General features: G+C 52.3%; 6 protein-coding genes, 1 long non-coding RNA gene and 1 pseudogene across 14 annotated transcripts in view; 4 read left to right on the top strand and 4 right to left on the bottom strand.

Annotated features, from left to right (window-relative positions):
- Window positions 1–25,078: 25,078 nt before the first annotated feature.
- Window positions 25,079–27,829, bottom strand: LOC113621017 (uncharacterized; annotated as a pseudogene).
- A 331-nt stretch (window positions 27,830–28,160) lies between these two features.
- On the top strand, window positions 28,161–39,101 carry SOX10 (SRY-box transcription factor 10). The gene is made up of 4 exons (XM_027107611.1): window positions 28,161–29,489; window positions 29,985–30,496; window positions 35,082–35,350; window positions 37,760–39,101. Exons 2-4 carry the CDS (start codon window positions 30,063–30,065, stop codon window positions 38,461–38,463), a joined length of 1,407 nt encoding a protein of 468 aa, XP_026963412.1. The 5' UTR covers window positions 28,161–29,489; window positions 29,985–30,062; the 3' UTR covers window positions 38,464–39,101.
- A 4,305-nt stretch (window positions 39,102–43,406) lies between these two features.
- On the bottom strand, window positions 43,407–55,052 carry POLR2F (RNA polymerase II, I and III subunit F). The gene is made up of 5 exons (XM_027107612.1): window positions 54,903–55,052; window positions 53,540–53,609; window positions 48,260–48,390; window positions 44,094–44,165; window positions 43,407–43,589 (listed from the first exon to the last, which is right to left on the bottom strand). The coding sequence occupies exons 1-5, from the start codon at window positions 54,920–54,922 to the stop codon at window positions 43,499–43,501; spliced, it is 384 nt and encodes a 127-aa protein (XP_026963413.1). The 5' UTR covers window positions 54,923–55,052; the 3' UTR covers window positions 43,407–43,498.
- Window positions 55,053–55,095: 43 nt separating this feature from the next.
- Window positions 55,096–61,747, top strand: CUNH22orf23 (chromosome unknown C22orf23 homolog). 2 transcript variants are annotated; one of them, XM_027107614.1, is made up of 7 exons: window positions 55,118–55,273; window positions 55,574–55,684; window positions 56,675–56,737; window positions 60,183–60,365; window positions 61,070–61,201; window positions 61,384–61,484; window positions 61,676–61,747. In XM_027107614.1, the coding sequence occupies exons 2-7, from the start codon at window positions 55,582–55,584 to the stop codon at window positions 61,745–61,747; spliced, it is 654 nt and encodes a 217-aa protein (XP_026963415.1). In that variant the 5' UTR covers window positions 55,118–55,273; window positions 55,574–55,581. The 2 variants fall into 2 exon arrangements, 1 of the variants encoding a protein (XP_026963415.1); XR_003433002.1 differs by lacking the exons at window positions 60,183–60,365; window positions 61,070–61,201; window positions 61,384–61,484; window positions 61,676–61,747 and having other exon boundaries at window positions 55,096–55,273; window positions 56,640–58,016.
- MICALL1 (MICAL like 1) lies at window positions 59,718–91,352 on the bottom strand. 5 transcript variants are annotated; one of them, XM_027107607.1, is made up of 16 exons: window positions 90,896–91,065; window positions 86,632–86,680; window positions 86,053–86,194; window positions 81,188–81,276; window positions 79,938–80,080; window positions 77,931–78,376; window positions 76,293–76,350; window positions 75,259–75,617; window positions 73,413–73,828; window positions 70,682–70,816; window positions 69,942–70,068; window positions 69,716–69,806; window positions 69,496–69,569; window positions 66,355–66,469; window positions 66,138–66,184; window positions 59,718–65,098 (listed from the first exon to the last, which is right to left on the bottom strand). In XM_027107607.1, the coding sequence occupies exons 1-16, from the start codon at window positions 91,039–91,041 to the stop codon at window positions 64,977–64,979; spliced, it is 2,559 nt and encodes an 852-aa protein (XP_026963408.1). In that variant the 5' UTR covers window positions 91,042–91,065; the 3' UTR covers window positions 59,718–64,976. The 5 variants fall into 5 exon arrangements, 4 of the variants coding, with proteins under 4 accessions (XP_026963408.1, XP_026963409.1, XP_026963411.1 ...); XM_027107608.1 differs by having other exon boundaries at window positions 64,630–65,098; window positions 73,419–73,828; window positions 90,896–91,346; XM_027107610.1 differs by lacking the exons at window positions 86,053–86,194; window positions 86,632–86,680; window positions 90,896–91,065 and adding exons at window positions 80,637–80,813; window positions 82,653–82,917 and having other exon boundaries at window positions 64,630–65,098.
- Window positions 91,353–96,568: 5,216 nt separating this feature from the next.
- LOC113621014 (uncharacterized) lies at window positions 96,569–104,136 on the top strand. Its single transcript, XR_003433000.1, has 3 exons — window positions 96,569–96,878; window positions 103,380–103,602; window positions 103,928–104,136. It is a non-coding gene; the product is annotated as an uncharacterized LOC113621014 (long non-coding RNA).
- A 3,977-nt stretch (window positions 104,137–108,113) lies between these two features.
- On the bottom strand, window positions 108,114–129,074 carry EIF3L (eukaryotic translation initiation factor 3 subunit L). Of its 2 annotated transcripts, XM_027107604.1 has the most exons (13): window positions 128,903–129,074; window positions 128,308–128,356; window positions 127,194–127,404; window positions 125,612–125,691; window positions 122,766–122,827; window positions 119,504–119,573; window positions 119,231–119,304; window positions 116,519–116,690; window positions 114,639–114,793; window positions 113,697–113,867; window positions 112,387–112,884; window positions 109,532–109,612; window positions 108,114–108,334 (listed from the first exon to the last, which is right to left on the bottom strand). In XM_027107604.1, exons 1-13 carry the CDS (start codon window positions 128,933–128,935, stop codon window positions 108,296–108,298), a joined length of 1,695 nt encoding a protein of 564 aa, XP_026963405.1. In that variant the 5' UTR covers window positions 128,936–129,074; the 3' UTR covers window positions 108,114–108,295. The 2 variants fall into 2 exon arrangements, with proteins under 2 accessions (XP_026963405.1, XP_026963406.1); XM_027107605.1 differs by lacking the exons at window positions 125,612–125,691; window positions 128,308–128,356; window positions 128,903–129,074 and having other exon boundaries at window positions 127,194–127,272.
- A 9,369-nt stretch (window positions 129,075–138,443) lies between these two features.
- ANKRD54 (ankyrin repeat domain 54) overlaps window positions 138,444–139,976 on the top strand; it is an 11,651-nt gene continuing 10,118 nt past the window's right edge. For both annotated transcript variants that reach the window (XM_027107602.1, XM_027107601.1), the window contains exon 1: window positions 138,444–138,961. Coding sequence is in view for 1 of the 2 variants with exons in the window: in XM_027107601.1 (XP_026963402.1) it covers window positions 138,637–138,961 (325 nt within the window). In the remaining variant the exon portion in view is untranslated. The remainder of the gene's footprint in view (window positions 138,962–139,976) is intronic.

Below are 139,976 nucleotides of genomic sequence, written 5' to 3'. Positions count from 1 at the left end.
GATAAGCAGCAGACCTTCAGACCCCACCTGACCTTCTCAAAAGGCACTGAAGATCCCGGCTGCGGTGAGCTGCCCCACCCACGTGATGAAGGGATGCCACCTTCCTCCCTGACAGTGGCCTGGCCTCAGCTGGTGCCCCCACTCTGTGCCCACCCTTGTCCTCCCATAGGACTCCCTCTCTTTGCCTTGGGCTGGTCTATTTCCCTTGACAGGTTCCTGTGAATTTAGGTTGTGCTTGGGTGATCTGGGAGGTGTGTGGTCCACAGGGTCATAACCAGGGCCCATAACCTGAGAGTCTCACTCCCCCACCGCCTCCTGAGGATGTTCTTGGCAAGGTCATGGACTGTTCCAGAGAGGGCTGCTCCTGGAGTGCTTCCTGCTACCAGACAGTGGGTCACGGGCTCTCAGCTGATGGGTTGTCAAGGGCTCAGATGCCAGTCATGTGGGATGGCCAGGACCCTCTGGGGATGCAGAGGCTGAGGGCTGAAGAAGGGGCACCAGCAGCTTGGGGATGGAGGGAATGTAGAGGGTGGAGGACAGTGTCACCCTACCCCCATGATGACACCACCCACAGCCATACACGTGCCCCCCCAAACATGTGCATTCTGTTACCATCACACTCCCAGACATAGGCACATCCACACACACAAGCCCACAGGCACAAGTATTTCCCCATCAACACACTCCCAGCCCACATACCTGCACACATGTCTACACACACATTCACGATTCACCATGCAAGGCATGTCTGCACAGAAAGAAGGGCCAGACGCCCCTGAAATTGCTCTTTCTCTCCTGTTCCACCCTCTTCCACCCCGTCCCACCCTGGCCACTCTTCTCCACGTCAGCCATGTTTCCCAACCCCCAACCACCCCCAAGGATCTGTTGGAAACCCTGAGGGCAGTGGCTTGGTTCTCACACCTCTGGAGAGCCTGGGGAGGATTTCACCTGGCCAGGCCATCTTGACCCTGACCCGTGTCTGACCCCCAGCCTCCCCTGCTCACAGGTATCAATCGCACTCTGGTCTTCTCCCATGGGCTGCATGGAGAGATGTTGCCTCACTGGCAACCCTTGTGCTGTGCTCTCCTGGCGCACCCTGGTGCTGCCAGCTCTGGCGACGGTTTCTGGAGATTGGCGTCTGCCATGAAAAACCTTGGTGAGCTGAGCCATTAGAAAGCGAGATGCAAAAAAAAAAAAAAAAAAAAGCATATTCAAGAGTTCAGCCCCAAACAATGTCACCTAATAGTAAAAAACACAGCCTCCGACTGAGTCCTGACCCACAGCCACAGACGGAACCTTGACTCCAGTTAGAGACTGTCCATCGAACCAGGGTGATAGTCTGAGCCTCGACCCCAGCCTGCGCCTGAGGCCTGACCCTGACCCTGACCACAACCAGAGGCCTGGCTCTAAACCCCAGATGGATGCTAGTAAAGCCTTCTTGGCCACAGATTGGATCCTCAGCCTGACACCAAAAACGAACACTTCCCCTGTTCACAGCCTGAGCCCTGACCCCAGACTGAGCCGTTACTCTAGCTCCAGGATAAACTATCTCAGACATTATCTATAAACTGAGCCCTGTTCCAAGCCATAATGATCCTGGTCTTGACCCCAGAAGGAACCCTTATCCTGGGTCAAGCTTGAATCCTGACCTTGACCCCAGACGGAGCCCTTACCCTCTCCCCGAATGATCTCACCCCAGCTGCAGCCTGAGCCCTGACCCTGGCCCCAAACCGAGTGCTAATCCTGACTGACTGCAGCCTAGCCCGGATCCTGACCGAAGCCTGGGGCCTCACCCCGAGCTAGTCCTCTCAGAAAACTCTGCCTTTATTCACAGAAGCAATGGCCCCACCTTCCTTTCCCAAGGACAGGAAACCCTAGATGAAGCCTAGGAAAATCTGGAGAACTTTCCACAAGAGCCACATGACAGCCTTTGCCACGTGGCAGCAGGGCAGGGACGATCCTTCTCATTTTACAGGCAAGGAAACTGATTCTCAGGGAGGCTTAACTTGTTCCCTGTGGTTCCAATGAATAGAACTGGAATCAAAAGGCAGAAGCTATAGGGAGACACGTTTCAGAAAGAACTTCCCAAAATTCTGGGCTGGGCAAGGACAGAGCGAGCCAGTGCAGAGGCCTGAGCTCCGTGTCACTGGGGGTGTGCCAGCAGAGGCGGGCGACTTGTTGGCTGGTGCTACGGAGAGGCCTGGAAGTGGAGGCCCCTCCAGCCCCGAGATGTCAAGGAGGCTTCATGCCTCATTCAGAGGCTCTGAACTCTTCCTCCCAACCCAGCAGCCCCCTAGATACAGCCCAGGTGGCCACACCTGGAAGGCCCAGAGTCCTACCATCTGAGGAGGGAGAGACCCAGCCCAACCAGGTGGAACCAGAGCTCCACCCTCCCCTGCTCAGGCTCCTCTCACCAGCCCTCTACAATGTCTGGACCAGGCGCAGATGGGAGATGAGGCCCACCTTGCCAAGCTGGCATCAGGCACTGTCACACTCGGGCAGTGCCAGGCTCTCTGCCCCAGTGTGAGTCCCCACTCCGCCACAGGCTCAGAAGTACACACCCAGGACTGGGAGGACATGCCACCATTTTCCAAATGCCAGAGCAGTCTTTCTCCCCCATCATCCTCATTTTGTAGACCTTGGACACCAAGACCCAGAGAGGCTCAGTGGCCTGCCTTGGGTGGCACAGCGAGGCAGGCGCACATCAGGATGTGGACCCCAGACCCTGGCACCTCTCCCACTCACATGGCCCCACAGCTGCCCCAGGAGGATTGGAGGATGGTGGGGGGACCTGGTGCCAGGCGGCAGAGGCTGGCATGAGGGGCTGCATGGCCCCTTGCGCCACCGCCCCCCAGGCACCCCGGCCTGGCTCCATCCACCGGCCGCCCAGCTGCCGGCACATCCGCCCAAGCCCAGACATCAATCCACACCAGGGCCCTTGCTCCCTCTTTCTCTTCTGCCCTCCTCTTCCCTCCCCAACTCACGTCTTTTTTTCCCTCCTCTCTCTCTTCCAACATGTCATTACAGTAGAAACAAAAAGCGCGGGAACAATGCGGGCATTGACGAGGGCCCCCTCCCGGCCCCCTCCCCCCACGGTGCGTGCCAGCACTCTTTCCACCCGCCCAGGGCTGGAACCACTGCCAAAGGAGCCCTGCTAATAAACAAGAGGAACCAGATAAACCAGGAACACAATAGAGGGATTTGTTGCACTTAGAATGGTGGGAACAATGTCAACGTCGCGCGCAGCTGCTTCTAAGCCCCCACCCCACCAAGTCCTGCCAAGCAGCCCCCTCGTCCCCTAGCCCCTCTGATTTATGAAAGGTCAGAGGGCATCATGGCTAAAGGGCCCCTTCCTCCCATCCCTCGTTAACCCTTCGGACACAATGGTCCCTTCTCTGGGAGGTGGCGAGTGGGGGCGGGTGTCATGCACAGTACTTCCTGGAGCATCCTGGAGTTGGCTGGCGCAAAGGGAGGAGGAGCAGACTCCAAGATGCCTTCAGGCCAGGGGCTTCGTCTGGAGTCACGGCCTCATTGGTGGAGGCCTTCTTCTTAGTGACCCCCCAAGGCTGTGACCAGAGCCACAATTGGGTCTACAAGATGGCAACCTGTGCTGCTGCCTGAGTAGTGCATTCAGGGCAAAAGATTCATTCTCTGATGTCTTAGTGGGTGCTGAGATGTGAGGATAAGCCAGACATAGTCCCTAATTTGGGGAAGCACAGGTGATGAGTGTGTGGGAGCCCAGGGAAGTGGGCCTGAGACTGCTGGTGCACGGCAGGTAGTAAGGAGGACAGTCAAGGGAGAGTTCCAGGAGGAGGTGATGCTTGAGCTGAGGAGGCAGCACCGGCACGACAGGCAGCTCCCAGCGGGGCTCGGGAATCAGACACCCTCCTCCACCACTTTACCACAGCTTTTTTGTTAGCAACTTGGGGATAAGAAAAATACCCATCTCGCAGCGTACTTGGGAAGATGAATTAATCCAAATAAGGTACTTAGGAAACAGCCTGGTGCAAAGCAGTAAGTTTCAATAGCTGTGACCATTTTTATTACTGTTGGTGGTGGTGATGGTTGTGGTGCTCACAGCCACCCTGAGCCTCATAACATGGTCCCATAGATGGGGCAACTTAGGCTGGGACTCCCCTTGGACCACAGCTGGCATTTACAGAGCCAGGATTCCAACCCAAGTTTCCATACTCCAAATCCAGGTATCCTGCCTACTTAACTGCTTTGGGATGGACACTCAAATTAGGAATCTGGGATTATGGGACAGAGGAGTACTAAACGACCTATTTGGGAGCTAATCCCACAATGAACTTCAGCCCGTCTTCCCTCAAAAAAAAAAAAATCACATGGAATCCTCTTAGTCCCTTCACATTTAAGCCCAAACTGGAAGAAGTAAGATGCATAGGAAAGTCTCCTGTTCACCCACCTCTCACCTCTGTTAAGCAGGGACCTCCTGACAACGCCCTGACCATTCCTGCCCCCCACAAACCATCCCTACTACTCCTGCTGGGGCCTCAGGCCCCTTCTGTGGGCACTGACTATTCCTCCAGCAGAAGAAAGCCAGTGTTCATAATAATCACTAAATATCAATCCTTTAGGAAATCACCTTAGCTTTATCTTCAAAATATATCCAGAATGCCCAATCTCACTTCTATTCTACGTTGTACTAGAAGTGCTAGCCCATGCAATAAAGCAAGAAAATGAAATAAAAGCCATACAGAGTGGAAAGGAAGAAGAATTACTACCTTTATTCACAAGCAACATAATCATCTATATAGAAAATCCTAAATAATCTACAAAAAAAAAAACTACTATAAAAAAATGAGTGAGTTTAACAAGGTTGCAAAATACAACATCAATATACAAAAGAACAATTATATTTTTATATACTGGGAAAGCAGAAGTTAAAATTTTTTACATATCATTTAAAATAAAACCATAAAATGTGAAATACTTAGGGATAAATTCATATTACAAATGCATGGGACTTCCCTCGTGGTCCAATGGGTAAGACTCCACACTCCCAATGCAGGGGGCCTGGGTTCGTTCCCTGGTCAGGGAACTAGATCCCGCATGCGTGCCGCAACTAAGAGTCTGCATGCCACAACTAAGAAGCCCAAATGCCGCAACGAAGATCCCACATGCCACAACTAATACCCAGCACAGGCTAAATAAATAATTTTAAAAGTTTTTAGAAAGAAAATGAGTACTCCATTAAAAAAATGCATGATATAATAAGACTTAAGAGGCTAGAGAAGAAAAGACCTGACCTAAGTAACTTTGTACAATGGTATTTTCCCTAGATACTGTAAAGCAAGAAACAAAAGGAACTGTATACAAATATGACACAATTACCAAATATTGGTAAATTAGTTTTTCACAAGGCCTGGGTTGGCAGTTCTGAGGCAATTTTATATGTACACTAAGTTTGAACAAATAGGTAAGTATGCTACAGATAATGAGAGCCGTATTTCTCACTGTTAGAGAAAGAAATTACAAATAAGCAATGGGGAAAGCCTAGAATAAACCCTGTGGTGCTGGAAGAGGAGCTCAATTTCCCTCTCCTTGTCTGTGAGCTGGACTTAGTGACTCACTTCTAACAGATAGAGTACGAATAGGAAAAATAGTATCTTTACAGTGGAGGAACCTGGCAACCACAACCTTAACCAAATGGTCAAAGTTGACATCACCATTAATAAGGCCTATCCATGTCATGTTCCCCTTAATATGATGTGATGAGAAGGAGACATCCCCTATGCAGTGGTTTTCCCCAAAATTCATACCCTCAGATTAATAATGAGAAAATATCAGAAAAACCCAAATTGAGGGACATTCTACAAAATGCCTGACCAGCACTTTTCAAAAATGTTGAGGTCATGAAACACAAGGAAAGACTCCTGAGGAGCTGTCACAGATGGGAGGAGACTAAGGAGGCATGACAACTAAATGCAATGTAGGATCCTGGCTTGGATCCTGGAACAAAAAAGGGCATTAGAGGAAGCTGGATGAAGGATATACAAGGACTCTTTGTACTGTCTTTACAACTCTTCTATAAGTCTAAAATTATTTCAAACTAAAAAATTTTTTAACCTTATCACTTAATATAGCATAAAAATACTTAGGGATAAACTGGACAAAAGGTGAAACCTGTAAGATACTGTTGACAGAAATTAAAGAAGGACTTCCCTGGTGGTGCAGTGGTTAAGAATCCGCCTGCCAGTGCAGGGGACACGGGTTCGATCCCTGGACCAGGAAGATCCCACATGCTGCGAAGCAACAAAGCCCATGAGCCACAGCTACTGAGCCCGCCTGCCACAGCTACTGAAGACCCCGCGCCTAGAGCCCATTCTCCACAACAAGAGAAGTCACTGCAATGAGAAGCCACTGCAGTGAGAAGCCCGCGCACCGCATCGAAGAGTAGTCCCTGCTCGCTGCAGCTAGAGAAAGCCTGCATGCAGCAACGATGACCCAATGCAGCCAAAAATAAAAATAAATAAATAAATTTATTTTAAAAGAAAAAGAAATGAAAGAAGACATAAATAGAGAGATATAACATGTTCGTGGATTAAAAGACTCAATATTGTTAAGATATCAATTCCCCCCCAAAATTGCTCTATCAGATTAATTGAATCCTAATAAAAATCCCAGCAAGCTATTTTGGAGAAATTAACAAGCTGATTCTAAAATTTATATGGAAATGCAAAGGATCTAGAATAGTGGAAACAATTTGAAAAAGAACAAAATCAGAGGAATTATACTGCCTGATCTTAGGACTTATTATAAGGCTACAATAATCAAGAGTGTGGTCTTAGCATAAAGAAAGACATATAGATGAATGGAAAAAAACAGAGAGCTCAATAATAGGCCCCCACGTATGGTCAACTGATTTTCAACAAAAGTGCAAAAGACACGTCATCAAGGAAAGGAGAGTCTTTTCCACAAATGGTACTCAAACAATTGAATAGCCACTTGCAAAAAACCCCCAAAAAACAAAAGGCAAAACAAAAAAAACAAAAATCTTGACACTTATCTCACACAATATGCAAAAAACAAAAAACATAAAAAACAACATCTCATCACCTCCAAACAGATCACTATAAAACTTCTAGAAGAAAATATAGGAGAAAATCCTGGGGACCCTGGCCAGGCAAAGATTTCCTAGATACAACATTAAATGCACAACCCGTCAAAGAAAAAATTTATAAATTGGACTTCTTCAAAATTTAAAAATTTTGCTCTTCTAAAGGCACCATTAAAATAATGAAAAGACAAGCCAAAAACTGGGAGAAAAATATTTGCAAGTTGGACGCCTAACAAAAAACTCCGATCAGAATAATGAAGAACGCTCAAAACACAATAATAAGTAAATAAACAACCTCATTTTAAAAATGGGCAAAAGATTTGAAGAGACACGTCACCAAACAAGATATACAGATGGCAAATAAGTACATGAAAAGATGTTCAGGATGATTCGTCATTAGGGAAACGCAAATTAAAATCACTATACATTTATTAGATGGCCTAAAATTAAAAAGGCTGACCATACCAAGTCTGTGGAGGAAGTCGAACTCTCATACACTGCTGGTGGGAATGTAAAATGGTACAACTACCTTGGAAAATGGTTTGATAGTTTCTTTTTTTTTTTTTAATAATTCTTTATTTATTTATTTTTGGCTGTGTTGGGTCTTCGTTTCTGTGCGAGGGCTTTCTCCAGTTGCGGCAAGTGGGGGCCACTCTTCATCGCGGCGCGCGGGCCTCTCACTATCGCAGCCTCTCTTGTTGCAGAGCACAGGTTCCAGACGCGCAGGCTCAGTAGTTGTGGCTCACGGGCCTAGTTGCTCCGCAGCATGTGGGATCTTCCCAGACCAGGGCTCGAACCCATGTCCCCTGCATTGGCAGGCAGATTCTCAACCGCTGCGCCACCAGGGAAGCCCTGATAGTTTCTTAAAAAGTTAAATATACACCTTGCATACAACCCAGACATTCCACTCCTAGGTATTTACCTTCTAGAAATGAAATCATATGTACACACCGACTTCACATGAAAGTTCACAGCAGCTTTATTCGTAGTAGACAACATTTGGAAACAACCCAAGTGTCCATCAACAGGTGAACGGATAAACAAATTGTGGTCTATCCATACAATGGCATATTCTTCAGTAATAAAAAGGATAAACTGTTGATACACACAATGACATGGATAAACTCAAAACAATTATGCTGAGTGAAAGAAGCCAAGCCCCAAAAAAAAAGAGTGCACACTGTGTGATTCCATTTAGATATAACTCTAGAAAATGTGAATAAACCTGCAGCGAATGAAGCAGATCATGGCTGCTTGGGGATGGGGTGGGGGTGGAGGGAGGGATGACCAAGGGACAGGAGGAAAGTTTAGGAGGTGATGGGTATGTTATTTTCTTGACTGTGGTGATGTTTCACACGTGTATGCAGATGTGTCAAAACTCATCAAAGTGTACATTTTAAACATGTGCAGTTTATTGTATGTCAACTATACCTCAATAAAGCTGTTAAAAATAGTAATTAAAAAAATTTTTTTTATAAACTTATTTTATTTATGTATTCATTTTTGGCTGCGTTGGGTCTTCGTTGCTGCGCACAGGCTTTCTCTAGTTGCAGCGAGCGGGGGCCACTCTTCGTTGCGGTGCGCGGGGTTCTCATTGCAGTGGCTTCTCTTCTTGCGGAGCATGGGCTCTAGGCGCGCGGGCTTCAGTAGTTGCAGCACGTGGGCTCAGTAGTTGTGCCGCATGGGCTTAGTTGCTCCGCAGCGGGATCTTCCCGGACCACGGCTCGAACCCGTGTCTGCTGCATTGGCAGGCGGATTCTTAACCACTGCACCACCAGGGAAGCCCCCAAAATAGTAATTTTTACAAAGGAGAAACAAACACAGCCAGGAATCTGCCTACCACTCACAGCCACACTGGTGCCACCCTGGCCATGGCTGCCACCACCTATCCTCTGAATTACCTCAGCTGCTTCCTCACTGGTCTCCCGGCTCCTGCCCGGCCCCTCAGGCGGTTCTCAGGCCCCCTCACTCACTGCTCTTGTCCCTCCAACACCCCAGACACACTCCCACCTTAGGGCCTGTGTCCTGACTGCTCCCTCCGTCTGGAATGTTCTTTCCAGACACCCCTATGCCCAACTACCCCAAAAATCTCAGGTCTTTACTCAGTGAGGCCTACCTTAATCACCCTGATTAAAGCTGTGAGCCACCCTTCCCTCCACTCCTGACACTGCTTTCCCTGCTTGACCTCCCCCCTTATTACATCATATACGATTAACTTATTTTGGGTTTTGTTTGTTTCCCTCAACTGGAGTTTGTATTTTTGTTATTGTTCACTGATGTAGCCTGAGGGCCCCTAGCAGGTGTTCCATAAATGTTTGTTAAAGGAATGTGTATTGTATTCCAAGTGTTCTAAGTGCTTTTCATCGATCACAGTGAGCTCCAGAAGGAGCACTGTAATTCTCCCCACTTTACAGATGGGGAAACTGATGCACGGGGAGGTTGAGCGTGCCCAGGGTTACTCCAGAGCCTTGTTCTTAACCAGTGTGCTCTGCCATCTCCTCCCCAGGGACTGGGTCACCAGGTCTCAGCTTCTGGTCACACCTGACAGCTACACCCCGATTCCTCCCAACCACTGGAATCCAGGCCCCGCCCCTACCCCAATTCCAGAGGTTGAACCAGATCTTATAACAACAACAACGAGAACCTTCCTGGTTTCCTCTTGGTGTTCTCTCTGCCTTGGTCCAAGAGAGACAGTAGAAGGGTCCATAAAATACAAATGGCTTCATTAAAAAGGGGGCAGGGGGGACCTCCCTGGTGGTGCAGTGATTAAGACTCCGCACTTCCACTGCACGGCGTACAGGTTCAATCCCTGATTGGGAATCTAAGATCCCACATGCTGCGTGGTCTGGCCAAAACAAAAGGCGGGGGGGCGGCAGGGAGTTAGAGAGAGAGACAAGGGGGAATGTGGTAACACGCAGACCACACTCTGAGTGGGGCGTGATCCTGCCAGCGGGTCGCAGGGAGCCGACAATACTGTAATTCACAATGTTCTCAGGACAGAAATCAGCCTCGGCTACAACTAGTTTTAGTTCCCTCTCTCCCTCACTCAGGCATTCACGTGTTCACTGTTCATTATTCGGCAAGTATTTACAGGGCCTGCTGCGTGTGCACGGCACCTGTAAGGAGCAGAGTGCCCCAGGCCCGCCTTCTTGGGAACCAGAGGCCCCATGGCCCCAGCTCTGTTGTTTGCCCCCCACCAGAACCCCCGGGAGGCATCACTCCCACCCTCGTCTAGTAGTTGTGGAAGCGGGGCTTGGAGGCACGGCCCAGCTTGATCCCCCGCCTCTGACCACCAGACGCTTCGGCTTCTCCACCAAGAAGGAGGAAGCTACCACGGCAACCATGGCTCCTGCCCCTCTCCCCACCTCCTCTGAGCCCAGGGCCTTCTTTTTTCTGGCTCATCCTCACAGGTTAAGACCCCGGTCCCTGCAGCTGGGTGCCCCCTCCTGCCCGGCAGCCACCCTGCCACCCCTCAGGGTCTGCTATGTCCCCGAGCATAGGTCTACCTGCTTCCCTCCGCCCCCTGCCCTCTCAGGAGGTGCCCCTACCCTGCAGTCTGGGGCAGGTGCTGTCAGAAGACCCAGTGAGGAAGGGGTGGGGGCCGGCCAAAGACACAGTCACTGCTGTCTTACTGCTCCCCGCAGGCTCCCAGGGTGCCCGGCACTGTGTGCTGGACCTCAAGTCAGGAGTCCGGTTCAAGTTCCCAAGCTCAGCTCACCACTGGTACCTCAGGCTCATCCCTGACCCTCACTGGACCTCTTGGTTTTATTCACTGAAAAATGGAGCTCTTGTTACTAGCAAAATCCAAGTTCCTTCCAGATTTTTCGAGCCTTCCCCAAAGACTTTTGGGCTTCTTGTCTCCATCCTCCAAGCTCCAGCAGCCCTTCTCCCAGCCACTTGTGCAGAAATCGGGTGCCCCACCTGGCACTGTTTTCAGTTCTGCATAGGAAAGTGCTCCCAGCCCAGGAACACTGTAAGCGGCTACTCAGAAATCCTCGAATTCCCCACAGCACAAGGCCCTGCAGACAGCGGGTGCCCACTCGTAACAATCTTTTATTTTTTTATTTATTTATTTTTCCTTATTTTTTTCGCTGCATCGGGTCTTAGTTGCAGCACGCGGTCCCTTCGTTGAGGTGCTCGGGGTTTCCCTCTAGTTGTGACACGCGGGCTTCTTTCTAGTTGTGGCGTGTGGGTTTTCTCTCTCTAGTTGAGGCTCGAGAGCTCAGTAGTTGTGGTGCGTGGACTTCGGTGCCCCGTGGCATGTGGGATCTTAGTTCCCCGACCAAGGATCGAACCCGCGTCCCCCGCATTGGAAGGTGGATTCTTTACTACTGGATCACGAAGGAAGTCCCTATTTTTTTATTGTATTTATTTTTTAATTTTTTGGCCATGCTGCACAGCATGCCGGATCCTAGTTCCCTGACCGGGGATGGAGCCTGGCCCCCTTAGTGGAAGCGGGGAGTCCTAACCACGAGGGAAGTCCCAACAACCTTTTATTTTTAATGCAAGACTTTTCTCCTCTAGTCACAATAATGCGGTGAAGTGGTTATTAGTCTCTTTCATTGAAAATGAAGATTCAAAATATTAAGGGACTCACCCCCAGCCACACACCCAGTGAATCTCAGAATCAGGATTCCAACTCAGTTCTGTTGGCCTCTGGAGTTCAAACGTTTAAATATCTACAGTGTGTATTTGTTTGCTGATGGTGAGGGCATACCAAGAAAACACTGATGACCAGGGCTTGCAACCTTATGATCTGACGAAGTTAAATTTAGGTCAGAAAGCATTAACAATGATGAGAAAGTGAAATTTATAAAGCTAAAACTGAACATAATAAGGATATAAAAATATAAATATTTATGCACCAAATAACATAGTGTCAACATCGATAAAGTGAAAACTAGAGAAGATTCAAGGAGAAACTGAAGCATGCTAAGAATGAGGACTTCAGCCAGCGTCTCTCAGTCCCTGACAGATCCAGTGAGCAAAAATAAATAAGAACCCATGGGATTTCCCTAGTGACGTAGTGGCTAAGAATCCGCCTGCCAACGCAGGGGACACGGGTTCGATCCAGGAAGATCCCACATGCCGCAGAGCAGCTAAGCCCTTGCACCACAACTACTGAGACTGTGCCTATGTGCCACAACTACTGAAGCCTGCGCACCTAGAGTCCACGCTCCACAACGAGAAGCCACCGCAATGAGAAGCCGCGTGCCCCAACGAAGAGTAGCCCCCGCTCGCGGCAACTAGAGAAAGCCCGCGCAGCGGCAAAGAACCAACACAGCCAAAAATAAATAAATAAATAAATTTATTTAAAAAAATAAATAAGGACCAGAACAGCTTGCTGCCCGTGAAGTTGATGTAAACCCAAACTCTCAGATACACACATGTACACAGATAAACCCCAAACATCTACTATGTCCTCCACCTAGAGACAAGCTCATCTAATGTGCGTTGAACTGCTCACACAGACACACAGACACATTCAGATGTACACATAGCTGCACACACGCAGGGATAAAAGTGTGGAAACATTTACATCAAACTGTTACCACTCTCTGAACAATGGGATTGAGTGAGTTTTACTTTCTTCTTTTTGTTTCTCTATATTTTCTAATTTGTCTGTATCTCAGTTACATGTTTTTTTGACTTTTTTTTTTTGGCCATCCATGCAGCTTGTGGCATCTTAGTTCCCCAACCAGGGATTGAACTCTCTTCCTCAGCAATGAAAGCACAGAGTCCCAACCAGTGGACCGCGAGGGAATTCCCCAACATTTTTTTAAACGCAGGGCACCTAGGACTATGGTTAGTTGAAGGATCACACGATGCAGATTTCCGTTAAGTGAAACCTGTCTCCTGTTATGAGGATTCAGCCAGGAGATACGTCACGAAAGCGCCAGGCCCACAGAGAGCACTCGGGGAATAGCAGGTGTTGGTATCACCACCTGTTTCCAGCAGCATCTTTCACTCCAACCACTGCCTGATTAGTTCTTAAATCTCTCCTCCCCTTGTCTCTCCATCTTGGCCCTGTTCCAGCACAGGTCCTCATCATCTTTCACTGGGATTAACACCTCAGCCTCTCAACTGGCCTCCCTGCCTCCAGTCTATTCCAGCACCTCCCTCTCCTCCCCCGCAGCATGCATCTTCCATGATGCTCTGAGAGTGAACAAGTCCGACTGTGTCACCACCCCCCTCTCCTTCTTAAAATTTCTCCATGGCTCCCCACTGTCCTCAAGATAAAGTCCCCTGCCAACCTTTCTAGTGTCACTCTGGACCCTCCCCTGTTCTCCATAGCCCAGGTCCAAGACACCTTGCTCTTCTCCCAAATTCTCCATGTGCTTCCCTTTCTCTGTACCTTTGCTTCAGTTGCCACTAGGCTGCTTCTACTTCAATTGCCATCAGGCTGCTTTTCCCTCTGTTCAACCCCTTCTCTCTAAGGTTTGCCCCCAAATATCACCTCCACTGAGAAGCCTTCCTTGATTGCCACAGGCACAGCTCCCTTTGCTAAGCACTCGCAGTCCCTGGTGTGTAGAATCATTTCATAAGAGGGTACCAAACTGATCCTGCATCATATCAAACACATTAAAATGTATTCACATCACATAATATTGGGTTGGCCAAAAAGTTCATTCCGATTTTTCTGTAAGATGTTAGTTACGGAAAGACCCAAATGAACTTTTTGGCCAACCCAATAAATATAATCATTTAGCTTTAAACAAGTTTTAAAGGACTTTTGTGACTCTTCATTTGAAATTTTGATTAATTTCTATTTTGCCATTTTCTTCACATACTTTGAAGCTGGTGATTTTTTCTTTAGTTCTCAAACTTTTTGGGGGTCAATGAAAAGCCTCCCCTGCCAAAAGTTAAGAAGATACCCCCCTGGTATTGTCACCCCCCAAGGCTGACCACTACTGGGTACAATGAATTAGGTGTTTATCTACCATCTCCTCCTCAGGACCGTGAACCTCAAGGTCAAGGGGCAGTGCCTGATTCCCCTCTGTATCCCTGGTGGCCAGCAGACAGGCAGCATGGAGCAGGCACTCAGGCACTGTCCACAGAATGAGTAAATTCATGAATTCCCCTAAAAATCTATCTTTCGTCTCTATGAATCTAAGACAATGCAACTTGTATTTATTTCTGTATCTGTCAACTGTGTCTCTATAAAATGTTTCTGTAATTTATATCCGTTCTCTCCAAAGACCTCTGTTCATGTCACACTGTGTGAGTGCCCAGCGTGCACGCACTTGAGAACACGCATGTTTCACCTTTGCTGAGTCTCAGGACAACACCTTGAAATAGATCCTATTATCCCTATTTGACAGATAAAGAAACTGAGCCTCAGAGCAGGGAACTAGCTTGCAAGTAGGAGGTCACAGAGTGAGGACATAAACTCAGGACTGCCTGACTCCCTGTCCTCGACCTCCGTCACCACCCCGCCCTCCGTCACCACCCCACCCTCCGTCACCACCACCCCCCACCGGCCGCAGGACCCAGCCATCGCTCCTCACTTACTCCACGTCCATTGCTCTGCTTCCAGGCAAGACACGGACCTTGCCTCCATCTGTACACTTCATCTTGCCAGCAGCGGGGTTGTCTCAACCATCACGCCATTCAATCCCATAAACGTTTCCCTAGTACCACGTCCCAAGCACTAGGCTGAGAACTAGAGCTAACATAATGAGTGCCAAGTCACCAGGCTATGAGCTCCTCAAGGGCAGGGACTGAGCCCAGAGCAGTGAGACAGTGGGACCTCATCAGCCTGCCCTTCACTTTGAGGATGTTGGCGAATGTCACCTTCCAACACGGGGCCCACCTCCCAGGCTGGGCAGGGAACTCCTGGGCTGTCCCCACCTCTCACCCAAGTTGAGTCTGTCCCTCTGGGAGGGGCCTCAGTCCAGCAGTCTCTGGACCTAGACCCCTAAACGGGGTTTGTAGAAGAGCACGGGGACAGGCCTGGCCAACTGCTGTCCTCCTCCCAGGGCCTCTAGGCCAGCGGGGTCCCAAATGGCCCTCCTGATAACCCCCCAGATAACAAGCACTTTACAGTTTGCCAAAGGCTCCCTCTCCTTTCTTTCAGTTGACCCTCTCTCCATCCCAGCTGGGGGTATGGAATTTTCCAGGCCCACTTGGCTGCTCGAGGCAGAGTTTGGACCAGGACCCAGGAGTCTAGACTCCAGCCAAGTGCAGAGGGGCTTGCAAGCTCTTCTCATCTCTCAGTACCTCAGAAAAGCCCCTCTTTTTTCTGGACCTCCATTCCCCATCTCTACCATAAGGGGATCCGACTGGACAACCTCTAAATCCCTTCAGCTTCAACATGCCCAGAGTCTACCTGTTACAGAGGAGAAAACGGAGGCCTAGAGCCTTCCAGAGCTCCCAGAATGGCTGCACACTCTTTCCCTGCACCAGGCTCTCGGGGGAGAGGCACCAAGTTCTAGAAGGACCAGCAGGATGGGTCACCAGGTGTGGAAATGATGCTGACACCAGGAGGTGTGGGGGCTGGGATTCTCACCCCCACCGAAACCACAGCCCAGGAGCAGCAACCATGGGATTCCTACGATTCACCCAAGAGGACACAGCCTGCCCGGAGTGGATTCAGGCAAATGGTGCGCAGGTGTGCCTTTCAGTCCAAGGGCAGTGACGCTGGCCAGACCTCCAATAATGACGATAATCGCAATACAAGTCGCAACAGCGCTCCGCAGCCTGCTACCGTGTCAGGCACTGTACACCTGTTACCTTCTCTTACCTCACAACAAAGCTGCCAGTTGAGTGTTACATGACCTCATTTACAGAGGAGACCCCCCCACCCCCCGCGGGCTCAAGAAACTAGCGAGCTCCACTCCCGTCACACAGGCAGGAAGCAGGAGCCCTGCTCCCATCGCCCTAAAGCCCCCAACCTCTGCCCAGTGGCCTGGGACGCCCTCAGTGGGGTGGAGTCAGGGCACTGGGCTAGGAGACAAATGACCCGGGGGCAGGCAGCGTCTTCCTGGGCCTCAGCCTGCAGGTCTGCAAAAACAGGAGTTTGACCTGGAGCTTCTCCAAGGCCCGTCCTTAGGCCGTGACATTCAAGAGGCCTCGGAGGCCTGCAGGACCTCACGCACGGGCTACAGCCGAGGCTGACACAGCGAGGGGAGGCTGAGGCCTCGTGGTGGCTGCAGTGTCCCAGTGCCTACCACAAGCACACAGCTGAAGGTGCCTGCTGTCACCAGACAGGAATGTGTCTGCGCTGGACCTGGAGCCAGGACACTGGACCCTGGGACAGAGGGTACACGTCAGGAACCCAGGCTGGCAGTCCATGTTTCCAGAGGGAACACCAGGGACCCTTAGTCAAACACGGACTCGGACTGGGGGCGCCCAGGAGAGCAAACCCGATGGCCCGCCCTGACAGGCCCATAGCCCAGGCAGAGTTCCAGGCCTCAGGGAAGACAGTCACGTGGGGATGGAGGGCGCAGCCATTCTGGGAAAGAGGGAAGACAGAAGGAGGAGACCCTTGGTGAGGGAATGACGGGACGGGGTCTCCATCCCGAGTGGGGCAGGGGCACATGTGTGACGAAAAGCCAGACTCTCATCTTAGGGCCATGGACCCACCCGCCAGGGCGGGCTCCTGTTCCCAGCGGACCCCGATGCCCTTCCTCTGACATCTCTGCCTCAGGCCCCTCCCCCCACCCCCACCCCAACTCTTTTACTCTCTCTCTCTCTTGCATTCCTCTGGGAGCCGATCAGGGCTTGAATGACACCCCAGATGACTCTTTGCTATTAATTCCCACACAGAGAATGGGCCCCTTGTTCTCCTCTCCCGGAGGAATAGCCGTGCCCAAAGCCATCCCAAGAGTTCCTGACTTAACCCTTCTCCTGGCCGCTCCTCTGCATGTCCCCACACCCGGGGCCATGGGGCCAGCAGGGGATGAGGTGCAGAGAGGGCATCTAGGAGAAACAGGGGCCCCTCCAACCCAAGCTCCTGGAATGAAGTCCCCACGATGGGAGAGCAGGGCCACCCTCACCTTCCCGGGGGAGCCTGAGGCTCTCGCCAGACCCTGGTGGCCAGAAGGCCTCTCCCCCGACGTGTGGGAGGCCCAGGACCTACAGCCTCCCCCCGGGCCAGCCTGATGTCTCTGGCCCCCTGAGACGCTCCTTCAAGGGGCAGCTGGGAGGCTTGGACCCTCGGCCCCACCCTGGTCCCGCCCTGGCCCCGAGGGGGTTAACAGGACCAGAGGCCCGACACCACCTGTCCGGGCAGGTCACTGAGGAGAGACAAGAGGTGCCCGTGGCCTCTTTTGATCCTCTGAGCCTGGAGGACAGGGAGGAACTGGCCTGTTGAGTCAAAACCCACCATCTCTTCACTCCCTGTCCTCACCCCCACCCCCACCAGTTTAGACAACGAGACTGCGCAGAGCTTCACGGGCCGTCGAGGCCAGCCCCTCACTGCTCAGATGGGGAAACTGAGGCCCAGAAGGGCGAGAGCACGGCCCCCGTCCCTCCGCAAGTCTGTAGCACAGCCCCGTCCCCAGGTCCCTGGCTTCTGGACCGAGACACTGTCTCCTTCCCCATACCCCCTCCGTTTCCACGTTCCACCCTCCCCTGCTGCTGTCCAAGTCCTGCAGGCCTGCTGTGCGACCTTCAGCAAATCATCTTGGCTCTCTGGGCGCTGGAAAACTCACGCACAAAGGGAACCCAAAGACCTGCTCTGCCACCAATATCTGCAGCCTTTGCCTCTTGCCCCAGAATAAGGTACAGATCCTTGGGTCTGACTCAATGAGGACCGTCCCAGGGAGGCTTGAACTCATCCTCTGGCCTCATCTCCTGCCTGGCCCCAACCCAGACTCAGTGCTGTGGGAGCACGGGGCAGGGGGTAGGGGTGGGGCGGAGGGAAGGCCTCAGAGGCAGCGGCGGTGATGCTGGAAATAGAAAGAGGGAGACGAGGTGCTGGCACAGACCCGAGGGAGCAACAGGGGGACCAGGGCATGGCAGTGGACCGGGCAAGGTGGCCTGGGGTGAAACAAGCTGGAGAGGTGGGCTGGAGCCAGGCGGGGAGGACCCTGAAGGTCGGGGCAGGAAGCCCAGCACCCTTGGCCCCGAGAGCTGCTCTGCCGCGTTCGTTCGCACAAATCTCGGTCTCTCTAAGTCGCCTCTCCCCACCTTTCTCATTTTCCCAGGGCCCTCTACTCCCTGGCAGCCTCCCCAGACTTCCCGGTAGACAGCGATAGGGCAGGTGAGGGACGGTAGGGGGGTGAGCCAGAGATATAGAGAGAAACAGAGAGGTAGAGACAGACAGAAAGATGAGATTCTGAGAGCAGACCCAGAGGCTGGAGAGAGAGCATGAGGACATAGACAACTCCAGCCAGGGGCAGAGAGGGCCGGAAAGGGAAGGATGCCAAGACAGAACCACCAAATGCAGGTTCAAAATGAGGGAGCTTCCCAGAGGGGGCGGGCTGCGGACATAAAGAAGAAAAGTGGAAGTGATGGAGGGAGAGAAGGAAGTCAAAGCAGAGAGAAAAACCAGGCCGTGGACAAGAGGCGGTGACAGAAGAGGAAAAGGGAGAAAGCGAAGGTCAGGAGGAAGAGGAGGGGCGGACGCAGTGGGGGCAGCCCTGGCTGCGCTGCTCAGGCCCCTCCCAGGCTCCTCTGCGTTTCCAGCAGGTCCACACAGCCCCCATGGGCCCCTGCAGCCTGCACACCTACCGTGCTCCCGCGCCACGCAGGAGGACTCGGCCATTGGCTTTGGAGGGCCTGAGCCGAGCCTCTCAGGACACAGCAGGCAGGAGGGCACCACGGAAGTCCAGAGGCGCGGCCTGCCCAAGAGGCTGGAGATTTGAGGCTGAGGATGGGGGCCTTAGGGACCATCTCTTCCAGTAGTTCCCCCACCAGCTGCAGCATAATCACAGTGGAACTTTCAAAAGGAAATCCCACCCAAATCTACAACTTGGAATAAGACCTAGGAGTCAGTATTTACAACAAGCTCTCCAATGAGCTTGCAGCGACGCCAGGTTTGGACCACACTGACAGATGAGGAGGATGCTGGTGGCCAGAGAGGGGCTGTGCCCCACCCCAAGGTCACAGCACAGTTCCCTGCAGAGCCGGGCCTCACAGCGAGGCCTCCCCGGTCCCAGCCCGGGGTCACAGGGTGGTCCGCACAGTGCCAGGCACACAGGAAGGGCTGAAGTGGGCAGTGCCCTCTCCCTTTCCCTCTGTCCCTCTAGCCTCAAGGCTCTGGATCCAACTCTCCAGGGGTAGCCAGGGCAGTCGCCATCCTCAGACCCAGAAATCAAATAGGGGAGAGGAAGGCATTGGGCCAGAATGGGATTTCTATCCCCCATTTCCCTGCCCCCGTCCCCCTAGTGCCAAGGCCTGGGGCTGCCAGCTCTAGCCAGAGATGGGGGTGGAGGGTGGGGCAGGAGGGAGGGGGAGAAGACACGCGTGCTTCCTGCCCCCCAGCCCCCCACACACACACCCTCCGCTCTTTCCCTCAGCCTCCTTGGGCTCAGGGCTGGGTCCCCCGGAGCGGTGGTGTCTGAAGCTGACAGATCTGCCCTGTCCTTCCTGCCTGCTGGGGGAAGGGGTGGAGCTGGCTGGGAAACTGGCTCAGATGCCCCATCCCCTCCACCCCTTCCCTACGTCCTCAGGGGCTTTAGGTGTCCCACGAAACCCAGCCTGGCCCTCCAGGCGCCCCGCGTTCCAGAAGGAGGAAGAACACTGGCCTGGGAATCAAAACACTTGCCTCCATCACATGAGAGACCCTGGACGAGTCTCCTCCTCTGACCCGCAGCCTCTCCCCTCTCATCACCTCTCCAGTCCTCTCCCCACCCATCCTCCCCATGAGGCTATGTTTGTTCACTCATTCATTCATTCATTTACTGGGCACCTCTGGTGTGCCAGGCGCTCAGCTGATCACCAGGGGTTCATGAAGCTGACATCCTTGTGGGAGGAGAGACAATGAATAAATCATCTCGGGAATTCCCTGGAGGTCCAGTGGTTAGGACTCTGCGCTCTCACTGCCGAGGGCCCAGGTTTGATCCCTGGCCAGGGAACTAAAATCCCATAAGCCATGGCACAGACCGAAAAAAAAAAAAAAAAGAAGAAGAACTAATCTCACAATAAATATATGATCATAAGTTGCAGTGAGTGCCGTGCTCTCGCCCTTCTGGGCCTCAGTTTCCCCATCTGAGCAGTGAGGGGCTGGCCTCGATGGCCCGTGAAGCTCTGTCTAGTCTCATTGTCTAACTGGTGGGGGTGGGGGTGAGGACAGGGAGTGAAGAGATGATGGGTTTTGACTCAACAGGGGGCTGTCAGAAAGGATAACTGACACTGGAGGACTGGGGAGGCGACTCTGCAGACCTTTAGGCTGAGCCCAAAGGAGAAGCCAACGAGGTGGCGGTGGAAGCGCATTCAGCGAGGGAGGGCATCCCTGGGGGCTCAGAGGCCTGAGTTTAGGGAGGTGGAGGGTGGCCACTCTGGCTGGAGTCTGGGGTTGAGAGTGGGGCCAGGTCATGCCAGACCAGGCTAAAGATTTGGGATTTTGACCCTAGGAGCCGTGAGAAGGAAACATTTATTTGATCCATCTGCAATCTGAGGTTTTATTCCCCTACGTGCATGTGTGTCTGTGGCATCTATGTGCATTAGAACAAATGGGTGAATGGCTGACCACGGAGAGTGAACTGAGGGTCCTGCCCGCAAAGGGCTAACAGGACGCTGGGATGCAGGCCAGTGGACAGGCTCTCTGGGGAGAGGAGACGTGGGGCGGGGCTGTCAGTGAGTTCTCTCCCTGGTCAATGAGATTCAATTAGCACTCACTGAGCACCTGCTATATGTTCACATGCCCAGACCTTAGCAGCTGCCTCAGGGAGACAAAACCAGATACGAGCATTTTCCTATAGAACCCCGAAACCCCTGACAGTAAATCTGAAAGCACCCCCAGATATCTCAGAGGCCAACTCCTGCATTGTACAGATGAAGGAATGAGAGGCCCCAGAGAGGGTGGTTGACCTGCCCAACGTCACACAGCAAGAGTGGAGACCTTGGCAGAGTCGGAAGCAGCTCCTCCCACTGCACCTGCCAAAGCCGAGGCACGGAGACTTCCGCTCAGGGTTGTAGCCCCAAACAGGAGATCTTCAAACTCTGACTCTCAACCCGCCACCCGGATACAGAATCCCCGTGCCTGGCAGCCTCAAGGATTATTACACTTTCTGCTTGAATCAGAGCACCCCCAGGGCTGTGCCGAGTCCTGGGCTCTTATTGCAGTAAGTACACCTCTCGCCCCTAGAAAAGGAAGAGATTTTCCTGGGTGCATTATATCCACGGCATTATTTTACCTGACACGACCTGGAAAATGCTGGGCATCAGGCAGCAGTTGAGATGAGTAGAGAAGGCAATGACCAAAAGGCCTGCCTTTCGTCCCAGGCACAGTGCTAAGCACCCGCCCTTCCTTGTTTCTTTCACCTTTGCATTCCCATGAGGCAGGCAGTGTTATCCTCATTTCACAGATGAGCAAACTGAGGCACAGGAAGATTACAGGACTGGCGCGAGCCCACTGCTGATTAGTGGGGCAAGGACTGGATTTGAACCCTGGTCTCTCTGGCTCTGGGTCTCAGGCTTCTCATCACTCAGCTCCTTTCTTCATTATAAAGTGACATCGACAAAGGATAAAGTCATCTCACTGTGGGGAGGCTGTCCTCCAAGCTCACACAAACACCGGATCACCCATTTTCACTTTCAGGGAACAGAGGTAACCTTGCGAGAGCAGGGATGCACTCACAGCACCAACCTCAAATGGGCGTCCCTGGTTCCATGTACACCCAGCCCAGTCCCCTGCCATCTGGCATCCACAGCCTGGTCCTGGGCAATGCCCTGGAGGACAAAAAGGACAGGGAATCCAGAATGGGAAGACTCAGGTTTTTCCAGTCACCTCCTAAACTGGCAAACCTGGATAAGCCCCTCCCCACAAGCTGCCCAGTTGTTGCTCAGAGCAGCAGCCCCTCCAGGGACAACACCAGGAGTCCCATCTGATAAAGGCCACCCTCAGCCCTCCTCACCCATCCTTTCTTTCCTCCACCGTCTCCACTCTCTTCATCCTCACTCAAGTCTGCCTAATAGGTGTGTGGGAAAGTCTGAATGAATGAACCGACTCCCAGCTCGTCCACAAACTCCCTGAACACAAGCTGAGCGCTCGCCTCTCTTTATTACCTCACAGACAGCCGAGGGTGGGTCTTCAGGAAACCTGGGGCAAAAAGTCCTGGCAGAGAGGTCAAGTTCCAAGACCAAACGGTCATGTGACCTCAGCCAATCACTTCCCTTTCTGCTTTTGTTTAGTGGGATGATGAACCTGCCGATGGGAGAACATCTAATAACAGCGCTTGGACGGGACAAGAAGCAGTGACTTCTATCAAACCCAAGGTCAACCGACAGCCACGCTTTGAGGCAGATCCCCGAGATGCTAATAACAATGGCTGCCATTTACCGAGCCCCATAATGTGCCAGGCACTGTCCTAAGTGTTTACACACATGATCTGCCTTAATCCTCACCCTGACTTGGAAGGAAACTGAGATTCAGAGGCATTAAGGCATTTGCCAAGGACACACAGCTAGGGAGCGGGGCCGCCAGGATTCAGACCCTGAGCTGCCTGACTCGAGAGCCCCACACCTCGCTGCCTGTGTATGTTCATCGACCTGCAGGTCACTCGTTCATCTGCATCACTGTGCACCTTCTGTGTGCCAGGCGCCGTAGAGGAAGGTGAGAAAGACAGCTCACAGACCCACAGCCCCGCAGGCACAATGTCCTGCTGGAAAGGTGACAGAGTCAGGGCACAGGGGAGGCTCCATGCCTCGACCAACAGGCAAGGCGTCCTGTGGGCGGGGCTTGGCCTGCGGGGTTCGGGCCACACAGGGTGGCGGGGAGAGGAGACGTGGCTGCAGTTTCGGTCAAGGGCGGGGGGTAAAGGGGGCATGGGGGTGGTGGAGCTCTGTGCTTGCACTGAGGGGAGTGAGTGTGGCAAGGGGGTCACCAGCATCCTTGGGGAAGGGTCAGGAATGAGGGGGAAAAGGACCCCTCCCACCCCGAGCAGGGAAGGGAGCAGAAGCGGGCGCTGACCAGAAGGTTGTTCTGGTAAGGGCAGAGGCACCGCTGTCCTCATCCAGGAGCCCTCTCCCTCTCCAAACTCCCTGCTCTCCAGGGAATTGAGGACCATGCCCTACGGGACACCCAGGCTCCTCACGGGAGCACGCCACCTTCTTCTTGACTCTTAGGAGAAAGGAAGGAGGAGAGAAAAGGACCAGAGTCAGAGGAAAGGCGTTAGGAGAAGGAGAAGGAGGAAGAGGAGTTGGGGTATTTTAAACAAAGATCCATTTCTTGGGGCTTCCCTGGTGGCGCAGTGGTTAAGGATCCGCCTGCCAATGCAGGGGACACGGGTTCGAGCCCTGGTCTGGGAAGATCCCACATGCCGTGGAGCAACTAAGCCCGTGCGCCACAAGAGAAGTCACCACGATGAGAAGCCCGCGCACCGCCACGAAGAGTAGCCCCTGCTCGCCGCAACTAGAGAAAACCCGCACGCAGCAACGAAGACCCCCCGCAGCCAAAAATAAACAAACAAACAAACAAACAAGATCCGTTTCTTATCTGCAGCACTTAGAACTTTCAACACCCTCAAAGGCCCTGCATCTTTAAGAAGAAAAAGTGGAAAGCAGTATTTCCCAAACTTACTAGACCACAAAACTGTCTCTTCAAGAGATGCCGATCAGTGTCTAAGGAACACCGAGGGCCCTGAGGCAGCACCTTGGAAACACTGGGTCAGGCATTGGCCTCTTGTTTTGAAATAAAATTCACAGGCTGTTGAATCTGGAAATGCCCTCGGAGATAACCTAGCCTGCCTCTCATTTTATAGATTGGGAAACTGAGGCCTAGAGAGGGAAGAAGGCGACAGAGGCAACACAGGACCCCCACAGCCCGGCTGGGACTTGACCTCCCTCACCCCCGTTTGGCCATGGAGGACCTCGGCCGTGCCAGGGTTCTGGGTTTCCATGCAGGTCTCTCTCGTCAAAGTCTGAGCTCCTCAAAGCAAGGTCTGGCCTCCAGCACCTCCCTACCCCAGCTCCTGGCTCAGTGCCCTGCACAGAGGGCACATTCACAAAAGTTCACTGCAGCGTGAGGTTTGGGGAGACACCAGGAAGGGCTTTCCGGCAGCTGGGTTCAGATGACAGGAACGAGCAGTCTCCGCTCAGGGCTTCTAAGAAGAGGGCAGAGGCCAACTGCCCTGAGGCAGCGCTGGGCACTGGCCCCGGCTTCCTTGTTCCCGGAGTGGGTGCGGTTGGGAGGGAAGGAAGACGCAGGCCCCAGGAGCTGCCTTCCTGGCGCAGGTCCTCAACCCTCAGCTTGGACCAGAAACAGGGACGGGAGAGAGCGCTTGTCGGGACAGGCCTGGAATGCTGTCCTCCCCCCTTCTCGCCCCCCCCCGCCACTGCCACCAGCACTCAGGCCCTCCACCTCCAGGAAGCCACTCCTGCCCACCCCAACCTTCCTGATCTTTCTCCCCTTGGAACTCTGATGGCAACTCCACTCAGGGAAGACTCCCTGAGGTTGTGCTGTGGCCTCGAGAGGCCAAGACCAAGAGGAAGGCGTGGCCCTGCCCTCGGGGAGCTCCCAGGAGGAAGGGGAGACGGGCCTGGATGCCCGGCTGGCTGCGCAGTGAGGAGGTGAGGCAGCTATGAAGCCACCATCCTCTCCTCCACGGGAAAGTAATACAGGAAAAGAATTCCAACCAGGGCGTGTCCTGGAGTGCGGCCCTGAAGAGAGGGCCTCTGAGCTGGGCTGCAAGCAGTGACGACTGGGAGGGGAAACGCAGAGCAAGTGCAAAGGCCTGGGGGGCGGTGGGGGGCCGTGCCTGGGGTCCAGAGGCAGTAGAGCAGCATATGATCAGAGGCTGGGCTACGAGGGAAACTGCGGGCACCAGGCCGCACCCTCCCATCATTAGCTGGGTGAGCCCGGGCTCATCACTGAACGTCTCTGTGCCTCAGTTTCCTTCCTAGAAGGAGAATAATGACAGCACCTACTGAGAGAGTTGTTGAGACTCCAGGGACAGAGGGGCCCGGAGCTGGGCCGGCCCACAGGGGGGCTGTGGAAGTGCGGGCCTTCGCTGTTGAGGGGCACAGCAGGAGAGGCCTGCCCGTGAGGAGGTTATCACGCACCGCCCTGGTCTGATGCTGGGATTCGACAGGCAGATTACAAACTCCTGAGGTGAACACCTGTGCACTTGAACTGAAGTGAGCCTTCCCCACCTCTCAGTCCCTAAACTACTTCTTCTAACTAACTGTGGAGCACTTACTCCACACCAAATGTGTATGTGTGTGTGTTCTTTTCTTTTTTTTTTTAATTTCGCCTCCCTGCATGGGGTGGGATCTTAGTTCCCCAAACAGGGATCAAAGCCAGGCCCCAGCAGTGAAAGGGCCGAGTCCTAACCACTGGACCACCAGGGAATTCCCTGTGTATTCTTATTGAATTCTCCCATCCACTTGGGATATGGTGATATATAAAATCATCAACATTTTATACATGCAAAAAGCAAGTCCTGAGAGGTTAACAGCATAATCCACCCAAGGCCATCTGGATACTAGGGGCAGGATTTCCTGACTCCAAGATCAATGCTCTTTCCACTGCACCCGAACCCAGAAGAACACCCCTGTCCAGAGGTGGGGGAGCTCCCACCACCCCCCGACCGTACACTCACCCAGACTAAGCTTTTGTCTCAGTCAGTATTGTACCCTTGACCCTGACCTGTGCCCCTCAGCCCTCCCCCTTTCCAAAGCACAGCCCCTCCCCTGCCACACCCCACAATTCCCTGCACACCCCAGGGTCACTGCAGTTCTGGTCTCCAGCTCTGGGGTCCAGAGCCCAGCACTCTCCCCTCTCCCTGGAGATTTTGGGGCTTGCAGAGGGTCACCGCTGCCTCGAGGTTCCAGAGACCCCAGTGAGGAAAAGCAAAGCCTCCCAGAGAGCTTCAAAAAGGAAACATGTCTGGACCCCATGCCCAGAAATTCAGAATTAGCCAGTCTGCAGGGGATCCGGGCTTCAATGTTTCTTTAAGACTCCACAGTGACCCTAACGTGGAGCGAGACTTAGAAGCGGTACTCAAGGCGATTGCTGGGAGCTGGTCAGAAACGGGGAGCTGGGCCCAGGCCTGAGGAACGAGTGAGGACAGCCTGGCCCACGCAGGTCTCACCCTCACAGTGCCTAGAGGTGGGAAAGTGCCTTCCCTGCTCGGCCCTGGCTCTGCTGAACAGGAGATTTCACCATCTCACCTTGGGGTGTTCTGAGAGGCAGGCCAGGCAAGATGGTCATCACCCCAGGGGACAGATGAGCCACTGGGACCCAGGACGGGGAGCCAAGGGTGGGCCTTCCACAAAGCAGGGCCAGTGCCCCAAGAGGAGGACTCGGGGAGCTAAGGGGTTAAGGGTCACAGCGAACCGAAGCAGCTCCGCCAGGCAGGGGCATCAGCGGGCTTTGGGCTTTACGTTTGACTGACAGAATTTCATTAGCTCTCCTCCTCCAGGGGCCCATCTGAGGAGTAAATCTGGGACCAGCTTCACAGAGCCCAGGTTGGATCGCAGAAAAACCCTGATACTCCTGAAAGGCCTCTGCCCAGGGAAGGAAGCCTGAACCTCACCATTATACTCTCACGTTGGGCCCTCCCTGGTGGGGAGAGAGAACAGGCCAGAGAGTGCACCAGGCATCACACCTCGCCCGGAATGGGCAGGTGGGATTCGGGGTGTGGCAAGGGGGTCACCAGCATCCTTGGGGAAGGGTCAGGAATGAGGGGGAAAAGGACCCCTCCCACCCCGAGCAGGGAAGGGAGCAGAAGCAGGCGCTGACCAGAAGGTTGCTCTGGTAAGGGCAGAGGCACCGCTGTCCTCATCCAGGAGCCCTCCCCCTCTCCAAACTCCCTGCTCTCCAGGGATGCACATGGACCCTTCACCCTCCCCTGCTGGAGAAAGCTGGGCCCCAGGGGCCTGCAACAGATGGAGGGGATCAGAGTTGCCCGCATGGTGGGCAGTGTGTTCACAGCACGGGGTACCCCACCCACGCACAGCCTTGGGCATCTCACGGCACTGTACCCCTGCCCCCCTGCAGGCCCACCTGCCTCATCCAGCACCTCTCAGCAGAGAGCCCACATAGCACTGTGGAAACAGGAAGAGAGGGACAGAGAGAGAGAGAGAGACAGAGGGAAGGGAAGAGAGAGGCCCCTTCTGTCCAGTGTGGCTTTTCTGCAAACCCAGAGCACCCACTGCCCCCCCACCCCCATCCTGGCACAGCTGGGCCAAGGAGGGTAGGGGAGGAGGCGGGGAGTCGAAAGGGGAGCTGTGGGACCCCACACCTGGCTTCCTACCCTCCACAGCCACCCCTCCCTGCCCCAGGGGGTCTCAGGCCGAGTCACAGACGCCACAGGCATCACACCTCCTCGAGAGGAGGAACCGAGGGGTGGAAGGATGAGCGGGGACCCACCGGGATCGAGAGATGCCACGCAGGCGGGCAGCGGGCGGGCAGCAGCGGGTGTCGGAGACTGCTGAGGGTAGCCAGACACGACCGGCTGGAGGCTCGTCCCTCTGTCCCTCTGTCCATCCAGGGCGGCTCCTCTCTGGGCGGTTCTGAGGCCAGGCGGGCGCTGTTAAAAAGCTTTTTATGTGTGTGTGTGTTAATCACATGATTGCCGTTCACCTGTATTTCGAACAAAGACAGCTCACTGTTTCAAGGCCCCGAACAAGAGTCTGGGCACAGGGAAGAGAAGGGAGGCGGGGGGGGGGGGGGGGGGGGGGGGGGGGGGGGGTGGGCAGCGCCGGGGGTGGCGTCGAGGAAAACTGGGGGGAGATTGTCCAAGGCCGGCGAGCGACAGAAAGAGAAAACCCTTATCAAACTCCTAATTCACTGGGCTCCGAGGGCCCAGACACACTGGCCCGATTGTCTGGCTGGTTGTGTGTGTGCGAGCGTGTGTGTGTGTGTGTGTGTTCCAGTGTCCGCTCCTCCCACCCCCAACATGCCTTCGCCTCGTGTGACTACCTCATTGTGTCCCACTACCCACCCCTCCACCCCCTTGGCCTTTCCCAAGCATGAGGCCTTGCCTAGGCCCCCTTCCCAGCCCCACTCCACACAGGACTCCCTTGGGGTGGGCCTGGGGCCTCGCCCAGCTGCTGAGGAGCTCAGAGCCATCCATGGTCGCCAGTGCGGCCCAGGCTCCATCTGTCCTCCACACACACCCTCACCTCTGCCTCAACACCCACCTTCTGAGAAGAGAGAGGGGCTGCGATCTGTGGAGGAGAGGCCTGGGGAAGCCTTAGATGATGAGCAGGACAGAAAAATGGAGGGGTCACCCTGCTGGGGACGGGGCTGAGGGGAGAAGGGAGCAGAGAGGAGGAAGAGAGAGGCAGGGCGACTCCCCACTCTTTCTCGGGGTGGGGGGGGGAACATCACGATAACTAGGATTGAGACTCACCCTACCAGGGTGGAGGGAGTTGGGTGCCAGGAAGTGGGGCCCCAGAAGCCTTTCAGACCTACTTGGAGAGGGACCCCAGCCCAGCTCAGGCCCAGCCTCCTGCACGTTAGTCCTGTCCCTCTACCTTGAGCCAGCCCAGCCCTTGCGGTGCTGGGTGTCCAGTGAGAGGGGACCAGGGGCTGGGGCATCTGCACTGGGCAGGGGGTGTGCAGCTTCTCCCCGCCTCACCAGGTATGGACTGCAATCTTCCTCTCTTTCTGTTTAAGGTGAGAAAGAGAGGGCAGCCCGGGTGTGGGCAGGAGGTGGGGTGAGACAGGCTGGCACTCAACGAGAGGTCTTAGGTGAAGCGACACAGGCCAGCGCCCCACATGTGACAGAGGCTTCACCTGCCTTCTCCTCATTCCTCCCCAATCCTCTGCCAACTGCCCATCCCTCCACCTGAGGCAGAGGTGGGGGGTCCCAGTTGAGCCCAATTTTCCTTCAAGCTACAGGTTGTGACCCTGCCCACCTGCATCCATTGGCTTTCCTGGCCTGACCACCCCACTCCTACACCTCCCAGGATGGGCCTGGGGCAGCAGCGCAGGGAGCGGGCGTGGGGGGGTGCTGGCGGAGGAGCCCTGAGTGTTGGGGATGAAGGAAAGCGCTGGAGGCTCCACCTTCTGCCCTTCCCTCCCTCCCCTCCCCCTCCCCCTCTCCCCCTCCTTCCTTCCCCAGCCCTCGGCAGCAGCTCAGCGCTCAGTCAGTCTCAGGCTGTCCGGCCAGGGTGGTTGGTGGTGAGGATTCAGGCTCCGTCCTGACAAGGCCGTGGCCTGAAGCTCAGGGCCCCCAGCCCCTCCCTCCCAGCCCACCAGCGTCCCCCACCCAGCCCCGAGCTGGACCGCACACCTTGGGACACGGTTTTCCACTTCCTAAGGACGAGCCCCAGACTGGAGGAGAGGTCCGAGGTGAGTGAGTGCGCAGCCCGCTCCTCCCTTCCGGGGCCCAGGCCTGGGACCCTGCGGTGGGGCGTGGGGTGGCGAGAGGCTGACACCCGCATCTGCCCCCCACCCAGCTCCTCCAGGCACCGTCGGGGCAGGCGGAAGGGAAGAAGGAAAGGTGAGAGAAAAGGTGGGAAATTCCAGGAGCCAGGATTAGAGCAGAATAAAGAGTCCGTTTTTCTTCCTTTCCATCAACAAACCTCCACCCAAGAGGAGGTTTAAAAAAAAAAACCCAAACCCACCCACACCAAGAGACGGTTGAGACCAGGTGGCGGGAAGACACGGAGGCGGGAGCTAGGAGGCCAAGCCAGGGTCTAGCATGTGCGCGGGGCCCAGGGTCTGTGGTGGGTTTAGGGGGAGCCAGGCAGACGCCACCTCGGGGCCGTGCCTGCATCGCGTCCCGCGCCGCGACGCCGTCGGGGCTGCGCGCACTCCTCCCATCGCACCCGCCTTCCCGTCCAGGTGGGCGTTGGACTCTTTGCGAGGACCCCGGCGGCGGGCCCCGGGGAGGCGGCCGAGGCGGCGGCGGCCGGGGGCGACATGGCGGAGGAGCAGGACCTGTCCGAGGTGGAGCTGAGCCCCGTGGGCTCCGAGGAGCCGCGCTGCCTGTCCCCGGGGAGCGCGCCCTCTCTGGGGCCCGACGGCGGCGGTGGAGGCGGCGGATCGGGCCTGCGAGCCAGCCCGGGGCCCGGCGAGCTGGGCAAGGTCAAGAAGGAGCAGCAGGACGGCGAGGCGGACGATGACAAGTTCCCCGTGTGCATCCGCGAGGCCGTCAGCCAGGTGCTCAGCGGCTACGACTGGACGCTGGTGCCCATGCCCGTGCGCGTCAACGGCGCCAGCAAGAGCAAACCGCACGTCAAGCGGCCCATGAACGCCTTCATGGTGTGGGCGCAGGCAGCGCGCAGGAAGCTGGCGGACCAGTACCCGCACCTGCACAACGCCGAGCTCAGCAAGACGCTGGGCAAGCTCTGGAGGTGAGCGCCCCCGACCCGCCTCCGGGGAGCTCCCGCGGGCCCCCTACCTGCGGGTGGATTCGGGCTAGACGGGCACTGCCTGAGCCTTTCTCCCGGGGCAGCCACCGCCTTGATGGTGGGACTGGAAGGCCAGCTGGGTGCATCGGACCCGCCCTTCCCCCAGTACCCCTTTGTGGTTGCGCTCGCTCGGATCTCCAGCGGCCTAGGCCCGGCTCCCCAGCCGGGGCAGCGGGCTGGAAGGCGCCCCCTCGCGGTTGGAATTCTGTCGGTGGCAGGCGCTCGGGCCTGGGTTTCTTGGGGCGAGAGTGAAGGCGGAAGGGAGGGAAGGCTGGTGGAGGACTCCACACCACAGGGCTCCACTAACCCCTTCCACAGGCAAGCCACTCAAGGGTGCCACTGCCGCCGGTCAGGGGGATTCGGGGGAAACGCTTGGGAAGGAACTGAAGGCCAGGCTGGAGAGGCAGGGAAACTGAGGCAGCCAGGGGGAGTGAGATGGGGTGGGGTGGGGGGGTGCAGACAAGGAATTCAGATCCGGGTCTTTGAAAGGGTGAGGGATGGAGGACTGCTGAGGACAACTCGGCCACTGCAGGATCTTGTCCTACCCCAGCTGCCTTCTCTGTGCCCTTCTGACCACCCTTCCTTCAGGCCGGGGCTTCTTCTTCCCCCAGGGGAGGGGACACATGGAAAGAAGCCTGCCCCTCCCACCCGGCCCCAGAGCTGCCAGGCCCGTCTCTTCCCCTCCCTCCCTCTCCCAGTCCAGGCGCCATCTTCTTTTCCAGGGCCCCACCCAGCAGTAACCTCCTACCCCTCCAGCCCTAGACCTGAGAGCCCTGGCCAGGAGGAAACGTTGGTGCCTTGCCTACCCAGGGTCCCTCAGAGTCCCAGGTTCTCTGGAAGCAGCCCAAACCTCTGGGAAAAACAGCCCTCGAGGAGGCAGGCGGCCTCACCTCAGGTCTGGGGCTTAGGCTGGCCCCTTGGGAATATGTTGTTGACCAGGGCAACCCCGCCCCCCAAGAAGTCCTGGGCAGCTCAGATCGAGAGCAAGGGCTCCAGAAGATGTGCGTCTGCAGAGGTTACCTGATTCCCCACTGGACTGCCCAAGAGATAGGCCCAGAGAGGCAAAGGGACCACCAAGGCCACGTAACAGCTTGGGGCCGAGCCAGGGCCAGAACCGAGGTCTCCTGGCTCTTCGTCCAGTGGTCTTCCCACACACCATCCTTGGTGACAGAAGTGGGTCACGCCTGCACTCTAAGACACGGTCAGGAGGTGGGGAGGGTGAGGGCAGAGGAGAGCAGGAGCGAGGAGCCTCTGAGCTGCAGAAAGTTTGGGCTTTGTCAGAGGGGCCTGCCACCCTCCTGCCGCTGCCCTCCCCCTGCCGGCCCCAGCACAGTGCAGATTGGCCTAGAAGGCCAAAGGCTTAAGGTGGTGGAAGGCGCGGGAGGGCCCCCAAGAGACCTAGAGGAATTCCCATCCAGCCCCCTGGCCCCGTCCTTGGCCATGTGTCTGCTAAAGGCCTGGTGCTCCTTCCCGTCCCGCTCTCAGCGCTCTGCTCACCCCAGCAGGCGCTGGGCTCAGTGGCCAACCTGCTGCATGGACTCAGAGGGTCTAACCCTGCCCAGGAGCAGAGGTCGAAGCTAGCTCCTCTGCCCAAGGTCCATCCACACTGTGGCAGGGCTCAGCCAGGCCAGTACCCTTGGTGCCATGGGACAGAGAAGAGCAAGTGAGAGACGGACAACCAGGAGGGAGACAGGCAGACAAAACAGGCCCTGGGACCACGAGCAGACCACAGTGAGGGCATCAAAGCAAGGATGGACACCCTGCTTCTCCCCCATGCCATTGCCAAGGATTTAAAATTGGACCCTCCAACATCCCTGTCTGTCCCTGTTCCCTTAGCCCAGGCATGGGCTACCTCAGAAGGACTTGTTCCTGGCCGCCACTCAAGCTGTGCGCACAGGGGCCCAGGGTGCCCCCCAGGGGCCAACCTGGGGTGGGGCAATCAGGAAAGCAGGCACTGCTTACTCAGGACCCAACCCCAGACAATGGCAAGGATCAAAGGCTACGCCAACAGGGGGCGGGCTACCTAGAGCCTGGGTGGGGGCCCCAGGAGACATCTGTATATGCACTGGGCTGGCTAGTCTCTCCAGGGGCTCCTCCTGAAATCCCCCCCACCCCCGGCCCAGGCTCATGACTCCCAGGCTGTCAGGAAGGGGTATGGTTATCTGGGCAGAACTGGAAATCAGGGGCCCCATACCTGAGAAGAGAAAGACATGCATACAGACTGTGTGGGGTGCTGGAAGGGGGTTGGGGTCAGACACACCAGCGTCCAGGTCCTGGCTCCTAAATGGCTGGGGGAGCGCCGACGGTCACGCTAACCTTCGGTGCCCGCCTGGGAAAGGACTGTTAGATGTTGTTCACGTGGTGCTGGGGGTATACAGGTTGGCCTGCCCGGAGAGAATAATTACAGCAGGCTGGAGCCTCTCCCGACTCCCAGGTCCCTTCCCTGACAGGAGCAGGTGAAGTGGCAGCCAGTGCCCCACCGTGGAAGCCCCCCACATGGGGTTCCAGTTTGGGTGGGGAACCAGCCTAGCCCCTCCCCATCCCTATTCCAGACCGCGGAGACCCAGAGATGAAGCGAAGTGCAGATGAGCATGAGGTTTGTAGTTAGAGCTGTGGTGACTGAGGGCTGGCGCTGGAGGCAAGATGAAGTTTGGGATTGGGTTTACGTGGTGGGGCAGGGCGGGTTTGGGGTCAGGAGAGAGCCTGAAAAGAGCCGAGATTGAAGGTCTGGGTGCGGCTGGGTGGTTTGGGGGTGAGGTTAGCATTGGGCTAAAGCTGGCCATCCCCCCACCCCGCCCCCGGGCTAGATTTCTATCGAGGTTAGGGTACTGCTGGGAACTAGCATGGGAGGTGCCAATGGGATGCAGTGTTGGAATCTTCCCTCTCTTCTGGCCTGTGCCCTGGCTCCGTGCCCCCTGCCATTTTCTTGCTGATTCACATCCGGTTGCCAGCTGGACAGAGGGCACAGGGAAGGTTTGGGGTGGAAGAGGGAGTGCAGTGTCCCCAGACATCCTGGGAGCCTCTGTGCCGGGGCCACAGCTGGCTGAGCGCCCTCACATGCAGCTTCTCCCCTCACCACACACACACCATTGGGCCTGCCCCACCTACTCCCCTAGGCTGGCTGGGGGTGGGGGGTGGGCACAGCTGGGGTGAAAAAGGCCGCATCCCACTCCCTCACTCCTGAGGCCTTGGTCTGGGGTCTCCATCCCATCACTCAGCTAGAGGGACCCTTGGAAAGTGAAAGTTGCACTAGGGCTGGGCCGGGTGGCCTAGGGGGAGGGCAGCCAGGGGAGGCTAAGCTGCAGAGGAATGCCGCTGCCCGCTAGGAGGTGCCTGGTATGACCACCCCCTCCCATTCTGGGCAGGGAGGGCTCAGCCTTCTGCTGACTGGGTGAAGAGGGCGCCCACTGTGGGGGTGGGGGGCGGGCAGCTGGAGAGAGAGGCCCTTTGGGCCAAAGGACAGAGCTGCTCCCACAGAGTGCCTTATGTCTCGGAGTCTGAGTGTGTGTTCTTTCCCCTGAGCCCCTCTTTGAGGTACCCCATCCTGCCCTCCTCACCCTGAGCAGCCAAGCCCTGAACTCCCCCTGCCCCAGCCCTGGACTGAGGCTGGAGTACCCCTGCTTGAAGTGGGCAGGGGTACTGTCTTCAGGGGCTGCCTTCCATTGGCTGGGCTTGGACTGGGGAGGAGGTCTGTCTGCCCCTGTCCAGGGTCTCAGAAGAGAGTCTAACTTCCTTTACCCTCTGTCACCCCCCTGGACAAGAAGATCTGATCTCCCCCAGGAGGCAGTGGCTCCTACATAGTAAGGGACACTCACATCCTGCCCCCTAGGCCCCACCACACTGGGATTCACAAAAATCCAGATTCTAGAGTTGAGGGGTTCCACGCCAGGTCCTCCTGTCCACCCACCCCACAAGCAGCATTAGAATTGCACCTGTCACTCAAGGTGCCAGTCCCCCATCTCCAGGTCTCGTGCACAGCGCTTCACAGCCATTATCTTGGCCAATCCCACACCTGGTGAAGTAGGTATTATCATCCCCGTTTCATAGGTGAAGAAACTAAGGCTCAGAGAAGTGACTTGCCCACGGTCACTCAGCTAGTAAGTAGCAGACACTGGACTCTTCCCCCTCACCATGCTGCTTCTGTTTGCACACCTCCAGTCCCAGGGAGCTCACCCCCTAACGAGGCAGCCAGCTCCACTTGCAGACAGCTTTGATGACAAGAAACATTTTCTCTTCCTTGAACTGAAGGAAGCTCTATGCCTCTTGTAAGCTCTATTCTAACTCCATGCTCAGGGGCTGCCAGGAGCAGCAGGCTGATTCCTCTCTCAGACTCCAGCCCCCGAGAGATTTGGGGCAGCGATCACTGCCCTCTGAGGCTGTGGTGCCTTGGGCTCACATCCTCCAGTCCATAAATCAAACAGCACAGCCCCCTGCCCGCTGGGCTCCCCGTCCCGGGGCCTCATTTCTTCTAGGGCAGACACTCATGATGTCTCCCCCTCTGCTGCCTCCCCCAACCACCCCACCCCAGGCTGCTGAATGAGAGTGACAAGCGCCCCTTCATTGAGGAGGCCGAGCGGCTCCGGATGCAGCACAAGAAGGATCACCCAGATTACAAGTACCAGCCGCGGAGGCGGAAGAACGGGAAGGCGGCCCAGGGAGAGTCAGAGTGCCCAGGCGGGGAGGCCGAGCAGGGCAGTGCTGCTGCCATCCAGGCCCACTACAAGAGCGCCCACCTGGACCACCGGCACCCAGGCGAGGGCTCCCCGATGTCAGATGGAAACCCTGAGCACCCCTCGGGTGAGCACGGAGCTGGGAGCTTGGGTTGGGGGAGGCTGGGCGGTGGGGAGAGGCAAAGGCTGGCTGGCTTGAGACCCGAGGCTCTGGGAAGGGCTGGCCCGACTGGGTGGTTGCCCAGCTAGGGTGCAGGGGCCCAGAGGGAGCTCAGTGGGGACTCAGGTGTCAGGCGAGGCGGCTGGGCAAGAGGGCTCTGACCAGGACTGATAGAAGGGGCACTGCTTTGGGGTGAAGAGACCAGTTAAGGAGGCCATGGAGGCCAGTGGGGGAGTTACACCAAAGAAAAGTGGGACAGGACGATTGTGAGAAATGGGAGAGCAGATGAAGGGGAGATCACTGCCTCTTTCCCCCCTCCCAGTCTGATGGGGGAGACACGGCATGTGACATTGAGCACGTGCCATGGATGAGCCAGACACAGGGTATCTATCCTGTTTCCTTCTCATTAATGATGATAACAGCTAACATTAACTGAGTACCTACTGTGTGCCAGGCACACATCCAATCGCTCTAAACTGTGATGAGGCGGTCACACTGCCTGGGGTCAGACCTCAGCTCTGGCAAATCACTCTCATTTTACAGAGAGAAAACTCTACAGAAAACTGAGAGTAACTTGCCGTACAGCTGAGGTCTAAGCCCAGGTGGTCTGGCTCCGGGGCCTCTGCTCCACCACAGCTGCCTCACTTGTGTTCGTAGCATACAGAACACCGTGCTTGGGGTCAGGCACGTTGGCAAGTCTCAGTGAGCAGAGCTCTGCCTTCAGAAGACACGCTCCGAGTACTCCTTTGTGCCAGACCTGGAAGCAGACACCAGGCATACAAACGAGAAGCCACGGTCCCTGGCCTCAGGAGCCCACTCTAGAGGGATGGAAACAACTGAATTAAGTACAGGATGAAACAAGTGCACACAAAGCCCATGAGGGGGCATGACCTCTAGGGAGGAGGCATCGACCTGTCCACCCAGTCGGTCTCCAAAGATACCCAGCTACCCACCAGACTCTGGTCAAGGAAAGCTTCCAGAAGGAGGCCATGTCTGAGCTGCTTGGTATCTATCACCTTTGTTTTACTAATAAGGAAAGTGATGAGAAGATAGGGGGTCTGCCCAGGGTCACACAGTAAGTGGCAGAGCCAGGATTCAAACTCAAAGTCTAGACACTCTGGCCAGCACAGGACTCAGCATTGCCTCTGGTCTGATGGAGGTACAGGCCTGCCCTCGAGGAGCGTCTGGTTTCCGAGACCATGAACATGTTCTCTCTCCGATGGGATCCTCAGTCCAGCCATTCCGCCCTCACACTCCTTCGGAGATTCAGGGACACAGACTCACCAGAAGACCTTGGACCTTGTACAGAACAACCAGTTCACTTTATTACTGTGGGCCTGGGCTTTCTCGTCCCCTTCAACAGCTCAGCTACTCCTCCTCAGTGAGACCTTCCCCACGTCCCCAGGGCAGGGTGAGCAGCTTCCTGCGCTGGTCCCCTGAGCCCTTCACACATCCCCTCATCACAGCACTTCGGATGCTGCCCTCTAGCCATGTGTGGGTCCCTGGATCTCCCCCAAGACTAGGAGCTTGTGCAGACAAGGACCCTTTTGATTTACATTTGTATCCCCTACGCCTGGCACAGTGCCTGGCACTTAGCAGTGCCCCCTAAGTGTTTGCTGAATGAATGTGTGAATGAGCAAATGGACAGACAAAAGAACGGGGTAGAGCAGGTCACTTATCTCATTGCTCTCCTGAACAGGCAGGGAGAAAGCTGGAGGAACAATGGGACAGCGCGGTGTGTGATGGGAGCTGAGAGCATGGTCGGGGGCACTGGGTCACAGGGAAGGTTTCCTTGAATAAGGGGCACTTGAGGTGGCCTTGGGAGGAAGGAGGGGGTTGGAGGTGACACATCGCTGTTCAGGGCCCAGGGCTGGAGGAGGCCCAGGCAAGCCAGCAAAAGCGATGAGGGCGGGAGAGGTCAGCAGAGGGAGCGGCCAGCAGAGGCTGAGTGTGCTTAAGAGAGAACAGGCGAGCCCAGACCCACAGGCCAGACCCCATCGGGCTCAACAGTTAAGGAACAATGAGAGCAGGGAGGGAAGCCGACTTCAGCTGGTGTGAGGAAGAACTTTCCAATGGGAAGGGCTTTGCAGAATGAAGCAGGCTTCTCCAGGAGGTGGGTGACGCGGGAGTCCTGTTTTGGTAGGAGACAGGACTCATTCCTAAGATTGGGGAACTTCATAAATAACTGGAGATCAACCCAAGATCATTACATAATTACATGCCACCTCGGGCTGCCCAAACGTGTAAAACTTGCAGGGTCACGCAGTGATCAGTCCTCAGCCTCTGGAGGCATCTTGTCTGAAAGTGAACCATCAGAATCCAGCAGCCTCTGACCTCGGTTCCTGCTTCCTTTCTCTCTGTCTCCCTCCCCTGCAGGCCAGAGCCATGGCCCGCCCACCCCTCCGACCACCCCAAAGACAGAGCTGCAGTCGGGCAAGGCAGACCCCAAGCGGGATGGGCGCTCCATGGGGGAGGGCGGGAAGCCTCACATCGACTTCGGCAACGTGGACATCGGTGAGATCAGCCACGAGGTAATGTCCAACATGGAGACCTTTGATGTGGCTGAGTTGGACCAGTACCTGCCGCCCAACGGGCACCCGGGCCATGTGGGCAGCTACTCGGCAGCTGGCTACGGGCTGGGCAGCGCCCTGGCTGTGGCCAGTGGACACTCTGCCTGGATCTCCAAGCCTCCAGGTGTGGCTCTGCCCACGGTCTCGCCACCTGGCGTGGATGCCAAAGCCCAGGTGAAGACGGAGACCGCGGGGCCCCAGGGGCCCCCGCACTACACTGACCAGCCGTCCACCTCGCAGATCGCCTACACCTCCCTCAGTCTGCCCCACTATGGCTCCGCCTTCCCCTCCATCTCCCGCCCCCAGTTTGACTACTCTGACCATCAGCCCTCAGGACCCTATTATGGCCATTCAGGCCAGACCTCTGGCCTCTACTCGGCCTTCTCCTACATGGGGCCCTCACAGCGGCCCCTCTACACGGCCATCTCTGACCCCAGCCCCTCAGGGCCCCAGTCCCACAGCCCCACACACTGGGAGCAGCCAGTATATACGACGCTGTCCCGGCCTTAAAGAAGGCCCTGTCACCACCACCCTCGCCCTGCCCCTTCCCCCAGCCCTCGCGCCCTGTTCCTCGCCCGTCTCAGGCCCGGTGGCGGCTGTGGAGGCAGCTGCAGAGGCCGACAGCTGAGGGAAGGCCTTCTGTCTGGCCCACTGCCTTTGATGACCCCACCCCGTCCTATCCAGACTCCAGCCCAGGCACAGCCCTGGGCTACTCGGCTGGGCAGAGGAGAAGGAGGTTGCTTGTTGCCCCAGACTGAAAAACGAGGGGCTGCACCTTCCCCCCAGGAATGACCCTCGATCCCAGGATCTGAGCAGGCCCCGCTCACCTCCTCTGGGAGGAGGGGAAGCATCCAGGGTCAGATGGGAATTGGAGGCCTTGCCACTCCTGTGCCCATGTTTCCTCTTTCGTGGGCAATAAGGGGACTGACATAACCCGTGCCACCTGCACCATGTGCCTAAGAGCAAGGCCAGCCAGAGACCTGCGTCAGTGCCTGCAGCAGGCTCCGTCTGCCCCGCAGGGGCCGAGGACAGTTCTGAATAGCCTCGAGGGAGAGGGGGTGGGGGTGGGGGCTCAGAGGGAGGTCTCCTCAACCCTTCAGTGCCCCCTCCCCTCCTGAACACAGGAAGGGATTGGCACAGAGGCCCCCAGATCCAATTTCATGCCAGTAACCTCATTCTTTGTCTAATGGAGAAAGAGGACCCAGGTCCTACTCCACTACAAGCTCCCAGATCTTGAGGCACATCCCAGGAGATGAGGAGGCAGGGACCCCAGGATTCGGAGACAATTCACAGAGCCTTCCTCCCGGCTCCCCGCCAACTCCCTCTCCCCTCACCAGGCTCTGTGGCCCCTGCTCTGTCAGCCCCAACTCCTTGGGCTTCCCAGAGTTATAGGCTGCTCAGGCCCAAACCCTCGGCTCCAGGGGGAGACCCAGGGCCCAGCACCCAGGTTGCTGGCAGCAGGCCGAAGACACTAAACTCCTGACATGTACATTCTGCCCTGGCCTTTTGCCCTTTGCCTCCCAATGGTATTTGAATAAAGTATGTAGCTCTGTTCTGCCCCTATCTTCCTGTTCTGCAGCCCCCCAATCCACATGTAACTCATTACTGCCCCCCTCTTATTTATCTCAGTAGCTCCCTCTCCCCCTTCCCCTCTGCTAGGTACTCTAGCCCCTATTAACTCTGCATTAAGCATTCTACATAATAAAATTAAAGGTTCCGGTTACCTGCTTGGTGGGCCTGACCTGGCCTGTCTCTTGGTCTCTTATCCCTGTACCTGTGCTTTTTCAAACACTTTCTGAAAGTAGCTAGGGGTAGAATGCAAAGAACAGACAATCCAAAGGTCTCCTCTCTCCCAGTGCAGCAGGTTAGGACAACTGGCATCACAGTGGGGTCAGTGTGTGCTCAGAACTGAGGCCTCAGATGCGAGCTCTGCCCCCAGCCCAGCTGTGCCCACACTGCAGGTGGGCCACTTGCTGACCCAGCTGGAACTCAGCGAGAGCGCCTTCCAAGCAGCCCTTCCTCGCCCAGCAGAGACGGGGCCTTGCAAAGAATTCAAGGAACAAGTATTTGAAGGTAGATCAGGCCTCATGTCTTGCTGTCTGCAGTCAGCAGGCCTGGTCCTTTAGGATGGGTGGATGGGCCTTCTCTCACACTGTACCCTCCACTTGCCACCTCCCCCAATAACACACAGGCGTGCGCGCGCGCACACACACACACACACACACAACTTGTCCAACACCAGGATCTAGCCGAGTCCTCGTAGCAGGTGCCTGTGTCTAAGTGTAAACCAGGATGGCAGACATGCCATCTAATCCTTCAGGGTTTCCTCCCCAAAAGCTCTTTCCTCAACGGAATTCCAACCTGCACTCTGGCGCCAGGAGCTCCTCCACCACAGGGACAGGGAAATCTCTTCCCCTCTTCCCCGTGCTCCACTGATAGACACCTCCAATGGTTGGAAGTCCTTCCTTACACTCAGCTCATAGTAACAGTAATAGCTACCATGTACTGGGTGCTCCCTGGCCAAGTGCTTTATATCCCTCAGGCCTATGAGGGAGTGGGTCCAGTCGTTATCCCCATTTCCCAGATGGGGACCTGACACTGCGAGGTGGGTGCCGAGAAGTGCCGGTGCAGGTTTTGAAGCCAGCTGACTCCAAAGCTTGCGCCCTTAACCATCTCTTCCACCTGCCCTACTTCCGCTTGTGATCTAAAGCGATGATGCTGTCACGGCTCCGGGCCAGCGTCCCCAGATCTTGCATCTGTTTCTTCTGTCTGTGGGCTCCAGCCCCTCACCTCCTAGTCAGGACCTTGGGCGGGGTAGGGGGCACCAAGAACTAGCCCAGTCCTCCCGAGTGGCCAGACTGCCATTTGGAAGCTATGTCACGCGAGCTCTTCAGGCCACTTCGCCAAAACCGCTGGCTCCCATGAAGCGGAGTGGTAACTACAAACCCCTGCTCTTGTAGATAAAACCTGCGGCCAAGTCAGACCACCTGTATACAAGTGGTTTTCTAGTGTTTTGTTGATGTTGTTGTGTTGTAGATAAATGCAGGATTTTATATTGATCTTCAACAGATTTCATCTTGTTGCATCTGACCATTTCCCCACCTATATTAAATCCTTCAGAATTCTGAATCCAACTTATAGTCTTCCTGAGCTTTATGTCTGAAACTTGAATATCCTCATTCAGGTCACTAATGAAAAAAGGTTGGAATGAAGAGGGACATGCCCTGTGTACACCACTAAAAACCTCTCCATCCATTCTGTTAACTATACTCTTAGGGAAAAGACTGTCCAATCAATTCTGAATCTAATTTTAACACCTTGAAGTACACGCTTCTCCATCATAGCTGCACAGAAAGACTGCCTGATGCCTTGTTAAAATCAAGGTTCACTGTACCTGTGGCATTCTTCCAACCTACCAGACCAGTAACCATTGAAAACAGAAAATCTGGTTCACTTGGTGATATTCTTAGAAACCCTATGCTAGCTCCAGGATCCTTTTATTATCCAAGTGTTTTCAAATATGCAATAGCCTATTCTAGAATTTTGTTAGGGATCAATCAGTACCAACCTTATGTGCTCATAATTCTTACAACCCACCCTTTCCCTCTACTGACAAGCAGGACATTAGTCCATTTCTGGTCTGTTCAGCATTTCCAGTCTTCTCCTGTGCTCAGTGGGATTGTGGACATGGAGCTGGCAGGGCAGGTGGGAGGGGCTATATCAAGAAGATGAAATCACCACCTCCAGGACCTCGTGAGGCTCACTGGAAAGTCACTGGGGATACGGGAGAAGGGGAAATGGCCCAAAAGAACAAATAACCCGACAGAAGTCGGGAGACCTAGCTTGTGCTCATGCCTTAGACCTGAGCTTCTGGATGAGCTCAGGCCTCAGTAGTGGCTCCACGTGTAAACAGAGAAGGGGCAGGTGTATCGGGAGAGGGCTGAGGAGACCATGCCCTGGCCGGGCCAGCTGAGCTGGAAGGGGCTGACTCCGTGAAAGAGCAGCAGAATGGCAAGGGGGAAATGGGAGGAAAAACACCCCTTTCTCCAACTCCTCTACACCCTATCCCCTAAGGGTTAACCCCCTCCCTCTCCCAGCCGCTTCTCTCCTCCTCCACCCAAGCCCCATCTCCCTTTAATCACATCTGATACTGAGCGGCCCAGCAGGAACAAAGAGACCATTTAGAGAAACGGGGCCAAGAAAGTGACCCCCGCACTCTGGGGCGGCCGCCTGGATGCCAGCACAAAGGCGGCATTTCAGAGCTGAAATTTCAGCACCCAACTTGATTAAAGGATTCCACAGGCTTGGAGGAGGGTGGAAGGGGGTGCGAAGTCCACTGCTCCCCCAAATTAACCCTTCTCCAGAGCAGCAAACACCCCTCCCGCTCCTGGGGATGCTCATCACTCCCACCCTGTCCAGGGGGCACCCACACCCAGGGTCCCTGCCTCTTGCAGAGGTCAGGCGAGCTCCTCCTCTTCGTGGAAGGGGAGCTGGCAGCAGAAGGGAGGTCAAGGCTGGAATATTCAGGAAGCCCGTTTTCCCTTCTATCCCTGTTGGTGTCAGTATACACCCTCTCCCTGTCATCTGTTCCCCCCACCCGCCAACCCCGAGAAAGGGAGGAACCAGCATGATTGATTGGGTAAGCAGAGTGAAGAGAACAGAACCCATTAGAACCTAGGGCAGAGAAAGGGGAGCTCCAGTCCTGATTTAATATCACGCCTTGAACCCAGAAGCCCTGCTCCCCTGCCCACCATCATCCCAGCACCCATCCTAGTGAAGGCCTCGGAGGAGCAGGGGCCCCACACAGAAGGGGAAGGACATCTTCCAGAAGCTGGGAAGGAGAGGGTATGGGTGTGGCAGACCAGAGAGGTGGGTCATGAAGGATGGTGTGTGGGGAGTGGCCTGACGAGCAGGGATCGAGGCGGGGGGGCGGGGGAGGGTAGGCAGGGGTGGGCAGGTGCTCGGTCCTTGGTCCAGCTGCTGACTTGCCCGGCAGGGCTCTCTCGGGGAGGGCAGGAGATCACTGCATCCCCAAGCTTCCTGCTGGGGCACTGGCTCCTGAAAGGGGATCCGAGCCCACGATAAGAGGCTCGAGGCAGGTCCTTAGGAAACAATGGGTGGCTTGATGAGACCTGCTCTGTGATACTCCTGAGAAGGGAGAAGCCCCTGCAGCCAGTCCCCACTGGAAAGGAAATTGGGGGTTTCCGTGGCAACCAGCTCCCTGGGCACAAAGGCTTGTCTGTCTGCTGGGAAGGCAGCTGAGGTGTCTCCTGCAGCAGCCTCTGCTCTGGTGGACTACGAGATGGAGGGAGGGACGTGGGGGAGCCACAGGGGGTCAGGGCCCCTGGTGCTTCCTAAAGAGCTGACAGTCGCAGGGCCACTGGGATGGGTGCACCCTCCAGGCAGCAGGGCGGAAGAAGTGGGTAGGCCTCCCAGGCAGCTGGAGGCGGAGGGGTTGAAATGTTGAAGAGTTTATTATTTACACGTATAAAGAATATGAGACTAGGAACTGGGGCTGAGGCACAGTCAGGAAGACGATTCCGGCTCAGTCGGTGATGATAAGCTCGTCTACCCCCCAGTCTTCATAGCTCCCGTCAGGCAGGTAGCGGCGAATGATGATGGGAATCTTTCGGGCCCTGTGGCAGGGGAGAAGTCAAGGTACATGAGGGCTGGTGACCCCAGCCCTGCAGCAGCGGGACGGAATGTGCAGAATGCAAGGCAGGAGAAGTCTCAGCAGCATCCTCTCGAGACTGTGAGTGCACTCGGTAGGAGAGGAACTACACCAAAGAAGCTCCTGCATCTCTGAGCGTGGCACTTGAGTCTGGAAGGGCTCTGCCACCCCACGGCTGAAGGGAGGAGGGGGAGACGGAGAGGGATGTTGCTAAGGCCAACTGCAGTAGGGACAGGGAAATTCGGACAGACAGCAAAGGTCTCATCAACGTCCTCCCCTCCGCCTTTGCCTGCCCCCTCCTCGCTCTCCCTCCTCCTCCCTGCAGGGCTGACTCCCAAATAAACTAAGGGTCTACAGGAACAAGAACCACACTTCCCCATCAGGGAAGTGGGGGAAGGGTGAGCAGCAGAGAACCCAAGGGTTGCCTCCCAGGGCTCTGGAGCAGTGAACCATGATCTGGGCGACTTACTTGAGCTCTTTCATGGCGATGAGCAAGGGATCTGTCTCCCCCTCCAGCTCCACCATCACGGGGGCACACATCCTGTAGGTACAGGGACAGGTGTTGGGGGAGACTACAAACACAGGGAGAAAGGCCCAGCATGAAGTCGGAGCGTAGCTTCACAAACAGGATCAGATCAGCATCCCAGCCCTCACCCAGAAAGGGCACCTTCCAGGGAGGCGGGCACAGCGGATGCGGAGCGGCAGTTCCGGGGCACTGACAGCGAGGGTACGCGAGCGGGAGCCTGTACGCTAGACTTAAACTTTGCCTCCAAAGATACTGAGTTTCTTCCCCAAATCTCACTATCCTCATTTGAAAATGAAGACAAAAAGCCCTGCCACGCCCACACAACAATGATGCTAAAACACTACTGGAACAAGCAAAGAGTAGGTGGCATGGCTGCTCTCAGCCCTTCACAGAGTACTGTATCTGAGGTGAGCACGCTTGTTACTTCCGTCTCACTGATGAAGAAACTGAGGCACAGACGGCCAGTAACTTGCCTAAGGACACACAGCCAGTAAGTGGAAGAACCAAGGTTTGAACCCCGAAGGCTCCTCCCTACTGTGCTCCACCACCTCCCATTATTTTTAAAAGCTGGTGATTCACAAACTGAAGCCCGGTACTGTGAACGGGACAAGTGTGAGCTTTCATCACTGGGCCGTGTGACATGCGTCATGTCAGCTCCCCTGCCAAGGGCCTCCCCCAGGGCCCATCACAGACTCCTGAGCCTGCAGCCACAGCAGAGTGTTCCAGCACAAAGGACCCGCACGTGCAAAAGCTCACCCTTCTGACCACTCTAACTCGACCCCCCCAGCCCTGCCTCGGGGCCCAGCTCGCCTCATTTTCCTTCTCTGACTTGGCAATACCCCCTACAAGGGTCCTGCTCCTCCAGCCTCTACACAGGGCCTGTGGTGGGGCGCTCACCTCCTTGCCACCCTTCCATGACACCCCACAGCCATCAGGCAGGCAGAACCTCACCTGGCCCCTGCTTACCTTTCTAGTACCTTCTCATGCTACCTGCCTATATTTACCCCACATTCCAGCCATACCAAATTACTACAGTTCCCTAGACATACCCTGTTGTTTCCTTTTTTGCATCCTCGTACAAGCTCTTCCTCTCCCTACAGGCCTGCAAGAGGCTCAGATGTCTCCACTCGGGAAAGCACTTGCTGAGGCCTCAGTGTCCTGACTCATTTTACATACGCTTCTCTTGGCACCACTACCACTACACTGTGACTACTTGTTTGAAGTTTTCCAACGAGACCTGGTGGCCCAGGACCCCAAGCCCTAGCACAACACTTGGCCCACAGCAGAGGCTCTAGAAACAAACAGGCCAGTTCTAGGCCCACCTCCTCTAGGAAGCCACACTTACTGATTCCAGCTCAAGTTTACACTAATGGATCCCAAACCTAATAATCATCAAAATTACTGGGAAAGTATGCTAAAAATACAGGTTCCCAGGTCCTTCCCCAGACCCTTCCCCCTCACTCTCTAGTGAAGGATCCTGAGAACCTGCATTAGCAAAGCTCCCCGGGTGCTTCTCATAACCAGCCAGTCTGACAGCCACCAGTTCACACTAAATAATCTACTAATTTCATTGCTAAATATTCTGATGTCTGTTGCTCCCCGAAGCCTGAAAATTTCCCAAGGGCAGAGAACAAGTTCTTTAACTTTCTCTATATCCTCTCTCAATAATTATTTGAACTTCCCCAAAATGTAAACCTTTAAAGAATGGGGCAAAATGCTTTCCCTGATCTGCATATGCCTTATTTCTTTCAAGATACGAATAACTCAACAGCATTAATTCATCCAGCCCTACTATGTGCACAGGAAGTGTGAGAGTGCGCCCGGAACATCTCCACCTGTGGCAACCATTCAGCCACCAGGTGGGGCTAGTGAACCAGAGAGAGGTTTCATCCACAAATATCCAAGAAACGTCTGTTCAGCATCTACTAAGTGCAGAACTGCAGGCCTCGTACTCAGGATAAGCTCCAGCCCCGGCTGTCCAAGGGCTTACAGCAGCCGGGGAACCACCAGACAGCACCCTAGCCCTCAGGCGGAAAGAGCACCATAGACTAGGCTAAGCTAGACCCAGGCTTGCTCCCCGAGGAAAGCAGGACCTGGACCTCGGTAGTGTTTGAAATGCCTGCTCCATACTGCCCACCAAATGCAAGCCCATCTTCTGAACTTGTCACTCAATGAACCAGTGACATCTTTTCCAGTCTTGCGCCCCAAGCTACTTGCCATTCCCCCACTACAATCCATACATGCCTGCCTCTACCTGGACCTTTCCTAGTGCTGTTTCTGGCGCCGGGGATACGTTCAAAACCACCTCGCTTTAATTCTAATCTCTTCATGAGGCTTCCCCAGTCACCCCTGCCATTACTCCCTTCTCTCTTTTGTTTCTCTTGTAAAGCAGCAATCCCATCCGCCTTGGGTTCTGGGTATTTAGAACGGGTCCATCTCTCCCACCAGACTGTAAACACCTAGAGACCTGGGGAATTGTGATCATCTCTGCATCCCCGACAGGCGCAAGCACTCTATCTTATTCGATGCTGACAGACTTTAACTTGCATACAGTCTGTTTGTTTGAAAAATAATTTATGAATTATTCTTTCTGCTTGATCATGTTTAGCAGACGTAAGCACTGCCCAATCAGTGCTCTGCAATGATGGAAATGTCCTCTATCTGAACTACCCATTACGGTAGCCATAGGGAGCTACTGGGCACATGAAGTGTGGCTAATGAGACCGAAACACTGAACTTCTATTTAGTTTTACTTAAATTTAAATGACCAAATGTAGCCAGTGGCAACCATAACTGCGGTGCAGGCCTAGAGGATCCTGACCCCAGCGATACCAAAATCATCAAACTGAGTGCAGCTCTCATTTCACCCAGCCCAGCAAGGAGCACGACCAGGCTGGCAGGACGCCTACTGCTGCCAAGTGGGTGAGGAACGACGCTGCCCGCCCATAAAGCCCTCTGTCGAGATGAACACAGTGGCCACCTTCACTCCACGAGACTGGAGGAGATGAAGCCCAATGCTGTCTAAAAACCTGGGCGGGGTGGGGACGGACGATGCATAGATTGAGCATCACCACGCCGCCAGCACGCGTCGTCCCACAACTCTGGCCCCAGCTTTTCTTTCAAGCCTAGTTTCGACTACTCCCTACTTGAAGCACCCTCTCCTCTAGGTACCCACCATTTCCCACAGCAGCTTATAAGAGGTCTGGGGTAGGGCTCCTTTCCCCGGCATCACGTTTCCCCGCGGAGGATGTTCCACGAGAGCCACAGTAACATGCCCGTCCCCTCTGTCTTCCCACCTACTCTCGCCACAACGGAGGAGGAACTCATCTGACAAGGGAGCCTGGTGGGGAAAGCATGCATCTGTGGTCCAGCCTCTTCAAGAGTCCCTGCTTCCTCAAAGCCGCCTGACCTGTCCTCCATGATGCCCACAAGCTTAGCAGGCAGGCTGACACCTGCACACAGGGCCGCTGGCGACGGCAGTGCCCACGGCTGTTGGGGTGGACACGGAAGCGTCGCACGTTGCGATCCCCACCTGCCTACTGCTAGCTCCTGAATCCTGTTAGTCTTCAACTAGCTCCAAGCTTAGGAGACAAAGGAAAGGCTGCTAATTTCCAATCCCCAACCCCCGCCTCACTGCTCTGTGCTTTCACGTTTCCAGCGGGACCTCTACATGGAGGGCTCCCCCACTCCTCTGCGCTGGCCCTTGTCTATCGACTCAAGAACCACCTTAAGCCCAGGGGGGTGCTGCCGCAGCACCCCCAACTAACCAGCCCACAACGGTCGAGGGCTGATCTTATTCTATTTATTTATTTATTTCTGCTTCCCTAACTGACAGGCACTCGTTACACTCCGTACTCTTATCACTATTCTTCTACTGTACTGTTATCTGACTTCTCAGATGTTTATGTCCGGTTTCTCCACTGGATCACAAACTCTCTGAGGGCAGGGGGTCTAGCACAGTGCCTGGCACACAGGGACAGCACCACCCTTGTTCAGCATGTGAGAAGAGGGAAGGTCTGTGGTCAGGTGCCAGGCTGAGCCGCACCAACAGCGTGCAGGTTCCCTGTAGCCTGTCCGATGGAAAAGATGGTGAGGAGGCTCATACTCACGCGATCTGAAGGGCTCGGGTGCCCAGCACACGGGCTCGCTCATACTTGGTCATATATGGTGTGGTGATTCGCTTCTGGTTGGCCTGCGGTCGCTCTCCAGAAGGGAGGATCTCAACATTCTCCTGGCCCTCCTGGACACCAAGGAAGAAAAGAGGGAAAAATCTCAGGATGCATTATCGGGGGTGAGGGGCAGGATGACGACGACAGCGATTATAACCACCACTACGCTACTGCTTATTACGTGCCAGTGACCTGCAACTGCCTTATTAACACCTCATTTAATCCTCACAATAACCTGATGCGGTGGGGATTACAATGCCCATTCTAGAGGCTTGGAGGGTAAGCTAACTGGGCCAAAGTCTCAGACCCAGTAAAAAAGAACTCATGATCAGGGAGTCCAAAGCCAGCTGCCTCATCCCGAAGAGAAGTCCTTGAGCACAGACAACAAATCACCCTAAGAGGAAGAGGAACAAGCACCCCATCTTCACATATTCACATATTTAACAATCACTTATTAAGCATCTGTCATGTGCCAGACATCATAATAGGTGCTGAGACAGAAAGCTAAGAGTTTCTGCTCTCAAAGAATACATAGTCTGGGGAAAAAGACAAGAGTAAACAAAACAACAAGTGCTATAAAAGTATGCAAGTGTGATGTAAAAGAATGAAATTAGAACACTCCCTAACACCATACACAAAAATAAACTCAAAATGGATTTGAGACCTAAATGTAAGACCGGACACTATAAAACTCTTAGAGGAAAACATCGGAAGAACACTCTTTGACATAAATCACAGCAAGATCTTTTTTGATCCACCTCCTATAGTAATGGAAATAAAAACAAAAATAAACAAATGGGACCTAATGAAACTTAAAAGCTTTTGCACAGCAAAGGAAACCACAAACAAGACGAAAAGACAACCCTCAGAATGGGACAAAATATTTGCAAACCAATCAACGGACAAAGGATTAATCTCCAAAATATATAAACAGCTCATACAGCTCAATATTAAAGAAACAAACAACCCAATCCAAAAATGGGCAGAAGACCTAAATAGACATTTCTCCAAAGAAGACATACAGATGGCCAGGAAGCACATGAAAAGCTGCTCAACAACACTAATTATTAGAGAAATGCAAATCAAAACTACAATGAGGTATCACCTCACACCAGTTAGAATGGGCATCATCAGAAAATCTACAAACAACAAATGCTCGAGAGGGTGTGAAGAAAAGGAACCCTCTGGCACTGTTGGTGGGAATGTAAATTGATACGGCCACTATGGAGAACAGTATGGAGGTTCCTTAAAAAACTAAAAATAGGGCTTCCCTGGTGGCGTAGTGGTTGAGAGTCCGCCTACCGATGCGGGGGACACAGGTTCATGCCCCAGTCCGGGAAGATCCCACATGCCGCGGAGCAGCTAGGCCCGTGAGCCATGGCCACTGAGCCTGTGTGTCCGGAGCCTGTGCTCTGCAACAGGAGAGGCCACAACGATGAGAGGCCCGTGTACCGCAAAAAAAAAAAAAACTAAAAATAGAATTACCATATGATCCGGCGATCCCACTACTGGGCATATACCCAGAGAAAACCATAATTCAAAAGACACACACGGGCTTCCCTGGTGGCGCAGTGGTTAAGAATCCTCCTGCCAATGCAAGGGACGCAGGTTCGAGCCTTGGTCTGGGAAGATCCCACATGCCGCAGAGCAACTAAGCCCGTGACCCACAACTGTTGAGCCCGCATGCCACAATTACTGAGGCCTATGCACCTAGAGTCCATGCTCCACAACAAGAGAGGCCACCGCAATGAGAAGCCCACGACCACAACAAAGAGTAGCCCCCACTCGCCACAACTAGAGAAGGCCTGCACGTAGCAACGAAGACCTAATGCAGCCAAAAATAAAAAAAAAAACAAATAAATAACTTTATTAAAAAAAAAAAAGACACACGCACCCCAATGTTCACTGCAGCACTATTTACAATAGCCAGGTCATGGAAGCAACCTAAATGCCCATCAACAGACGAATGGCTAAAGTTGTGGCACATAGATACAATGGAACATTACTCAGCCATAAAAAGGAACAAAATTGAGTCATTTGCTGAGACATGGATGGATCTAGAGACTGTCATACAGAGTGAAGTAAGTCAGAAAGAGAAAAACAAATATCGTATATTAATGCACGTATGTGGACCTAGAAAAATGGTACAGATGAACCGGTTTGCAGGGCAGAAGTTGAGACACAGATGTAGAGAACAAACATATGGACACCAAGGGGGGAAAGCCGCGGGGGGGGCGGGTGGGAATGGTGGTGTGCTGAATTGGGCGATTGGGATTGACATGTATACACTGATGTGTATAAAACTGATGAGTAATAAGAACCTGCTGTATAAAAAAATAAATAAAAATTAAAAAAAAAAAAGAAGTTCCTGTGCATGTAATCACACCTTATGTACTGTTTCCTGTATAGCTTCTTCCACTCAATGTTATATTTGTAGATGTATCCATTCTGTTGTGTCTACCAGTACTTTGTTCATTTTCACAGCCATCTAGGATTTTATGGTTGGAATATACCACAATCCATATAATCGTTCAATTATAATGAGCATTTGGACTAGTTTGCTATTATGCTATGAATTTTCTTGTACATGTCTTTTGGTCAACATAAGTATGCATCTGTGTTGGGTATACACCCAGGAGCGGGATCACTGGTCCCTAAAAAATATACATCTATACTCCCCTTTAGTACATACCTCCACAGAGTTTTCCAGAGCGCTGGCCCAATTTACACTCGGACCAGAATAATATAAACGTTGCTCCAATTGCTCCACATCTTTCTTCTCACTTGGTGTTGTCACTGTGAGATGTCTGCTTTGTCTGGTTTAATCTGAGCCATCTCGGTGGGTGTGGAGTGGTGTCTTGTGGTTTACTTTCCAGTTTCCTGACGACTAATGATGTTAAGCATCTTTTTTATATATTTATTAGCTATTTGGATATTCTCTTTTGTGATGTACCTGTTCAAATCCCTTGCCCCTTTTTGTATTGGATTTTCTGCATTTTTATGATTGATTTGTAAGAATTCATTGTATAGATGTACTTTCTCAGTTATATGTTTTGCAAATATCTTCTTTAACTCTGTCGTTCCTGTTCACTCATTTACTGGTTGTAATTTAATTCATCCAATGAGTGCCATTTCACTAATTTACAGAGTTGTAATTGTGTGTGTGAGCGTGTGTATTTAAATAAATAAAATGGAATATCAAAGCACTTCAAAAAAAAATTAACCAAAAAAAAAAGTATGCAAGTGTGCCACAAACTTAACAAGAAAGTGAGAGACATCTACCTCATACTGGGGGTTACGAATACAGTCCAGAGATGAGACTTGGGCTGGTCTAGAAGGATGAGTAGGAGCTGCCAAGCTAACGAGGAAGGAAAGGGCATTCCAGGCAGGCTGAAATGCATGCGCAACAGGCACAGAGGAGGGAGAGAATGTACTAGGTCTGGACACCTAATTGTGGAGTGTGATTAGAGCAAACGGTGTGTACAGGGTTATAGGCAGAAGAATAAATTCTATAATAAAGAATTAACTCAACAAGTATTTACTGAGTGCTTACTACATGTCAGATAGTATTCTAAGCACTTGGGATAGTGCAGTAAGACAGATGAAAATTCTTTCTCCTATAGAACTGACATTATAATGAGATGAGACAAACAATAAACAAGATTAGTTAAGTGCAACGTGTAGCATAAAAACAGAGAAAAGACAGGGAGCGCCAGGGTGGTGATGCTGGAGGAAGGGGTTAATGTGGCAATTTTAAACAGGATGGTCAGGAAGGCCCCACTGAGGTGACATCTAACAAAGACCTGATGAGGCTGAGGAGCAGGTCGCGTGCATATCTAAGGGAAAGGAAGAGGGAACAGCACAGTCAAAGGTTCTGAGCTGGGCTCCCTGGCATGACAGGGACAGCGAGAAGAGATAAGGTCCCAGAGGGAGCAGGCGGCCGGATCCTGGAGGACCTTGTACATCTTTTTGGCATTTCCTCTGAATGAGCTAAGAAGCCACTGGATGCAGATTCTGAACAGAGGAGAGACAAAGTGACTTAAGATTTAAAAGGATCGCTCTGGATACCTTGTTGAGAATATTCCGTAGGTGGAAAGGGCAGAAGCAGAGAGACCTTTTAGGAAGACCAACAGTAATCAATCATGTGGGTAGGTGAAAAAGACGACTCTGGCAGCCGAAAGGCAAACAGCAGACTGAGGGCACGAAACCCGGCAACACATTTCTGCAGTAACGTGGGTGAAAAGCAATGAAGATCCAAACCAGGCTGAGACATGAGGAATGGAGAAACGAAAACAGGGCCGAACCACACAGAGGAGGCAGAATCAATAGGACAGAGATGGAAAGGGATCAGAAGGACAGAGAAGGTTTCTGACTCAGAGAACATATAACCTCAGAGTGCCAGGCAGACAGGAAATCCCAAGAGGGCCTTCAGCTTCCCAGCCTTAAAAAAAAAAAAAAAAAAAATCGAGGGATCACTCTCTCTCCAAGAGACATAAAGCACTTCTCCCTCCATCAGTCACAAGGGACAGAAAGCCCTACTTTATCTATGACGCTAGTAACTCATTCACCTAGTTGCTCAAGCTAGAAACACGGGAGTCATCCCTGTCATCTCCCACTTTCTCAGCCCCATATCCAAACGACCAAAATATCTCTTTCATCCGTCTTCCCATCACCGACACTACCAGCACCCAAGTGCAAGCTACAGGTCTGACCTGGAGGTCTATGAGAGCTCCCTAATTGGGCTCTCTTTCACCCTTGCTCCTCCCCAATTCACTCCTCACTGGATCATGCCGCTCCCCAGCTCAAAACTTGGCAGTGGCTTCCCGATACCTTCACACTACAAAATCCTGCCTGATCTTGGCCCTTACCCCTCCAGCCTTACCCCAGGTCACTCTCCCCCTTGCTCTTTATGTAGCCCCACCTTGCAGAGCTCCTGGTATGTAATAAACATTCAACACATGTTTGCTCAATGAATGAAGGGAATATTTCAACTGTCAGTAAGCTAACTGCCCCAGAAGCCATGCGCTGTGCTCCAAGTGGACAAAAGCCTTCAGGCCCACCCTGAGGGGCTCCTCCACTACCCAGGACTAGATCTCTCCTCACTCTAACTGGCGGTGCCCTGACCACAAACGGGAGGCAGATGCATTCAGTCAGTCATCACTGGCTGGGCTATGCAGCAGCTTGGGCTGCAGAGAGGGGAGCCCAAGGCTAGATACTGACCTCCTCGGCATTCTCCAAGTCATCTAGCCCTTCATCCTCCTCCACGTCATCAAAGTCGTCGCCATCAAAACTGTACAAGAAGAAGCAGCCAGTTAGAGCACCACTTAGTAGAATCAAAGAGGGCAGAGATCTGTGTCTCATCTGAGTTACTAGCATAGGAGGCACTCAATAAATATCTACTTAATGAGTGAATCACTTAATAAATCATTAAGTCATTTGAGTTCCTCGTCTAAAAAAACAAACAGCTTACTTTTCTACTCCCTCCTCACAGAGCCCTATTTCCATGCTCCCCTTGGGAGCAAAATTCTTTCAAGAGTTGTCCATCTTCACTGTTTCCGATTCTTCTCTTCCCATTCTGTCATCATCTCACTCCAAAGGCTTTCACCTCCATGATTCCACCCAAACCATCCTTTCAAGTTTGTTAATGTTTTCCACATTGCTAAATGTGATGGACTATTCTCGTTCTCATTTAGCCTGATGTGTCAGTTGGCCCACAGGACCACTCGTCTCACTCAAAACACTCTCCTCACCTGACTGCAAGGACACCTCACACTCTTGGTGTCCTCCCACCTCACTGGCTACTCCTTCTCAGTCCCCTTTGCCAGTTTCTCCTCTCTTCCCCAGAAGCACTCCATGTTGGGATGCTCTGACACGCAGACATCTCCTCTTCTCTACTGACACCCGCCTGATGATCTCCTCTGTTTCTCAGCTTTGACTAATATACTTATGCTGAGAACTCCCCGATTTTTACCTTCAGGATAGACCTCTCCTCCAACACCACACGTCAGGTAATCTCCTGGGCTCTAGCTTCAAAATAAATCCAGACTTCAAAACCACTTCTCACCACTTCTACTACTATCACCCTAGTGCAAGTCACTACCTTTTCTCACCTGGATTACTGCAAGCCTCCCAGACCTTTACGACCTCAAAGTCTCCCCAGACCCTCCTCTGGATTACTTCTATACTACAGACCTACTACGCAATTCACACGACCCGGCATTATGTCTATGGGCCTGCCCCCTCTTCTAGAAAGGGACCCCACCTGGAGAGCAGAGACTATACCTAATACACCTATTAGGTATTGACACAGAGCCCGACTCAGCGGAAGTTTGCTGAAAGATACCTTTTTCAGTGATCCTCTCTGGACCCTCGAGCCAGGGTCTTTCTGTGCCCAGCCTCTGGCCGGGTCTATGCTGCCGGCTCACCGCCCTACCCTTCTCCAGCTCCGCGGGCCCCCTCAGCACCCCCAGTGCCCTCAGACACTGCCCCCCGACACCTGGCTCCTCAACTTCCTTCGACCCAGGCTCCCGCTTCACCCGCCCCTTGCGAGGCTCCGCAAAAGTCACTTCGCTCCCGCACTCACTTGTCCTCGTTGTCTGACATGACACCCGCGCCACAGCTACCGGGCTCTGCGCCCCAGACCCGAGCGGAGACCCGCAAAAAGCACGCCTCCTCCTCGCTCGACGCCAAGTGTACTCTGCGCCTGCGCCGTGACCTGGAGGTAATCACTTCCGAGAGGCAGGCGCGGCGATAAATGTGTGCATGCGCCGAGCGGCGCGTGCGCGTTACCATGGTAGCCAGGCAGGCTAGCTGCGGGCTCTAGTCGCTGAGATCTCAAAAGTATTTCTGCAGCGCCCGGGCGCGGGTGCTGCTTCAGAGCCCCGGTTACGATCTGCTGAGCGCAGCCTCCGCTCTCTGTGGGGAGGGACCACTCAGCCGGGGTCTTACTTTAGGGTGAGGTTTCCGTTTAGGCGTGTCACCCAGCGGGCACGGTTACCCTAACGCCCCTTTCCTCCCGAGGGGACTTCTCTGACACAGGCGCCAGGTCAGGTTGAGGTCTCTGTACGCGTGTGGATCTGCCAGTGGATCTGTTCTGGGTGGGAGGATCGGGCACTGTCGCGATGTTCACAGACGGCATCACGATTCTCTTGCGACCCGATCCCTGCTCCCAAACTATGGGTGGTGTTGGGGGTGTGGGAGCAGAGGTTGGATCTGGGAGACAGTGGGTGTGTCGTTGCGTTTTTCCCTCCTCAGAGCCCTCCATGGCTTCCCAGGAGAGGGTGGAGACAGTGACCAAAGGAGCAGGGTTCTGGCGCTGCCCCAAGCCGGCCACTTACACCCCAGAGACCTGCGAGCTGCTCAGAGGTCAGTGCGTTAAAGGACACAAGAAGAGCGGTGGTCACAGTTACTCTCTGTAACTCAGTTCTCCCCCGCATGACTTATGGTTTAGCAATTGCTGTTTCCATTTTACATATAAGAAGCCTGGAGTTCAGAAAGATTCAGGGGTCCTACAACTTGGAAGTGGCCAAAAGTCAAAGAACTAAGAATTTTAGAGTAGTTAACTCCCCTGCGTCCCTTAGATCACACGTTCAATTTCCCCAGGGAAGCTTTATTTCCTCCCCACCCGCCACCACAGTGCAACCAACTGTTAGGCGCCAGCACTCTACCAAATACCTTTTCCTTTGTGGGCTTAGTAGTCAGATACTTAGTAGTCAATTTCCTTCATTGGCAACCTGTAGTCAGATACCTAGTGTGTCCCGTTGAATTAACATTGAATTAACATCCATCTGCCCCTCTAGTTCATGAACTCCATCAGGACAGGATGCCTGTTTTGGCTACATTTGTAGCTACAATTGTAGCTCCAGCCCCTGGCACATGCTTAATGAATTCTTGTTCATTCATTCCTTCATTCACTCAACAACAAAAAAAATTTAAGCCCACTATGTGCTTTAGACATCGTTCTAGGTGCTGAAAATACAGCAATAAAAAAAAAAAGAAAAGAAAAACAAGCAAAAATTCTTGGTCCCATGGAGCTAATATTCTAGTAGGAAGGTAACAAATAATAAGGTACATAGAACTTAGGTAGTGATGAGTGCTATAGAAAAAAAACAAAGCAGGAAAGGAAGGGAATTCCCTGGCAGTCCAGTGGTTAGGACCCGTTGCTTTCACTGCCAGGGGCCTGGCTTCAGTCCCTGTTCCGGGAAACTAAGATCCCACAAGCCGCAGTGCGGGGGCGGCCAAGTACTCAGGTGCTGAATGGGGGCAGGAGGTGATACAATGTTAAATTTCAGTGGGGTGAGATAAAGGCATCTGCTTGCAGCTCAGGAAGCCTCACTGAAGTGCTTTGTCCTGCAGTGATGATGAAGGAATCCAAACTGACAAACTTCCAACGGCGCCACATCATGGACACCATGAAACGTAAGAGGCCATCTGCAGAAGCTTCCAGGGCAGAGGGATCCTATGCCACATTTTTCATGCTTCTCCATATTAAGGAGTAGGGGACCTCATTTTAAAAGAGAAAAAAAAATTGAATAGTATTTCTGACTCTTGCTCCTGGGGAATTGACTTTGCAGGGTCTTTGCTTCTTCCCCCGACGTGGGTCACAGCACATGAGCCCCTCCTGCAGTCTGGCTCCAGCCAACCTTCCCAACAGATCACAGCCCATTCGAGACTTCCTGCCCAGCCAAATACTCTGAACGCTGTCAAGTCTACAAACTAATCCCACCCTCTTACACACATACCATATGAGCTCGCCGGAGGAGAGGACTGTGTGTGTCTCATTCATAGATTTTTTCATTCATAGCTTAGCTGGCAGGAACAAGATTACTGGCAGGCTTCCAACTTAGGAAAAGTATGCAAAACCTTTCCACAGCTCACCTCTAACCACACATTGTATTATTTATTTTCAAGGAAAACAAAAAAGTGAATGTACATGGGCACAATAACAAGGTGCTCTCTAAGATCTTAAAAACAACCTTGCTTTCTGAGATTTAACTGAATCAACACGTAGTGGATCAGAACAGAGATCTGTAGAGTTACCTTTAAGAGGATGCCAGAAGGTCCAAACCTGCCAAATCTCACTTGAATCTACCAATAGCTCTTGCCGTCTCTCCAGAAAGAAGGTACCTATCAGGAGGCATCTGGTCAACCACAGAGGCATGGGGATGGGAAAGTCAGAGGGACAAATATCGACAGTGCCTGCCCAGCACTGGCAGAGGGAGGGAGGCTCCGTCAGACCAGTTCAGAAGTCAGATCTCCTTCCTCATTGTAGACAAGGACAACTCAGGCCGCCATTGCCTAGCACCACAACACGGCTGAGTCACAGAACTCAATCTCCATACTCAGCAGTCTACTAATCATTGGGGTCCCCTATAACATGACTACAAAGAATATGCTAGAAATTCCACTAAAAGTAAATACCAGGAGACCAAGGACTGGGTCTGCCTTGTTCACCATGGCACCTTGGCTCCCAGGCGCTCAACATTAGTTGAAGGACTAATTGCATTAGTGGTTAGGGCAACACAAGTCACCAGTTTGCCTGGAAGTTTTGTTCTCCTTAAAAGTTTTTTCTTTAAAATATTGCCTCCAAGCATTGGTGTTGAGTCTGGTTTCTTCTCCTAGAATCATCTCTCTATTCCTCTCTTCTTTCTTTTTTTTTTTAATTTATCTTATTTATTTATTTTTGTCTGCATTGGGTCTGCTGCGTGCGGGCTTTCTCTAGTCGCAGCGAGCGGGGGCAACTCTTCCTTGTGGTGCGCGGGCTTCTCATTGCGGTGGCTTCTCTTGTTGCAGAGCATGGGCTCTAGGTGCGCAGGCTTCAGGAGTTGTGGTGCACGGGCTTAGTTGCTCTGTGGCATGTGGGATCTTCCCGGACCAGGGTTCGAACCGGTGTCCCCTGCATTGGCAGGAGGATTCTTAACCACTGTGCCACCAGGGAAGCCCTATTCCTCTCTTCTTAACCAGGTCCTACTTGTTGGTTTGAGGCTTAGTTCAAATTCTGTTGCAAGCCACAAATTCCTCTCCTTCACCTGAACTCCCAGAATTACTTGGGCCATAATTATTTACTGAGACTGAGCCAAAGGAAGAGGTAGCATTTGGTACTGGACAGGTAGAAATAGCAGAGAGAGTAGGAGGAACATTCTAGAAAGCACAGCAAGCATCTCTTCAGAGAAGAGAGATAAACCATGGTGTGGCCCTAGGTAGAGGGCGTGAGAAGGGAAGGGTAGTGGGGAATAATGGCAGCTCTATCCTTCCGGTTCCTCAGGGCAGACACCTCAGAGACATCCTGTCTCCTCTTTCTCTTTCTCCCAGACCCCACATCCAACCCATCAGCAGTCCTGTCTGCTTGACCTTCAAACCATATCCTGACTGTGACTACCTGTACCCTCGACCCCCAACGCTGTATTTTTTTTTTTTTTTTTTTTTTGGCCATGCCGAGCAGCTTGTGGGATCTTAGTTCCTGGACCAGGGATTGAACCCATGCCCCCTGCAGTGGAAGTGCAGAGTCCTAACCGCTGGGAAGCCAGGGAAGTCCCAACGCTGTATTTTCAAGGGCAGCTAAAGGGCTCATGTCATTCCTCTGCTCAGAACCCTCCGATGGCTTCCCACCACGCACACAGTAAAAGCCAGTCTTTCCAGAGGCCTACGAGGCCCGGTATGTCTCTTGCCCTCCGTGACCTCTGACCTCTAGTCCCACTACACCCCACCCCTTGCTCAGTCCGCTCCTGGCACCCTAACCTCCTGGCTGTTCCTCAGGCACTCCAGGCACATTCCCACCTCAGGTCCTTTACCCTTGCCGTTCCCTCTGCCTGGAATGCTCTTCCCTGAAATACCTGCAGGGCTGGCCTCTTACCACTTTGGGTAATGTCTCTGTCTCCGTGCGGCCTTCCCTGGCTACCCTATTTATAACTGTAAATCCTGCTCCGACACACCCTGTGCTCCATCGCTGTACTGTCACTAACGTACTATATATTTTACTTGTTTTATCATCATCTACACCCCAGATGCGCGTGCCACGAGGGCAGGGCTTCATCTTACTCACACTTTACCCCCAGTGCCTTGGGCCTGGCACAGAGTACACGCTCAATACGTATTTGCCAGATGGATGATAGAAGGCTGGAAATGTAAGGGAGGTAGACAGGGGCCAGATCAGAACAGTGGCTGGGGACTGTGCTGAGCTGGGCTTCAAGGCAATTCAGAGGAGGGGCCAGTCAACCAGGTAGGAGGTGACACATTTGGCTGGCCTGGGGGAGGAGCCCCAGGTCTGGGTGGGTCAAGGCAGTGGGGACGGACAGGAGGGATTGGTGTCTAGCACCGTCCAAACCACCCCTCCCTGCCCACGGAGCAAGCAGGTTTTAGGAATCCATCTATAGAAACCAAAGCACCAGGACGAAGGCTGGATGTACAAGAATGTTTATTACATCATTGTTTGAAATAGTTTAAAAAAAAAACAAACTGGAAATTGCCTGCATTTCTGAAACTAGGAGACTCATTGAATAAATAATGTTTCTAAGGACTAGTATACAGCTATAAAAAATAAGTTATATATAAATGGAGTGATCTGGAAAGATGTCCATGATAGACTGTTAAGAGTCTATTACTGAATAGAATACAGTATGACCCAGTGTTTGAAACATGAATCTTACATATGCACACGTATCTTTGAACATGTTTATGTAAGCAACAAAAAGAATGGGCCGAGACCACCAACTTGTTACCATGGCTTCTCGTAGAGGGGGGCTCGGAGGGGAGAAGGGAAGACCCTTCTGTACTGTTTGACTTGTTATAACAGGTAGGGACCGCTTTTATAAACTAAAAAAAAAAAGCCAGGAGGGCCCCCCCACCCTGACCCTTCCTTCCGCAGGAGGAGACACTCTCCCCCTACAGTGCAGTCCAACTTCCAGCCAGAGGGTGTTGCCTTCCAAGCAGCCGGCCCCAGCCATCTACTTGCCTCCCATCCTGGCCGTCCGGTCCCACCTCCGGCCTGCCAGCATGTGCCAAGCCAACGGGGCCTACAGCCGGGAGCAGTTCAAGCCCCAAGCCACCCGTAAGTGAAGGGCCTCCACTACAGCCCCTCTCCTACCGCCCTCCGAGGGGGTAGGGGGCAGGGAGACTTGCAGCCCGCAGAGCGCGGAGCGGGCAGCTGATCAAATTCTCACGTTGTTTATACCGATGCTCTTGAACCTCAGCACATGTTAGCTTGGGGGCATTCAGGGTGCACGGGAAACCAGTTAGGTGTTCGTTTTCATACATTTTTCCAGAACTCTCTTTAACCATTAACTGGTTTCCGCCCATCTCTGATGAATGTTCGGCGGTCAGGCATCACGGCCACTGCTCTCTGAAGCTCACACGGTGCCTGGAACCCAGGGCTCCTGTGCGCTGCAGCCTATTTCAGGGAGTCGTTCCCCGCCACCCGTTTCTACTTGGCACCTGACATGGCTCTTGGGCGAGCCCCTCCGACAGCTCCCAGGCAGCCTCCCCATCCCAGCTGCACTGCGGCAGTCACTGAGTTTTCTTAGCCTTGCTCTGCACCCGGGCAACGTGTGGGTTTTGACGAAGCTCTATTGTGGGTCCTTTCAACCCCTTCCTGCCTATCATGACTGACCAGCTCAGGGACACCTAGGGTAGAAGGTGCTGGGTTTGCAGAAGCCCTACCCACGTTACCCTGGAGCGAGCGTGCCCAACTGGGAACACGGACCATGAATGGGGGTGCTCTTCACGCCTTAACTAGGCCATGTCCGGGCCCAACAGGAGATCTGGAGAAGGAGAAGCGAAGACTCCAAAATATTTTTGCCACCGGGAAGGAGCCAGCGGAACGGAAAAAAAAGCCCCCTCCTGTGCAACAGGAGAACCCAGCCCCTGAGCTGGACCGGTTTGAAGAACGTGAGCCCCTGATGGGCCAGTTACGCTGGAGAGGGGAGTGTGTGTGGAGGGGGGAATCCCTGAGGGGCAACCGCAGAACTGCTTCCTGTTCCCAAGAAAAGCAACCTGCCGTCCCTGCCATCCCTCCTGGGAGCCTGAGGGCCCCCGTTGCCCTGTACACTGACGGCCCTTTCCCTTTCCAGTGGTAAAGGAAATCCAGGAGAGGAAAGAATTCCTGGCTGACATGGAGGCCCTAGGGCAGGGCAGACAGTACCAAGCGATCATCCTTACTGAAATCTCGCAGGTAGGAGAAGCAACAGGGAAATGGAGCCGGCGGGGAGGGGGCGATGCACCCCTGTGAGTGTGGAGGACGAGATGTGAGCAGGAATAAAGGGTCAGCTGCGGCCATTTCGGGAGTCCGGCTCTAGCCTCCCATCTGCGGTGGCTCCTGGAGTTCCTTCCCTGATCCCCAGCTTTCCCTGATGCCCTCTGCAGAAACTACAGGAAATGGAAGACCTTGACCACAAGAGGAGTGAGGAACTTAGGAAGGCTCTTGCCACCACTTAATCTGCCTCCGGAGGGGGGCGGGGGAGCCCAACCTCTACCATTGGAGCCCACCCCCTTGCCAAGCAGGGTCACCCCCAGGTCAGCCCACCCACCCCAGCCTTCAGCCATGTAAATGGTTGTATAGCACTGCCCCCACCTAGGGCACCCTGCACATAGCACCCTAGAAAATGGACCACATCTCAGAAAACGAGCTGATTCTCCTTGAGACCCTGCCCAGGGATCCTCAGTCAGCTGAGCCTCTGAGACCAGTCACAGGTACAGACACATACACACACACACAGTCTTTTCTTGGGGAAAGAGCCACACACACAGTGAAAGCAAGGATCCAGGTCTCACCATCTTGGGTGTATGTCTAAGGGCATCCACTGGGCTCCCTTCCCACAGCCTCACCCACTGTGTGTCCCTGTGTCCGGCACATTAGGTTTTCTGAACTTAGTAATGAATATGATTCCTTTCTTCCTACCTGTCTTAGGACCTACTTATTTGACTTCTTACAGCTTTGGGCAAATATTTAACCACTGTGATTAACAGGCTAATAAAACACATTTAACGTAGGTCATTACACACACCATTTTGTTTTCAGAGGGATAAACCTTATTTGTTCAAGGGGTTAGAATTTTTCAAGCCCAGTTGGTTTCTAGCTGTTTTACACATTTCAAGTGAAAATGGAACGAAGGCTCCTGGAGCACCCCATGGCCGGGCACGACGGCAGGTGCCGGTGTCACTCTCGATATTCTCAATAAATGCCTGTGATGGTACATTATCCCTATGTGAAAACCAGGGCTCACCAAGATGCTATGACCAGAGTCATTTAACTAGCAAGTAGCCTACTCAGGATTAAAAGTTAGCTTTCTGTCTCCACCAAACGCACAGCCCATAGAAAGAAACCCAAAGGGGTGGGAGGGACCCAGACGGAAGGGGTCCTGCGTTGGAAGTCCACTCCCAGCCTGTGCGGTCTGAGCCCAGCAGCCTCATCTCCGATGGCTCGCCTGTGCGGCCTGCCTCAAAGGGCTGCTGAGGAGACATCCGCCCCCAGGAGCAGCGCCCCAGGCCTGGCGCACGGCACACGGCAGTCCCCGTGTCTTGACAACCACAAGCCTTATGGTCTCCAGTATTCTGTCATTTTTCTGTCCCCATAAATCAAAGTATTTCAGAAATTTCAACCAACCATCCCACTTGGAGGGATTCATATAATCTTCTCAGGCCACATGACCAAAGTCTGGGTTTGCAGAATAAACACAGCCCTGCAGCCTCAAACAGACAAACAGAGAGGACCAGATCAAGGGCTGGGCTCTGTAACACTCCATGAGAAGCTGTATCCACACACCCTCCAGAACCTGAGGGCCAAGGGTGCAACATGACGAGGACAGCCGCCCTCCACCTCGAAGGCCCCAGCACGTGGCCCAGGAGCAGCGAACCAGAGAACCCAGGACAGCCCAGGACAAAGTCGGCCCACCCGTGACACCACAGCAGCCTGCCCTCGATTTAAATTCGCATCGGTTGCCAACATTTACAAATCACACACACGCACCATCTGGATTTCCAGTTTCTCTTGAAAAATGGAAAGATCTGGCCCCACTGGGCCCACATCCCACAGGCTACAGTTGACTTAAATGAGGAAGAACTTCCCCTCTAGTTGTGGCGTATCCACCCCCGTTCACCCCAGCCCCCACCACCCGGGTGTCGGGGCCGTCCCTCAGGACACACCCAGCCCGGTTCACGTGCGTCAGCTGCCGCTGGAGTTGGTGACCCCAGCTGCAGGTCAACAGGCATGTCAGGAAGGAGGCGGCCGCGGGCTGCACAGGCGCGGGAGCCACCTGTCCCTGCAGAGGAAGGGGTCCTGCCCGGGGGGCAGGCAGTGAGGGCCAGGGCCCCCAGCGGTGGACAGCCCCTCCACGCCCTCCTGGGCAAGCAGAGACGCCGGCCTCAAGGCCTGGCAGAGGCAGGGAAGAAGGCAGGCCTGGCGAGGGGAAGGCGCCTCGAGGCTGCAGGGCACTGGCGACTGAGGTGGTCTCCATTTATTGTCGGGGAGGAAAACCCTCTCAAATTAATACAGTACAACCTCTCCCCATAGGCGGGCTGAGGGAAGGGGGCCCTAGAGGCACCCCGGAAATAGCTTACAGCAACAGTGCTTTGACCAAGAGCTGCTGGGCACACTCTGTGGGGGGAAGGTGCTGGCCCCCATCGGCTCCTCCGCTCCCACAGCCATCCCAGGGGCTGAGCGACCATGAGTCCTTCGGCAGCAACAAGTCGGGAGAGAACAGACAACAGACGAGTGTGAGAAGACAGGCTGGCGATGACCACCCGGAGTGGGTCCACTGCGCCCCAGCCCTGGGGTGGCGGGGAGAGCCTAAAGGAGGGGCCGGGCCGCAGTGCAGTAAAGGACCAGGGGTAGCACCTACGGCAGCAGCCCCGCCTGCTGCTGACCTGGCCGAGGGGCAGGGCCAGAACCGCAGCTGGGGCCTGCGTCCCCGGGACCCTCCCTGCGGGGGCTCAGCACTTGGCTCCCACCCACCCCGGCACGGTGTCCCGGACAGAGAGACCTCCTACAGAATGAGGGGAGACGAGGGAAGCTCCTAGAGCTCTGAGCAACACAGGGAGGGATCTGTCCAGGCCCATTCATGTCTGAGGACACAGTAACTACCTCGAACTTAATTAAGAGACTTCATAAATAGAGGTCCTGAGTGAGGAGAAAGAGAGTCAGGGCCGCCTGCACTGAAAGGAAGACAGAGACTCAGAACCAGGGCCGGGGCGGGAGACCCGGGCCAGAGGCCCACCCCGGGCCCACCTCGTGGGCAGAAAGACCCAGAGACTCTGACAGGTAAGGCTCCCCTCTGCACGTGGCACAGAAGGGAAGAGGACCGAGGAGCTGCCCGGCACGGCAGGCCAGGTGCTGGGTGGGACGAGGGCGGGTGTGCTCGGCTGCGGCCGCTCCCCGGACCCAGGAGCCGGCTCGCTCCCTGGGTCAGTCCCAGCATCTGGGGTCATCACAGCCAGGCTGGGCAGGGCTGAGGCGCAGCTGCCGGTGGCTCAGAGGAGAGGGAAGAAAACTCTTTGGCCCAGACGAGCCAGAGGACCCTGAGGAGGGAGAGGCCATCACCCAGAGGCTCCCTCCCCTTAAGTCATCTTTCCCCTCGACTGATCCTGAAGGGAAGCTGGGCGTCCCTGGCAGAGCACAGCCCGGGGCCGAGCCAGGAGCGGTGGAGTCCCCAGCTGGCAGCCCGCACTGTTAGCTCTTGTCTCCCGGGGACTTGCTCTTGGTATCACGCTTGTTTCCTAGCAGCTTCAGCACCTTCATGGTCTTGAACTTCCCCTTCTTCTTGCCCTCGGGTTCAGCCTCCTTCTGGAACTCTGCAGAAGGGAGAGGGGAGTCGATCGGGGCAGGCCGGGGGTGGTGGTGATGGCCTAGGAGCGCCAGCCAACAGGCTCAGCCCACCGCTACCCCCTCTCCTGGAACCGTGCGCACGCCCCTTCACCTTTCTGAGCTTCCATTTCTTTGTCTCTAGGACGAGACCCTACCCCTTCCCAGCGTTTTGGCAGGATCGGGAGATGAGCGCCCGTGAAAGCAATGGGGGAGCCCTACAGCGTGGCAGACGCTCATCTCTAAAGGGCTTGGCTCCCCTAGGCTGGTGCTCACAGCTCTGTGGGTTACAACACGAACACTGACTGTCAGAGGTAGAAGAGACCTCAGAAATCATCTCGCCCAGCCCCTAGCTTATTATGGACGAGGAAAATGGGAGTTTTGAAACAGACTGGCACCAACCGAGCTTTTTGCCGGGGCCAGGCCCTGGACTAAGTGCCTTATACACATTACCTCGGTCATCCTCAGCACATGCCCGGGAGGTGCGTGCCTTGTCCCCCATTCCACGGACAAGGAGAGCGAGGCTAGAGGGGTGAAGCGGCTCAAAGCCACCCCGCTGGGAAGTGCCAGAGCTGGGACCGGAATCCAGTCTAACTGGAGCCCAGACTTAACCGCAAGGCCACCAAATGAGTCACTGGGGAACCAAGATTAGGCCCAGGGCTCATGCCTCCCAGTCCAGTGCTCTCTTAACCATTCTGGGCACTATCGTATCTGCGGGAGGGCCTGCTGTTTGGTCCCACAGACCCCTCCTAGACCAGCTGCAGATCTCAAGGAGGAACGCACCGTTTAAGGCAGACGCGCCCTGGGAAATGCTCCCACACGCCACCGTCCTCCCTGTGGGCACCAGGGCATCCCACGCCCACTCTCCTGGCCTTAGGGTGACTGCCTTGCTACACACGGCCTTCTTGGCAAAACAGGGGCTAGGAGTTTGCACACACCGTCCCTGTAGCGCCCACTCCAACCCTCTGTCCAACCTACCCCCCACCCTCCAGGAGTTCAAGTGGGCCAGAACCCCAGGAGGGGCCTCACCTTTCTTCTTGATCATGGCTTCCAACATCTTATCTTCCTCTTCCTCCCTGAAATGAGAAAGGGAAGCTGAGTGTCCCACGGGAGGAAGGACGAGGTAATCTCTCAGGCCCCTCCAGACTCCGAGTCCACGCAGGCTGAGCAGGCAGCGCTGGGATGACTGGCAGTGAGGGCCCCGCCCCCAGGAAGCCCCGGGGAAGCCCTCCCCCAGCCACGTCACCTCTGCCGGTCCTCATCTAGGCAGTTGACGATGGCGTTGCGCTGCTCGATGAGGGTCACAAGCTCCTGCATCAGCACCTTCTCTCGGACCCGGTCCTCTTCTGTCCAGTCCTTTTCTGCCCAAGGAGAAAAGTTGGGGACATGAGTCCCAGGAAGCGAGGAACTAACGTCTAAGTGCTAAGGGTGGCTGCAGACCAGCCCCACGCTGGACACTCTGGGGAGGGGGGCCCAGAGGGGTGGGGATTACAAATTTTTGGAGAAATGAAGGTTGTCATAGGAGAGACCAAGGATACCAGTCTGCCTACCAAAAAAACTCTCCAAGGGGGCTCCGGGAGGTCCAGCACAATACGTGTTCTGAGAACAGAGAAGAGCACGTGCCAAAGAGTTTCCTGCTATGTTCATGCACTCATTCAACAAATGTTCACTAGATGGTTTCTTGGGGGAAGGATTCAGGCTGGGTCTGCTGAGAGCCTCCAATGGCGAGCTGGCCAAAGTGGGGCAGGGGTGGGGAGATAACAGGGAACCCCAGGGGTCCTCATGCAGGAGAAGCAATGTGACCCAAGGGGCATATTGGGACATTCATCTAATGCCATGAAGGAGGGTGGACTAGAGGGGTCCCTGGGGGCAGGGAGCCCTGCCAGGAGGTGTCCCTGATGTCTCAGACACCTGCTGCCCCTCCAGCCTCCTCTCAAGAACCTGAGCTATCCTACAGAACCACCCTCAGAGGCCCACCTGCACCCCGGTATTCCTCTCACCCAGCCCACAGGCTCCCAGGGGAGGGATGCCCACACTTGACCTTCCCTCCACAACATCTGCCCCTACCACCACCTCTTGCCAAAACTGGAACCGTTGACCCAGCATAGTTCTGGGGACAACATGGGTTTCAGTCACCACCCCCGTTCAAATCCTACTCTGCTGCTTCCCAAATCTGGGGCCTGGGTAAGTTATGTCCCCGACCTACGTGTGGGAAAACCAAGGCTTGCGGAAGTTAAGTCCTTGACCAGTGTCACACAGCAAGGGTGGAGCCAGTGCTTGTACCTGGCCAGCCTTGGAATGCTTTGATCCAAGCTACAGCCCTTACAGTGTCTTATGGATCTCCAGCCCACCTGGGGCCTTATAAGCCAGTCTCACCCTCCAAAGGCAACAACCAGGACAGGATGACAAGCCCCGATGTGTTGCCACCACACAGAGGACTGGAGAAGCAACACAAAAAGCCCAGGGCCAGGCTGGCCTGGGGTACAGAGGTGCTGTCCCCATTTCGACCACAAGGTGTCGCTGCGGCTTCCTCTGAGCGGCGGCCACGCCCCAGCCTCCAGAGATTTGGGAGTGATTCATAGGTGGCAGCAAAGAGCTGGGACATTCTGTGACTTCCTCAGGGACACTCCTGCCTCCGGGTCACATCCAGCCTCCCAATCTCCCTGGTCAGTGGAAAAGCAGGGCCACTGTCCCGGCCGGCAGGAGGGGCTGGGTGTGCAGGGACATGCCCAAGTCAGAGACATGGCTAGAAGCCCAGCTCCACCACCAATGTGCAAGACTCTCAGCCTCTCGGGCTCTTCATTTCCTCATCTGTTAAATGGGAACAACGATTCCTACCACCTGGGCCAGAGGAAGCGGTCAAAAGCCCTGGCTCCAGCCTCTGGACACTCCGCAGTCCTGTGCTCTCTCTCAGCCCACAGCTGTGCTCACCCCATGTCATGGCCAGACCCCAGCTCAGCCACATAAAAACCATCAGCCATCAGCCCCTCATAGGGCACAGAGTGTTTCCATGTGCACCGGCTCCTGGGCCTTAGAATACCCTCCCAGGCGGGCACCTTCATCCCTGTCTTACACATGAAGCCACTGAGGCTCGGTGGGGCTAAGGAAGCCGCCTAAGGGCCCCCAGCAAGTTAGCGGCAGAACGCAGGGCTGTGTGACTCCACACCCTATCCTCCCATGGCCCCGCTCCATTCTCAGCACATCCCATCCCTCCCTCCCAGAGTCACCCTGAGCCACGCTGTGCAGGGGCACTTCCACTGGCCCTCCCCCCGCCAGCAGAGCCCTGCCATGCTCTGGCCTAACGGCCATGAGCCCAGAGCTGCCTCTGGACAAGTACCTGCTCTCCCTCACGCAGCAAGGCAGCCCTGGGCCCTGGAGCCTGACCCCTCCCCGCCAGGAGCCCACCCACACCTTCCAGGAGAGGAGGGTACCAAAACAAGCCAATCAAGACTTCTCTGGTGGCACAGTGGTTAAGAATCCGCCTGCCAATGCAGGGGACACGTGTTGGATCCCTGGTCCGGGAAGATCCCACATGCTTCGGAGCAACTAAGCCCGTCCGTGCACCACAACTACTGAGCCTGAATGCTGCAACTACTGAAGCCTGCACGCCTAGAGCCCTTGCTCCACAACAAGAGAAGCCACCGCAATGAGAAGCCCGTGCACCGCAACGAAGAGTAGCCCCCGCTCGCCACAACTAGAGAAAGTCCACACGCAGCAACAAAGACCCAATGCAGTCAAAAATAAAGAAAATTTAAAAAAATAAAAAAATATTTTTAAAAATTACTTTATTAAAAAAAAAAGGGGGCTTCCCTGGTGGCGCAGTGGTTGAGAGTCTGCCTGCTAATGCAGGGGACATGGGTTCGAGCCCTGGTCTGGGAGGATCCCACATCCCACGGAGCAACTGGGCCCGTGAGCCACAACTACTGAGCCTGTGCGTCTGGAGCCTGTGCTCCGCAACAAGAGAGGCCGCGATAGTGAGAGACCCGCGCACCACGATGAAGAGTGGCCCCCGCTTGCCACAACTAGAGAAAGCCCTCGCACAGAAACAAAGATGCAACACAGCAAAAATAAATTAATTAATTAATAAACTCCTACCCCCAACATCTAAAAAAAACAAGCCAGTCTGTTCCTGGTCTCGGTGTTCTCTGCAGGCCTGCCACCCCAACACCACAGACGTCACAGCCCCACGCTGGCCATGCCGTTCCCTCTCCCGTCGTGGCTTGAGCTTAGTTTTCACCTGTTATGACCCAGGCAGCACCCCCTGCCCTGTTCCCAGGCTCTGCCCGTGCACCCCCATCAGGGCCCGGTCTGTCCCCTCCCCAGCCCACTCCTCCAGGTCACCAGGCCCCAGCGCAGGTGTCTGGGGAGTGGGTGTGGCCACACTCACCCGGCTTGTTGAGAAGGCACCGGAGCTCATACTCCACGTCGGCCTGGCGTTGCTCCAGGTTCTGCTGCTTGAAGCTGGAAGGTGGGAATAAGGTGACTGTTAGTTCTGCGGCTGCCTGCCCTGTGCTGTCACTGTTAAGGGAGGAAGGTGAAGATTCCCGGTCCTAAGCTCTCTGGATCCTGGGGGGAGGAGCCAGGAGCTGAGGGGAGCAAGGACTCACACATAGATGAGCTCGGACTCCCGCCGAACCAGCAGATGCTTCTCGTGGATGAGCTTGAACCAGTCCACCAGCATGTCATCCTCACGGCCCTCTGGAAACCAGATGCCCACTGAGGCCAGGGCTGGAGGCAGTCCCCACCCTCAAAGGGGCCACGGCGGCTCCTACCCTGGAAGAGAGGCTCCCCCTACCCGAGTCCCACCCGCCAGGCCCCCGGCAGCTCCCGCACCGTCCACTCCACCACGCAGCTTCTCCTCCAGCAGGACCCCACGGTGTTCCAGGGTATCCAGCTGACGCTCGATGGTGTCCATCTCCCCATGGATGTCCTCTTCGGGGATGTACTGGTCAGCCTGAACCTGCCCGACAGCGCCCAGTTATCTGAAGGTCAGCCCGCCCTCCCACCTGTTGGCCGCCAGGAACAGGAGCTTCCCTCTTCTCTCCGGCCAGCACTGGCCTCCACAGGCCCTGCGCCCTGGCTCCGTCCCACACCCCGGTGTGGCAAGGGATGGGTGTAGGGACAGCCACGCCCCTGCCATGCCCCTGGTCCCAGCTCCAACAGGCAGGCCCAGAGGGCGATACGACTTCCTGCTTCTCTCTGGCAACTTCCTCCCCTCCTCTGCCACTCGAGAAAATATATCACAATGTGCAAAAGTGACCCTATTAGACAGAGAAACCTGAGAACACTCTAAGCTGTTTGTCACATGAACGCTTCAGAGCCTTGAACTATTATTAGTAACAATTTAAATGCATCCCCCAATGCTTTTGGTCAGAGCAGCTAATCTGCTCAAAATCCCCCTGGCTGCAAGTTCATAAATCTCCCAGCTGGGCCTCCCAAGCACGCCCCCTCCAGCATCTGAGGGAAGCTGCCCAGGCAGCCCATCCTGTGGCAGAGTCCCACGGGAAGCCTGAGGCGGCCAAGGGAGGGGGCCCGGGCCCAGGCAGCCAGTTGTCTGGGGCTCCCAGCTGTACCTTGCGTTTGATGAGCGGAAAGCCGTGTCCTGGGGCAGGCGGTCTCGCTGGCTTGGAGCCCTTGGTGGCCTTCTTTACGGTTGGGGACGCTGTGGGTGATGCCTTCCGGTTAAAAGGATTCTCCTTGCAGGAAGACTAAAGGCAGGGAGACGTGGCAGAAGATAAGTCAGGGAGGGGTCAGTAAGACCCAGGCAGCTTGATCACATGGGACCATGGAAAGCGGGGCGGTAGGAATCAGGCAGAGACAGAATCCCTCAGCAGCCAGTCTCTGAGGAACTCAGTCACTCAACAAACACTTCCACTCCCCAGCGCCTCCCGTGTGCTGCCGCCGCACTGGATACTTCTCTACATTCCTGTTCAATTCTCACAACCACTCCACAAGGTGGGTAGTGTCGTGCCCATTTTACAGCTGAGTAAACTCGAGTTCAGAGAGGTTAAGTAACTGGCTCAAGGTCACGCTCTTCCCAAGGGCCCAAGCTGCAGTGAGACTCTATTTCGGGCTGGGGCAGCCCTCCGGCGCTGGGGGCAGTGGTCAGGACATGCAGTGTAGGGTGGGACAGAGCTACAGTAGCTCATCCAGGCCTCACAACCACCCCTTTCCCAGCGGGGATGCCGGGGCTCAGCTCCTTGCCCAGGGTCCCCCAGCCAGGAAGAGCAAAAACAGGGAACCCACTATCAGTAGAGGGAGGAGGAAGGTAGCTCCCTTCCTGCCCAGCTCCCCCTGCCCATCCTCTGCTGCCCCCTAGCTCTGCATTTTTCTGTCCTTCTGGGGTAATCCCCGTCCTGAGGCCAGCACAGCCGGGCAGGCCCCCCACTGGGACAGGCCTTGCCTGCCACGTGGGCAGTGCCCGCACCTTCCAACCACCCTCCCCAGGCATCACTGGAGGCCATGGAGTGTTCCCAGGAGTATTTACCGGGCTTTCCAACAGCTGGGGGGAGGGAGGAGCCCGCTCACCTCACCTGTGCCAGCCTGGGGGCGATTCCTTCAGGCTGGCGGCTGCTCTGGGATCTGAAGCAAGGTAAGTCCCAGGCCACAGGCGCCGCAGGGTGATAGTTTGGGCCCCACAGGGCAGCACCCGCCCAACGGGCCTGCCTGGCTCCTGCCCCCAGTGTCTCGGGTTCTCCCCGAATCCTGGGGTTCGGGTAAGGGATGGGGCACCCCAGGAGGAAGTCCTCTTGGGCTCTGCCCACACCCTCCACAGTCACACCCAGAGGGGCCCAGCAGGGCCAAACAGCCCAAAGGCCCCTGAGTCCCTCAAGGGTTCTCAGCCACAGAATTCCTTCAGACCAACCTTTCACAGACCTCAGGACAGGAAACAGACTGAAAGGCAGCTGCCTGTAGGGGGAAAGGGAGGGGCGTCCAAAATCAACACCCCTCCCCACCTCCCACAGCAAGGAGCCCTGGGGCTCCTCAGAGCATCCTGAGGCCCAGAGATGGGATGGGCCTTCTCCAGGTCACACAGCAGGTGGTGATAGAGTTGGACAGGAGGCAGTTGCCCAGGCCAGGGAAGGTTAAGTGGCATTTGAAAGGTGCACAGACCAACAGCTCAGGCTCCTCCCCAGACTTATCCTCTGTCAGGTAGGTCAGACCAGGACTACAGCCGGGCCCTCAGAGGGCTGCAGAGTACGGGAAAAAAGGTAGAATCAGAACCTGGTGGTGCAAAGGGACTCTGGTGGCAGGAGAGGCCCCCTCATGAACTAGGTGCCCAGAGGAATGTCCTGACCCCTGGTGACCCCTGGTTCTTGGCGTGACACTGAGAAACAAGTGCTTCACCAGCCACAGAGGTCAGGTGGAAAACGAGCTCCCAGGGATGGGTGTCCAGCAGACCCTCCTCGTGCCCACTGCAGCCCCCAGAGGGGATGGAGCACGGGGCCAGCCTGGGAAGGGGCCTGGGAAGGGGAGCCCACAGCACGGGCTGTCCGCACCCCTGCAGTGGCACACAAGAGAAGCACCCAGGAAAGCTGTTTCCTCGGCCCTCTGCCTGTTGAGGGCCGACCCCTCCTCCACCCGTCCCCGCCAAAAACAAACTCTACACAAGGCGCAGTCATCCCAGTACCCTACCCCGACCTGCCTGTGAGCACCTGGGGGGCAGGGATCGCCACGGTCATCTCACCTCTGGAGCCCAGGCCAGCTCATACACACAGGAGGGACTCAATGAACACCATCTGCCCCATTCTATAGGAGGGGAGACTGAGGTCTCTGGAGAAGGAAAATGACCCCAAGAAGGGAGTCATCCCCTCCCCTCTGTGCTCTACCCCAGGCGGCCTTGTAGAACAATCATCTAGGCCTGTCTCCCTGAGCAGCTTGTGAGCCCCTAGAGGGCAAGGACAAGGTCTCAACGCCACTGTGCCAGGGTCTGGCACAAATAGGACCTCAGTGAATGGAAGGGTGAACGGAAGGATGTGTGGGTTAAGTGGTGGCTAGTGGATGCGTCCCAAATGGGCACGTGCATGTGCTAGGCAGGTAAATAAGGGCCAGACGCCTCAAGACATGGAAGACCAGGCGAGTGGAGACATGCACAGATGGACGGGAGGTCTGGCTAATGGATGAAAGGATGGAGAGGGGGAGCCGTGCCTCAATGAATGCAGTGGTGAATGGGTAGATGGGCACAGCCAAGGTCACCCAACAAGTCAGGGCCAGCAACGATGGAAGGATCAGAGACCCTGCCCTGAGACCAGGCCCACGGCCACTAGACAGGACAGCAGCCTTTAGCGAGGGTGAGGCACTCACCTTTACCTGGAGCTGTGGGGATGAGGTTCCAGGGGAAGGCGCAGGGCTCTTGTCTCCAACCAGCACGAGAGGGGTGGGAGCAGCGCCACTGCAGGGCTTGGCTGGAGGGGGACCTGGGCTGCCCCTAGTATTGGGGGCAAGGCCAGGGCTGGCTTGAGGTGTCCGGTTCACACTGGGCTGCACCAGCTCCCCAGAGGAGGACAGGGAGGAGTTGGCGGAGAGGCTGGCCGAGGTGCCAGGGCTGCCCGGGGCATGGACAGCAGGCTCTGAGGAGCTCTTGGGCACGACTGGTGGCTCCAGAGGCTCCCCACCTGGGGGCTGGCCGGAGCTCTCGGACGACAGGCTTTCCACGCTGAGGGCTGGCGACGGGGTGGCTGAGGGTGGCTCCGAGTGTGACAGGCGGGAGGTGTGGAGAGCTGTACAAACACACACACAAGTGGGTGCCACGTGAGGGGGCACAGTCAGGCTTTCCGGCCTCACCTAACACGCTCCACTCTCGACAGAGCTGCAGGCCCTGGCAACCCAAGTCCTCCACATCCAGACAGGCAAGAGCCCAGAGGACAGCAAAGCTGTGACTGGACCAAGGTCACTGGCAGACAAATCATCCCAAGTCACCCTGCGCTCCTCGGGCCCCGGCGTGCGCCTCGTGGCACGTCGCAGCCCTGGTTTCTTACGGCCCTCGCTTCCCCATCCAGCGTGGCTGCAGCCTCCACTTCCCCTCCCACGTCTGATGTGACCCAAAGCAAAGCCAGACTGAAAAGGCCAAAAAAAAGCCTTGCTTCTGTCTGCCTTCTCTGCCTCTGACCCGAGCAGAGGTGGGAGGGAGAAGCAGGCAGCCCTGGCGGTGGCCGGCGCCAGGCCAGGCACTGCCCCGTGCCAGGTTCATCCTCATGCGTTGAGGGACACCATGCTTCAGAGTATCATCCGCGCTTTCCCAGGAGGCAACAGACTCAGAGAGGAGAAGGGCTGGGACTGGACCAAGCTGTGTCCGACTCAGAGCTCATCCCATTGGCTGCATCTCCCACCCGGCAATCACCTCCAATCAACTGACCCACCACGCTCAGCTGGAGGGTCCCAGGGCACCAGCAGGGGCCAGAGAGCGGGGCCTGGGCCACCTGAACACCGGCCTCCGGTCATCTCTAATGTGCCCTCGGACCCACTGTCTGAGGGGCTCCCACTGAGGTCTCAGAGGCAGCTGGACCCCAGCCGTGGTGGAAGGTGGCCAGGCACAGGGCCCGAGAAGATTGCAAGACGGCGAGAGGGAGGGCTGGGCGGAGGGAGGCACAGCGCCTGGGAGCTGGCCCACCACCTCCATATCCCGGATGGGGAGACGGAGGACAGACACAGGGGAGGAACTGCTCAGAGCCACTAGCACCCGTGCCACGCAGCCAGGTCAGAGCCCGAGGCGCCTGGCAACTGGAGGAGAGTGACAAGATGGGCAGGGCTGGAGCTAACCCCTACCCAGCGCTTTCCACGAGCCTAACTCGGTGTTATGCACACTGATGGATAACACGTTTAATTCTCACAAGAGCCCTGTGAGGTGGGTTACAAAGGGTTAAGAATATAGTCAGGAGTCTGGGTTCAAATCCTGCCTCCACTGCTTAAGCGCTGTGAGGCTTTGGGCAAATCACTTACCCTCTCTGTGCCTCAGTTTCCTCACCTACAAAATGGGGTATGATACCTACGTCACAGGTTTGCTCAAGGATTGAGGACAGACATGACACACACGGCACCTGGCCTGGAGGGGATCCTGTGGCACCACGTGCCCTTCCCTGGCCCTGGGCTGACCCAGGTGCCCAACCCCAGAGTCCCAACTGTCAGGAGAGCTCCCGAGAACGGCACTCACCAAGGGGGGATGCACTGGGTGCTCGGGGGGCGGGGCGCTTCTTTGTCCTGGGGCTGCTCGTGGGGGTGATGCCGTACCAGGGGTGCAGGGACTTGGGTGTGGACTCCGGGTGAGTCGGGGCAGGGCCGGTGGCTGCACGGGGTGCAGCTGGGGGCTCTTCCTGCTCCTCCTCGAAGGGGTTGTAGGGCTTGGGCTCCGGGCCAGCCACCTCATGCACACCTCCGTTCTCCACCTGCCTGCTGTCCCGGCTCGGGGGCGGCGGCCCGGGGCTGCTGCTCGGGGGCAGGGGGGCTGGCTTCTTCTTCGGCTCTGCCTGCACCAGTGTGATCCATGGGGGGTCTTTCCTGGGGGCTGGTGTCCTGGACAGAGGCAGGAAGAAGCAGAAACCGTTAGGAGGCAAGGGGGGCATGTCCTTCTCTCCCCAGACAGTCTTGAGTGCAGCCCAAAGGGGGTGGATGAGAAACTGCACCCTTCTCCTCTCCCACCCCAGCCCAGTGGGGCCAGTCTGGGCCCAGAGCTGAAACAGAAAGAAGGGGGCCTCTCCCTTCCCCTTCCTCTGTCTCTGGCTCTCTCCCCCCGGCCCTCTCTCTCATGGACCATACAGGGGAAACACAGCTCCCAAACAAGAGCTGGCAACCGATGTCCTCGCCTGTGACACGGGGTCCCAGGGCTGGAGGATCTGAGCCAGGTGTGCCGCTGAGCTCTGCTGGGTCGTCTACACTCTGCTGCTGATTCGCACGACGACTCTAGGAGCGAGGCCTAGGCCTCCCTCGTTCCACAGGCAGCGGAGGCTTGGAGGGGTGAAGGGACCCCAGAGGCAGCCGTCTCCACCAGGCATTGCTGCCCACAGGAGAGGGGGTCCCAGGGGAGCCACAAGGAAGGGGATGTGGGCACAGGCTCCTGCCCCCAGAGATGAGCCCCACCCCTTCTTGGGAGGGTGTGCTGGTGGGTCACATGGCCTTGTTACCCGCCCAGACCCCAGGGTACTCCCCTTCCCCCTACCAGGGCCCTGAAACCCCTCAGGGCCAGCATACCTCTCTGACAGCTTGGGTGTCCCTCTGGGCTTGGGGATGGGGGGTTCATGCAGCTTCCCTAGATGGGAAAGGAGAATGAAACAGGTCTTCACGGGCAGCTGTGAGCCAGGCAGCACGGTGGGGCACCAAGGGAGCCAGCCCAAGTGCCTGCCTTACCAAGGATGCCCTTCCGTCCCACCTGGCAGGTCATGGACTCCAGGTGGCCATGGCAACCTCACCTGCACCCTCCTACCTCCCCAGCCCAGCACTCAGGGAGATTAGATAAACACCAAAGGTGACAGGTAGAGAAGGTCAAAAGGGCAAGGCCAGGACACCTAGAGACCCCATTCGTATTTCAGTTAAGAAGGGGGAACCCTGGACTTCCCTGGTGGCGCAGTGGTCAAGAATCCACCTGCCAGTGCAGGGGACACGGGTTCGAGCCCTGGTCTGGGAAGATCCCACATGCCGCGGACCAACTAAGCCCGTGTGCCACAACTACTGAGCCTGCGCTCTAGAGCCCGCGAGCCACAACTACAGAAGCCCGTGCACCTAAAGCCTGTGCTCCGCAACAAGAGAAGCCATCGCAATGAGAAGTCCGCGCACCGCAACGAAGAGTAGCCCCCGCTCACCACAACCAGAGAAAGCCCGCGCGCAGCAACCAAAAATAAATAAATTTATTTAAAAAAAAAGAAGGGGGAACCCAAGTGCCCCTCTGACACTTTCCCAAAGTGGACAGGAAATATTGTTTCAACTCAGCCCCAGGGTCACCTCCTCCTGCAAGCCTCCCCTGACTCCCAAGTGTCCTCCGTGAACCCTACCATAGCCTCTGCTCCCCCATCTTAACAGACATCTACATTCTACCAAAATCCTCATGTCTGTGTCCATCTCTCCCTCGAGACTGGCAGCACCTCAAAGGCACAAACAGGTCTGAACAGTATCTCTATCCCCAGCGCCCAGCTCAGGAACGGGCCTCCACGAGTGCGGAACAGAACGAACAAGTCCCAGGGGAAGACCCTGGGAGTCTCCCTCCCCTGGGCCTCCTCTGATAAGAGTTGCCCAGCACGTCTCAGGTTACAAGGAACCATGTTTCCATGAGCTCATGGAAGCCCAGGGAGGTCATGTGGGAAGGTCTGACAATGAGGGGTGAGGCAGGGGTCTCCACTACAGAACAGGCCAGCCTGGGGAGTGCCCCAGGGGCCCATCTGACCAGGGACACACCCTCCCCTACCCCCAGCCCCTGAGCTGTCCCCTGCCAGACATCCAGATGTGGACAAGCACACAGGCTGGGCCTGGGAGGGGAGGTCACCTGAGTGTGGACACAGAACCAGACACACTCGGGACACAGGCACACATGATGTACACTCCCTACACCCCGAAACTGAAGCACACAAGATGGACACAAAAGGACACACATCCTGGGCACACAGAATGGGGCAGGGGTCTGTGTCCTTGCAGCATGGAGAACAGAGCGTGCACCGAGGGGCCTCAGTAACCGTTTGCTGCGTGAATTAATAATCTCAGCACCACGGTCGTCCCCAGCACATCCACAGCACACACAGGCAAGGACAGCACGGCCCCAGGAATACTCCCAGGCACGTGTACGTTTAGACGCCAGGCACCCCTCAGGAAGCGCCCAGCCCCAGTCGGGCCCTTGCTCACCATTCACCAGGCCGCTGCCGCCTCCCTGCTCCACCAAGTTCTCCTGCTGCAGGCTGGACCGGGGCCGGGGCGTGGGGAGCGTCAGGGCTGTGCTCTCAGAGGCCTTCCTGGGGGCAGGTGTGGGGCGGCTGCCCGGGGTGCTGGCCATCTCCTGTGGTTTGCCGGGAACCTGGGGCTTGGTGGGGATCTGGGGTCGGCCCTCAGAGCTGGCCTTGGGTACGTCCACCTCGGGCCCCGCAGCTGCATTAGGGCTGGGGCCGCCTCTCTCCACATCCTTGGCTTCTTCTGTAAGTTGCTGCTGCTTTGGCTGTGGGGGGAGTGTGGGCCTGGCCCCTGACCGCCCACCAGGGCCCAGCCTGGCGCAGTGCTCTGCACACACGAAGGTGCCCTCCTCTGGCCCACTCCTGTAAGCTCCGGGGAGCAGGGTGCTGGAGCACCGCTGACACCTGCCAGGGAAAACAGGGGTGGGGTGGGATGGGGGGATCAACTTAGCCAGGCAGCCCGGCCCAGGGTGCTGGCTACCCCTCCTCCCAACTGCCAGCCTGGATCCCGTCTCAGTACCCAGAACTTCCCAGCGGAAAAGAAAAAGGGTAAATGTCAGAATCACACCAGAACAATAAAACCACGTGAAATCAGCAACATAAATTGTGAAACACGCCTTCAGTTTCTGCTGCAAGAGGAAGCAAAGGTTCCCCCAGCTCCTACGGAGGTTCCATCCAGTGTGCGGGCTGCCACTCATTAGTGGCTCAAGAAATCAATTTAGTGGTTTTCAACCAACCAGGCGTTTTTGTTTTGTTTTGTTATGAAATAGAATAAAATAAGATATATCAGAATGTATCACACTTGTTTTATGAAACTCTAATTCCAGTTGTGCATCTATTCATACAAGTTTGATTTCAGGGATGTACTTACAACAGCCACAGTGTCAAACGTATGTCACCATAAAAAGTATTTAAAACACTGCCCTGATGGCCAGACGTGACTGTGCAATGGTTTCCTTCCTCGAGATTTTTCCCCCATGACACCTCAGTTCTGCAATCAGGTGCCTGGGGTTCCAGGTCCAGCCACCACACACACACACACACACACACACACACACACACACACACACACACACACACACCACACCACACACACACACCACACACACACCACACACACACCACACACAACACACACACCAAACACACACACACCACACACACCACACCACACACCAAACCACACCCACACAACACACACAACACACACACAACACAAACACACACACCACGCAACACCACACACACACCACACAACACACACAACACAACACACACACACCACACACAACCACACACACACACCACACACAACCACACGACACACACAACACACACCACACAACCACACAACACACACAACACACACAACACACACACACACCACACACAACACACACCACACACCACACCTACACACACCACACACCACACACACACACACACACATACACACACACACATACTCTAAACCACAACTGAATACACACTATAACTCCCAGTCACTAGTTTCCATGGACTATTCAATTTTCTTTGCTGATTTTTTTTCTAACATATAAAACGTTTTCATACATTCTCTAAGCTATTTATATCTTCCCTGCCTCTTATTCCATTTTTCTTAAACCTGGCTTCCCCTGGGAACCACACACTGAAAACAAGTTGTTACTATGATTTCTTTTTTTAACTGCTTTCTTTAGAAAAAAAAAAAGGAAGAAAAAAATAAAATAAGATTTTTAAAATGCTTTCTTTTTTCAACAGCTCTTAGAGCACATTCTGCTCCTTAATCATCAGGTACTTAGTCTCAAAGAGCTCTGGCCCCATTTCTGTCTCTAATTCTGTGACTGACCGAATCTTCTCCCCTCACTAGGCCTTATGCTCCAGCATGACGAGCCTGCCAAGGGGCTTGGCACACCATGGTGCTGCATCTAGGGGAGCTCCCCGCCCCCCCAGGGTCCCCACCACTCACCGGAAGCAGTGCCGGTGGTACAGCTTGCCGTCGGCCAGGTAACGCTGCACCAGGTGCACGTGCTGCTGGCAGGCCGCACACGTGCTGCTGGGGGTCCGGTGGGCGCCCTGCTCTGACAGGCTGCCCGAGGAGCACTCATCGCCCTGCAGGGAATGGGGGGGGCAGACTGGGGGTGGGGCTGGGGTCACCAGCCTTCCTGTTCAAGAACACTCCCTGTTCCCCACTCTAACGGTGGCCATCTCCCAAGAGTGCGCAGTGCTAACACACTCCGTCAGAGCCCCAGAAGGGCAGAGGGTGGGGACTGTCACTGCTTTGCACATGAGGAAACTGAAGTCCAGAAAGGGGGAAAGACCTGCTCAAGGTCACTGAGTCAGGATGGAAACACAAAAATCCAGACTTCCAGTTTCTAGGGCCCTGTCCGCCAGGAAGGCAGCTTCCGGCTGTATAACCCCTTCGCCTGAGCTGCTCTTGTCCCGCTCCCGTCCCCACAGGTGGGCCTTGCCTGACAGGTGGATGCCCTCTTAGGCCCACCTCGTCTGCCTTCTCTGTCCCCCCAACTAGAACCAAGCAGATTTAAGGCCAAGTTTTTGAGCTTTTGAGCAAGCTGTCTTCGTCTCTGAGCCTTGGGTTCCTACCTGCCAAATGGAATCCTATTACCCCTGCCTGTCTCAGCCCTGCACATGCTCACTGGACACCCACCGTGGGCTGGGCCCCCTGTCCCTCAAGAGGTCCTCCAGCAAGGCGCAGTTGGGAGCAGGTGGGAAAAGCCCTCTGCACACTGTGAAGTGTTGTCCAGATGTGAAATGCTGGTGTCATCCCCTAAGCATCTTGGAGCAGGGGGCTGGCAGTGAGGCCCCCACTTCCCAGCTGAGAGATCTTGAACAAATGACCAAACCTCTCTGAGATTCAGTTTCCTCATCTGTACGTCAGGACACACAATACCCGCCTCCCAGTGTTGCTGAGAGGACTAAGCAGAATCACCCCAGGAAGTTTAAAGCCCTGTCTCACGGGAACCAAGGGGAGAATCTGCTGTACTGCATGGGCGAGTCCTGTGAGTCCCATGATGGAGAGTCGGTGCCATGGACGCCCTGGGCCCCTCCCAGGCCTGCCATCCCCTGCCCCTACCGCCCTGGCCTGGCCTGTGAGAATCTAGTCCCAAAGCCAATGGGAAAGGGACCAAGAACACCCGCGGAACGCGGCAGTGGCAGCTGTCCCCCCACCCCACCTGCCCACACCCGGCATCTGCCTACCTGAGCCCTGTCTCCTGGTTCCGCGGGAGTGGGTGCTTTGGATGGCGGGGAGGATGCTGCCAGGCCCTTTCTGGGTGATGAGACCCCGGCTGCCAAGAGACCAGAAAGAGGCTCTGAGGCAGCTGGAGACCCTGGAGGTCCAGGAGGCCCAACCTGGCCTGAGTTTTGAGCTCCGTGGCTACCACCTGAGGGCTGACCACCGACGCAGTGGGACCAGGCTCCCACTTCACACAGGCAGGGGACGCCTCCTTCCAAACTAAGTGCCAAGGGCAAGCAACCCAACCCCTCCAGGCCTCCGCAAAGCGGAACAGTGACTCCCACCGCACAGGGCAGCGTGAAAAATAAGGCACCAGGGACTTCCCTGGTGCTGCAGTGGTTAAGAATCTGCCTGCCAATGCAGGGGACACGGGTTCAAGCCCTGGTCTGGGAAGATCCCACATGCCGCAGAGCAACTAAGCCCATGCCCCACAACTACTGAGCTTGCGCTCTAGAGCCCCCGAGGCACAGCTACTGAACCCCGTGTGCCTAGGGCCCATGCTCTGCAACAAGAGAAGCCACCACAATGAGAAGCCCGGGCACCACAACGAAGAGTAGCCTCCGCTCACCGCAACTAGAGAAAGCCCGTGTGCAGCAACGAAGACCCAACGCAGACAAAAATAAATAAATAAATTTATTTTTAAAAAATAAAATAAAATAAGGCACCAGGACAAGCACAGAACCATCAGCACCCAACATGTGAAAGGACGGGTAGCTTCCTGCCCACGAGGCTGAACAGGTGAAGGGAAGGAAAGAAGAGGAACCACATGGCGCCGGCCTGAAGGTTCAGGAAGATGGGCTGGCTCCCTGGGGCCGAGAAGCTGCCCCACCCAAGCCCAAGTGGGCAGGTGCAGCCCGGAACCCTGCCTGCACGCCCTCGAACCAGAAGAAACCCACCGCCCAGCCCACCCGCCTCCTCCATGACTCTGCTCCTTCATTACTTCAGCAAATACCCACTAAGCACCTACTCTGTACCCAGTGATTAAAATAAAACCCCCAAATTCAGAGACCTGTATACCAAAAGATAAATCAATACTACTGTATGCTAATTCTTTTTTTTTTTTTTTTTTTTTGCGGTACGCGGGCCTCTCACTGTCGTGGCCTCTCCCATTGTGGAGCACAGGCTCCGGACGCGCAGGCTCAGCGGCCATGGCTCACGGGCCCAGCCGCTCCGCGGCACGTGGGATCTTCCCAGACCGGGGCACGAACCCGTGTCCCCTGCATCGGCAGGCGGACTCTCAACCACTGCACCATCAGGGAAGCCTATGCTAATTCTTAAAAATAAAATCCAGGGAATTCCCTGGTGGTCCAGTGGTTAGGCGCCTCCAATGCAGGGGGCCCTGTGTTGGATCCCTGGTTGAGGAACTAAGATCCTGCAAGCTGTGAGGCCCGGCCAAAAAAAAAAAAAAAAAAAATCCAAATTCCTTACTGTGGTCTAAGGTAGCATTGCCAGCACCTCAGGTCACAATCCATTAATGGACCCTGAAATCGACTGAGTGGATGGCAACCAGCATATTGTAAAGATGAATTAGAAGGAAAGATCTGCGGGCATCTCATGTTTTAAGGGGAAGAATCGGTTCCTGAAACTTGTTTCAGTGACATATGTGTACATGAACATGGATTATAATGGGAAACATATTTCTTACCATGAGTCATGGTCAAAAATTTTGGGCCCACTCCCTACCACCACCACTACCCCACCCCCCCACCCCCTACCCCCACCCCAACCCTGGCCTCACCTCCTCCTTCCCCCTCACTCCCCTGGAGCACACAGGCCCCCTGCTGCCCCGTTGCCTGGAATATTCCTCCCCAGATCTTCACATGGCCTCCTTCTCCTCCTTGTTCAAGGCTTAGCTCAAATGTCACCTCCTCAGAGAAGCCCTCCATGACTACTCACCTGAAATAGCCACTTCCTCCTCTCGTTGCTTTTTTTTTTTTTTTTTGCGGTACGTGGGCCTCTCACTGCTGGGGCCTCTCCCGCTGTGGAGCACAGGCTCTGGACGCACAGGCCCAGCAGCCATGGCTCACGGGCCCAGCCACTCCGCGGCACGTGGGATCCTCCCGGACCGGGGCACGAAGCCGCGTCCCCTGCATCGGCAGGCGGACTCTCAACCACTGTGCCACCAGGGAAGCCCCTCTCTTTGCTTTTTATACCATTACCTTATTTTGTTTGCTTATCGGACTTATCTGCAATTATATTAATTACTTTGTTCTCTCTCTCCCTCCCCCATCCTTTAGACTGCAAGCTCTGTGAGTCTGTATCGTTCTCAGCTCTCTCCCTAGCACCTAGCACAGTGTCTGGCACACAGTAGAGGCGAAATAAATATTTGTTAAATGAATGAACAAGTGCCAGGTGCTGGAGTCATGTAGCAGGTCTACAGGGGAGAGGGAGTAATTGAGATACTATGACCAGAGTCTTATATGTTCACCACGGGGCAGGGGGCTATAAGAACACCTGGAGTATATCAGGGCAGGCTGCTTGGAGGAGGCAAAATGTGGGGTGAGAGGATGAGTAGGAAAGAATGTGCCAGAGCATGGGGGGTGAGGACAGGGACTGGAGGATCACCAAGAAGAAAGGCTTAGCAGTAAAGGGATGTGATACATTCAAAGCAGCACAAGAAATTCAGTATGACTACAGCAGGGGCAGTGAGTGGCTTAAGCTAAGTGGGGAGAGGCCCTCAGGGGCCCCGCTAAGAAACTGGGCTTCATCCTGATGACACCACCCCTGTCACCCTGGTAGGGGGGAGGTACCCCTCCTCTGAGTCCCTCAGCCACTGGGCTTCCTTCCGTCACACTCTGGTTCCAGACTAGGCTGTGGCTCCTGGAGGTCAGGGGTCAGCTGACATGCCCAGGGTCACCGGCCTCCACGGAGCCTGGCACGAGATGAAAGGAGAGCACGGCACGGTGTTGTCTCAGCCACAGCCAGCTTCCAAAGTTACCCAGTACAGTGAAAGTCAAGCCTGGTCAAAATTACCCTTGAAATCCCTCCCCTCACCCAGAAGGTACAGAAGAGGACCATCTGGGGGAGCCTAAGAGCCAGCTTCGCCTCCAGCGTTGGAACACCTCGCTGCATTCCCTCTGGTTGAGCAGCAGGTGGGATAAAAATGGTTTGCATTTAGGGGCCAAGCCGTATGGTAGCACAAGCTGTGCCTTTAGCAACAGGAGTTCCCCACAGGCCCAGGGGGTGCTCTTGCCCCGGGCAGAACACGGGGAGCTGGGCCACCAGGGTGACCTCACTCCCAGGGTGCCTGGTGAGGACCGGGAACAAAGTGGGCACCACTGACAGTATTACCAAGGGCCCTGCCCCACCTGCCCAGCCCACAGGTCCCCGGAAGGAGGCCCTCCAGAGAAGAGCTTAGTAGAGGGAGATCGGGGTTTGGCCACAGGGAACCCTCCAGAAGATACGACTGAACTGTGATTCTAGGTGAGCAAGCTAAATTCTAACCAATGGAATAAAAAAGTAATAATAATAGTAACCTTGAGTCCTCAGTAAGGACCAGACACAGGTCATCCTTCCTCATTTACTCCCATCAACCCTGCAAGACGGATGCTGTTCTTATCCTCACTGCAAAGGGGACCCTGAGCCGAGAGGTGACCCTGTGGCCCACTGTCACCCAGACAGTAAATGGCAGCACAGAAACGTTCAGTCCACCTGCCTCTCACCAGACACTCGGCAGTTGAGAAATACTTTCATTTTTATTTCTAGTAAAATACATATAATGTTATTTGTTCAATTATAATATTAATGCCTAGCATTATGGGGGGGATGGGGAGTAACAGATTATTTTAATCTTTTAATTTTTATGTTTTCTATGTTCTAATTTTCTACAGTAAGCATGTTTTACTCCTAGTAAGAAAAAGAAAATCGGTACTTCCTAGAATACTTTTCTTTTAAGAGATGGGCTGAGATTGTCCAAATGGAGAGCAGAGGCTGGAGGAAGGACTGACATGGCAGTGGAGGGGCAAGGTGCCCACCCCCAGAGGACCCCTGACAGCAGTGACACAGCGCAGGAGTTGGGACACCTGAACTTGGTTTTCCTGCTGTGTGACCTTGAGCTCCTCCCTTCCCCTCTTTGAGCCCATTTCCTCTCTGCGGAAGACAAGGCCCAGGAGAGATTCCCACATGGGGACTCTCCAGGCAGGAGGCTCAGTAGCTACCCAGTGACCTGACTCAGGGCCGAGAAATACCCTTGCAGCCTCCCATCCCCCCACCCCCACCCCCCTATCCCACCCCGCACAATTCCCCAGCCTCTTAGTTCTCAGGCCTTGAAGGTCACTGCTGGGGAAGATGCTGCACAACAGCCCTACAGGACCACTTCCCCACTGGAGGAAAAAAAACCCCAGGGAGGTGTCTGCAAACAGGAAGTGAGGGTGGGTGCCAGAGAGGTGAACTCACAGACAGCGGATGAACTCGTCCTGCTTTGTCTCCTCTGACATTATTAATTTTTTTTTTTTTTTCCCCTCACCAAGTGGCTTGTGGGATCTTAGTTCCCCGACCAGGGATTCAACCCGTGCTCCCTGCACTGGGAGCGCCGAGTCCTTAACACTGGACCACCAGGGAATTCCCTCCTCTGACATTATTTCACTCAGTTACTGGTTCACGCGTTTGTTGTCTGTCTACCCCGCCAGGCTATGAGCTCCCCGAAGGCAGCAATCTCCTTCACCGCTGTGTCCCCCGGGCCCAGCACAGTGTTATTTTACTCAATTAATATTTCAGTGAGTGAATGAATGATGAGCTGCCTCCCTGTGCCTGTTTGCACCTCAGAAGACAGTGTGACACATGCCCCGCCCCCAGGGCCAGCCTCCCTGAAGGGCTGCACCCCTCTCACCTTGGCCAGGGCTGGCGAAGTGGTTGTAATATTGGGACACGTAGGTCATGATGCTGAGGCAGTCAGGGACACTCATGGAGACCATGTCACTGGGGTCCAGGAGAGCAGGGATTCCCAGCTCCTTCTCAGCCACTTCAAAGGCCTGGGGGCGTGCAGATGCCAGGGTGGGGGAAGGTTTGAGGCAGGGGGGGGAAACGTGTGGGGTGGGGGGCAGGTGCAGGGGTGGGAGAAGGATGGGGGGTGCACAGAAGCAGTCACAAGCAGGAAGAGGAAGATGAGGCAGGGTCAGTGGGCGCCACTCTGCACAGACCCAGCTTTGCTCAGCGGGATGAGGGCGATGAGGGCAGGGGTGACTGTGACCTGGAGAAGGGGAAGGTCTGGTGCTCCAGGCACAAGTGGGCCAGAGGGGAGCAGGGGGTGGGGAGAGGAGCGGCCAGGGCCCCAGTGCAAGGCAGCTGCTCTGGGAGCTGGTCCATGAGCCCCTCACCTCAGCTCCTGCCCTGCAAGACCCCTGCCCTCCGACACACACGCTCCCAAAACACACAGCCTCGTGGGCTTCCATCTGTCTGGGGGACTCACCAAACGGTTATTCTCGAAGACATTGTCCTTGGAAAGTGAATCAAACTCTCTGCAAGAGACAAAGTGGGGGGGGAGCATTGAGGAGAGGGCTGGGGCAGGGGCGTGACCAGTGGAGGTGACCACAGCCCAGCCAGCCTGGGTCTCAGCAGGGTTGGGGGAGGGGACTCTGGAGGAGGAAACTGAGGCAAGGAACGCGTGCTAATAGAGCGGGGGCTGCCAGGTGGGGCAGAGAATGAGCACACGGCCCCTGGGGGCCTCCAAGCAGAGGCTGGAAATCACTCAGAAGGGGCGGGGTTGAAAAGCCCCAGCTTCAAGTTTATCCCCCAGGAAGCCATGTCCTGACTCAGTGGCAAAGACAAAACTAAGACCAGGACCAGTGCTGGTGACGACAAGGACACCCACAGATTGCTGGCCTCACGCGGAGCACTGGGCTGAGCTCCTGTCTTGAATTTATTTTCAACTCTACTTGGCAGGTATTCACCCCACTTTACAGATAGGGACACTGAGGCCCAGAGAGAGGAAGCCACCCCGGGAAGAGGAAGCCGCCCTGGGAATCCACATTTCTGTTCCTTCCACTGCATGTCACAAACCTGGAGAGCCACACCAACTTGCTGAAACCCTAACCCGGGCCGAAGAGGAACGGTGTTCCAATGGGGCCGGAAATAGAACAAGTCTGAACCAGCCTGGAAATAGTACATTCTCCAGAGCTGCTGGCACTGAACAGTCGGCCAACCCTGCTGAGCCACTCCTGGGGGCACCATCCTTCAGGGAGCAGTGAAGGGTGTCCCAGTTCCTAAGCTGGGACAGGTGAGAAGTGGCAGGGCCTGCCGGAGTAACCTAGCTTTTATTTATTCCCCTCCTCACCTCCTGGCTCCAGCTGCTGGAGTGGCTGAAACCAGCGAAGGAGACCCAGCCTTCTTGCTCGGCAGCCTCCTGGGTGCACCCGCCCCAAGCCTTGTCCTTCTATGGCTGGAAACTGCAGCCTGACTGCCTGAGACCTGGGCCCAGAGGCCAGAGAAGGCAGTACGGCCTCCAAAGTCTGGGTCCCAGGCCCTGTTCTTCCAGGTCAGGCTGTGTGACCTTGGGCGGGTTGGCAGTCCTTGTGGTCTTCATTTTCCCATCTGCAAACTAGGGGAAGCCCTCGTACCACCTCCCAGGCTGGTGGGGAGGACCAGGCTTGTTAGAGGCCGGCCTCACAGACACAAGAGAGCCCTCCTCCTCCTGCCCAGCCGCCTGCTAACTTCTCCAGGCAGAGATCAAGGTACAGTGAACGTGGGCCAAGGCAGGAAGGGGTAGTTTGCAAACCCCAGGAGGTGCCGAAGGCCAAAAGGCGGAGTGGACTGGGGAGGGGATTGTGTATGCACTTCAGCCCCTTTGGCCACCTCTGGCCAGACCGCTTCTTTCTCCCCTCAGCTGGGTCCCGAACTCCTCCCCTTGCTTGGCCACTGCCTAAGAGTGTGACCCCGAGCAAGCTACACAACCTCTCTAAACCTCGGGGACACTGTGACACCAGCCCAGCCCCCAACAAAAGCTTGTTCTGAGGCTGAATGAGACAAAAGCAGCTTGTCTGGGCCGTTTATTTCAGTCTCCCAGCAGTGTTCTTAGAAGGCTAGGGTCACATTTTGTTCACGGCGCGCACTCAACACCCTCCACAGTGCCCGGTCCTTAGCAGGCACTCCATAAATGTCTACTGAATGCATAAATGCCGGAAACAGCGTGAAAACTGTAAAGGTCCCCACGATACTACAATTTTTCCTCCACTTCTCCCTCCCCTACCTTCGTCCCTAATCAACATTTAGGCTTTGGAAACATATTTTCTGAGAGTTTTCGAAGGCTGGGAAGTTCTATTTGGCTCTGGGGGAGGTGAGGAGCACAAAACTGAAACCCACACGGTCCCTCAAGGGACCATGCCTAGATTGGTGCCTAGATTTGAGGAGGGGGATGAGCCCACAGCTCGAGAAGCCTGAACCACTTTAGAAGATGGTGCTTGCCCTCGCCCCTACCCCAGCCCTACTCTCATGGAGATCCTCCCTAGCCATCACCGAGGTCCTCTCTATGCCTCATATAGGACCCGGGCCTCAGTTTTTCTCCCGTGCAATGGGCTGGCAGCCCAGATGCTGGCCTGCCTTGCAAATGAATGCCTGGACCTGATTCTGGATCTCTTCGCAGGAGGGAAGCCCCCTCCACTCCACACGAACTCTAGCCACATCCCTCCCTGTGGCCCCATCCACCCACCCTCCTTAGCCAGCAGGAAGCCCTAAGCACTCTGGCTCAGCCACATCTCCCAGCCCTCCCTGCCCTGTGCTATGGGCTCCAACAGTGCCGCCTGTGTCTCTGCTCAGGTGGTCCCCTCTGCCGGGAATGCCCTTCCCTCAGCCCTGACCCAGCTCCTACTATCTCCTTGAAGTCTATGTGACGGCTGGGAGGCCCTCCCAACCTAGCCCTTTGATACAGCACTTCCCACGTGGAGTTATCAGCACTGCTTATACATCTGTTACCCACATAGGCCATGGGGGACTGTGTGGGGTTTGCCTCTTGGTTGGTTAGTAGTTATTTCCATTACCAGGCACAGTGTCCAGCACAGAGTATAACTCTGCAGACATTTGTGGAATAAACGAAGGAATGAGACACTTTCATCATCCCTTCCTGCTTAATAACACTTCTTATAATAACTAACGTTAATTGAATGTTCATTGTCCCATTTAATTTCTCCCAACAATCCTGTGAGGTAGGTCTTATTATCAACCCCCCTTTACTGACCAGGAAACTGATGCCTGGAGGGATCCAGTGATTTTCCCAAGGTTGCACACCTAAGACATGGAGGAGCTGACCGGAAACCAAGCAGCCTGCACTTTGTGCTGGCAGGCTCAGGTCCATTGCGTGGCTTAGCTTGACACCTAAGTCCTGTCACACACTGGCCAACCCTGCCCCACCACTTGCCCCCCAGCCAAAACTGAAGACCCCTTGAGCCCTCCGCTCTAATGCGTGGGTCCAATCTGGGTGCCCTCCTTCTCCAACCTTCAAGGCGCGGCTCCTGAGCCCCCTTACCCCGGGCCACAGGCACCACAAGAGGCAGCAGCCCACCTACATCTCCACCTCATCTCGTTCGCTTCTGCATCCACACCCCCCAAAACCCTCTCCTCCAGGGCCCACCCCACCACCTACATGGTACAGAATAAATGCATCTACACCATCGAATCCTTGAGGCAATCCTTCCCTTCCTTCCCTCCTTCATCAAAGCCTCCCAGGTGCTGTCTTTGGGGAGCACAGGAGGTGGAACAGACACACAAAGACTCCAGACCCTGTCAGGCTTGGGGAGCCCTGTCCGAGGGGCTGTAAGCAAGACAGACAAAGACCATGACTCTTGTCCCCAGTTTGCAGATGAGACCGGAAGTACAAGGAATGGCAGCTGCCAGATAAACATGCACTCAGTGTTTTATGAATGAATGAATGGAAGAGGTTCCAGGGCCCAAGGAAGAGGGAGCTGAGATAGAAACACCAAGTCAACTGTTCTGGGGTCTGAATAAATTTTCCCGTGGAACCTCACTGGGCACCTGGGGGCAAGAAGAGGCCATTTCACACCCTGGAGCAGCCCATTAGGGCTGTAGGTCAGACCCTAGGGGTATTCATTCAGCCTCCCTGCCCTGCCCCACTGAGGACAGCAGAGTCATGCAGAACACACCTGGGGAGACAGGTCTGTGTCCTAATGGGGAGGGGGTTACATCCATTCATCTGACCTCTATTAACCCAGGGTTTCCTCTGTGTCAGGAACTGTGCTAGTGCCCTGGAAACATGATCGCATGGGGGAATCAAAGCAAGGGGGCCCCACAGAGGGAACAGGCCTCAATGCCCCACGTGGAGGGGGCTGCTCAGAGTGCCTGTTTAAGAGTTTAGTGTAAGAAAGGCCCAGGGTCCCCAGGAGGGCTCGGTGCTCCTTCAAAGAGGCAAGGCCTTGGAGGCTTCGGTGTCCCTTGGGCGGAAATCAGTGCCCTGTGGGCGGGGCCAGGGCCTCAGCAGAAAGACCAGCATGGGAGGCGGGCTGTGTTCCAGTGGGCGGGGTCAAAGAGGCCAAGTGGGGGAGGGGTGCCCTGGGTCAGAGGGTCTCCGCGAGGCGTTGGGGGCCCGCGGGAGGGTGGGAGTCTCGGCCTCCGGGGGCGGCGCCTGCCGCCGCCCCGGCTCCGCGTCACTGAGCGGGGCGGGGGTCCCCAGCTCGAGCCCGCGCCGCCCTGCGCCCCGGCCGGCCGCCCGCCCTCCCGGCACTCACAGCAGGTCGGGCCGGTGCCGGTGCAGGATGGCGCAGAAGGCCAGGCCGTCGCGGAAGGAGCTGCTCAGGTCGCGGATGTCCACGCCGCGGTAGCCCTCGCACTGGCGGCGGCACCAAGCCAGCAGCGCGACCCGCGGCCCCGCCATGAGCCGCGCGGGGCTCGGGCCCGGCTCCGGGCGCCGCCGGGACTGGGCTTCACCCTTGGACCCGGCTCGGGCCGGCTTCCAGCTACGGCTGCGGCTATGATTCCGGCGCGGCCCAGCCGGCGCGGCTTGGAGCTCGGGGCGCGACCCGCTAGCGGCGGGCGCGGGGCGGGGAGGAGGCGGGGCCGCGGCCTCGGAGTCCTCGCTCGGGCTCCGGAGCGGGGTCCCGGATCTGCTGCCTGCTTCCCGCCCGGCCCTGCCCGGACCTGCCCGAGCAGCCGCTGCCCGAATGGCCCGGCCCGGCCGGCCGCCGCCTACTCACTGCCGCCCGCTCCCCTTGCTGTGGGCCGGCCGCGGGCGCGGTCGTCCCGCTGGTCTCGGTCCCCGCCCGCCGCCGCGGGGGAGCGGGGAGGGGGCGGCGGCCTGGCGCCCCACCCAGCGGTGGCTCCGCCCCCCAGACGCGGACCCCGCACCCCCACCCGCCTCACGTGCCCAGCACCCCACCGCCCCTCTCCTCGGCGATCCCGGTCACCCCTTCCCACTCCCCGCCGTGGACTCCTCAAAGAACTCTGGGATGGCCCCTGAACCCCTCACCCACCGCAAACTAGCCCCTCCCCACAGTGACTTCTTCCTCCACCACGCTGCCCACCGGGAAGTCTCCTCTTCCTCCCATCCTGAGTGCTTCCCACTCTAAGGACCTGCAAATCCCCCACATTCCCCTGGCCTGAAACTTTGCGGAGGCATTCTCCCCACCCCCGGCCAATCAGGCAGTTCCCCTGCAGACCCCAAAGCACCCCCAGATGACCACTAGCTTCATTCACCCTGTCTCACCACTCCAAAACACCCTTGACCTACAGGTAGTTCTGTCTGCCACCTTCCCCTCCCCCCAGAGCCGGACCGGGAGACTCCATGCTCCCACCCATGGGACCCCGGGGCCCTTCCCATGGGACGCCACCACCACCACCACCACAGTGGTCCAGGTGTCCACTCAGTGATGTATTGAGCCTGACAAGGGGTCCTGCAGAGTTTTCCTCACCCCCTGTGTAGGGTCAGGGATCTCACCCCTCCCCACTGGGGCATCCTGACTAGGGTTGGGGGGGTTGGGGTCCCATGGGAAGGACCTATGGGAAGCAGGCCCTTGTCTAATGGGACATTGGGTGTCTGGCCTTGGAACCTCTGCAGCCTCATTCTCCTGCTCCCCCATCCAGACCTGGGTTAGCCACCCTCCCCAGAGGCCTCTCCCGACCTCCAGGAGATGAATCAGTTTCCACTAGGCTGCCGTGGCAGTGACATCACTCTGACCAGTGCAATAGTTAGCTGGGATGAGTCTGTCGCACCACTCCCCCCAAAGGAAGGAGCGGGATCCTACTCATCTCTGTCAGCCATCAGCCCTTGGAGGAATGGAAAGAACAGGGGTGTACCAACCCAGGCTGGAATCCTGGCTTTCCCCACTCACTCTGCCGTGTGACCGTGTGCCTCCATGAACCTCAGTTGCCACATCTTAATAATGGGGATAATTCCTGCTTTACAAAGTGGCTGAGAGGAGTAAGATGTGCCTTACAATTAGTCTTCACTCATAAACTCTAACTATTGATACCTGGTGCCTGGTAAACATGCGATAAAATGGATTGAAAACATTTTGTACCCAGCTTGTCCCTTGGACCTTTGTGAGTAAATTATGGAGGAAACAGGCCAACTTGGGGAATCCCACCTCCTCAAAGGTTCACTGAGTCCCAGCTCGGAATACAATTATGACCCAGGGGACCCCAGCTTGCCCGCCTGGGGCAGCCTCACACCCTGGATCTGTCCACAGCTGGGAGGCCACCATCTTGGCCCAGAACGCCAACTTTCAGGTTACCTAGGAAGGGGCTGCCATGAGCCAGGCTGCCTGGCCAGCCCCCTTGGCCCCTCACCAACCCTTCGCTGCTGCCTCCGGCCCTGTCCCTGTGGGAAAGCAACTCTAAGAAAGGAGGGTTCCAGGTACTCTCGTTAAATCAGGGACTTGGGCTCACACACCCACCTTGGCCTCCAAAGACCACCAGTACTCTTCATTAAAGCCCAGGAGGGATTATATTCCTCTCCTCACCAGCCCAAGGGGCTCCCTTCAGGTCCCTGAAGACAGTTTCAGATCTGACCTTGATCCCTTTGCCATGATAGTAGCTCACCCAGCCCAGCCTCTGGGCCCTAATTAGCCATTTGTGGGGTTTAGAAACTCATTATCTGAGTCAGCTCATCATGATAGGAGGCAAGGGCCTCCATGACCACAGCTGTGTGACCACAGGCCAGACAACTCCACCCCTATGAACCCTAATTTCTTACCCTATAAAATTGGGATAATAATCTTTGCCTTGCCTGCGTCCCAAGGTTGTGGGTAATCCGGTGAGATAATGAATGGACAAATGCCGTGCAGGCTGTAAATCCAGGGTTCAGGTGGGAGGTGGGACTGTGTTTACAGGTGAGGCCAGAAGCCACAGACAGCTATGCGAGTCAGGTCACCAGCCCAAAATCATACCAAAATATCAGGATTAGGACGAAGGGATTTGGGCCCTTCGTTTGGTGTGTTTATTTTTTAACTATCAGTTAAGAAGTAAATACACTCTCCTTATCAAAAATTTTAAAATAAAGCTAAAGTTCCTACTTGACTGTCTCCCTCAACCCCAGTCCCCTCCTAAGATGTAGGCACGGTTGTCAGTTTTTTGTTTTTTTAATATTTATTTATTTATTATTTATTTGGCTGCGTTGGGTCTCTAGTTGTGGCATGCACACAGGATCTAGTTCCCTGACCAGGGATCGAACCTGGGCCCCCTGCACTGGGAGCACAGAGTCTTAACCACTGGACCACCAGGGAAGTCCCATGGTTGTCAGTATGAAGTCGAACCTTCCAGACCTTGTGCATGCATTTATATTCAAACATGGATTCAACAAATATTGACCAAGTACCTGCTCCTTGGCTGGGGAGCTCCAGGGTAGATAGGGTGAACAAGACAGGATCCCTGCCCTCATGGAACTAACATTCTAATGGAGAAGACAGGCAGGGAACAAATAAAGCAACAAAGATCATTTTAGATGGTGAAGGGGGCTTGGAAGAGAATAAAGTAAGACACTGTGACAGAGAACCATGGGAACAGACGGGGCTTCCAGGGAAGGCCTCTTTGTGGTGGGAACATTTGAGCTGAATGACACCCATCCCCCAAGAAAGCAAGTCGGATGCGAGCCAGTGAGAGATCATTGCAGGTAGTTGGAATCCTTCTAATTTATTCCCAGTAATAGCACGAGGCAGGATCCTGGCAGGGAAGTGCTGGCTAGTGTGGTGAGTGAGACAGGCTAGTGACTACTCTTCGTCCAGAATGATAAGGGGCAAAGGAAAAAGAAGCCCGAAGGAAGAGCAGGCGTCCAGAGGAGGGCCCTGACTAGTCTGGGAAAGGATGCCATACTTTCCACTTCCCATTCTTCCTGCCAGCCTGCTTTGCAGGAGGGCTGTGATGGAGGGAGATGCAAAGGCAGAATGAAGAAAAACCCCACGGGGTGGGGGGGGAGTGGGGGGAGAAGCTGATGTCGAATGAGCACTGGTGGGAATGGCTGAGTGAATGAATGACCAGCACTTACAGCTTACACTTATTTTCACACACAGATCTCAAGGTAAATTTCAGAAAGATGAAAGGGAGAGGAATGGCCATGGTGGGGACCTGGAGAAGCTGAGGGGGAAAAGAATGTCATCATTGCCTCTGGGAATCTCTGGCTGTTGAGTCCCCACCTGACTCTGCGCCTGCTCAGAGGCGGGGGCTGGGGGCCGCTTCTCTCTCAGAGCCGGAAGTCCACCTGTGTCTGTGCGTTCCTGGGTGTGGGAGGTGATGCCTGGTTGGCCCCATTTCACTCACCACCTACTCTCTTTGCCACTGACTTGCTGGGAGACCCTGGATAAATATGTCACCTGTCAAAGGTTCAATGTCAATATCTATAAAAGGTGGGCCTTTGCCCACCTTGGGATGCAGTAGGCCTGTTTCTAGGACTCTATCCTCCAGAAATACTATCCCAGGGGCCTCAAGATGCACATACAAAGATGGTCATTGTTCGCTAACAGCAAAGCACTGGGAGCAACCTAAATGTTCATGAGGGACAGCATAATTGAGTTTCAATACAGCTGGAAAACAGAAAACCACCAGCTGTTAAAAAGAGCGTCCTGGGGGATTTCCCTGGCGCTCCAGTGGTTGAGACTCCACGCTCCCATTGCAGGGGACGCAGGTTCTGGTCGGGGAATTAGGATCCCACATGCCCACGGTGTGGCCACACACAAAAAAAATATCCTGGAAACAACAAGGTCCTACTGTATAGCACAGGAAACTATATTTAATATCCTGTGATAAACCATAATGGAAAATAATATGAAAAAAAAGAATATATATATGTGTATAACTGAGTTACTTTACCGCACAGCAGAAATTAACACAACATTGTAACTCAACCATACTTCAATAAAATTTTTTTTTTTTTTTTTTTGCGGTACGGGGGCCTCTCACTGCCGTGGCCTCTCCCGTCGCGGAGCACAGGCTCCGGACGCGCAGGCCCAGCGGCCATGGCTCACGGGCCCAGCCGCTCCGCAGCACGTGGGATCCTCCCGGACCGGGGCACGAACCCGTATCTCCTGCATCAGCAGACGGACTCTCAACCACTGCGCCACCAGGGAAGCCCAATAAAATTGTTTTTAACAAGTGTCATGGAAATACATCCTCAAAAGAAGTGAAAAAAGCTAGCTGTAAAATAACAGATATACTAGGATTCCATTTTTGCAAAACAAAATTTATATATATATAACATATATATCATGTATACTTATGTATATGAACATGTACATGTGCAGATATATGGAATTTTAAAACATCACAAAGAAAGGAAAAAATCTACCCAAATGCTGTCAATGGTTCACTATGGGAGTGAGATGGGGGTGTGGCAAACTCACTTTTTTTTTTTTTAATAAACTTATGTATTTATTTATTTTGGGCTGCGTTGGGTCTTCGTTGCTATGCGCAGGCTTTCTCTAGTTGCGGTGAGCAGGGGCTACTCTTCCCTGCGGTGCGCGGGCTTCTCATTGCGGTGGCTCCTCTTGTTGCGGAGCACGAGCTCTAGGCGAGAGGGCATCAGTAGTTGTGGCTCACGGGCTCTAGAGCGCAGGCTCAGTAGTTGTGGCGCACGGGCTTAGTTGCTCTGTGGCATGTGGGATCTTCCCGGACCAGGGCTCGAACCCATGTCCCCTGCATTGGCAGATGGATTCTTAACCACTGAGCCACCAGGGAAGTCCCAGATTCACTTTTTACAAGTCATTATGGTCCGAATTTGTAACAACAGCAGGCATAACTTTTTAAAATAACAGTTTTGAGATATAATTCACATACCATAAAGTTCACTCTTGTGAACAATTCGTGGTTTTTAGTATATTCACAGGGTTGTGCAACCATTATTTTATTTAGAATATTTTCATTACCCCCCAAAGTCTGTACCCATTAGCACTCACACCCAATACCTGCCCGCCACCCCTGCCCCACCCCTGGCAACCACTATTCTGCTTTCTGTGTATTTGACTCCTCTAGGCACCTCCTATAAGTGGAATCATCCAATATTTGCTGCTGATTAATTTTAGACTCTTGCTCTGATCATAATCTTAACCAGTCACTTGAAAAAACAAATGAACTTTCTCATACCAACACAACATCGTTTGCAGTTTAATTAACAGTGCTAGAAGCGAAAGGGGCTCTAATTTTAAAACAAAAGCAGCCCCAAATAAGCAAGAGGAGATTTGCTCACACAGAGGGCCACAGCAGGTCACTGGAAGACAAGAAATCCAGGTAAGTCAGGTAGAGCAAGTATAACTTCATAATGAAAAGAATAACAGGGGAGGGAGCAGGACTTTAGGAAGTGGACCATCCTTCCAGTCTGGACAGCTTGGAGCCTCAGTACCTGTGAGCTTCTAATTCTAGGATTTCATTTTTCTAAGCTTCTCTGACTCCAAGATCCATGTGGGTCTGACCACTGTGCTTTTCTCTCAGGGCCCTACCCAGGCCCTTGGCTCTGAGCTGCTCGCTGGGGGAGCAGGGCCCTGTGGACAATAGGAACATTGTGGGACCTCGGAAGCTGGGGCCTGGAGGCATGTGGGAGGTTTCGCTGCTCTCCTGGTCCTCACTTCGCCACAGGCATGCCCTGAGCGTGCCAGGACAGCATCCTGCGCCCCCGTCCCAGCCTGCCGGGATGAGCCTCGGTTTCCTGGAATCCCAGCAATGTCTGAGGATAGGCAGCTATTCCAAGCCATTCTCCACAGACCCTACTGTTCCCCACATACTGTATACACATTCTGGAAAATCGGTCTGGGATTGGGCAAGTAAGTTTGAACCCTTACCCCAAAATGAAACAACTCTCCAATTAAACCCTCCAGAGCAGAGAGGACCATGTGCTGTCCGTCACTGGGAGGGTTCTCTCTGAGCTGGGAGATACTCCTACTTTGCCTTCTGGGTCTGTCCCCGGAGCGGAGGCAGGTCAAAGAAGCCACTGAAATATCCAGGCTGGAAAGGACCCTTTGGGAGCATTTAGCAAAGCCCCTCAGTATACAGGAGACTGGAGCCAAGGAGGGGAGGTGCTTGCCCAGGATGATAGAGGCAGTTAGAGGGGGAGCTGGGGCCGAACCCCATCCCCAGCCCCTTACTCTCCATGCTACAGGATGCTTGGGAGGCCCCAGCCTGCCACGCTGTCCCCCACCCCTTTTGGCTTCCTCTGAAACACGTATTGCTGCTGTTCCAAATCCTGCACAGGCTTCAAGGCCCAGCCCAGACATCACCTCCTCCCTGAAGCCTTCCCTGACAGGCCCAGATGGAAGCCACAACTCCAGGTCTTCTTACAGATTCCCACCCTTGAATTAGATGGAAACTACAGGGAAATCCTTGCCAATTTCAGAGAGAAATTTCCACATGCCTACCCTGGAGGGACTGGCAGGCCAGTGTGGGAGACAGACATGTAAACAATCACAAAAAACAGTCACAGAAAGACAAGACGAGGGAGGTGATATAGAGATGGACAAAGTGCTATAGCACTTCCACAAGGAGCCTCTCATCTCCTGTCCGAGAACTGAGGCTTTATCCCTGAAGGCTGTGTGGAGGAAACGGCATTTGAACAGTGGCTCACACTGTGTGGCATTTATTTGTGCATATGTGTCTCTCCCCATTAGGCTGTGAGATCCGATCCTTAAGAATATTTTATTTATTTATTTATTTATTTATGGCTGTGTTGGGTCTTCTTTGTTACGTGCGGGCTTGCTCTAGTTGTGGTGAGCAGGGGTTACTCTTCGTTGCGGTGCACAGGCTACTCAAGGCTTCTCATTGCGGTGGCTTCTCTTGTTGCGGAGCGTGGGCTCTAGGTGCACGAGCTTCAGTAGTTGTGACACGCGGGCTCAGCAGTTGTGGCTCGCGGGCTCTAGAGCGCAGGCTCAGTAGTTGTGGTGCACGGGCTTAGTTGCTCCGCAGCACGTGGGATCTTCCCAGACCAGGGCTTGAACCCACGTCCCCTGCATTGGCAGGTGGATTTTAACCACTGCACCACCAGGAAGTCTCCAATCCTTAGGAATATTGATGGCTTGGGACATTCCTGGTGGTCCAATGGTTAAGAATCTGCCTTCCAATGCAGGGTACTTGGATTTGTTCCCCGATTGGGGAGCTAAGATCCCACGTGTCAAGGGGCAAACTAAGCCTGCACACCACAACTACTGAGCCTGCGCGCTCTAGAGCCAATGTGCCACAACTAGAGATCCCACGTGCTGCAATGATGAGTCCGTGTGCCACAACGAAGACCCAATGCAGCCTAAATAAATAAATATTTTTTAAAACATATTTTAAAAATGTATATGTATAGCTGATTCACTTTGTTATAAAGCAGAAACTAACACACCATTGTAAAGCAGTTATACTCCAATGAAGATGTTAAAAAAAATATACTGATAGATAACCTTTACTGACACTAACTGTATGCTAGACATTGTGTGTGTGTGTGTGTGTGTGTGTGTGTGTGTGTGGTGTTTTCTTCTTTCTTTCTTTCTTTTTTTTTTTAATTAATTAATTTATTTATGGCTGCGTTGGGTCTTCGTTTCTGTGCGAGGGCTTTCTCTAGTTGTGGCAAGCGGGGGCCACTATTCATCGTGGTGCGCGGGCCTCTCACTATCGCTGCCTCTCTTGTTCTCTGCGGAGCACAGGCTCCAGATGCACAGGCTCAGTAATCGTGGCTCACGGGCCCAGTTGCTCCGCGACATGTGGGATCTTCCCAGACCAGGGCTCGAACCCGTGTCCCCTGCATTGGCAGGCAGATTCTCAACCACTGCGCCACCAGGGAAGCCCCTTTCTTTCTTTTTTTTTAATTTTGGCTGCACCACGCAGTATGTGGGATCTTACTTAGTTCCCCGACCAGGGATCGAACCTGTGCCCCCTGCAGTGGAATTACAGGGTCCTAACCACTGGACGTACAGGGAATTCCCATGTGGTGTTTTTCTTGTTAATGTGCATTACCTCTGGTTTCTCACAACTCTGTGAGCTTCACATGATCACTGTTTACTAATGAGGATAAAACTCTGAGAGGGTAAAGCCCTCTCGAAGCCACACAGCTGTCAAAATATGGTCAGGACGCCGTCTGGCTCTTTCTGACTTCACAAAGAACTTTCACCACAAGGATGTGCCGCTGGTGGACTGAGGCCAGCATCGTGTCTGGTTCACCCCTGCATACCTAGTTTTCACTATAAGTTCATTCACTGCTATGTACCTGTGAGTTTGGTGAGCAAGAACCTCCCAGGTGCCCCATGTCTGCAGCCCCTGGCAGCCCTGGCAGCAATGCTCCTGAAACCGTGCACCTCACATTGGGACCTGAACCTACGTGCCGGGACTCGAACCCACGCAGCCGGGACTCAAACCCAGCCCAAACCCACAGTGTTCCAACGGAGATCACACACCTGGTTTCAGGACTTAATGAAGCTCAGGTTCTTGATGTCTCATCATAGAAAGAATTCAGTGAGAGACAAAGTGGTAGGTAAGAAGTGGATTTATTTAGAGAGAAACACACTCCACAGACAGAGCGTGGGCCATCTCAGAAGGTGAGAAAGGCACTAGGGTACTGGGTTGTCAGTTTTTATAGGGGTGGGTAATTTCATAGGCTAATGAGTGGGAGGAGTATTCCAGCTATTTCAGGAAGGGGCGGGGATTTCCAGGAAGTGGGCCACTGCCCACTTCTTGATCTTTATGGCTGATCTTGGAACTGCCATGGCGCCTGTGGATGTGTCTTTAGCTTGCTGATGTGTTACGGTGAGCATATACTGAGGCTCAAGGTCTAGTGGAAGTCGACTTGTCTGCTATCTTGGACCCATTTGGTTTTAATCAGTTTATGTCATGTCCTCGGGCTATGTTATTCTTTCAAAGGTTGTGCCCTGGGCTTCCCTGGTGGCGCAGTGGTTGAGAGTCCACCTGCCGATGCAGGGGACGCGGGTTCGTGCCCCGGTCCGGGAAGATCCCACATGCTGCGGAGCGGCTGGGCCCGTGAGCCATGGCCGCTGAGCCTGTGCGTCCAGAGCCTGTGCTCCGCAATGGGAGAGGCCACAACAGTGAGAGGCCCGCGTACCGCAAAAACAAAAACAAAGGTTGTGCCCTGCCCCCTTCCCTCCTGTTTCACTCCCAGCTCACTTCCGATGGCAATAAACAGGACTAGCACTGGAAGGCTAACAGGGTTGGTGCTCGGATGCAGATGGAATGTTCTAGGCCCTAACTAAGTTGGGTTCCTGTGGCTCTGCAGTGGGGCTCAGGGGCAGAAATTTGGCAGGAAGGAGGGAGAGGGAGGCCAGAGGGGCCTGACTTAGAGTTGGGTCTGCAAAGCCAGCCCTCGTTTATGCTTGGACTCTTTAGGGGTGACTGGGGTTACAGTTGAGGTCCTGGGGCCTGGAGCCCTCTCAACTACCCCTCAGTATCAACCCAGCCCGATCTGCAAGTCAAAAGCAGGCAGGTGGGAAACAGTTTCTGAGCCTCCCTACCCCAGGAAGGTCACCTCTCCTCTGAGGACCAAGTGACAAGGAAGGGGCTGTCAGGCTGGAGAGATTTCTGTCAGCCAGAAGGTCAGACCACCTGCCAAGGCTGTCAGACGCTAGAAAAGGACTGTTTGTCTCCCACCTACCTGACTGTCTACACGGAACTGTGAGCAAGGCAGCTCTTCCCATTTGAAACAGAACATGAGACTTTCCTGCAGAAGCTCTGAGTGAGTTGTTTTCCCGGTAGATAGAACAGAGAGAGGTTAGCAAGGGCGAACCTCATCTCCAGGTGACACAATACAACACAACTGGGACGGGTAAGGGTAACAGCAAACACTTGTATCATGCTCGACAGCTTTATGTGCTGAGGCTCAGAGGGGCCCAGGGAGGCAGGTGGGGAAGAACTACTCACTCCATTTGATGCACGAGGAAGCAGAGGCCCAGAGAAGTTAAGCAACCTGCCTGAAATCTCCCAGCTTCTAAGAGGGCAGTGTCAGGACTTGTATCTAGGCCCCCTGCCTGATCAGAGAGTGGAGAAGGCCACCCTCCAGGTCCACCAGCCCCAGGGAGAGAAATGGGAGTGGGGGTGGGAACAGGAGGAAGGTACCTTAATCAAGGGCGGGGCCAGGAATACAGCCGCAGGTTTGATAGGAATGTGGAGCTGGGAACCGGGATGACTTGCTGCTTCCGGTACCCGCCTCCTTCTCAGAAACATCAGGAAAGTTGCTGGTCAGGCTTTGGATCAAATTGGCCGCCCCCTGCCTCCCTCTCGACCTCTTCCTGATGTGCTTCCCCCACCCCACAGCCTGGCTCCTGACCCCAAGCCACAGCCCAGGCCGGCCCCTCTCCAGTGTGCGGGGCAGGTGGGCACGGGGATGAAAGGCCATCAGGAAGAAGAGCCAGTGCAGCACACCCACACTCTTCATTTGCTGAAGAGTGAATACATTCATCATTTATTCACTCTATGCATCTGCCTTCTAGAAAGGATTTAAGGCACACCATCACTTATTGATACACTTATATCGTTTCATTTGATGAACCCCATTGATTCACTTCCTTGTACCTTCATCATTCATTCATTCAACTAATTCTCTTTATTGCAAAGGCCATTGCTCCCAACTGCTGCCTCCCTTTTCTCAGGTATTCACGGGGGCTCCTGGCCCATTTAATCCTAGAATGTTACCCAGAATTCTAGAACTGCAGGGCTGCAGCCTTCAGACAACAGCAGGTCTCAGTGCCTCATTTTGCAGATGAGGAGGTGGTCAGTATCCACCGAAGGCCAAGGCCATTCCGGGAAGAGAAGCCCCATCTGGGGCTTGCAGTCCAGTCCACACTGTGGAAAGGAAGCCAAGGCCACCAGAGGCTGGTCTGTGTGGCGAGGAACCAGCTCCAGCCTTGGGGTCTGAAGAGCAGGGTTCCGGCCCCAGCTGTTCACTGCCTCTGCCCAAGTCTTACACCCTGGGCATCTCCACCTGGATGTCTCACAGGGTCCTTGAACTCCTGTCTGAACCCAGTTCTCTACCCACCTTCACATGCTTCCTGTTTCAAACCTGCCCACTCACCCCATCTCAATCGTGGTTCCGCTGTCTCCGCAGCTGCAAAAGCCAGAAGACTGGGCATCTCCCCGCCCCTGCCCCTGCATATCTGGCCAACTGCCAAGTCCTGCCCTCTGTAACCTCCCAAATGGCTCTTGAATTCTCCAGCCTCTCTCCACCCCTGCTGCCACCACTCTGCACGAGCCCCAGCTCCTCTACAGCTGGGCTGCTCTAGACAAGTGTCTCAGCCTCTCTGTGAACTGGTCTCCACACTGTCCCTACACAGACTTGCCTTGGGTCCACCAACGAGCAGGGAGTAGAGAAAGCCCCTGGGTGAGTCTGCAGGCTCCGAGTCCCAGCTCCACCATGAAGTAGCCTTGCTGATCCATATACTCTATGCCTGTGATTTCCAAGGTCATGGCCAGCTAATAATAATGGACTTCATTCGCTAATCACACACTACAGCCAGGTGCTGTGCTAAGTACTTTATATAATTTAATCAAGTGAAATGCTACCCATTTTATAGATGAGGAAAGTGAGGCACTGAGAAGCTAAGTAACTTGGCCCATGGTTACACAGCTAGTATGTGGAGTCGGGATTCAAACCCAGGTCTGGCCAGGCCCGAGCCACACACTTTGCTGTGCTGCCTTCTCTTGCCGGTGCAGGAACTTTTGGTAACTGGCACCACCCAGAGCTCCCCATTCCCTGCTAATTAAACCCTCACTCCCTTTATGCGTGGGAGGATTATGAACCTGCTTCTTCCACTCCAGGCAAGCTGGAATAAAAACCCTGCGAACTGGCTGCAGCTGCTTAAAGCCCTGCGTTCCTCAAGCTGTACCAGGCGGAGTTCAGCTGTGCCTGCCCCCTCACAAGGGCTGCCGGCTGCCCAGCACTGCCGCGGGACATGGGCCAAGACACTGGGAAACGGCCCAAGCCAGGCTCTCACACACTGGCTCTGTGTGACCTTGAGCTCCTCAAATGGCCCATCTACTGGTAAGAAGGGTGCTGAGGCTGATGTGTATAAAACTGATGACTAATAAGAAGCTGCAGTATAAAAAAACAAACAAACAAAAGAACCACTAATACGAAACTTTCTTTGGGTTATTTGTATGGAAATATGTTAATATAAATGTTTCAGACATTACATGAAATTTCTAAAAATCTTATATGTTCTGGTATAATGTTATAAGTCATAATTCTAGTTATTACTTTAAAATGTATATCTCAGAAATAACTAAATTTCCTTGTCAATTGCATTATTATGAACTTTCATCAAATCTTTAACCGTGGTCATTTTTAAGTCTTTTGTCATTTACAGACAGTTCTGGGTGTACTCTGATGCTTTCGCAAAAATGTTCCTATAAAAGGGTTCCATCTTCAAGGAATTCATGGAAAAGACTCTGACGAGGACAGGTTTCTGGTAGCTGACTATACTGCTGAACTGAATGAATAAGCATTTTCAGAACTCTAATGGAAAACTGATGAATTTATAAAAGTGCTAACAAAAGATCAAGATGAAAAAAAATTAATTACATGGACTGAGTGAACTGATGAGGATGATTATAATTTTTGTGACTTTCTGTTTGAATAAAAAAAAATTCCCACAAGGACTCAGAGGCAAAAAATATACAAATCAATTTTCACTGCAAAGTAAAGGAGCTGTTACAGTGGAGGATTACTGGACTGAATGCCAATATTATGACATAGCATGAGTGTGTTTCATGTTTGGTAATTGCAATCATTGTTGCTTTTATTGTGGTCATCCACTTACAATGCTTCGTGTCAGTTTATTTATCTCTTGTAAAAATAAAATGCAGTGTGTGTGCGTGTGAAAAAAAAAGTGAATGCATGTTATATTTTATTAATAAAATACACATAAAAGGACTTCCCTGGTGGCGCAGTGGTTGAGAGTCCGCCTGCCGATGCAGGGGACACAGGTTCGTGCCCTGGTCCGGGAAGATCCCACATGCCGCGGAGCAGCTGGGCCCGTGAGCCATGGCCACTGAGCCTGCGCGTCCGGAGCCTGTGCTCCGCCACGGGAGAGGCCACAACAGTGAGAGACCCGCGTACCGCAAAAGAAAAAAAAAAAGCACATAAAATATTTTCCCCAAAACCTAAAAAAAAATAAAATAAAATTTAAAAATAAAGTTTACTGTTAAGAAGCAGAAAAAAAAAAAGAGTGCTGAGGGACCGGGTGAGACACAACACACCTTGACCTGGCATAAATTTAGTGACGGAGACAGGAGACTCTGACATGAACTATGAGACTCTGGTGGTGAAACCAAAACAAGTTAACACCGGGGGTGCTCAGGTGCGTCTATATCCTATGAGTCACCAGTGCCAAATGTCAGGACTGGTTGTGGGTACAGAAGAGACGGTACTGCATGGGCCATTCTTAACGAGGCCAGGGAACCAGGGTGTACACAGGCACTGGGGGCGGGGGTGCAGTAAGGCCTGGCTGGCACTGGCCTGGCGATCCAAACGCTTGGCAGGATCCCAATGCTGCCACTCGTTAGACTCCAGCAAGGTAACAGATGAAGTGCCTGGAAAGCTACCAAGAGCTCTATGAATGTTTGGACTTATTACATATTAACTAAGAGGCTGCTTTTGGTTTTCCTTCCTTTTGGAGGAAGGATGGCATTCCAGAGACAGCACAGCCTTTAGAGCTGGGCTGACCTGGGTTCTGTCCTGGGTCCTCTTTAGCTCTGGGAACTTGGACAAGTTGTGTAACCTCCCTGGTGGAGAATGGCCTCCTAACTCAGACTTAGTCACAGCCTTTATAGTCTCGACAAGGCCTATATGACTCCCCATGACCGGGAGCTTCACTGGTCTCTGGCCTCTTCCTCCCTCGCCCTTGCTAGCTCTGCTCCAGCTGGCCTTTTCACTACATTCTCTCAACATACAAAACATGCTCTGACCTCAGGGCCTTTGCACTTGCAGTTTCCTCTTCCTAACACTTTCTTCAGGTATCTGCAATGTGGCCTCCTTGCCCACTGCGTGTCTCTGACCAAATGATACCAATTAGTGTGATCTCTTCTGACCATCCAATTCAAAGGGGTAACTCCTACCCTGGATTTTTCTGCACAAGATACCTCGCCATCCAACATACTATATATGCTTTACCACCTGTCTCCACTCATTAGAATTTAAGTCCCATAAGGACAAGGGCTTTTTTTCTTTATAACTGAAAAATTGTTATTTGTTTTCTAGGGGTTTTGTTTCTTACCCACTTCCTTTTCCCTCTCACCTAGCAGTGCCTGGCTGGCTCACTTGTAGAAAAAAGGATACAACCTTCTGTGCATAAAATCCTATAATGTGCCTGATACACAGCAGGCATTCTATTAGACACCTAGAGCTGCCGCAGCAAATTACCACAAAGTTAGTGGCTGAGACAGAAACTTCTTCTCAGTTCTGGAGGTGAAAAGTCCAAAATCAAGGTGTCGGCTCTAGGGGAGAGCACTTCCTCGCCTCTCGTAGCTTCTGGTGGCTCCAGGCGTTTCTTAGCTTGCGGCTGCATCTCTCTAATCTCTGCCTGTCTTCATGTGGTCCCCTCCTCCCTGTGTGTCTCTGTGTCTAAGGACACTTGTCATTGGATCTAGGGGCCACCTGGATAATCCAGGGTGCACTCATCTTGAGATCCTGAACTCACATCTTTATCCAAACGTCACACTGATAAGTTCCAGGGGTTAGGACATAGACGTATCTTTTCGGGGACCAGCCTTCATTAACTACTAGGAAACAAGGATACAGAAGAGCTTATGAATTCCAAGCACGGGGGAGAAATAAATAACTGAGCATCTCACTTATTCCTCACGACTGCCCAGTAAGGCAGATTCTACTATCCTTGTTTACATGCAAGGAACGGGGCTCCTGCAAGCAGGAGCTTCCACCCCAAGAGCCACACTGGTGTCCACCCGAGTGACAGGTGACACCCCAGATAAGGAGGAAGCCAGTTCACCCAGCTCCAGCCACTGCCATCCCCATGCCAAGCCCCTGGAGCAGGCCCAGCTCTGCCTGGCCGCAGGCTCTAGGGACCCTCAGGTGTGCCCAGAGGTCACATAGTAAGTTAGTGAGACAATTCAGACTTGAATCTAGGTGTCATGCCTTCAAGCCAGCGGCTCTTTCCATGTTCTCAAGCTCCCTTATAACCAGAAAACTCAAAAGGAACCAGCACAAAGCCTAGCTTCAGAATTCACAGCAACCCTGTCACTGGGTGGGGGGTAGCAACCTCATCAGCTACACCCATCCAAGTTCCAGGAAATACCCCTTGCTTTGGAGCTAATATAGACCACGCAGCGCGGCACACAGGATCTTACTTCCCAGACCAGGGATGGAACACGTGCCCCCTGCAGTGGAAGCGCGGAGTCCTAACCACAGGACCGCCAGGGATGTCCCGACCATGCAGTTTTTGATGGGGTATTTATTGCTGTTTCACCTCTTGCTGCCAGTCTTAGGGTAGGGCTTTCTAAAGTAAAACCACAAGTTTGAGAAACGAAAGACCTGCCTTCACTACCTACTGCTTTGGCCTTGGACAAGCTATTTAATTACTCTGAGCCTCACTTTCCTCATCAATAAAACCAGGATTCCACATCTACCCATCTCCAGAGTGAGATAATGCATGAACAGTGTTCAGACCATTCTGAGGGCCTTACTCCTGAATATAAAGTTTCTACAGCTCCAGGAACACTTGATCTTTGATGGGTAGGTTGTGTGAGTTACCTGAGACAACCAGTTTCAGTAAAGTTTGTTATTATTATAGATCAGTATGATCTGTGCTTTGTTAGAAAAGATTAGAAATTGGCTCTGATGACAGTGTGGGCTGCTCGGTTTGGGGATGCAGAAGATGCCATCTCAAAGAAATACCCAAGATGGCAGATCCCATATGGTTGTTTAAGGGAGGGATGGCAGAGAGAGGGAAAAACGGACACAACTCAGCTGTGACTGGCCGTGAAGGTTCCGGCAGACAAGCAGTAGCTCCGAACCTCACTGAGGGTGGGAGAGGCTGCCCACGACATAAACCAAAGTTTTCAGTGTGAAAAGTCAGGAGACCTGGGAGCAGAAGACAGCAGAGTTTGGAGCCAACTCTTTGCTTTTCCTTATAACTACGTGACCTCGATCAAGTCACTTAACTCCCCGAGTCTGTTTCCTCATCAGTGAAATGGGGATCCCACTAAACCCGAGCTGTGAAGTATAGGCAATGTACATGGATTCCTTTCAGCACGGTCCTGGCAGTAGGTGTTCAGTAGTTCCTTCCTGAAACCCAGCACTTCCACGAACATGCACGCAAATTATGGCAGGTCATTAATGCTCACAGGAGTCTTGTGAGATGCAGATAAGATACTGAATATGAAAATGTCCTGTATACTGCTTTATGAATCCAGGGATTAAATAATTCAAACACCAATAACGAATGCATCAGGAGAAAGTATCTCATGACAAATGGGAAATTACATATTGTTGCCCTTGTCCACAGATGCTCCCCAACAATAATGAGATGACAAATGTGACTCTAAAGAAGATTCTTTATTGAGACCTACTTTAAAAATTTCACTCCCTGATTTAAATAAACTTCAACTCAGTTGACTGGCTGATGGCTGAGCTAGGTAAAGGCTTCATGGTGGCAAAAACACTCCCCACCTATGATGACATCAAAATAGTTCCTGAGTAGTGTCAAGTATGAATATACTCAGGGTCTCTGTCCCATCTTCTTCAGGGTTCGATTAAGCTAGAAGAGAAAGAAAAGCAAAGTCAGATATGGCTTTTTTTTTTTAATTTGTTTGTTTGTTTGTTTTTGGCTGTGTTGGGTCTTCATTGCTGTATGCGGGCTTTCTCTAGTTGTGGTGAGCAGGGGCTACTCTTCGTTGCGGTGCGCAGGCTTCTCATTGCAGTGGCTTCTCTTGTTGCGGAGCACGAGCTCTAGGCACTCAGGCTTCAGTAGTCGTGGCACGTGGGCTCAGCAGTTGTGGCTTGTGGGCTCTTGAGCACAGGTTCAGTAGTTGAGGCGCACGGGCTTAGCTACTCTGCGGCATGTGGGATTTTCCCAGGCCAGGGCACAAACCCATGTCCCTTGCATTGGCAGGCAGATTCTTAACCACTGTGCCACCAGGGAAGCCCAGTCAGATATGGCTTTTTCACCAAACCTTTTCCTACAGTGTGCACGATCACCAGGCCAGGCCGCCCCTCTGACATGAGCATGAGTTGTCTACTATCATGTGTAAATGCTTGGTTAGGTCCTCCACCTGACATTCTTATGGTGTCACACAATTCATGCAGCTTGTTCTATCTGCCCTTCATACTCAACAAACACACATCCCATACTGCTCTGCCCATTTTATAGACAGGAAAGGGACCCAGGGTGACTAGACTTGTCAGGGCTCTATTATTATCCTGCAGGAGGAGTCTGGTATCATGGACCACAGCACAGCAGTGACCTCTGCTGGAGGACTCAAAGCACCAAGACGCAGTGGCTCTAGCTACGGCCACAAAAAGTGACCCACAAGACCTCTCCAAGGGCAGGATGTGGAATGCACCAAGTCTGTCAGAACAGAGCTTCATGGTCTCAGCTTGCAGAAACTGGCCAGACCTGTCTAAGTCAGAGAGTAACTGCCAAGTGGTGAGGGATGGGTCAGAGCAGGCAGTGAATCCACCCATATTAGGAAATACCAGGGAGGGAGAAAGAGAGCCGGCCACCCGCAGCGGGAGATCTTGGAAAGAGATGCTCCAGAGAAGGCTGACACAGCAACTCCTGCGGGCCCAACCCCACTCCCCAAACCCCAAGCAGCCAGCCAGTCTAGCTCAGAAACTTAAAGGGCCAATTTCAGGCTTTCTTGAAAACAGAAATGAGAAATAAACAATTTATAACTCCCCACCCAGTTCCTAACCTCTGTCCCCAGCCCACACACCGCTCTCTCAGACCTCTCACCTCTTCAAATTTGTGAATCTGCCGGATGAAGAAATCCCCATAGCGCCTGGCCACCTTGGTGTCTGCGATGTGGATCATGTCCTATGAGAAAAGCAACCAGACAGGAGCGGTGAGGGAGAGCTGCTTTCGGGCCTGCAAACAGCAGTGATGCTAAGTGCCAGATAGACCCCTATGGAAGAGCACTACCAGTCAAGAGCTGCTCTTTCTGTTTAGATGGCTGATTTTTATTTTCTTCTTGTTAATTCATTTATTTTATTTTCTAGTCTTTTTAACGAACATGAATCTTTTGGCTATAGTAACATTTAAAATAGCATTTTATTCTTATACACTGTTTATGAGTATAAAGTTGCAAATTAGTCTAGATTTTAAATTGTTTTTTAGCTCAAAATATTTTGTTGAGCACCATTTTACTTGTAAATTATGACATAATCTAGGTTAAGATCCAAGAACTTTCTGAATCTCTTTGATAGGATTTTTTTCAAGTCAAGGATGAAAAAAGGCAAAAAAAATAGAAAGTAATTTGCCAAGGACAAACCTGAACCAATAAGGAACAATAATAAAAACATGCAATTAAAAACATTTTCATGTAGGATATTTAAATCATATTATTAATTTAACCTGAATATAACCTCACAGCAAAATTTTATTTGTAATAACTAAGTTGCTAAATCTTGGGAGAAGTGTTTTATTAAAGACCATCCAGATGGTTGGGACCAGTTCAGCTGGGCCACTAAAAGGGATGGAGGGATGGAGCAAATGACTGATATTGGCAAAGAACGCGTACATGTCAGGCATTGGGAATAAATGCAAAAAGGACTTTAGTTAGCTGACGTGATACGGCAGGGGATAGACAGTTCTGATATTTAAAAACATGACTTAAAAACAACATTGAAAAACTTCCCCAACAGACATGTTTCTGCTTTTGGTGAGTCTGTTCATGGCAGGGATAGCCAAGTTCTGCCAAACACCAAGCCTTCAAAAAGCCATTAAGTCTAAAATGAGAGGATCTGGTTTAGCAAGATGAGCTTCCAAAAACAAGCTACCCAAACTGGCCAAGCAATTCCACAACTAGGTATATATACCCGAGAGAATATTGTTCACACAAAACTTGTACACAAAAATTCATAGCAGCATTATCCATAATAGCCAAAAAGTGAAAACAGCTCAACTGTCCACGAACTAATGAACAGATAAACAAAGTGTGGTATACCTAAACAGTGGAATGTTATTTGGCTGTAAAAAGGAATAAAGTACTGATACCTGCTACAACCTGGATTAAACTTGAAAAGATGCCCAGTAAAAGAAATCAAACGCAAAAAGCCACATCTTTCATGATTCTATTTTTAGAAAATATCAAGAATAGAAAAATCCACGGAGACAGAAGGAAGATCCCTGATTTGCCAGGGATGGCGGGGGGAAGGAGGAATGGGGAATGCTGTTAATGGGCAGGGATTTCTTTTGGGGATGATGGAAATGTGGAATTAGATAGCAGAGATGGTTGCACAACACGGTGAACAAACTAATAATCATGGAATTACACCCTTTAAAGTGGTGAAGTTTGTTATGCAAATTTTATCATTAAAAACTGTCAGCCAAAAATTAATTTTAAAAATTATTTTTTATTGGATTATAGTTGATTTACAACGTTGTGAAAAAAGAGTATTTAAATTAAATAAATAAAAAGTAGTTGTTAGCAATGGATAAACACACACATATGTATGGTATAGGTCTTGTGAGGTTATTTGTCTCTTAGGGTTGTGTATCCCTAAGAGATGTTGTGTACATATGTGTATTGTAGACCAACATCTTTCTGAAAGCAACCAAAAATGTAGGATATTTTAAAAAATTGCCTCATAGGTGCTTCCCTGGTGTTGCAGTGGTTAAGAATCCGCCTGCCAGTGCAGGGGACACGAGTTTGAGCCCTGGTCCGGGAAGATCCCACAGGCCGTGGAGCAACTAAGCCTGTGCGCTACAATGAAGAGCAGCCCCCACTCAGCTCAACTAGAGAAAGCCTGCATGCTGCAACGAAGACCCAACACAGCCAAAAAAAACAAAAAAAAAAACCCAAAAAACACCGTTATGTATACTGTTCAATAGCCAAAAACCACCCAAATGTCCACCAGTAGAAGAATGGAAACACCGTGGTCAGTAACTGCAGTAGAATTTGGACCATCACACATCACAGAACAATAAGCATGACTGACCTACTGCTACATAGGACAACGGTGGATGGCGATTCTCTCAAATACAATGTTGAGCAAAAGAAGCTGGATAGAAAATACCACATACTGCATAATCCCATTATATCAAGTTCAAAACCAGGCAGCACCAATCTAGGGTGGTACAAGTCAGGACAATGGCTTCCCACCCACTAAAGGACTTCCAGCAGTCTACTAAGCACCCTCCCCGCTTCTTCTCCAACCTCATCTCCCACCACAACCTCCTCTCAGGCCACTCCAGCCACACTGCAGCTGTCTGGGCTCGCTCCTGCCTCAGGGCCTTTGCTCTAACTGCTCCCTCCACCTGGAATGCTCTTCCTCCAGGTATCTGCTTGCTAATTTCCACACCTCCTTCAAGTCTTAGCTTCGGTTTCACTTTCTCAACAAACTCTACCCTGAGCACCTTACTTAATACTGCAGCCTGTGCCTTCCACCACCATTACCCCAACTTACTCCAGGGCACGTGGCAACTTCCAAACTACTACATGCTTGCTTAATTATAACGCTTTATGTCATTTTTTTAACACTAGAATACCAGCACAAGGGCAAAAATCTTTGTTGATTTTGTTCAATGATGTGTCCCAGATGCCCAGAACAGTGGGTGCCTTGAGAACCTAGCCCAAGGGGCAGTCATACCTTATCGATGTAGAAGTCAACCTCAGAGGCGGACTGAAATTCGCCATCGAGGGCAGAGATGCCACTGGTCCACACCAGGTTCTTCATTTTGTGTTTGAAGACAAGAAGCTGGATTCGGAACTCCTGCTCGGTGAGGTCCAGGAAGCCGGCCAGCTTGGCCACAGGCATGGTGGTGTAGAGCTTGAGGAAGCTGCGGATGGTTGAGAGTTGGGCCTGCTGCTGCACCTCATCAGAAAACACCTTCAGCTGCTGTAAGAAGGGCTCCTTGTGGTAATTGGGGTGTACGTTGTCATAGTTGGGCACTACAGGTGACAGGAATTTGGGGCAGGAGTAGCTGAAAAGTTCCTCGTAGACCTGTGGGTCACCTTTCTGCATGCGTAGCATCTTGTCCCCATATTTCTCCCGCAGCTGAAGGTGAATGCTCTCATCGATACGCATGGGGTACATGGTGAGGGCGATGGCCAGCAGGGCGTGCATCTGCTCATTCTGCTTGTTAATCTGGGGGTGGGGGGAGAGATCGGTGCAGGGTCAAATGAATGGATTTTCTGAGGTCCCCACCACCCTCCCAAGTACACTCTGTACAGACCTTCTGACTTCTCCCTTTGTCTTACACCCTTCAGCTAACTTTCCCAATGTCTCCTCCAATCTTCCCTCTAGCTCTACGGAACTTCTGGCCTAGTTCCAGGTCCTCTGTAGTTGTTTCCTGGACTCTTTACTGGTACCTCTGCCTCGGTCTCACCAATCCGCCCTACACATCACTGGCAGGTCAATCGTTCCACACCAAGTATGATCAATTCACCCAGAAATCTCTGCTGGCACTTAACACCTCCAGAATAAAGATTAAATACTTCAGCTGGGCCGTGAAGGTCACCCCAGACTCTAACACCCCAATCGGACTGTTCTCCTGCCTTCTAGCCAAAATGATTTATTGTGCTACTACATGACCACACTTCCAAGTCTCAACACCTCTGCTCTGCTTAGAAACCTGCTCCCAATTCTATGCATGTTTTGAATCCACCCTCCTCCAGGCAAACTGCCTGAGGGCAGTACCCACATCTAACTGATTTTAAACACCCACAGCCCAGTGAACACTCTAGGCACTGCTGGGGAATAAAAGTGAAACAAAAATCCTGTCCTTATCATCAGGGTGTTAATATCCGAAGTAATAGGTGTAACGAAGAAAACACTTAAGTAGGCTAGCCATTAAAAAATCATCCTATTGAAAAAGCATATAGAAGAGCAAAATTTTGGAAGGCGTTTACCCAAAAACTGTTGGCACAGGTGAGTCAGGTGGTCAGAGGCCTCCTTACCATCTCATATTTGTACGTGGTCCTTTGGAACATGCTCTTGGTCCTCTGGATGTAGAGAAGGATGTTGGCAAAGACCCGGATAGCATCCTGGTATCGACGCATCATCAAATATGCAAAACCAACATAATAGTATGTGGTAACCTGGCACTCGGGCACACGAGAATACATGCTCTGTGGAAGGAGGCAGAAGCAGCAGCCATGAATCTCAAGACCAATTCATCCCAGGTAGGATCTGAAAATTGCTGGGGCCTAGTGTCGGCTGAGGTGGAAGCACTGAGAGCTCCCTGCAGAGGCCCTGAACTACCCAGAGGAATCCTGGCTCTGAAGTCAGAGGCTCTGAGTGCAGATCGTACCACTTACTGATTATGTGACCTGAGGACTCCATTTTCTTGGCTGTAACAGAAAAGGACTGGACCAGGTAACCCTAAAATTTCTTTCAGCTCTAAAATCATCTACACCTCACTTTCACATTCTTTCTTGCTTTCTAGTCCTTGCTTTTCCAAATAGCCCTATAAGAAAAAGGACAGATAAGATACACACACATCAAACAAAAACGTACCAAGTTTCTGTGGCTAGGAAAACAACCACTGCTAACGTATCATTACCTGTGCCACCTTAGAACTAAGTAAGTCTTTCATTAATTCTTCAGTGAAAGTTGAAAAGTAAAAATCTGCCAGCATCAGTCTGGTCTGAAAACAGAATCAAAAGACTGCTGAATATTTTAATTGTTAAGCACCAAAGAGAAACCACCTGGTCCAGGTTCAGATTTTCCCTGCAGTGGTTTTCCCAGTTCTTGTCTCAATTTTCCACTGACCTGGGGAGGAATCCTCTTTTATTCTCCATGAAATCTGTCCTAATAATAGATCAGAGTCTCTCTTGAAGCAGACAGACAGACTTTCTGGCTCTGGGAAGGTGGGCCTGAGGAAACAGGGAATGAATTACCTTCTTGTTCAGTTCGATGTTCTCCAGCACCTTGATGGCCTGGTAGTAATCCCCCAACAGGGAGTGCAGACGCAGAAGCCCCACCAGGCTGAAGTAGCCAAGCATCTTGTAGAGGGAGTGCCGTCCATACTCCCCAGCCACACTCTCAGGGTCACCTGAGAGAGACACACGGACACTGTGAGCACTTCAGCAGAGGCAGTGGAAGGAGGGCAAGCCTGACCCTTGAAGTTTACCCTCAGTAAACTCTTCATCTACTGCCAGTCTCTAAAGCTTCCTGCAATAGGGAATAACTGCCTTAGAAAGAATACCAAGCAACACCATGCCTGGCCTTATGCTAAGCTTACATTTCTAAGTCACCTAAGGGGTGTGGCAGCCCCCCCCACCATACACACCTAAGAATATGAGGGGACCCCTCTCATCAATAAGAGTTACTTGGCAAGGCCCCTCCTTTCAGGAAGTCCATGAGATCAAAGCTATCTTCCTAATAACACTATTTAGGTGTGTTCCTATTTACCTTCCTAAGATACTATTTGCCTTTCTCACTGAGTTGACATTTGCACTGATGGTGCAAAAACAACGCGGGTAAAACTATGGACAACTTAGCATCAATCGGGTAGTGGCACCAAACTCTACTGTCATCGCTGTATTCTTTACCACCACTGACCTGCAATAAAAGAACCAGCCACTTCCTTTTCCCCACAAAACCCCATTTTTAATTGAAAAAATAACTGATACACAGACTGAATAGAGACATGGGTATTTTCTCAAAAATGAGTGCAGTGAGCTTGTTAAGATGTCAATGAAAACAACTGGCAGTGTTTGCTGCCAATGAAAACTTGAGCTTTTAAGTAAAAATTAGAATTTCATAAAACTTCTATCTGCCACTATGAACTCAACAGCTCCCCAATGAAGACCTATCTGATAAGGTTGATGGTCAAAGTAACAGATGTGGTTTCAAAAAACTGTATAATTGGGACTTCCCTGGTGGTCCAGTGGGTAAGACTCTGAGCTTCCAATGCAGGGGGCCCAGGTTCGATCCCTGGTTGGGGAACTAGATACTGCATGCATGCCGCAATTATGAGTTCGCATGCCACAACTAAGACCTGGCGCAGCCAAAATAAATAAATAATTAAAACAACAACAACAACAAAAATGTACAATAAAATGTGTCAACTTTCAGAAAATCTTGATAGCTCAATGAATCCGTATTTTACAAAATCACACATGAGTAAAAAAAATTCATTCAAGCTGCAGGATAAACCGATAAACTTTAATGTAACAAAGTATAAGTTCACTGATAAGGCTTCAGATTCCACACTGCAACTAACCTGTATGAAACTACCCGCTGTCAACTTCTGATGCAGAACCAGAGAAGAGCCAGGCTACCTGTAAAGGCTATTGAGTTTCTCTTCCCTGTCCCAATTAAATATCTGTGTGAGGCCAGATTTCCCTCAGATACTTCAACCAAAACAGCATATTGCCACAGACTGAGTGAAGAAGCAGGAGACTCCAGCTCTCTTCTACGAAGCCAGACATTAAAGAGGTTTGCAAAAACACCACTCTTCTCACTGTAACAAGATCTGTATATAGATAAACTTGTGATTCTTAATCTTTTAAGACTGTAAAGTGGTCCTCACACCAAAAAGTTTGAGAAGTGCTTATCTAAACAAAGGCCCTGGAGAGGGAGTAGAAGTGTTTACAAATGCAGCTCTCAGGAAGTGCTTGTTCCGTCTGTCGGCCAACAGACTGCCAAGCCCAGCAGCCCCCAAATCAGCCCTCGGCTCCTGTTCACACCCAAATACCAAACAGGAGCAGCCCATCGCTCCTCCGCACTACCCGCGGCCTCTACTCATGAGGCACAGATGGCAGGCAGCACTCACCTCCACTTGTGTACACCTCCAGCTGTCGGTTGATGTTGGACTTGTCTACAAGGGAGTGAAGGACATTGAGGACACTGTGAACATTCCAGATTTTGGGATTGGAACGAAGGAAGTCGATCTCCTCCTCTGACTTCTTGGCAGTCTTACAGCGGTACTGACTAAACGACTGAAACTGTTGAGGAAGAAGGGAAACGTGCAGCAGTGGCATTAACGCCAAAGGGACAGCACAGCACACAACACGCTACTGCTACCACTTCTCCTGCTACACCAGTCTGTGCACTACTGGTTCTTTCAAAGCCATCTTTGATTAAGCTGTGGATTTGTTCATTACTATGTTACTTATTCCACAGCTAAGCAAAAAGCTCTAAAATGAGAGGTAATTTGTGGGAAAAAACATTCAATTTGGAGTCAAACATAGTCTAAAGTACTTAACGTCTCTGGGCATCACAGTGCCATCAGCCTGGCCACCAGAATCAGGTGGTTTACAACAGATCTACTCATACGTGGTAGAGATGGGGCAGGTACCTGCATGTGTGTCTTCCCTTCCAGAGCTGACCATCAATTCACCTGTGACAGGAACCCAGTCTGAGTCACCCCTTCCCAACCACAGAGCCTGGACAAGTGTAAGGCACATATAGGGTACAATACCACAGCTATTTGTTTGGGGCAGGGTTTCTATCTGGGACCAACACTGGGCTGGCTCCATCTGTCACCCAGAGACTAGCACAGGAGACCTAGTTACTCTGTCAGAATTAAAAGCTCCCTGGTTGATTTCTGGTGCATACACAGGTTTGGAAACCAGGGACCTAGAATCTAGGTTCTAGATGACCTAAGATTACTTTTCAACTCTGAAATATCATCCTCCTCCAAGAGCGCAGGAGAAAACATTTCCAAATTTACAATAAACAAATAGTATCGGGGCTTCCCTGGTGGCGCAGTGGTTAAGAATCCACCTGCCAATGCAGAGGACACAGGTTCAATCCCTTGCCTGGGAAGATCCCACATGCCGCGGAGCAACTAAGCCCGTGCGCCACAACTACTGAGCCTGCGCTCTAGAGCCCACGAGCCACAACTATTGAGCCCACGTGCTAAAACTACCAAAGCCCGCGCTCCTAGAGCCCGTGCTCCGCAACAAGAGAAGCCACCACAGTGAGAAGCCCGCGCACCGCAATGAAGAGTAGCAACTAGAGAAAGCCCACGCGCAGCAACGAAGACCCAATGCAGCCAAAAATAAATAAATAAAATAAACAAATGGATAAAATAATTTTAAAAGCAAATATCCTTCAGCCAACAATTCTACTTATAATCATCCCTAGAAATAGACTTTATCTGTACACATACACCAGAAGAGTGGTACACCATGTACATGGCACAAAAGAACAAGGCAGGTCTCTATACGATGACTATCTTTCCAGACAGTAATTGATGCCTCTGCAAAGGCAAGGAAGGAAGACACTTTCACTTTATCTGCAGTTAAAAAAAAAAAATCTCAACAATAGCAACACGTTCATATATTGCTGCATCAATACAAATAAATGAAAGAGTGGTGGGGAATAAGGAGCAAAAAAAAAAAAAATTTTTTTTTTTTTTTTAATTTTAAAAAAGACAAAAAACAAGAATAAAGAAGAGACCGGTGGGGAAGAGCCCCTCACCCCATGCGGTTTAACTGGTGTTTTCTTCTTAAGCGGCTTACAGTGCTCTCACTTTTCACAAAGACTGGCTGGTGGAATCACACCTGGCCCACACTGGCCAGTCTTTGTTAGAAGCAAGAGCACTTAAACTCCTTAAGAGAACACCAGTTAAGCCCAGGGAATTAGGATTATTTTAAGACGGATGAAGAACCTTAGCACAGATGATCCTCGCTGACTTGCTGCTAGCCAACAGGACAGCCAATCTTCTAAAATTACGCCAAATAACAAGCCAAGGAGCCAGAGAGGGCAAACGAGGCCAGTGTGGTTTGTGGCCTTCACTGCACAAAGGACTGAAGCCTGTCTTGAGCAGGAAGCCTCTTTCTCAAAGTGCCCTAGGAAGGTTTCCTCAGCTCACCAATCACAACTTATCAGCACTCTGTACTCAAAGTCTCTTTGATCCATGGGGCTCAAATAACTGCTTTATTAGGAAACTGATTTCTCCTGAAATACCTAGTAAGAACTGTGCCATCCCTGTAAAACATGGAAAAGATGTTTTTCCAAAATCAATTATTTTATGGTTTTTAGCAACAGCACTCTGAGACAGGTAATTTTTCCCTTTTGATAAAAATGTTCTTTCATTCTGATCCAACATACACTCATATCACCAGCACCACAATCAAGATATAGAATTTTTCTCCTGTAGGCGAGGAAAGTGAGGCTCAGAGAGCTAAGTAACACATCATCACTACAGAGCCACCAGGTGGCAGCCCCCAGACAAGTACCCACTCCTAGCTGACTCCAAAGCCTGGAAACCTGTGTTCTTCCTGCCAGACCACCTCTCAAGGTCAGTTAAGAACGTGGTGAATGTCAGGAGCTCAGTTCTCCAGACTTCTGAGGTCAGAATGGAGCTCTTAGACCTCACTGATTCAAAACACCACAACATAGAGGCCACTTCCACAGGGTATTTCACACTACCCTAGGGTGGCTGTACACCATGATCTTTTCAACAACACAAACAATGGTAACAGCTGCTCCTTGTCTGGACCAGTTATTTCAAATTAGGCCAAGGGTGACCAGATACCTGGTAGATGAACTCATCGATGATATCCCAGAGCCACTGGTTGGGAAGTTCGAGGGGAGCAGGACCATCAGCATCTGGGCAAGAGACCACAGAAAGGTCAGACTCGATCAATGACTATATGCCCATTCAGTAAGGCTGCAGAACGCATTTTGTAATTTCTCTCTTAAAAGGACTATGAACCACAAGACTTCCCCCTCTTCCCACCTGCACATTAAAATCCTGCTAAAAAGAGCTGAAGGCCAATACGAGGTCTCATCATAACCTCAGACTCACTGAGAATGTAGTTGAAGAGATTGCAGTAGTTGTAATAGGATTCAAACCTCTGCTCCAAGGAGGGTCCCCCCTGTAAAGAAAGCAGAGAAAGGAGGACACATTTAATCTAAATGCGTTCTACTCATGGCCTGCCACTGACAGTTGAAAACAAATACAGCTGATCCTTGAAAACACAGGGGTTTTGGTCAAAAATCTGTGTATAATCTGTGTATAATGTATCGTTGACCCTCCACATCTGCAGATTTAACCAATGGTGGATCCTATAACACTATAAATATTTATTGAAAATACCTGCATATAAGTGGACTCGCATAGTGCCAACCCGCGTTGTTCAAGGGGCAACTATATATGAGGATTGACGTCAGCTCTCCCCTTCTTAGCACGTGAGAGCACTCAAGTGACAGGGAAGGTAGTTGAGTGCTACAGCAGTTCAAAGGGGCACCGAATACCTGACGCCAACGGCCAAGTTTTATACCAAAAACTTTAACTGACCATTAAAGATCAGGCATATAGATCTGGCAAGGCAGAGGAGTGAGGGGAAGGTGTTTCAGGAAAAACAGGACTAATGAAGGCAAAGAAGTAAAATCGTGGTGCTTGAAGGTTAGGGAGTAAGGCAGACAATGCTACACTGGGCTACACTGGGCCAGAAATGCAGAGGTCTTACAGTGCCAAACAAGAATTAAGCCAGGGGGTCAGCAAATCCACCGCCACCTGTTTTTGTAAATAAGAACCTTAATTGGCACACAGCCATGTGTACTCACTGTCATGGCTGCTACAAAGCTGAATAGATTCGACAGAGACCATTACAGCCCTCAAAGCCTAGAATACTCTCTATCTGACCCTGTACACAGCAGGCTGCTGACCCCTGATCTAGACTTCATGTGGCTGGCAACAGAACCACTGAGGAGTTCTGAGCTGGGGAACAACGTGATGTATGGTGTATGTTGTGATGGAGTAGAAAGAACACTGCCTTGGAGTCGTAGCCCCACTGCTTACTAACTGTGGGGTCTGACAAGGTACTTAATCCCTCTGAAAAATGAGATTATGAAGTGAAAGTGCCTAATACAGTAAATGCTCTTTCAATGAAAACCTCCCCCTCCAACTCCCTCCCATCATGTACGTGAAACTGCCCCATCTGGTACCTAGTGAAGAGATCACAGGGTCAACAAACTTCTGCTGCATCTTCATCTACAGACCAGAGGAAAGATCAGAGGTGGCAACCAGACATACTATGGGTTCTGATGCCACGTTCTGCCGAAAGCCATGTTATACAGGCTGGCTAGATTACTAGCCCAGCCTGCAAAGTACCTGAGCCATAGCATCAATGACAGAAGAGAATCTTTACTTTCTATCAAATGAGGTAGTCAGAGAGCTCACTGTGATGCCAGAAAAACATGGCCCCCTGCATTACTTTGGCAATAAGAACTCCTTCACCTACCGCCACTGATGGTGGGGGGCTCCTGGGCCAAGGCCAGAGCTCTTGTCAGGTCAAGTCATCCTCAGGGGGATGAGAGTGAGTGTGAGAAGCTGGGAACTCTTTAGATGGAAATACCCTAAGGAGACTGTGGTGGCAGTTTCTTTAATTTACACACGCACATACACGCTCCAACAATTAACGTGTCAACGTGGGGGATCAGACACTGGATTAGAGCAGCGAACAAGACAAAGTCCGTGCCCTGCTGGAGTTTACCCTCTAGTGGGTGAAGCAAACAAAACCCAAATAAATAAGACAATGTCAGAGAGCGATAGGTACTCTGAAGTGTCACATAGTATGGCTAGGAGCCAAGGGAAGGAGGGAAAGATGCAGGAAGTGAGACTGGCAAGGAAGTGTGGGACCAGGTCAAGCAGGACCATGACTAAGACTTGGGATTTTATTCTAAGTATGATGGGAAGTCACGGTAGGATTGTGAGGAAGGGGGTGACTTGATGAGACTATGTTTTAAAAGGATCACCATGGTTACTAGGTTGACAATAAACATAAACGGGCCAGAGTGGAAACTGACACCAGGTGAGCAGTTATGCCGTCATTCAGGCAAGAGATAATAATGCCTTGAACCAGGGTAGGTATGTGCATTTTTAAAAGATACAATGCTATATGCACACCTAACAGACTACAGTACAGTGTAACATAACTTTTTTTTTTTTTTTTTTGCGATACGCCGGCCTCTCACTGTTGTGGCCTCTCCCATTGCAGAGCACAGGCTCCGGACGCGCAGGCTCAGCAGCCACGGCTCACGGGCCCAGCCGCTCCGCGGCATGTGGGATCTTCCCGGACCGGGGCACGAACCCGTGTCCCCTGCATCGGCAGGCGGACTCTCAACCACTGCGCCACCAGGGAAGCCCAACTTTTTTTTTTTAAGATTATTTATTTAAAAATAAATTTTTGGCTGTGTCGGGTCTTAGTTGTAGCACGCAGGCTTAGCTGCCCCACGGCATGTGGGATCTTAGTTCCCCAACCAGCGATCGAACCTGCATTCCCTGCATTGTAAGGTGGATTCCTTACTGCTGGACCACCAGGGAGGTCCCTAGCATAACTTTTATATGCACTTGGGAACCAAAAAATTCATGGGACTGGCTTTATTGCGATATGCACTTTATTGCAGTGGTCTGGAACCAAACCTGCAATACCTCCAAGGTATGCCTGTAAACAGTGTAGATAGTATTTTAAGAGACTTAGGGCACTCTAAAATTTAGAAATCAGGAAGAAAAGAATCCGGCCTAGCTTCAAAGAATTTTGCCATTTACTAGCTGCATGAATTTGAGAAAAAGCAACCTCTCTGGGCCTCCGTTTGCCTACTTTGCAGGATCACCATGAGGACTAGAGACATGCAGATGTGTGCCAAGTGCCTAGAATTGTGCCTGGCACACAGCGACAGTTGTATGTATTTCTCAGAGGGCAGGAGGCTCAGTGGCAATGCACTGAAGGGAAAAAGCAAGGGCATTCCAAGCGGAGGCATCCGAAGGTACCTGGGAACACACTTTTAGGATGACGTCCTGCAACCCAGTGCATGTGATAAGTGTCCAGTCAAGAACTGTGGGGATAAAGAAATTAAAAAGGATGGACAGGCTATGCAGTGGTACCATTTGCCTGAAACAGACACCCAGCTTTCTGGGTTCAATCATTCCCTCCATCCTTTCTTAAAAGAAAGCTCAGAAAACATGCCAACCACTCTTGGACACTGAACCAATATAAACTAGCAACTGTTTTCCAGGGACAAAAATGGCATAGTTTAAAAACTGCCGGCAACGTTTAGATACTCACACTGACTTTGGCATATATGTGCCTGTAGTATAATTCTTTGTACAGAATCAGAAAGACAGCATCTGAAAGAGATGGCAGAGGGGTGCTTTAGTAATCCACCAAACAACCGGGGTCTTCTGGCAGTTTTAGCCCGTGGTGGGAAATGGAAAATGTTATTTCAGAAACCAAACAACATCAAAATTCTAACACTTACACCCCAAGAATACATGCAACGAGAAACTTCATTTCCCACTTTATCCTTTCAACCTCATCTTAATCTCATTCAGGCCCGTTTCCCTTCACCACTTAGATATTTTTGCCATACAGTTGCTTAACCAAGACGTAAATACTAATGGCTCCACGGAAGGCGATATGACAGGATCAAAACTGCAAATACATGGGGATCTTTGACTTAGACATCCTATTTTAAGGAATTTATCCTATTGATATGATGCAACCATTAAAACGAAAGAAGGCGGGGACTTCCCTGGTGGCACAGTGGTTAAGAATCCGCCTGCCAATGCAGGGGACACGGGTTCGAGCCCTGGTCTGGGAAGATCCCACATGCCACGGAGCAACTAAGCCTGTGTGCCATAGCTACTGAGCCTGCTCTCTAGAGCCCATGAGCCACAACTACTGAGCCTGAGTGCCACAACTACTGAAGCCCGTGCACCTAGAGCCCATGCTCCACAACAAGAGAAGCCACCGCAATGAGAAGCCCGCGCACCGCAACGAAGAGCAGCCCCCTCTGGCCGCAACTAGAGAAAGCCGGCGCGCAGCAACGAAGACCCGACGCAGCCAAAAATAAATTAATTAATTAATTTTTTAAAAAGCGGGGATGAGCTCTTTGGATATCAATGTTGTGCAGAAATTAACATACAGGTCTGAGACTATTAGCCTTAGAAAGGCCTGCTGGTAAAGTTGGTCCTTGCTTGGCATCTGGGAACCTAGATTTCAGGAGGGTTTCCCACCAATCTCATAAGGGTGGTCTGCTATCCCTAAACTGTTTGTGCAAACAACATGGTTTATACTGAACACCTGCTTTCCTTCTGGGAGTCTGGAATTTCAGTACATGCTAGGCAGAGGATGTGCCTACACGACCAGCCCCCAATAAAATGCCTGGACATTGAGTCTGTAATGATCTGCTCTGGTAGCTCCATAGAAAGCCCCCTAGCTGTCGGACTGAGTCCTATGAATCCTTCTAGCAAATAATCAAACCTGGGGGGGGTCTTGGGAATCCTGGAGGTGCAGAATACTCTCCAAAAATACAATAAATTTTAAAAATGGAAAGCAAGGAGCATCTATCTAGTCTTTGTAAAAAAGGAAAAAGTTATTCCTAATTGCTTATATATGCATAGAGTATCAGAGAAAGGATAAACAAGAAAATAGTGAACACTAGATGGCTCCAGAGAGAAAAACAGACAACTTGGGATAGAAATGGGAGGGGGATTTTTATACCAAATCTTTCATACTTTGAGTCCTGTGAATCCTTACCTGTTTAAAAACGTGTATTACAGGACTCCTGTTGTGCTCAACATACATAATATTATATTCTTTATAGGCAAAATGTTAAACAGAGCGTAATGTCTGAGCAACATGGAAACACATTTAAGATTGAGTTCTAGCAAACGTTATGGACACTAAGGGGGGAAAGTGGTGGGGATGGTGGTGGTGGGATGAACTGGGAGATTGGGATTGACATATATACACTAATATGTATAAAATAGATAACTAATAAGAACCTGCTGTATAAAAAATAAATTAAATTAAAAGAAAAAAAAAAAGAGTGAGTTCTAGGACTTCCCTGCAGGTCCAGTGGTTAAGAGTCTGCACTCACAATGCAGGGGGCACGGGTTCAATCCCTGGTCGGGGAATTAAGATCCTGCAGGCCGCACTGTGTGGCCAAAAAAAAAAAAAAAAAGAATGAGTTCTAAACCTGAGTAACAATGATAATACTAATGTTTAGTATTCAAAAAATGTTACCTGTAACAAAAGAAGTGAAAGACTTTTACGTTAAAAAACTACAAAACACTGCTGAAAGAAATCAAACACCTAAATAAATGGAAAGACATCCATGTCCATGGATTACAGGACTTAATACTGTTAAATGGCAATACTCTCCCAAATTGATCTTCAGATCCAACATAATTTCTATCAAAATCCAAGCTGGCTTCTTTGCAGAAATTGACAAGCTGATCCTAAAATTCACATGGAAATTCAAGGGACTCAGAAGACCCAAAGCAATTTTGAAAAAGAACAACAAAGGTGGAGGACTTACACTTGCCAATTTCAAAACTTACTCCAAAGCTACAATCATTTAGACAGTGTGGTTGGTACAAGCATAAGGATAGACATAGATCAATGGAATCAAAGTGACAGTCTAGAAATAAACCTCTACATTTACATGATAACAGATTTCGGGAAGTGCCAAGACAATTCAATGGAAAAAGAATGGTCTTTCTGAAAATTGGTACTGGGACAGCTGGCTAATCACATGCAAAAGAATGAAGTTGGCTCTTCTTACTTCACACCGTATATAAAAGACACCATCAGAAAGTGAAATGTGAGAGGAGGCCAGAAAGCCCATTCTGGAGCAACTGTAATGACCCCAAAAATTACAGAGGGAAAAGGAAACCAGTCAAGACAAAAATCCCAACTTCAGTTTTCACCACATGTGAAACACCTCTGTCCCCTCTTCATCTACTCAGTTTTCATTCAACAAGTTATTTACTAAGGAATTTACTATGTACCAAACCCTGGGGAAATAAAACGGCGACCAAAACAGACACAGATCGTCCTGAGCTTTCTAATGAGCCTCAGTCATAGGATCCCACCCAACACACAGGACACAAAACACTCACACCTACCGTTGCCAACCTGTGGAGCAATGGTTTCAGCCTCAGGCCAAGGTGTATTCTTGAAAAATCTTTCAGTCAACTTGGTCCAGCTGAAAATCAAGAAAAAATATTCTAGAACTCCAAAACAGGAAGGATCTGAGAAGAGACAATCCTCATATTTTAATAAATAAGTACCCAAACTCCGAAAAGGGAAGAAGTCACGGAAACAGAGCCAGGGCCAGAGCCTCGAAGTCTACAACTTTCCTCAACCCAGACAATCTTTCTTAATAAGGTGAAAGATTTCTTTTACATCAGCTAGGCACCTACCAAGCTCTTCAGGATCATCTCCTGCCTCTGTATCATGAACTCTAGTCATATTTCACTGCTTACTGTTCCCTGACTTGAGAACTACCTTTTAGACACCCCCACCCCCCTCCCTCAGCTTTCCACCTCCCCTTCCACTTCCTGGAGCACTGTGCCTCCTCCCCCTCTCCAAACATGGAAGCACATCAGTCTATTTGTTGCAGTCTGATGCCACAACAGCCCTCAAGCATCCAACGCAAACACTGATGCCCAAGATGCTTCACAACCCTATTTCCTTGATGAAGTCTTTCCTGACTATCTGACTCTGATTGACCTGTCTCATTTCTAACGCCCATTACATAAGGGCCGTCCCCTCAAAACCAGAAGCAGGGCTTCCCTGGTGGCGCAGTGGTTGAGAGTCCACCTGCCGATGCAGGGGACAAGGGTTAGTGCCCCGGTCCGGGAAGATCCCACATGCGGCGGAGCGGCTGGGCCCGTGAGCCATGGCCGCTGAGCCTGTGCATCTGGAGCCTGTGCTCCGCAACGGGAGAGGCCACAACAGTGAGAGGCCCGCGTACAGCAAACAAAATAAAAAATAAAATAAAATCCAGAAGCAACCACTCAGAGCTCAGTTCACCCTGTTTTTTTTTTTTTAACATCTTTATTGGGGTATAATTGCTTTACAATGGTGTGTTAGTTTCTGCTTTATAACAAAGTGAATTAGTCATACATAAACATATGTTCCCACATGTCTCCCTCTTGCGTCTCCCTCCCTCCCACCCTCCCTATCCCACCCCTCCAGGCTGTCACAAAGCACCGAGCCAATATCCCTAGCTCACCCTGTTTTGTGTTGAGAAGTTGTCCAGCACAGTTTAGAAATTAGGTTCTGGGGACAGACTGGACAGGTTCAAAACTCAGCACATCCACTTAGCTAGCTATGAGATTTATCCTTTCTGTGCTTTGTTTTCTCATCTATAAAATGAGGAAAACAACAGAACCTACTTCATGGGGTTACTGGGAAGGGTAAATCAGTAAATACAGAAAAAGCGCTCCGAACATTGCCTGATCTATAATGATCATACATATTATTGCTATTACAATTATTGATAGTCATGGTATTGTTTTAGGCCTTGTACAAGTTCTGGGCAATGAGTTCAACAAAATAACATGTCCCTAGCCCCCAAAGAATCACAGAAACCCCTCAGGCACTCTCTTTACAGAGAAATGAATAAACATCACCCCTTTTTAGAGACTGCATCACTAAGCCAGTCTCACCCAGTAAGAGATCATTTCAGCCAATGGCCCATACCTGTTCTCATAGATGTCCTGGATCTCATATACCTTCTGGTCAATGACATCGCTGGAGACACGACTGGCCTGTAGCTCATACACTTTCTGGTCAATTAAGTCTGAGACAGTTTTGTGGAAATACTGGATGAAATTTTTGATCACTTCAGGGATCACCTGATAGGTCTGCTGTTCATACTGACGTTCATAAGCCAGATCCTGCTTCGGATCTCCTAGAGATTAGATACAATAAATACTTCAAATCCACATATAGAACTTAACAAAAGGGCAAGGCCATCCGCGAAACAAAACTCAAATCTATAAAATCGGGTACAATTCCCTTTTAAACACTCAGAAATATAAATCGTCTCCAGGTCACTCCCAATCCCCACGGGCCTGTTTCCTCAGAACATTTTCCCACTACTTATTCATTTTATTTATTGAAGTTATTTATTTGCTTATTGTTTCCCGCACCAGAACCTAACGTCTATGAAAGCAAGAACCCTGTCTGTCTTGCACCCAGGTGTACCTTCAAGACCTGGAACAGCTATGGGGGGAGAGGGGGAACTGTGCGAAGGGCAGCAAGTAGTAGGCACTTAATATTTTTTGAATAAATGAATGACTGCCATTTTCTACCCATATGACTTGGTGCAAGTAACCAAACTTCTTTGTCCTCAAGTTTTCTCACTTGTAATGTTCATTCATGTCTTTGGAGAACTGCTGTAAGCGGCAAATGAAATACTTCACCCCAAGTACCCAGAACAACACATGGCACTTAATAAGTGCTAAATCAAACCAAGTTACTGTAACAACTCAGGAAACATCAAAAACCTTCCAAAAAAGATTTCACTTGGACTTGGTTTCAATGACTTTAATTTTTCACAACAAGATTTTCTTTTTCAGCTAATAGCTTCAACAAGGAAACCACAGTCAGGACAGTAACCCTTCCCTTCTGGGACTTTGAGGTGGACCATGAATAAGGCCTGGTTTAATAGCTCTCCTGGTGAGAGCTAGTAACTGACTCTAAACCTGGACCATCAAGACCGAGTTTTAAGCAGGTGCCCGTCAGAGCTGCTCTGAGACATCCAAAAAGGTGTCAATCCCTAGAAGCCGGCCAGACAAACCTGTAGACTCACCTGTGTGCATATCATAGTCGCCCGGGTAAGCATAGGGATCGTAGGCAGCCTAGAAACGAAAGAGACACACACAAGACAGTCACCAGCTCGTGAATCCAAAATGCTCGTTCTAGGTTCTAAGGATACAAAGGTGGATAAGACACAATCTCGTTCTTTGAGGAACCCACACGCCTGTGAGAAAAGGGAGAATAAACAGACAATGACAATACCGCGTTACGGCTGCAATAAGGTAGAGCAAAGCACAAGAGGCTGTGGGAATCTGCGAGGCCTGGCAAGACTGAACCCAGACCATAAGAAATCAGAGTGCAGTTACAGACACACAGAATCCTGTAACTAGCCTCCGTTCCCGGACTTGGAAAAGGAGAGGACCAGGGGACCGGACACACGAGATGGGCGGGCCGAGACGGGCTGATCAAGAGCCGGGAGCTGCGGGTGGCAACGGCATGAGGAACGCGCAAGCGGGGAGGCCGGCTGGGGCTGGTCGCGGCCCGCGAGTGCTCCCGGAGAGGCCCGGACACCGTCTCCCCGCGGGGCCCAGCATCCAAAGAGCCCTGCCCCTGTCGCGGAGCTCCGCACACGCTCTAGACCAGATTACCTCAGACTCGTAATCGTCGGCAGGATACGACATGGCTGCACCGCTCGCGGACCTAGGCCGGAAAGAACGGAAAAGGCGGGCCTCGCCTGCCTCTTGACGCCGGAAGTCCAGTCCCCTCGAGGCTGCCGGGAAACCGGAAGCTCTTCCGGAGCCGCCGGAAATCTAAGGCAGCCATGTTTGGAAGGGCGAAAGCAAAAACCCCATACATTATTCCTCCTTCAAATAGAGGCTCCACAAGGAAGGTGATTCTATAATACTCGCAAAAAGTTAGAATTAAACACATTAAATATTTCGGCGTAATAAAGGATGGGCAAAGTAGTTGAAACAAGAAGTAATGCCACTCAAAAGATGGCTGACAGCTTCCTCGGCCGCCCTCTCGCATGAAGGGAAAATCGGATATGGGGGGGCCTGATCGTGGATTTAGTTGTAAGAGGTTTGCCTGCGGCAAAAAAAAAAAAAAAAAAAAGTCTTCAAACGTTCCGCCCTCAAAAGTCTAAACTTACTGGGTGTAAAAGTTGAGGCTTAGTCCAATACAGTGAGAGGGCATTGAGAAAAGGCGCCCGCCGACTTTGGACGTTAAGGTTGGAGCAGGCAAAGATGAAGCCAGCTGTGATGTGAGGAGAGAGTCGTGGGACCCACCCTCTCGTGCAGCCTTGAGCGCTGTGGGTGGTGTTCGGAATCGGGCATGGGGGTGGGTTGGGCTCCTGAAGAAACCCTGGAGTTAGGGAGTGGGTTATAAAACAAACCAACACAAACCGATATGTAGGTCAAGGGCCTTAGTTTAGCCATTTAGAATAGCAGTGCCGCGCCCCAACTCCTTGTACCGCGTTTTTGCTTTGCGTTCCCTCGTTGTCTGTTACCTAGAGGTGATAACCGTCGTGGAACTAAGCTTAAGGACCCATCGAGACTCTTCGTCGGCGCAAGGAGGGTAACCCAGCAACGTGCTCCTCTACTCCAATTACTCCCCTGTCACACTTCCCCTTGTGTCTAGTGGCGTTTGGGATTCAGCTAAAGGAAATCCTGTTGGGAACATTTGAGTTTAGTAGGATATATTTATGTGACACTCTAGCGTGAATAGTTATTGCTGGCCTTCCGTGTGTAAGATACACCTAGCCCACTGTGATCAATGAGTGTCTTCAATGAAATAAGTATTTAAGGTTAATCAGGGCACTAGAAGGCTTGAAATTACCTGAAATTACAGTTAATCTATGACAAAAATTTGATACAGTTTGCCCTCGACTTTGACAACTCCCCAAATGTTCATAACATTACTAGAAAAGAATTGTGAACTCAGAAGAAATTTTTTCTAAAATACAGTAATAAAAAATTTTTGATCTGACATGCTAGAGGAAAGACTAAATTATCTTTCCATTCTCTTTGTGGAAAATGATACAAAATTGTTGTTTTGTAAAGAGGTGATCAAAGTTAATGTAACCTTAAGAAAAATATATTATGGACGTGTTCAAGAAAATTAAATTCGTTTCTGGATTTTGTGATGTTTGTGTTGTCAGCTTTTTCAAATTACAAATTGCAGTTTGTAACTGCAAGATTTCTCCCACAATTTGTGTTGTGATTTCTTGTTCTAAATAAATATTCTCCTTCCTACCTAGTTTTGGTTTTGTCATTTTCTGTTCTTTATTCTTCATGTAAGCTTCAGTCACCAGAAACATGTATCCCTTGTTTATAACCATCTAACATATATTTTATTTATTTATTTAGGACTTTCTACCTCTTCCAGAATGCATACCCTAACTTAGAGAATAATAAAGGCTCTGGGAGGACCTTCCTCACTGGCTACTCTTTTTCACTTTCCTTTGTGGATTCCTCCTCTCCAATCACTAAATAGTGGACTGACCCTCCTCCCTGGGGTTGGTCCTTGGGTCTCCTCTGTTTACCTTCCCTTCCTGGGTGGCTTATCCAGTCCAGTTTAAATATCCTCCATCTGCCATTGACTCCCCACATTTCTATCTCCATCCCAGACCCCACCCATGAAGTGGACTCATGGCCCATGTGAGTATCTGAATGTCTAATAGGCCGTCAAACTTAACACTTCCAAACCAAGCTTCTGATTTTTTTGCCTCAACCTTGTTCCTCTCACAGTTCTTCCCATTTAAGGGCAACTCCATTCTTTCAGTCCCTCAGGCCAAAGACTCAGAACCACCCTTGTCTTTTTTTTTTTTTTAAACGTTGGGGGTAGGAGTTTATTAATTAATTTATTTATTTTTGCTGTGTTGGGTCTTCGTTTCCGTGCGAGGCTTTCTCTAGTTGTGGCAAGCGGGGGCCACTCTTCATCGTGGTGCGCGGGCCTCTCACTATCGCGGCCTCTCTTGTTGCGGAGCACAGGCTCCAGACGCGCAGGTTCAGTAGTTGTGGCTCACGGGCCTAGTCGCTCCGCGGCATGTGGGATCCTCCCAGACCAGGTCTCGAACCCGTGTCCCCTGCATTAGCAGGCAGACTCTCAACCACTGCACCACCAGGGAAACCCCCACCCTTGTCTTGAGTCTTCCTCACAGCACACATTCAATGCATCTGCCCTTGGTTGGCTCTACCTTCAAAATGTTCCCAGACGCGGGGCTTCCTTGGTGGCGCAGTGGTTGAGAGTCCGCCTGCCGATGCAGGGGACGCCGGTTCGTGCCCCGGTCCGGGAGGATCCCACATGCTGCGGAGCGGCTGGGCCCGTGAGCCATGGCCGCTGAGCCTGCGCGTCCGGAGCCCGTGCTCCGCAACGAGAGAGGCCACAGCGTGAGAGGCCCACGTACCGCAAAAAAAAAAGTGTTCCCAGACTCAATTCTCACCACCTTGCCTCTATCATTCTAGTCTAAGCCACTATCACCTCATTTGTATTGTAGCAGCTTCCTCACCGTTCCTGCTTCCAGTTCTCCCTATTTGTAGAATTGCGTTTGAATGGAAATTTCGGACATTGCTTGGCAGCACATTTAGTCTGCTTAGAAATCCAACTTTGACCTGAGAGCAGCTGGACCCCATTGTAGACTATGAAATGTTTGATCACAGGGTGTTTGATTTTCTAAGTCTCCCTGGTTAATGGAAAACCAGTACTTCAAAGGGAAAGAAACTGTGGGCAGAACAAAGCTCCTGGAATAATTTTACCTGGGAGAGTTGGCTGAGAGGATTCAGCAGCTGAAAAGCTACCCTATTTCTCTTGATCTTCTTTTGCTTGGGATTTGAGGCAGGAAATTCTGACTCAGAAAAGCCATTAGTTATGTTTTATAGTCGTCCTGGGTTCTTCAGCTATGTTCAAATTTCAAGCCCCACTTCCCAAGAATCTCCAGTTTGTTTGTAGTTCATGTACTGTCTGGTTTGTTTCCCTCTCCTGAGATGATCTCAGAAGCCTCTGCTCACTGCCTTTTGGGGCAGGAGTATGTAGGCCTTGAGAGACCAGTAGCTGAGTCTTTACAAATCAGAGCTAAAAGTGTCTTTAGGGATGATCTGGTATAGGAATCCACTAGATAGAAAAGAACAATGTTTCCTGAGTGCATGTTAAGTTGTAGCCTTCTTTCACAGAGAATATCGAAGACTGTTGTTCTTGCCTGCAAATAAATATTCACTTACTTTTCTTAAAATACAGTGCCCTCTCTCTGCAGTCTAAAAGATCAATAGATCAATTCTCAAATTGTTAAAAATATAATCGTCATGCTATATATCTTGATTGGGGTGATAGTCACCTAAGTGTATACATTTGTCAAAAATCACCAGCCTTGTGCACTTAATCCCCTTGTGTGTGTGTGGATTTTACTGTATATACTTTATACCTCAATAAATTTGATTTAAAAATTATAAGTAGGGACTTCCCTGGTGGCGCAGTGGTTAAGAATCTGCCTGCCGATGCAGGGGATACGGGCTCGAGCCCCGGACCAGGAAGATCCCACATGCCACAGAGCAACTAAACCCGTGCGCCACAACTACTGAGCCTGTGCTCTAGAGCCCGCAAGCCACAACTACTGAGCCCACCTGCCACAGCTACTGAAGCCTGCGCGCCTAGAGCCCGTGCTCCACAACAAGAGAAGCCACCACAGTGAGAAGCCCATGCACCACAACGAAGAGTAGCCCCCACTTGCTGCAAAAAGAAAGCCCGTGCACAGCAATGAAGACCCAATGCAGCCATAAATAAATAAATTTATAAAAAAAATTATAAGTAAAATTAACAACAAATTACTAACCAAAAAGTTTTGGAACTTACACAATAGACAAAAGATTAATGCCACTAAGAGATTAAAAACGTAATTCTCCTACCAATAGTGAGCTTATTTAATCATTAATAAAGGAAACAACAGTATGACAGAGCTGGCTTGAAAAGAATTTGAGAATAGTTAATGGGCAAAGGAATGATGAAATACAATTACTAAATTAGATCCAAATCTGTTTCCTGCCCTACAGAATAATAAAACCATAACCTTTGGGGTTATCTTCTCCATTGGACATACAAAAATTATTGCACTTTATCAGTTTCCTAAAAGCTAACTTCTAACTTTACAGATTTATAAGACATCACTGAGTCCTAGTCAATTGTTAGTCAAAGTCAAACTTCCCCAGAGAGTCAGATGTCCCTTATGTGGGTTTATTAGAAATACTCTAGCATGGCATTAAGAAATCACATAATCACTGTATGTCATGTTTTTAGACACTAAATAATTTTCCTCCACACTAGTTTCCATTACTCCACATTTGATAAAGACAAGCGATATTTTAATTTCCTGTTAACTCCATTTAAGAAAAACAACGTCACTGGGAATTCCCTGGCGGTCCAGTGGTTACAACTCCGAGCTTCCACTGCAGGGGGCGTGGGTTTGATCCCTGGTCGGGGAACTAAGATCCCACAGGCCGTGTGGCGCAAAGAAAAAAAAGAAAAACAACATCACAAGTATGAAAAGTATGAGGATAAATGGCAATTGTATTTAGGCCTCAATGTGGAGGTAACAGAGAGTGGAGAGTGGTGGGGACTGCAGCACGCCCCATCTCAAGAGGAGAGTTGCTGTGCAGCTCCAGCCAACTAGTCCTGTATTGCCATATCTTCTGTCTCTTTTTTATTTTTTTCGGCCACGCTGCGCGGCTTGGGGCATCTTAGTTCCCCACCAGGGACTGAACCCCGGCCCTCGGCAGTGAAAGTGCATAGTCCTAACCACTGGACCGCCAGGGAATTCCCTCTTCTCATTTTTAAGAGAATCTGGAAATCAAAAGTTTTATGTTAAAGCTCTCAATTTTTATATGTTGGCAACTAGTTCAAATTGCTCTTAAATATTGTGTAGCATACATGGAATCTAAAAAAAATGTTTCTGATGAACCTCGTGGCAGGGCAGGAATAAAGACGCAGACATAGAGAACGGACTTGAGGGCACGGGGCTGGGGGGGAGGGCGGAGGGTGGGGAGGAGGGGAAGCTGGGACGAAGTGACAGAGTAGCAGACATACATAAACTACCAAAGGTAAAATGGATTTTACCTGGGAGAGTTGGCTGAGAGGATTCAGCCTGGCTACTGGGAAGCTGCTGCATAACACAGGGCGGTCAGCTAGCTGCTTTGTGACCGCCTAGAGGGGTGGGATAGGGAGGGTGGGAGGGAGGCGCAAGAGGGCGGGGATATGGGGATTTATGTGTACATACAGCTGATTCCCTTTGTTGTACAGCAGAAACTAACACAACATTGTAAAGCAATTATACTCCAATAAAGATATTTTTTTTAAAAAACATAATAAACTGTGATTTGGGCATTAAAAAAAAAGAAAATTCACTGATTATTTTGATTAATTAATTAACTTGCTTTAGGTGAATGGGAAGAAATAAAGTACATTTGTGGTATTTTGGGAAAAAAAAAAAAAGGACTGTGAATAAAACTACAGAAAGCCACAGCTTTCTTTATCACATCTGAAGCCACGGGAAGGAAGCGGCTGGTGGCATTGAGACAGCAGGGACAACCTGCTTTTTGATCTTTTCTCTTGTGCCCCTGTTGATACAAAGAAATAAAATATAAAACAAAAGCAAAAAAATAAAATATTGTGTAGGCCAACAGGATGAAGGAAAGACTAAAAGGAAAGCCAAGCCAGCCTGAGGCAGTGTCAGTAGCTGACCTAGAACAAAACCTTCTGATGGGAAGATTGAAGCCCAAAGAAAGGAAACAGTTGCCCCCAAATCATGAGGTGAGTCACGGCAGAGTAGGACTTAGAACACAAGCTCTTGGATTCCCAGGCAGAAGCTTTTCCCCCAAAGCAACATTACAGGTTCTTTCTTTGTCTCCTGTTAAGTGCTTCATGTTCTATTTGCTGATTGACCAAACATAAATGACTTGTGTATGCATGCTTGCAGCACCCTTAGGTCAAGTTCATGCCAGTGTTATGTGCCCACAGTTGCGTAGGATTTGCATGGGCCCTAGCCTGCATCTAAACTTTTTATAATAAGAACAATAGCTACCACATTTTGAGCTCTAATTCTGTACCCAGCTCTGTACTAGGTGCTTTACTCACATTATATTATTTAGTCCTTGTGATAACCACATGATATAGGTACTACTCTTTTATTTATTTATGTATTTATTTATTTTTGGCTGCATTGGGTCTTTGTTGCTGCGCGCTGGCTTTCTCTAGTTGCGGCAAATGGGGGCTACTGTTCGTTGCAGTGCGTAAACTTCTCCTTGCGGTGGCTTCTCTTGTTGCGGAGCACGGGCTCTAGGCGCGCAGGCTTCAGTAGTTGTGGCGCACGGGCTTAGTCGCTCCACGGCACATGGGATCTTCCCCGACCAGGGCTCGAACCCATGTCCCCTGCCTTGGCAGGCGGATTCTTAACCACTGCGCTACCAGGGATGTCGGATATAGGTAGTACTCTTACCTTCATTTTATGGATAAGGAAACTGAAGATAAGCAAAGGAAAGTCACTTGCTCAAAGCTATAAACCCACTCATTTGTGGCTTCAAAACTGGTGGTCTGAGGCTTCCCTGGTGGCACAGTGGTTGAGCCCTGGTCTGGGAAGATCCCACATGCCGCAGAGCAACTAAGCCTGCGAGCCACAACTACTGAGCCTGCATTCTAGAGCCCACGAGCCACAACTACTGAAGCCCGCACACCACAATGAAGAGTAGCCCCCACTTGCCACAACCAGAGAAAAGCCCACGCGCAGGAACGAGGACCCAACTCAGCCAAAAATAAATAAATAAATATATTAAAACAAACCAACAAAACTCATGATCTTAACCACTGGGCTACTATTTTTACTCATTCATTCATTTAATCAGTCAGTCAGTCAGTCAAATAGCTACAACATGCTGGTGCCAGTTGCTGAGCCAGGCATTATGAGGGAATACAACTTCATAGACCCAAGTTCCAGTCTAAAATCCTGCTGGTGAGGCTAACTGGGTCCACATTCAACCCACATCCCGTTCTTCCAGTCCAAAATAACAAGTGGTTCTTGCAACACACAGAGGGTTGGGCTATGTACTTCAACAAAGTTGATTTAAAAGTTAGAAGTAACAGCCACCCCTAGATGTTTAGGGATCCTGTTTAAATTAAAAGATTTCTGACAATGCAAACATCTTTGTAGACCAGATGGTTTGAAGACCCACTGGTAGGAGAAAGACACTGATTGCAAAGACAACTGGGTCAGAATCATCAAGGGTCTTGACTGCTAGGATAAAAGGTTTGGACTTTAGCCTGAGCTCAGTGGGCGAGCAGATCCTAGAGATGTGAAGAGAATTGTACTTTAGACAGCAAGTACACCTTTGGTTCTTCACAGAGGGACTGGAGGGATGACGACTATTTTGGAGGTTATTACATGGAAAAAGAGGAGAAATGAATAATAAAGTTATTTCAGGGTACATTCAGCAGGAGTGAGGTATACATATCCAGATGTCACTTAAATTTTCTGGAGGCAGATTTCCAGTAGGCTCTTCATTAAAGAGATCAGCGTGATGGAAAGAGAAGACTTTTCTGGGTTCAAATCCCAGTCCTCCAAATTTCTAGTCCCGTACCCCTGGACAATTCATATGACATCTAGGGACTACAATTTCCTAATCTGCAAAGTGGGTATAATAATATCTACCTGCTAAGACTCTTGTGAAGGAGAACTAAATGGTAAAATACATATCAAGCACTTGGTAAATGGTACGCGTTCAATGTTTATTTCTTTCCTCGGTTTCCTTCTAGCTACAAGTGGAGTTGGCATATGTCCTTCTCCCGCATCAGGCAGAGGAGGAGAGTTCAAATAAACATTTTTCTCCATACATTACAATGATAAACCTCATAGTGGTGTTCTGAGAACACTGCAAAATCGGCAAGTGTTTTTCAACTGTCAGAGAAAGATTACATTTTCTTTTTGTTTTTCTAATTTTCTTTCTTTCTTTTTGGCTGAGTTGGGTCTTCGCTGCTGCGCAGGGTTTTCTCTAGTTGTGGCGAGCGGGGGGCTACTATTCGTTGAGGTGCGCGGGCTTCTCATTGCGGTGGCTTCTCTTGCTGCAGAGCACCGGCTCCAGGCGCAAGAGCTTCAGTAGTTGCTGCTCGCCGGCTCCAGAGCGCCGGCTCAGTAGTTGTGGCGCACTGGCTTAGTTGCTCTGCGGCATGTGGGATCTTCCCGGACCAGGGCTCCAACCTGTGTCCCCTGGATTGGCAGGCGAATTCTTAACCACTGCGCCACCAGGGAAGCCCAAGATTATATTTTCACTGCGTTGAATGACAAGGAACAACTTTTTCCTGGACACAGCCTTCCTCTCAAGAGAGCTGGGCCTCCATGAACAAGTCCGTGATCCCTCTGGTTTCAGCTCCTCGTCTATAAAATAGGGATGGTCCTCCTTGCTCACTTTATAGAAGTGTTTGTGGGATTCAGGGTTGTGAAAATTCTACAAAACAGTGTACCTGGGAGTGCTTGCTAAGCTCATCATCAGCTGTTTGCGGTACACTTCCGCTTCCGGCTCTGACTTCTCCCATCCCACTTGAGCGTCTCAGAAGGCACCGAGTCTGATTCTGCGTCCAGGACCTAGCACAGAGAATTACCTGGGTCAGTGACTGGCTCTCGGACTCAAGCGTCGGGCGCTCTGGTGTTGAATTATAGAATTCTTTGTAAATCAGTGATCAACCCCAGAGTTACCGAGAGAACGAACGGGATCTATCGCATTTAGAAACTATCACTCCACAGTTCGTGTTGCTAGCCCCACATTTTAACATATTCTCACTTTCCTACTTACATTCTGTATTTGTGGGAAGTTCTGTGTTGTTTGTTTTTTTTTTTAACGGTCATTGATTTACACATTTTCTTATCTCTCAATCCCTTTCCTTTGCCTTCTTCACTTTCCTTTGTGATTGGCTGCAAATCATCTTAACATGACTGGCTAGGGCATCTGCCAGTTATCTTTCCCTTGATCCGATGGGAGAAATGGGAAGAAAAAAAGTGTCTTAAACTCCGCTGTTTTATTGGCTCCGCTTAGGGACGTACGGCGAAGACTTGGGCATCTCGAATTTATGATTGGTTCTTATATCCGTCAGTCACGCTGCAGCGAACCAAGTTCTTCGGCCCGTACCACTCCCGTTTGGCTGTAGGGGGTGGGGTTTAGGCTGGAAGGGTTTTCATTGGTCCGGAACTGCCCCGCTTGCGGCCCGAGCCCGCCCCCCGTTCGGTTGCCGTGGTTGCAGGCCAGGCCCGCCCGCTTGTCCTCTGACAGCGAGCCTTAGGGCGGAGGGAAGCGGGTCGGTCGGTCCCACAAGCACGAGGCTCCCGCGGCCAGGCCAGCACGGAGCCGTTGCCATGGCAGCCGCCGCCGGGGGCGCGGACGAAGAGTCGCGCTCTGGCCGCTCGAGCTCGGATGGCGAGTGCGCGGTGGCGCCAGAGCCGTTGACGGGCCCCGAGGGCCTCTTCTCCTTCGCCGACTTCGGGTCTGCGCTGGGCGGCGGCGCGGGGCTCCCGGGCCGAGCGGCCGGCGGGGCCCAGTCCCCGCTACGCTACCTTCACGTCCTGTGGCAGCAGGAGGCGGAGCCCCGCGATGAGCTGCTCTGTAAGATCCCCTCCGGACGGCTGAGGCGCGCCGCCAGGCCCCACCGCCGGCTCGGGCCCACGGGCAAGGAGGTGCACGGTGAGGAGCGCGGCGGGAGGCGGGGCTGGCCCTCGGCTGAGAATCGGGCCCTGATCTCCCCAGCCCGTTCAGGATGGTGTCCTCCGACGTCTGAGTTACGGACCTGGAGTGACCCCTGAGTCCACTTTCAGTACCAATAGTAGAATTATAGCTGCTAAGGACCATGAGTGTAAAAAAAGTAGTCTTCCCGCTCAGAACCAGTCCCGGTGGCTTTTCACATTTGGTAGTTCTTGAATAGAAACTTTTCCTGACTCCAGGTGTTTATTTGTAGATAATAAATGGGATACTGGAGAATATTATGATATCAGAGCCAAGTCCTACCAACTTACTTCTTTAAATGCACAGACCTGGATTGGACTTTTCTATCTCATTTAGGTCTTAGGCAAACTGTAGAACCTTTCAGCTTTAGTTTTCTCATCTGTAGAATGGGTATGGTATGCTTTACAAGGGATGTTGCCAGAGTTATTAAGTAAGGTAAGGAATATATAGTTATTATTCTGCCTTTGTTGTGTGCCAAACACTGTTGGGTGGTTTCTGATCATTTCTGATCCTCGTCAAAACTCACTGAGATCCAGATACTGTTCCCATTTTACTGAAGGTGAAACTGAGGTTCAGAGAAATTGTCTTGCTCCAAGTCACATAGCTAGAAATTGGCTATGCTGGTATTAGAACTCCTGCTCTGGTACTTCTACCATATTGTCTTTTACATTTTATGGATGCCATGGAAACCCTGAAAGTTTTAAGAATGGGGACTTTTAGGGGCCCTTTAATACCTACTTGTATCTTAGTGGTGTTATGAAGATTAAATGAAAATTTGAAAGTGCTATATGAATGTAAGGAATCGTTATATATATGAATTGCAATTTTTGTCCATTTCTCTGATGATAAAGGCATTGCTTTCTATTAGCCTCTAATATACAGGTAGTGTCATTGTGGAGAAAAAAGTTTCTCCATAGGAATCATCAAATTTAAGTAAGTCATTTGGGAGTGGTCTGTTTTGAAAGAGGATATAAGA

Source organism: Aethalodelphis obliquidens, unplaced genomic scaffold (assembly GCF_003676395.1).
Source record: "Aethalodelphis obliquidens isolate GAN/ISIS:26980383/991018 unplaced genomic scaffold, ASM367639v1 scaffold8, whole genome shotgun sequence".
Taxonomy (NCBI): Eukaryota; Metazoa; Chordata; class Mammalia; order Artiodactyla; family Delphinidae; genus Aethalodelphis; species Aethalodelphis obliquidens.
This window is presented reverse-complemented; position numbering and strand designations above follow the sequence as displayed.

Bases quoted from the DNA above. Each gene is read 5' to 3' on its own strand.
- SOX10 (XM_027107611.1), top strand. From the start codon at position 30,063: ATGGCGGAGGAGCAGGACCTGTCCGAGGTGGAGCTGAGCCCCGTGGGC. The intron at 30,497-35,081 runs GTGAGCGCCCCC...ACCCCACCCCAG, and splicing joins ACGCTGGGCAAGCTCTGGAG to GCTGCTGAATGAGAGTGACA. The intron at 35,351-37,759 runs GTGAGCACGGAG...CCTCCCCTGCAG, and splicing joins AAACCCTGAGCACCCCTCGG to GCCAGAGCCATGGCCCGCCC.
- POLR2F (XM_027107612.1), bottom strand. From the start codon at position 54,922: ATGTCAGACAACGAGGACAA. The intron at 44,166-48,259 runs GTGAGTATGAGC...CTGTACCTACAG, and splicing joins ACCCGAGCCCTTCAGATCGC to GATGTGTGCCCCCGTGATGG. The intron at 43,590-44,093 runs GTAAGTCGCCCA...CCCCTGCCACAG, and splicing joins ATCGCCATGAAAGAGCTCAA to GGCCCGAAAGATTCCCATCA.
- CUNH22orf23 (XM_027107614.1), top strand. From the start codon at position 55,582: ATGGCTTCCCAGGAGAGGGTGGAGACAGTGACCAAAGGAGCAGGGTTC. The intron at 60,366-61,069 runs GTAAGTGAAGGG...CGGGCCCAACAG, and splicing joins GTTCAAGCCCCAAGCCACCC to GAGATCTGGAGAAGGAGAAG. The intron at 61,485-61,675 runs GTAGGAGAAGCA...TGCCCTCTGCAG, and splicing joins TCCTTACTGAAATCTCGCAG to AAACTACAGGAAATGGAAGA.
- MICALL1 (XM_027107607.1), bottom strand. From the start codon at position 91,041: ATGGCGGGGCCGCGGGTCGCGCTGCTGGCTTGGTGCCGCCGCCAGTGC. The intron at 80,081-81,187 runs GTAGGCAGATGC...CATTCCCTGCAG, and splicing joins AACCAGGAGACAGGGCTCAG to GGCGATGAGTGCTCCTCGGG. The intron at 75,618-76,292 runs GTATGCTGGCCC...GCCTCTGTCCAG, and splicing joins ACACCCAAGCTGTCAGAGAG to GACACCAGCCCCCAGGAAAG.
- EIF3L (XM_027107604.1), bottom strand. From the start codon at position 128,935: ATGTCGTATCCTGCCGACGATTACGAGTCTGAG. The intron at 125,692-127,193 runs GTATGGGCCATT...CTTGATTTTCAG, and splicing joins CAGGACATCTATGAGAACAG to CTGGACCAAGTTGACTGAAA. The intron at 113,868-114,638 runs GTAATTCATTCC...CTCCTTCCACAG, and splicing joins ACATCGAACTGAACAAGAAG to AGCATGTATTCTCGTGTGCC.